Source organism: Nelusetta ayraudi, unplaced genomic scaffold (assembly GCF_046127955.1).
Source record: "Nelusetta ayraudi isolate G7.1 ecotype Tasmania unplaced genomic scaffold, CSIRO-AGI_Nayr_v1 ptg000068l, whole genome shotgun sequence".
Classification (NCBI taxonomy): Eukaryota; Metazoa; Chordata; class Actinopteri; order Tetraodontiformes; family Monacanthidae; genus Nelusetta; species Nelusetta ayraudi.
In genome coordinates, this window is record NW_027466118.1 from 20,001 (window position 1) to 141,594 (window position 121,594).

At 48.2% G+C, this 121,594-nt stretch overlaps 1 protein-coding gene across 1 annotated transcript; it reads left to right on the forward strand.

The window, feature by feature from the left end:
• The first annotated feature begins 31,034 nt into the window (after positions 1-31,034).
• On the forward strand, positions 31,035-117,949 carry unc5a (unc-5 netrin receptor A). Its single transcript, XM_076041494.1, has 16 exons — positions 31,035-31,128; positions 37,383-37,601; positions 64,183-64,326; positions 67,853-67,956; positions 69,316-69,496; positions 72,464-72,631; positions 81,446-81,610; positions 89,181-89,369; positions 90,385-90,684; positions 94,723-94,810; positions 95,732-95,900; positions 98,081-98,314; positions 109,522-109,671; positions 112,262-112,426; positions 113,109-113,287; positions 117,479-117,949. The coding sequence occupies exons 1-16, from the start codon at positions 31,035-31,037 to the stop codon at positions 117,642-117,644; spliced, it is 2,715 nt and encodes a 904-aa protein (XP_075897609.1). The 3' UTR covers positions 117,645-117,949.
• The last annotated feature ends 3,645 nt before the right edge of the window (positions 117,950-121,594 follow it).

Below are 121,594 nucleotides of genomic sequence, written 5' to 3' on the forward strand. Positions count from 1 at the left end.
GGGGTAAAAAATAAAAAAAAAAAAGCTCTAAAAAATTGGAATATATGTACATAATTATCTACAACTAATACTTCTCGACTGCTCCCTTCAGTTCTGCCTTGTGTAGTGACTGAACAAATGGAAGAAGTCACCAGGTTACTGTAGTTTAAGCTTCACCTGAAATAGGAACCGTCTTCTGGAACCCTTTAGGTCCAAAAAAAAAAAATCAAGGATGAGTGTTCAAGGTCCTTCACGTCTCAGTGAAGGTTGCTGCTACTTGACCTGCTCTGTCAGTCGACTGGAGTTTTTCCTTTTTTTTCCCCCCCCTCTGGAGTCGCCTCCCTTGGCTAACCTTCAGCCTCCAGTACGAGCTGGAAACAGGCCAGCTTGCCTTTTGTCAAACTGAGCAGAACAGAGCCCGGCAGGTCAGCCCCAGCCGCACTTAACCACCGTCGGCGACGCCCATGCTAACGTCCATTAGTTGAAATGAAGCTGAGCGGCGCAGCAGTCGGGACCTGCTTGTCAGTCATGTGTCATTCGACATCCATCAAAAGGCCGACGGGGGGGGGACCGACCGACCGACCGACCGACCGACCGACTGGTGACTGGTGACTGGTGACAAACTGACAAACGGCCGCTGGACATGTTCAATCTTTAAGCTGTAAATTGTGCTTTTAAAAACCCAACTCATTAAAGTGCCTGATAGCCCATTTAGCACGAGCCTGCTCAGCCGGCTGACCTTCCTTCCTTCCTTCCTTCACTTCGCTCGCGTACTTCTTGATTCTCGCGTCGAGCCTCGTTTTTTTTTTTTTTCTTAACTCAGCCGCTCGGTCTTTACATAAGCGGGCTAATTTTAGAAAAGTTAATTGCATGTGCACGGCGGCCTACGTTAAACGAACGCCGAAGACTCGGGAAAAGATAATGAGGTCCAATAAAAGCGGGCGGCATGTAGCGGTGCGTGCACAAAAAAAAAAGAAAAAAAAGAAAGAAGCTCGGAGAGATAAAAGCGCGTCTGGCACGTCGTTCCCTCCGCTGCACTTTCATTAGCCGTCGCACTTGATGCCGCGTGTTTGTGGCGAGCGTTCAGGAAAAGCGCGATCTGACTGGGAAATTGTGCTGAGGCCGTTGATTTCGCAGCCGTTTCCACGAGCACGCCGCCTCTTTTGATCTCCGCCCTGCTAATAGCGGCCGTGCGGACGGACGGACTGACCGACGGATGGATGGACGGACGGACGGACGGACAGACGGGTTTTTCCTCTGCTGACTGCTGAGCTGTCATGACTGAAGACTTTTGAGGGATGTATGTCACGAGCTGTTTAGCAGCAACCGCAGACCCGCTGTCTGCAAGTGGCCTTGACGCTGCTGCTGCTGCTGCTGCTGCTGCTGCTGCTGCATTATTTTTGATTCGCCATCCAGCAGGGGATAAAGCGTTTTGCGACATGTTTTGTAATTACCGACATCGTGGCATGTGCAAGTGTGTGCTGGCTGAAACGTTTGTGGATTTTTTCGTAACGTGACGGTTACAATACAAAACCATAATATTGGCAGAACAGCATATGCATATTTCAATAGGGGGCATATGTCCACTCAGTGACGCAACTGTGTCGGTTGAATTGATAAGCCTTGATATCTGATGTTTAAACAGCTGCTCAAAGAGTTAAGGAGGCTAATAGGCTAATGCTAGCCCTTGACTAGCCGGCCATCACTGAATCCAAGAAGGCACTGGCATTGTGCTCTATGCTTATATTAGCAAGCATAAGTGAACTTGTTAGGGTGAGGGTCAGTTAGGGTTGTAGTGGTAAGGAGGGGAAATAATATTAATAATAATAGTAATAATAATAATAGTAATAGTCATCGTCATCATCATAATGTGTGAATGGCTCTCAAAAGTTTGGTCTTTAGTGATTCACTGGGCTCTTTGCCGCCTCCTCCATCCATCTACTTACACGCTGCAGAATAATATGTTTATCTCTCACATTAATGCGACTCCCCGGACGCCTCACTTTTCTCGTAAACTCGCGTCGGCACAGATCACAAGGCTGCCCACGCCCCCCCCCCCTCCCGAGACGGACGCCTCCCACTGATGTGCGCCTCCTCAGCGAACCTCTGCGCCTGGCGGTGACGATCCCCTGCTGTTTCTTCCCGCGGCAGCAGCGGCCATATGCTTCGCAAATGTAGCGCCACCTGCCTCTGATGCTAACCGGGGAGGGGGCGGAGGGGGCGGAGGGGGCGCAGCGGCGGTCCCGCTGGGGGACAGACTGGAGCTGGCGGGTTCGGCCGGGAGAAGTCTCAAAGTCTCCGAGCTGACTTAATGGACTTCCCTCCCGTCGGCTGTGAAAGGACCCTCGCGCTGCGGCGCTAAGAACTCGGGGCCGGCGGTAACATTAGCGAGTTTGCGCGCTGCCCTCCGTGCCATCTTTGTGTTCCTCGCTCGCTGCCACGCGGCTGTTATTCAGCGGCGCCGTCGACTCTGGTGTATTTGCGCCTTTTGTCCCGCGGCCCCGTGAACAGCAAACAATTATACAACTCCAGCAGCAACGTGTAAACACACGCGGCACTTAAAAATGAATCAGACTTACTTGTCCTTGAGCTTCACAACGTTACAGTTATTTTCTGACTAAGTGCCATCTGTTACAAAAGTCATTTGCTGTCTTGGCCTATTGAGTGTTCATTTACTAAAGCAGTGTGTGTGTGTGTTTGGAGTTTGTAAAGCAAAATGCGAAGTGATATATTGAATAAAAGGGATTTAAAAAAAAAAATCATATTCAGGTCTTCGTCAGACGAAGGTCCACTTAGCCGCAGGCCACCGTGCATCCACAGTAGCCCAGACTGCGGATCCATCCACTCAAGGTTCTTTTGATTCTGATCTCCTCTCCGTGACAAACAGGGATGCACATTGATGCTGTCTGCCGTGCGTTTTCTTTTGCATCAGCTGCTGCTAAATCTGGGCCCCTGAACCAGGACTCGTGAATCAGATCAGCGGCCTTTTCAGAACCCGCTCTCTCCCCCCACCCCCCACCTGCCACCCTCTGCTTCATGATCGGCCTGTTTACCTCTTCAATCTCAGTCCATGTCCTGGTTTGCCGACTGTTGGAGAGCTTCGTTCCGACCCTTCTTCCTCTTACAATCTCAAGTGTGAGCCGAATCGATACTGGGAGCCGCGGGCCGTCGGTCAAAGGCAATATCGCTCTCTTTCTCTCTCTCTCTCCTTTTCTTTTGTCAACTTCTCTCCCTCCCTCCCTCCCTGCCTCCCTCCTCGGCTATCAACGCAACGTCGACAAATCAAATGTGAACGGACGGCGCTGAATGTCAAATCCAAGAAGCTTCGGCGAGCGGCGCCCGGTTCCGGCTGTGGCTCAAGACAGCCGTCCCCTCCTCTTCCTCCCCTCTTCTCTCCCTTTGTTCCAGAGATATTACATGTACATGGCAGATATTTGTCAGACAGGACAGTGCTCAATAGCGTGCGGCGGTAACGAGCGGGGACTCCTGGCCTCCTAATTGCTTGCCGGGCTTGTGCATGGCTCATCAGAGAGCGGCTTAATTGGCCATCACTACCCAGGCGAGCATGAGGCTAAGGCTAGCTGCCTCCCTGCCTGCTGCTGCTGCTGCTGCTGCTCCTGCTGAGACGCTGGCAGAATAACTTAGCGGCTCCATTCACTGCGCGTCGCTGCTGCTAATGAACGCGGCTCAGCCTGAAAGGTCCTGATCGTTGTCGCCCGCTCCGTCTCGGCCTTCCTGTGTGTTTGTGAGTCCCACTTCTGCAGTGTTTGCCCACCACCACCACCACCACCACCACCCAACAGTCTCGTCCCCTCACTGTTAAGCATTGGCGTAATGAAGTGCTTCCCTCTTCTGTTTTTTTTATATTATTTATTTTTGGTATTGGGGTCTCCGGAGCAAAGCCGGCTCGCCTCGAGATAAGTGTCTTCAGCTGCCGGCAATCAATTTGTTTGCCCTCTAATGTTGAACGGCCGTGCGGAATGAAAGCTGAAAGACGTGGGGGAGAAAGATGGAGGTGGGGGGATGGAGGGATGGAGGGGCGGAGGCGACGACGGGAGTTGAAATTGCCGTCCCTGTGCGTTCCTCTTCTCCCAGACAAATGATCCTTTCAGGAGGGGGACTACACAACTCTTCATGGGCCATTACACTATCGTGAAAAATACAATCACACAAGAGTGGGAGGAAGGTTTTTTTTCCCCAGTTGTTGTCTTTTATTCCGGAGCCCATTTCAATAAACATGAAGTTAATGTTAAAACATCAACAAAGAAATTACTTTTTTTATTCATTTCCACACATGAGTAATCTTGCATTATTATAATTTTTTTTTTTTATTATTATTATATTTTTTTTTACTGGGCCCTGATAAACCAGATATTCCATCCAGTAAAAGGCGGCGGGAGGGGATGTGGGGCTGTGAAGTTTAATTACGGCCTGCGTGTTTCTGCACCGCACGGAAACATTTTTGTGGCCTTTTCCGCTCGTAAAGGTGCTTCCTGAACGCATCCTTGGAGAAGTTGCCTCAACCCTGGCAGGGGGGATGAAAGACAGAAAGGAAGAAAGAAAGGGGAGAAAGAAAAGACATCCACACATAATGCACTATTGATTGGCGCTTAAATCGGTTTGATAACAGCTTTGTCAAATCAGCTTTTTTTTTTTAAACAATCAGATTAGAGCTTTTAGTGCGATCGATCGGGGAGGGATTTCAAATCTCCGGGATGACAGCGGCGGCGGCAGCAGCCCGGCCACCCGTGGAAAGGATCTGAAGCCTTCATCCCCCGACAGCCACTTTTAGCCGGACGACCCCTCGCGCACGGTGTAGTTATACAATGCGGTCATTGGAACACGGAATGGATACGGGCCCCCCGGACCTGATCCGGGCCGGGCCAAGGCTCCAGACGTTCCCTCGGCAGCGCCGTCGCACAAATCAGGCGGCTAACGGGAAGATTATTTCACTCGGCTTTCTCCCGCCGCGCGATAAAGGACCGGCAACAGAGATCAACCTGTCAAACTGCCGACGCCTCTCCCATTACGCGGCCGCCGACCATCGATCGGCGCCGCGCAAATCTGAATGAATGTCACGGCCGTGTCACGTCCGCCTGAAACAAATGCCACCTGAAAAGGGGCCGGATACAGTAAATAAGGAGGAGTCCCACGGCGGGGAGGGAAAAGCGGGGCGTTTTTTTTCCCCCCCTGTTGGCTCTTCAAGGCATTCTTCTGGGGTGAATTAAAAAGCGACTCGGTGAGTCGCCGCCACGTCAGTTCGGTGGAACTCCGGGAATGGAGGAGAGAATAAAAGGTATTGTGCCGTAATTGCCGGCGCTCCCTTTATTCCGCCTTGAAAGGTAGGGTAGGTCTCCCGAGCTGTAATTCCGGTTGCCAAGTCGGTGAGGAGGCGACCGCGAGGCTGCGTCCCGGCTCCTCTCCTGGGCTTCTTAATTGCCTTTCGTTATTGCAGACCTGCGCCGCGCCGCACCGGCCGGAAGACAGCGGCAGCGGTGGAGGATCCAGGAGGTTCTGGGGGGTGGGAGGGGGGGGTTCTGTGAGGGGGCGGCGACCATCCTCCCGGGGGCCGAGCGCTCACAGCTGCTCTCTCTGGAGAAGGTGACCTGGCTCTGGATACCCCCCCCACACCCCTTCTTTTCCCAGCGGACCAATCCTCACCCTCCCCCAGCCTCACAGCTCCTCTCAGAGGTCATTTTCTCCACAATGATGTCGGTCTCCCCCCACTCCTCCCCCGACTCACCCTCCCCCTTTTCTCCCTCCCGCACCTCCCCGTCCGCTCGACCCCAGCAGGGAGCTTTTAATTCTCTTCGCTCTGCAAATTTCCACACTTTTTTCCGGGCCCGGCATGCCGACACCTCTTCAGAGGCTCCTTCTGGCTCCGCCAACTCGGCTCTTCTACGACCGGCGCTATTCTTCACGCCGGCTCAACCTCGCCGGCTCGCCGGGGCTTTTCGGGAAGCCCGGGAAAGCCGGTCGGCGTGCGCGATAGGCAAAACAGAATAGACGTGTTTATCAGGTGCAAGCAGCGGAGGCGTTTGTAAAACGCGTTTGTAAGACGCGTTTTCAAGCGCCGATGAGCGAATCCTCCGCCCGACTGAGTTGCGGTTAAAAAGTTTTTGGAGCGCACGAGTGTCTGGCGCTGAGCTCTTGGAGGCGCGTGAAGAGTGTTGGAGTGCAAAAGTTGTGGCAGGTCGCTCGCTGTGGAAGGATGAACGCTCCAACACATGTAATTATATCATTTGTTCTTGACCCATTTTCTGTTACATCTTAGCATCATTAGAGGCCATGAAGCTTTCATTTGGCTCGGCGCGCTGCTGGGACACATACTTACCATACACACACATCGGCTCGAAGAAAAAAACCAAAACAAACCACAGCAGATACATTTTTAATCAAACTTTGCAAGGCATGGACCTCTGAAGTCGACATTAGCGGCACATGCGACTTGATTATGCAGCATTAGGCTATTTAGTACTGAGGGGGGGGAACTGCTCCAGAGCTGTCACTGCTCCTTGTAAACACGGCTTCAGAGTCCATTTGTGGAATTAAAGTTGCAAATGAGAATTGGTAGAAGAGGCCGAGAGAGCGGGACAAGACTAGAGCGTCGCTTCGGCGTGCATTCAATTTGCCATCGTGACTGATCGTTTCACCGCTGGATGCTGCAGTTTTGCACTGCGTGAACGCCATAACAAACCTTCCCTGCACACTTTCAATTTTTGCAGGCCCGAGCTGTTGTTTGCATGGAGCCATTCTCTACCATTTTCATTGAGGAAGGACAGATTTGCGTCTGTAGCAACGGGTAGCAACTTTTTACAGTCAAAATTACAATGGCCCTATTCTATGTATTTAAATTGAATAAAATGAACTATTTCCCAGTTCAAAATCTGCATTCACACTAAAGTATTCACTGCAACAGTAGCTGGCAGAGGTTATGAAGTAAACATGGTTTTCAGTGTGAGCACAGCTTGATGGAAGAAATTTGGTTGGACATATTTTTTGGAATATTTCCCCAAAGTGTGACTCGCTTGTGAAATCCGAATCCCCCCAAAAAATTATTTGAAGATCAAATGGGAAAAAAAGTGATTTGAAAAGCCAAAAAATTAAAAAAAAATTTAAAAAAAAGAGCTGATGAAGCTGAGCCATCACTGTTCTGGCTTTCTCCTAACATTAATGAAACCGTTAAACTTAATATGATATTCATCAAATTTCACCTGCAAGAACAAATTTTACAAATGCAAATCAGATCACATGAAACACTTGCACAGATACTGAAGCGTCGTCTCCAGTCACCACTTTGTTTTTGAAGCTGTAATTACTGTACGTGCCTGTGACGACCTCAGAGTGACGGGCACAGAGACTCAGCCGGCAAATAGACGTCAACATTAATATCAGGGGCTCCATGAATATCGCTGATGTGTGACTCCAGTGCATCGGAATCCGTTTTTCTGGCTCTCGCTTGTTGAGCCTGTTGAGGTTTTGGCGCAAGGGAAGTTTTTGGCGAGCAAACGTGAGATGATGAATGGCCACGGCAGTGTTGCCTAGTCAGCAGTTCAGTGTGTGTGTCTGTGTGTATGTATTGTGGTCTTGTGATCTTGCGGCAATCACGTGATCAATCTGCACAGAGGCCGACATTTTACGCCACTGTGTTGAATATGCAAATGCAGCCGGTTGATTTTTTTTTTTCTTTCTTTACGTCCTCCTTCGAGCGACAGTATAAAAAATCCGTTGGTAATTAGGTTCTGTGCAGCAGTCGGCTCTGCCTTCTCTTTCTTCCTGCCGACCACAGTGGGGGGTGAGGAATGGAGGGGGGGGGGGGCGGCAATCATGTGAGAAGCACTCAGCGAGCCCCGAAACTTGATCACGTTTCAGCCCCAACACGTTCATTACGAATGCGACATAAGTCTCCATTAACGAGTTGGAAAATGGCAGGCAATCAAATGTGCGCAACGTATGGAATAAATGCGACGGAAATGAGCCCATTAACCAAGAACAAGAGTCTGTCGGTATGAGGGAAGGTCTTTATTTCATTTCATTTCATTTCACATTATTATTTTTCATGGCCCAAACAGACCTCAGATTCGAAGCCTTGAAACTTTTTACTCTATTGTTAATAGCGATTCTACAATGGGCGGCACAGAGTTCACTTTCAAAATGTATCCGGAAGTAGAGGCGCTCCTCCACTGGATGGCCGCCGCGCTGAAAGGCGACCATTAGCTCCGTCGAGTAGTTCTCCAAATCAAGAAGAGAATTCCTTTAATTTTCTCAAGGATGGCTCCGAGCAGTTATTGAATGCAACACTCTCATCCAGAGAATAGCCACAGTGTCTGGCACATTGTGTGAGGTCGATATTTGAGCAGGCCGGCCCCCCCAAAAAAATCAATATCCTCAGTCACCAGAAGAATGACAGGTCGTCAGTGAATATGCCAAATAGAGCAAGGCCAGATAACAACCTGAGCCCAATTTTCCCATTAAGGGGGCCTCATTGACGTGATTGGTGCGGCGTCTTTTGTGCGTGTGACCTTTTTAGAATGAATGCGGGAGTAATGTGGTTGAATTATTGCGTTTTCTTTGGCCGACTCGTTCACTGCTGTTTATGTTTGCAAGAAAATCTGAACGAGGAGACGCAACAACAACAACAACAACAACAACAGCAACAGCAACAGCAACAACATGGGGCTGTTGGCTTTTAAGTGTCTCTGTTCTCAACAAAATCGTCACTTCTTCACAATTGTCATCACCGGCCTGTGACGCACGCAGTCCAGTTATGAATGAAAGAAATCAAAATAGGAGAATGCCATTCGCACACAAAAGAAGTCATAAAGTGTGAATACAAAGGAGTGGGAGGAAGTAAACACTTTTTGAATTCCTACCTGCTTATTGCTGTTTCTTATGGATCGCATGAAAATGTATTCTGCTTTAACTTCTATGCTAATATATTATACATATTTACACAAAAAAAAAATACCATGGAAAGTCTGCTTATGTAAATATACACCTTGGAAAAATGTACTATATGTTATTTATTATTGTGAAAAAGATGGTTTGCCTGGGTCTGCCTTGATATCCAGGCCTGCGTGGTTGAGCGGGGATGGTCCGGAATAGCAAAGGAACCACAGTGACCAAACATGGAGATGCACACAGCAGGAATGCTGTGGGTTTGAATCCCATTCCGGACCTTTTCCCACAGTCCAAAGACTTGCACATGAGCCTAATCAGCAACTCTGAATTCTCCTGTGTGTGTGTGCGTGTGTGTGTGTGTGTGTGCGAGGAGGGTGGTTGTTGGTCAATACGTGGCCCTGCGATCAACCATTCGTCCAGGCTCCATCACCTCCACGACCCTGAGTGCAGGAGAAGCGGTGATGGAAAGAACATGGATTGATTGATGGATGGATTCAACCAAGCACACATTTAAAACTAATTTTGGCCACTTGTCGTAGTTGAAGTCATACAGTCGCTCACTGTGCAGAGCGGCTCTGGGCTGCAGCAAACAAGTGGCACAACTCGCTTCTTCTGCCACTTCTTCTTCTTCTTCTACTTCTTCATCTCGTATTGGCTGTGCGCAAGCCAACGGTGTATCTCCTCAAAGCTTATTGGACTGTGTGCTGCTGCTGCTGCTGCTGCTGCTGCTGCTGCTGCTGCTGCTGCTGCTGCATATGCAAGCGTGCCCAAGAACAGATTGACGTTGCTAATGTGAAAGCTGACCAGTAGGGGGGTTGGAGAGTGGAGGAGGGAGCAAATCATGCCCGGTGCGAAAACAACATAGCAGGCTGTCATTATCACAATGTGTTGCGTTGTTTTTCTCTTTGATTCAAGCAGAAAAACAACTAGATTTTTTTTTTTTTTTCTTCTACTGAGTAAGAGGGAAAAAAGCTGGAAAAGTATTTTTAATTGTGTTTTGGATCATTTTTGTTTCCGCCCTGGTGCTTTAAAGGACATCAAGACGGTGCACTGTGCCCCTACAACTAGCGTCTAACATGTGGCCAAAATTTCTTTTCATATCTACCTCTTGTCATAGTGCATAAGACGCTCTTCTATCTTCTACTGCTGGAGCCTCAGGTACATCCACAAACTGCAATGAACGAGACATAAGGTGATTGTGCCGGATCCACAACATTTCCTATCTTACGTTGTAAACAAAAATAATGCATGTATGTTTTTAATCTACTGGAAGGTTGAATTAAATGTTCAGGGGTTTTTTTTTTGTTGTTGTTGGTTTGTTTTTGTTTTTTGTTTTTTTCCCCGTCTCCCACGCGTCTATTTGTTGTGCAGAAAGTAAATTGGTGTGCATATCGGCCTCCCGCTGCGCTGTTGCCAGTGCCGGTTGAGAGAATTCCCAGCAGGAGATCCCATCAACATCACGGTACTAATTTGATTTATAGCAGGAGTGTATGCTAATGCTCCATTAGAGAGGAGGGGTGTCTTAAAAAAACAAAAATACACAAAAACGTATTAAAAAAAAAATGCTACATTTGTTTTTATCTTTTTTTTTCCCCCCTCATTTTCAATTTAGCATAGTGAAGAGTTTTTAGCCACACCTGAGCGCTGCAGACGGTTTAACATAGACAGGCAGCATCAAAAACACGGTCTTATCCGCCCGCCGTCCGCCACCGCCGCCGGCAGGTACGGCTGGTGTGTCGGCTCGGCGCCGCTGACGCACGCAGGCAGGGAAGGTGAGGACGCTCGCAAAGGCTGATTGCTTTTCCAGCCACCCTTTGCAAACTATTTATATCCCAGTTTTCATTGTTAATTCATGTCGGGATCGTTCTTCTTCTTCTTTTGTACTGAGAACGTTTACTGTCAATAGGGTGTAATTCCGTACCACTGCCGATGCTGCAGACGCCATCTGTGGTGCGCACACCCGCATCAGTGTTATTATTCTTTTTCTGCTGTTGTTTATTAGCCATATTAAGGCTCAAAACGTTTAATTGGACGGGGCAGGCAAGCCCACAGAAGTTCTAATGCAACTGAGAAATATTCCAGCAGCCAAATAATCAATAAGTTGTCAAGTGGGCTGGATTCCTGTACTTTATTGATACAGTTTTCTTTCTTTCTTTTTTGCTCTGGATTGCTGTTTTTTCTTTGTTTTTCAATTGTGCACTTCTTAGAACTCGAGATCAAAAGTTGCGGTTCTTCCTTTGTGTGTGTGTGTGTGTGTGTGTGTGTGTGTGTGTGTGTGTGTGTGTGTGTGTGTGTGTGTGTGTTCTTAATGTATAGAAAATGAAGCAGAAGAGCTCCTTCTCTTTAAGATACGCCAGGGGCCGTCCTTCTTCCCTTTGACGATGTAGTCATTATTCTTTATAAGCTCCTCTACAGAGGAACGTCGGCGCTCCAGCGTTGCACTCGCAGCCCACCTTATTTGGAGCCGAGGTTTAGATCTTTAATGAGTGGGAAATGTTTTGTGACGAAAAAGAACAAACATTTGTCGAGATAAATTAGTCAGAGCTTCAGACCACGTGTGAACCAAAAGGACAGGATTTACTCGCGTCCTCAGTTTTTCCCGGCACTGATTTCCTTTTTCATCTGAACGTGTTCAAGCAGAGGTGGTGACAAAGTGGTTGGCGCTGCCGCTGGGTCTCGTGTACGTGGAGGTTCGCACCTGGTACCCGGGCTACAGGCATGTTGGGTTAACTGGCTGACTTGTTGCAGGTGAAAGCGCTTGTTTGGATGTCTTACAAAGTTCTGCGTGGAGAGACCACTGAACCATTGACACGTCTGTGTGTTGTTTCGAGAGGTTAAAATGCAAGGCTCTGTCTGTCTTTCTGGCCGCAGTGGAACAGATGTTTATAGAGTTAAAGCTGAATGGTAGTGAACCACAAACAAATTTTGATCCGCATGCGAAAAGGGAATTGTGTTGCGAACACCTGAACAGCATCGGGACCTTTAAACGAGAGCATGAAAACATTGTTAACTGCATATATAGAGTTAAACAGTCAAAGAGCTTTAGCAAGAATCTTTGAACCGAGTAAAGCTGGTGAAACGGCACCCGGAGCCTCTTGTCCTCAGTGTGGTGGGAGACTCGCGTTCATGGAGAAGTTCCACCTTCAAACTGGCTCGTCGGCTAGCTTGCTTCATGAGATTAGGTTGATTCAAGACGTACAGAGGATGAACAAACAAACAACAAATTGACCAGCCAAGGAATCTCACACATGGGTGCACACTACTGCCACCTAAAGGCAGCACGAGTGACCTGAAATACTTGTAAAAGGCCAAACCGTGCCGATGACATCTTTCGGCATAACTGCGGAGTCGTGCTGAGCAGCCAGCTGGCGTCCTCGCAGTCAAAGAAGAGGTGGATAAAGTTTCCCCTTCAACATCTCTGTTGACCGACTCTTTATTACTGACGCTGCACTTTGCACTTGTCGTTGCTTTGGCAGGTTTGTGGTTAGCAGCGACTAAAACCCCAGTTATGAGTGAGATCTCAAAGCGGAATGAGTGACATTTAATTTACACTCCAGCCATCGATCACATGACCAGAGGGGTTGACTTGCTCTCGACTGAAGTGAAAGTGCCTCCCTTTCTTTTTTTTTCTTTTCTTTTTTTTGGCGGGCTGGACTTTGCTAAAAGGGGGAAAAGATTTCCCTCATGAAAAAAAAAAGGCTCAGCCGCTGTGAACGAGATGAGCTGGTGGTGCAGCGGATCTGCAGCCGTCGATACCGTCGCATCTCAAGCTAGAAGATAATGGAGCCTGCTGGGTTTTCTTTTTTTTCCCCCCCTCTTGCTCGGCTCCGGGACCGGCCGAGCCGCTGAGCAGCGCCGCCCGCCGGCTCCCGCTGCAGCCGATTACTTATCTATTGATTGAAGGCGGCGTCGTGCAGATGGACGCCTCCGGAGTGTGACGAGCGCTCTTAACGGCGAGCCGGAAAACCTAATGCTCCTTAACATCACCCTGGGTCCGTGTTAAGTAATGTCCCGTCGCTAAGTCACAGGATTCACTCAGCGGTCAGGCCATGCGTCGGGGGGGGGGGGGAGAGAGAGAGAGGGAGGAATCCATCTTGATTGGTTGTCTTCGGGGCCGAGAGATCTATGGCCGCAATTACATGTAGCCACTCCTCGCTGCAGTTGGCGAGATGTAATAAATAGCATTAAGGACTGTGAAAATCCTTTAAATACACCCCCCCTGTCCCCCCCTCCGCTGGATGACGGCGTGGAAGAGCCATGGATTCCCATGCAGCCGTCGTTAAGGCGGCGTGAGAATCCAAACGCCGTTTTTTTTTTTTTTTCCCCGCCGCTTATCACTTTCACTTAAGCTGCTCAGGAGATTCTGTCACACATGCCCCTTTAGATGTGTGCACGCGCGCGCACACACACACACACACACACACACACACACACACACACACACACACCAGAAGGCAGTGCCAGTCATTTCTATTGTTCACAGCCAGGCAGGATCTGAACCACAGTGTAATGCAGCAGCAGCAGCAGCAGATCTTTGTCCCGTCGACGGCTTTTTTAAATTTATTTATTATCCATTTATTTATTTAACCACAACCCTGCCGAGCACTTTGCTTCACTGATGGACTCCCCTCCAAATCCTCCATTTGGTTGGGAATCCGAAGCGAGCAGTCTCTGCCTCGCTCCCCCCCCCCCCCCAACCTGTCTCCGGCACTGGCACGGCTCCATCACGGGTCCCTTAACAAGACGCCTCGGGCCAGTCACGTCCAATCACTGCTGTAATGTGGACGCCGGCAGAGTCGGATGCAGGATGCACGTTTTCAGATGAGTCACGACCGAGGCGGCACGTCGGCCTTGATATTTCATACATCAGGTTTGTAAAGCAGCTTAAAAGGCACTGTCAAGTCCCGGCGCTGCGTCTGCTGTCTGGAACTGCTATCGACAGCCGCAACCATCACACAGGCTTTTACCCAGTTTGTTTTTTCACACGCAGGTTTTCACACATTGTGGCCTCAAACGCATCATTTAAGTTTCATTTTTATTTAGAAATGTTTTTTATACGTACCAGTGTGGGCCAGATGGTTCAGAGGCCTGGTTCAGCCAAAATTTTTAATCCACAGCAGAACCCTTCTGTCGAGGGAATCCAGAGAGAGAGAGAGAGAGAGAGAGAGAGAGAGAAAAAAAAAGAGGCTGAAATCTCTGTAAAATGAGTTGGATGAGTCGCGTCACCCAACGGAGGACTCAACTGTCTGTTTTTAGCCTAAATATCCACCGCATCTCCCTGGAGAGGAGGAGTTTGGCAGCGTAGCTCACATGCGACTGGAAACTTTTTTTTTTTTTTTTTTTGAAAAAAAGGGGGGGGGAACTCAGGAGGAGGCCAAAGAAGATCACATGACCGAATCTCTGGTGATTCCAGTCAGAATGGATGGCAGCATGCAGTGTCCATTTCTCTCCATAGAATTATTCAGCTGCCAGCGGCTTCCACTGTCCTGTCTCTGGCTGCAGCTCTATAGAACGGTTGTTATTTTGTTGTTAAACTACCCATTTAACACTTTAGGTGAGGAGGTGACCTAACGGTCCTCAGCGTCTCTCGCCCGCTTTCTTTCGCCTTGATAAAACATTTCCACATCAAGGACGTCTCCAGCCGGAGCCATTACAGGCATCCCCACCCCCCCTAATATTTATCTCTCACTGTCAGCAGCGCCGGCACATTATTCTCAAATCTCCGGCCGCTGTCATCGCCTAATGTGTTTTTCCCTCTCTTATGTTTATAATTTGACATCTGACAACAACAACAAAAATAATAATAATAATAATAATAATGTTTTGATTAATTGCGCTCTCCCGCAACAAATGATTGTGTTATCTTTGAAGGCACACACACACACACACACACACACACACATATGTATACATACTGCAGGCCAGCCATACTTCCCTCCCCCACAAACATCTTGTTTGGCTTCTTTTTTTCCCCCTCCCGTCGCCAAATTGCACTTGACAAACCGTTTTTTGCCTTTGATTTATTGTTTACCTCCGCGCTAGGTATTCATTTCACGTCAAGCCCTCGCTGCAGGAACGTCTCCGCCGAGCTGTCGAGGCGCCTTCAGCTCCCGCAGCCCCCTCCCTCGCCTCGCTCCCCCTTTTTCTTTTTCTTTTTTCCGTTCAATCTTGCAATTCAAGCTTTATTAAGTTTCCAACAATTCATACCGGGGAGTGAAAGTAGTCGCGTGTGTTTTTTATTTTATTTTTTTATTTTAATCAAACATCAAAGCCGCTCATTTTCATAGAACCGCCCTTCGGCGTCAGATCCTCAATAACGTGTGCTGGTTCGGGATGTTATTGCTTTGTCTGTTCTTGTTTTGTTTTTTTTGTTATTTTTGGCAAGATTACATCTTTCAAAATCGGTCTCTCACACACACACACACACACACACACACACACACACACACACACACAGGCACTCGCAGATGGGCACACACACACACACACACACAATTTCAAGTCTCTGGAGGGTGCTTTCCATTTGCACTGTGCCGAGGTGCGGAAACAAGCCTTCCTGGAAGAGCGGCTGCTCCTCACTTAACCACAAGCTCTAAAATAGCTGGACGCCGCGGCCCGTCTGTGAAAGATTGCAGTGATAACTGAATATCCTGCTGAACCAGACCGCTTTGCCATCTTCCCCCTCCGCTCATTTAGCACACATTGGTCCTGATGATTTCCTGCAAAAAAAAAAAAAAAATCAATGATTCACTTTATTTTATTTTTTTCCACCAGCCCCCCCACCATCCCTCTCCTCCTCCTCGCGAGCAGGGTGCTGGCGAGTGTCTCCCGCTGGCAGTGATTTCAATCAGGGGCCGTGTGAATTCTCAGAGCCCCCTCACAACAGCACGCCGGCGCTCCATAATGAATTGGACAAATAAGTCATTTCTGCCTCGGATATTGATTTAAATTGGTTATGTCACGACGTCTCGGCGCTCCCCGGGGGGGGGGGGGGATTGCGGCCACATGCTGCGAGCACGCCAATGTGAAAACACACAGCGCACGCCTGTATTGCATTATATATATTCTTTATTTATTTATTCGCCTCTCTGGCTCCCACAGGTCCGCTACCTCTCACATGATTCTTTTTTTTCTCTCTCCTGTTTGGTATTCCGAGGGGCGAAGGAAAAAGGCGGCGCAAGTTCAAAAAAGTTTCTCCACAAACTGCGCAGGCGTTTAACAAAGCTGACCTTTGTCGGCCTCAGGGCCCCGTTTTGGAGCACCTGCACCTTATGGAGTTGGCGGGAGGGCAGCGGTTGGATGGTGGGGTTATGTGTGGTTGGGGTGGTGAAGGAAAACAGGCGGCGGCCTGGAGGGAGAGGTGTTGCTGCTGTCCGAGGTGTCAAACAGGGTGGGATAGTTTCTCTGCAGCGGTGCCGCGTGTCGCCTCAGCGGCCGAGAGAAAACGGCCTTTAATTTGATGCCTGCCGTTTCTTCGTGCAACCAATGAAAGTTTGAATGCAATTCCCCTCTGACACGTGCATCTGCTTTAAAGATCTTTAAATCCCCTCCTCTGCATGGTCCCCCCCCCCCCCCAAAACCCCCTACTTTGGAGCTCCATTATGGCCATTGTTCACCTGACAGTCTGACGCGGCAAAAAAAAAAACAAACAAAGACAAATTCATACAACTAATTTGACAGCGAAGCCGTGACATGGAAATGGTGCCGTAATCCCGGGAAAACCACTGCAGACCAACGCGGCCGCCGCCGCTTTAATCCCATTGGAATACGTTTTTTTTTTTTTTTTTTTTTTCATCCCGCCGTGCTAATCTCCGGCCGTTAACCGCCATTTCCTTTTTCGCCTTGCGAGCGCTCTACGCCAAAGCCGGGGTTTGTTTCTTGATTAGGCTGCCACTCGCGCGCTTGCTGAGATGACACAATTCTCACAATGCCGCCGTCGTGGTAATTGCAGGACGGGGATTAAAGCAAAAACTCGCCCCAAAAAATTAGCCGTCGGAAGTGTTGGAGCGGAAGATGCTGGAGAAAAAAAAAAAGGGGCGGGGGGGTGCGGGGGGGAATTCCATCTTGGCGTTGGATGCAAAGTGGAACCTGACTGAGTTTTGGTGTCGATGTCTGAAGAGTGGATCTGCTGCCTGCGGTGCCGAGCCGTCGTCACGGCCCCGGCTCTCTTATTAATGGGGGACTTGCTGCTCCTGGCCAGGTGGAAGTGAAGCGGTAATAAATGTGGCCCAATACATCATCCGCAGCACATTACAAGGTAGCGGGGTGGGGTGGGGCGGAGGAGCGGGTGGGGGGGGGTGATTATTCATGCCAGCGGGGGCACGAACAGACCTTTCAGGGGTTCATGGGCTCAAACTTTGAAAAGGGCGTCTCCCTCATCTTTCTCAACAGGGTAGGTGGCAGTTTCCCCCCCTCCCACCACTGCCGCCTCTGATGCCGAGCCTGTAATGAATGTGGGGAGTTTCAGCAGCTCAGCCCGGGGTAATGGGGAAAACGTGCACTCGTTTTCTTTTCTTTCCCCTCGCTCTTTCTCTCTCTCTTTCTCTCTCTCTCTCTCTCTCTCTCTCTCTCTCTCTCTCTCTCTCTCTCTCTTCAATCGGATTCCTTGATGACTCCGGATTTGTTTTTCCTCTCTCTTTTTTTTGCTATTTTTTTTTTTCAGCCCATGTTTACCGAAGGGTCCATTTGTTTGTTTTCACCACACTCACTGTAATCAATCATCAAATTGTTTGACCTTAATCACGAGCGCGCCAAATGTTGCAGCGGCTTTTTCTTTTTTTTACATTTGCATGGTGAACCCCTTCCGACTGTGATCCTGCAGCCCCGGCCTATTAAGCCTGCGCTGAATTTTAAATCCTCAAATTAGCTCCTCGAAGGAGTGCAATCAAGACAGCAATTACCATACTTGCAGTAAATCAACTTTTTTTTTGCACCCCCGTCTCCCCCTCTCCCTTCCCCATCAGCCACATTCTTGGACTCAATTAACGGCGGCCCTCCAACGGTTATTTAGCCAGAGACCCGGGAAATTACAGCAGGGTGAGGTGTTGAGGGAGGGAAGGGAAGGAAGGAGATTGATCCGAAAGGGGAGACGGGTTCGTAACTGCGCCGTAAGAGCTCCGGAACAACAGCTGGACTCCTGATGCATGTTGGGTAACGATCGGCGCGGCCCCCAGTCACGGTGCATCAGCGGACCCATACGTTAGCTGACGGGAAGCGGAGTGCAGCGGCCTCCTCCTCTTCCTCCTCCTACCAGCAGATGTCAGCGGCCCCAGCAACCGACAACCCCAACGCCGGCAATCTGTCTCTCTACTGGCTGTACGTTGGGTGGCGGGGACCCTGGGGAGGGGGGCGAGGGGCGGGCTGGTGGAGTTGCCAATGGGCATCAGATCCCTGATCCTTCACGGGGAAACAAAATGTCTGATTTACACGCGACAGGCGGCGCCGACCTGCGGGAAGGAACCAGGTGGTTGTCACTTTTCATTCCTGTGACTGCTGCTCGTGCCGCCGCCGCCGCTCTGATTCCCTGTATAATAATGTATATTGTGCATAAACAGCGTCTCGGGCCGGCGCGGAAGTGTCGCCTTGGTGCAAAATGACTGCGCATTAGTGCACACAGGAAATTAGGATAATGAGATCAGCGGAATGTGGAGTGAATTTGTTATTTTTTGAAGGGTTTGCATGAACACTGTTTATTTTGACAGATGATTACATCCGGCGAGTTCACTATCAGTAGTGCAATTTTACCGTTTTCAACGGGAACACTCGATCTAATTCTGTCGCCGCCGCCCTTCCCCCGGAAATGAAAGTTCCCGAAGAGGATAAATAGATAAATAAATAACCGTCGTAGCGCTTTAATTGCAAATGCAGATTTAGTTACAGGAGCGGCAGCGGCAAAATATAGAGTAGTTATCATTAACAGCCTCTCCTACGGCAATCTGACAACGGTGGATGAAAAAGGCTTTCATCAAGTGAGGCGCGGTGACAACTGCCTTAAACGCTCCCTCATTCGTCCGGGAGATCTTAGCGAGCGGTGAGAGAACGTGACAGTGTTGTTTGTGAAACATAATTCTGCCTGAGATGTCTTTATTTTGCAATTTGTTGTTTGCCGCTTCTTCGTCCCCTTGTCTTATATCGCCATTTCCAGGAAAAATAGGCCATTTATTTTAGATTAGACTAATGAAGACGACCAGACCAAAAGAACTGATCCGATTCATCACCGAGTCGCGCATCCAGCCGGGGTGTTTGCTGCTCATTTCTCATTTGGATGGTTTGCGTTGACCTCGACGCGCACATCAAGTTCATAAATCCTCCTGCTCTGATAGGAATCGTTATGCGGCAGCACCTCATCAAAGGTTAAGTGGGTGAACTGCATGCAGAGATTTCAGCGAGTCTGATTAGAGAAATTCCAGACTTTTGATATACAGCGGTACAAACCAAAGTGGAATCTTAAAATTCTGCAGAGAGCAAATAGTGTCCAACATATTAAGTTGACTTGAAGAGGACGACGAACCACAGTCTAGACTTGTGTTGTTTTTGTAAAGGTCAATATTCCACCTACCTGTCTAAAAACAACAGGCCTGTGGTGCTTTAATACCAACTCAACTGTATTTATGCTACACTTCTTTCTACAACCTTTTTTTTTTTTTTTTTACTTTTTCTCGCTCTAATAAAAGGTGTTGATTCAATCATACGTTACATAAGTGAAGTAGGGAAATTTATTCAAGGTAGTTTTGGACTTACTATGTACATGGGGGTCAATAATAGACCCAAATTTTCTTAATGAAGACGTTCAGTGACTTTGGTCTTGTGTGATAGATCTCAGCCGCCGCCGTCCTATGAATAATGGCAAAGGGGGAATTTAAAAATAGGCCGCTTGACACATTAATTGAGAGATTACCTTTTTAAAGTGCAGGCTCAATGTCAGATCCATTTTTGTCATTAAAACTAAGTGGGCAGGCCCACTCAGCGAGCCGCAGCTTCTGCCTCGACAGTTACAAGGAGGAAACGCGCAGAGTTTATGATTTAAACTCTCAGGGTTTCTGTTAATGTTCCCCTGCATTCATAAATTCTGCTGACAGTGCCGTGCTTCTCTGTCTGTCTGTCTGGTGGTCATCTTTTTTCTCTAAGTGTCTGCCTGGCGTTATTTTCACCCAAGTGCCTGCTAACAGCAGCAGCGTCACACTACAGGCCGAGTTGTTCTTGCAGCTTTCACTTTTTTCCTGGAGCTAGAAAATGAATAGTGGAGATGCTTTTTTTTTGTTTTTTGTTTTTTGTTTTTACTTCTTGATGGCCCACAGCAGGCTTTATTACAGCACGGTTGCCGAAAGTCAAGTAGTTGTGTTTCTGTCCTCTCTTTGCGGTCATGATGTGCGTCCCACGTTGCACTTTCCTGCAGTAAAGTACTGAATACTTAATGATATGATGAGTGCATGACTGTGCAAAGCACGTTCACACCGAGGGACGTGTAAAGAGGCAGCGTCTTGTTCTCTCAATTGTCTGGAAATTGAGTGTGAAACAAACAATTCACACCCTCGACGAGCGCTGTGTTAGCGGTGACGTTAGCATGATAGCAAATGTTAGCATCTACTAGCTAGCTGGCGTACTCCGAGCCATGGCGGCACATTTTATTCAGGCCTGAGCGTTTACAGCGCAGTTTGCGCGGGATACATTGCTCTGTGATTTTGCTGTTGAAAGCAGTGACAGGAAGTAGCGGTTACTAGCAGTCGCGGCTACTGGCTATTGTCAAATGTGTCACAATGTGTGAATGACACAATAGGTGTGCTGCTAAGGTTTAGTATGATAGTCGTTCAGTGCACTTGCACTTATTCTTTCTCACAATGTATTTAAGTAAACTCAAGACGGACTCACTTTTTTTTTTTTTTTTTTTTGTTATATAGCTTTTTCTTATCAACGTGTGGTCATTTATTACTACAAGGTGAGGAAGCGACAAAGGCCGAAGACGGCAAGCATACGACTGGCTCAAAGAAAGGGAAAATTATCATACATATTGGAGTCTGCTTGCTTTAATTTACCAAACAGCCGTATGCTGTGTTTTAACCGCCAACTGGTTGAAAGGTTCAGCTGATTCACAACTTTTCTTCGCAGAAGCTCAGAATACGGCTGTGCGTACCAAGTGGAAGAGATACGGCCGAGGAGCAGTGAGAGATGTCTCTGCACCTGGAGGCTAAGCCGTGCGCTTGTCTTCCATAAAGGAGGGGGTCGTTATTTAAACGGGTACCAATTAAAAATTAAAGTACGCCGCGTCATTCCTTTCAGTGCTGCATCCTTCGCAGTCTCAACCAAAAGGTTCCTCTGGTCCTTTTCTTCGGTATAACCTGCATTCGCAGATGAACATTGTTTTCCAACCACCTCCACATCGTTTGCCGACATCCATTTTCCACTTAGATGTTGCTAATATTCAGCTCCACTTCCTGTGGTCTTCGGGGTCAGACCAGAAGAACCCTAATTGTGAGTGGACGCTTTGCCTTTCTTTCTTCTGAAGTCACGTCCAAGAATGAGCAAATGGCTGGCACAGCTGATGAAGAATAGTTCCTTTAGTCCAGATAATTATCCCTCTTGTGGTTTAAGTACTTTCAGCCATTTCCTCCGACTTGGCTCAACGGCCCCAGATGAAACGTCCCCGCTGGCATAAATTCTCCTGCTATATTTTCCGGGGAGGAAAGTGGCTCTTTTCACGTACTCATTGCCAGTCACCTAATGCTCGGCCATTGTTCATGCACATTATGGGGTTGAATGTGGAGAACGTTTCTGCCTCTGTTACGGTGAGCGCGGCCATCAAGACTCACTGCAGGCATCGGCGAGGGGAGGCGGAGGCTGGGAGGGAGGAACGAGGGGGCCCGCAGAAACTGCCGTCGCCATTGTTCAGAAAGTCGGGCGGGAAAGGTCTGCCGCACTCGACATGTGCACTGTAATGGGAGCGAGAGCATGATGAATTTGAGTGTTGTTGCTTTTTTTTGGTTGTCCCCGCCCCCCCACCCCCCAATCTCCACTCAATACACAAAAGACAGAGTGAAATGGCACAAGCCTCAATGGAAGGATTTGAAAGAGAGCTCGAGGAGTTTGTGCGCTGTGCATAAAGCAGATGTGGCCGACAGCGGGAGGGGGGGGGGTGATCATCATGTGGGCAAATTAAATTTATGTCTACTTAGCCTTCAGCTTGGAGTTGTACAAGGTTTTTTCTTCTGGAGAAACAAAATAAGCATGTTGCTGTTTTGTAGCACTCAGGCACTCTCTGCAAAAAAATATTGCCATCACATTCTGTTTCCAAGGTATCCATTAGTCCATTATGTCTCTGGATCTGAAAATGGGCTGAGGTCAAAGGTCACTGCCACCTTCTAAAACTAGCTATTAGCCATAGTTGGATAATTAATCGCTAACTACGACACATTTCAAGCATTTCTAACCGAATGTTGACATCGTTCTAATACTCTACATCATTCAAGTCCTGATGTGATAAAACCCCCTGGGATTGTGGTGATGTAGTCAGTGAATGTGATCCAAGACTGAACACACTCGGATAGAAATTGCATCACTGCCGGTTTGCAGAGGCTTACAAACTGTGAAAAAAAACACATAATTATGTCATTTCATATTCTTCTGCATGGTAAATTCACAAAAGTCATTCGAGTTTATCAGCAATAAAAGGAAAAAAGACCAAAATTTCTCTGTAGTTAAATGAGATGCGCATCTTCAGTCGACCTCACTTTACCCACAATTTACATTCAGGCTCATTTACAACTAATATACATGCACAATAGAATGGAAATAAGAGAGAAGATTGAATATGTAGTGAAAGCCGCTCGCTCGTTATCAGACGGAGCGAGTCTTCGGCTCTTATTTGCGGCGAGGTGCTGTTAGCGGCGTAGCGACGCCGTCCCGCCTCATCACATCGTCCGTCAAAAGATCATCAGCTGGCGCGACGCCGACGCAGGAGAATTCCTCTGCGCCGTTTGCAAGCCTCAACACCCACAGACGGAGGGAAGTGAGGCTGTTCCCCCGACTTACAGACAGCAGCTGCGGCAATCGGTGCACCCATTCCCTGAACTTCATAGCAGAAATGTTAGCCTTTAAAAAGTACTGGTAACGCGCAAGTGGTTATGAAACACTTGAATGTTCTAACAATAATCTTTATTCTGAAAATTGAAGCCAGTGAAAAATGATGATCATTACTTATTTTTTGCTCCAAAATGTTAGCGTCGAAGCCAAAAAAAGTTGAACTCTGGCTGTTCATTCAACACATTAGCTGCCAAAATGCATTCACACCAAAAAGTTTTTGTGCTATATGAACATGCATGAACGCGTGCTGTGTCTCCAGTCATCTGGCGTGCACTCCCCCCCCCCCCCCCCCCACTCATAAATTGTGCATCAATCCATAGCAGGAATAGTCCCCAGCTGATGCACTATTTAGTTGTGTTTGGCTAATGCTAGCTACAAGCGAGCACGGCCAGCTGTTTAAGCAAATTATTTACTGTGCGGGGGGGACAAACCCAAAAGTTATTCTGCAACATGAATTTAAAGATTAAAACGACAAACGGCACTGCCACTTGGACAGAAAAAAATAACTTTTATGTAATTAATACAATTGTGTGTTTCAATTAAACATTCTTAATTGTGATATATTTCATTTAAATATTTTCACATATCATGAGCGGACAATATGTCAAAAGTAAATAACACTTTTAGCATTAATTTCAGACTGCGGTAGAGCAACGTCAACAACCCTTGGTACATCGTGTTTAGCCGTCTGTTTACTGCCTCCTGTTGAAAGCTGCAGTTGTAGCTTCCTACTGCCAGCGATAGTGGGTCAACCTTCCTCAATTAAAGCTGATCTCACAGGGTGAAACAAGCACCTGGCTGGCAGTGTTGTTGCTACCCCCTGATATATAAACGTTTTCTCGTTTCTATTTGTCTGCGAGTTACACACTCAAAAGTTTTCACGGACACAAAACATTCCTTCCATACTTCTTGAGCCGTCCAGATCCTGATCACCGAGTGCGCCGGCTGCTGCCACTCATCTTGAGGACAGTGCAGAAATAGTGCGTCCCTGCTTGCTCTGAGTGTACACTGTGTAAGAACGAGTGTGCAGAGGCTAAAGTGGCTTTGTGGCCTCGTGCTCAGCTCCGCCTCCTCCTGCTTCAACTCAGCAGCCTTGTCCTTGGAGCCAGAGAAGAAGGCAGGTGGCGTTGTTTAGAAAAGCATTACGGTGAATTGATCTCGGCTCTTATTTAATAAAAAAAAAAAAGATTTAAAAAAAATCCTCTGTCATGTTTAATGTAAAAAACACAATCTTCTGCAAAGAGTTCATTTTAGTTTCGGGCTTGTTTTCCCCGCACAAGTTTTTTTTAATGTTTTATTTAATTGCTCACAGAGTGCACGTCGGGGCCAGGAGCTTTTTGCACATCACAGGGGGGGTTATTCCTTTTAAAATAAAGGCCATGTGGCATGAGTCATCCCCAAAGTGAAGCAGTAGCTGCCAGCGCTGGGATTCTGAGGACGCCTCATCCGCTCTGACTGCTACATGTGGTCGGTGTCACACGATGAGTTCTGCTGCGCCTCCGACGCGTCCCACCGTAGCAGCTCCCGTTTAAACTGCTGAGGAACCTCGGCGCTGTTCTAACGAGGGTGTTGGGCCAATCACATGGGGCGGCTGTGGGTGGGGTTCACCGCCCATTTTATAGATTGAGGGTGTCAACATACAAATACAGTTGGCCAAAATGTAAAACTTTGAGCCAACATTGCTATTTATTGATAAAAAATCTTCCTCCAGATATAACAGTGAACCTTTGGAACCCAAACAAGTTCAAATTGAAGTTCAAATTCAAAAAACACATTGAAATAAATAAAAATGGAAATGGAAATCGAATGCCTCTTTTTTTTAATTTGCAACCTTCTGATTTAAATTTCAACAGTGACCTTTGTCCACGGGCGAATGATTCATTTAAAAATAAAATAATAATAAACCAATTAACTAATAATAATATCCTTCAATAAACATGCAACCATTCAGGCACATGCTTTGGAGTAGCAAGAAAAAGTGCATTAAGAAAACGTTTATTACAGTCTGTTAAAGTAAATAGTGAGCCAAAAATACCAGCACAGCATTGTGGGATCTGTAGTATGAGCAGTACTGGAAATACGGGCCAGCTTTAGTAGACATTTAATATTGCCTCGCAGGCCAAAAATAATTACACTGTGGTCCAAATTTGGCCCGCAGGCCAGAGTTTGACACCTGTGATACAGATGCTTACTGCTAAACCAGGTGGTGCTCTGATATCACGTAGACATGCAGGCATGGAAAAAAAACGAATAATCAGAAGGACGTTCAGGTTGGAATGATTTTGCGCCTCCTGCCTCCGTCTGATACCCTGAACACACAGCGAGTTCAGCCAGGCTTTGGTTTGCTTTGGAGGTCTGGCGGAGAGGGAAAAGAATCAATGAGAAAACCAGCTCCGTCTCTTTTATTATTATTTTTTTTATTTGTGACAGGTTCACACTTATCAGCATAATTCTTCCGCTATATTTCTCTTTCAGGTTGGGAGCCTTTTGCATCCGAGCCGTCGTCCACCATGTGGACACATGGCTTTTTAGTAAATGTGTGGGTTTTTTCCCCCCGAGCGATAACGGCCTGGCAGAATGTCTGTACTTCACCCGCTCAGGAAACCTCTCGCTCGTGTGTGTTTTTTGCTGCAGTTTACCGCCCGCCGGCGTCTGAAAATTTGCAAAGAAATGAATGAAAGTTGTGTGCGTAGGATTTTGTTAGTCACCTTATATATAAGCAAGACAAATTGTTACTTATTGTAGTGTTTGTTCAAGGCCCAATGAACTCAATTTCACCCCCTCCCCCCATTTTCTGTTTTTTTTTTCTTTTTAAAGTTATTGGCTTTGTGTGTGTGTGTGTGTGTGTGTGTGTGTGTGTGTGTGTGTGTGTGTGTGTGTGTGTGTGTGTGTGTGTGTGTGTGTGTGTGTGTGTGTGTGTGTGTGTGTGTGTGTGTGTGTGTGGGGCATTTCTTTTCTTGCTTTTCACAACAGGCATTAAATTGGAGTAATTGTCATCACAGGGGTGTCACCTGAAATCACAGTTGTTGCTGCTGTTATCCCAGAAGTCTTTGGAAACAGCCCGGCTCTGTGTTTTCAGAGGGGGAAGGGTCAGTTTCCAGTGAGCCGACTTTTCTTGAAGTGTTTGGAAAGAGAGGGTTTGTGAACTGATGCGCAAGGGTCCCAATTATTCGCGACAACTGCAACATTCAAGCAAACAAAAGATTCCCTGTGTCTTTTGTTTTAGATAGTCATCCCTTTGTCGCCGAGCCTTTTGAGAAGCCTACTAGAATCAATTTGAACTTGACTCTCTCCCTCCCTTGACACAACAGTTCTGAAATCAAACAGTTTCTTTTTGTTTTGTTTTGTTTTTTTGCTGTTTGTATCAAAAGAGACAAAAACTGATGTGAGTCTCATCACAATTTGACTGCGAACACTTCTAAGACAAGCTTCTGGTCGTTTTCCTGCCACTGAGTTTGTGCCCCCAGTTAACTGTTGAGGCCCCTGGACTCCAATATGGCGGCCCATTTATTAGAATGAAGTTCTTCACCTCAGCGCGTACGTTGAAAAGGTTTTTGACTTCCGCATTAGAGGGCACATAGAGCGTGCGCACTTAACACCATTCACACCTGTAACTCCCTCGATACATGAGGGAGAATAATACCAATAAGAACGAGATGAGACACAGCAGCAACTAACGACGCCATGACATCGCGCTGAGAATCAACTCCTATCTGGTGATTTTCTGGCCTGTCTATTTTTTCTGAAAGACTAAAAGACCATGACTTAAAAATCTGGTTAGGAAGATTTACTATTAACCATGTTTCAGGTTATAGTTATTATTTTGGGCCCACTGAAGTGTTTTTTATTTATTTATTTACTTTATTAATTTGCTGCACTAACTCGACTGGTCACTGGAAAAACGTCAGCACGCTGCCATATTGCCAGTCCGGTATCCAGTTCTTATAATACATCCATGGGTTGGTGGCATTTGTATATCGGTCACATGTGCTGTGTCTCAATTCAGGGTCTGCATCCTTGAAGTACGCATTTTGAAAGGAAGTTGCGTCATAGCACTGCGCGAAGGCTTGTCCCAATTCCCAAGGGTCCTTAGGACGCTCCAAATGCGTACTCGGAATGCGCCCTCGTTTTAGCCGATTTCCAAGGCTGCACCGCTACTATATCCTCCGCTTACTTATGTATCCCATGATGCTTTGCGTGCTGGGATCCTGGGAAGTCAGCTGAAATTAGCGGCATCTACTGGCAAAGACACTTCGTATAAATGTAAGTATTGAAGTTTCACATAAAATATCCAGTTTTTAACGTAGGATTTTACTTATTTGATCATCCAACGGCATCGTTAGATGGCGAACCAATGATTAGCTTGATACTATAAAAACGTCACTTGCGGGGTTGGCCAGCAGGAGGGAACGGCGGTGACGCAACGAGGAAATACGCCAAAGGCTAGACCAGGGGTGTCAAACATACGGCCCGCGGGGCCGGAAGAAAACAGTTTGCGGGCCTGATCCGGCCCACGGGATGATTTTGCAAATTATAAAAACTGCAATTTATCAGTGAAAGAAAGTGCCGTTCTAAATGTGTCCACTTGGTGTCGCAATATCGTTTCTGCTTCGCAAACAAACTCAATAATGGGGCTGAGCAAATCGGTACAAGTACAGCCACTCACGTCTCCTATTGGCTACCCTCGTTGCCCCAGAATGTCTCCTATTGGCTACCCTCATTACGACAAAATGTCTCTGTCGAAACAGACAAAGCTGATGCAGAGCAGTGTTGCCATCTTGGCGACTTTCTCCAACAAAAAAGTCGCTATTCTCCCCATGGCGACTTTTTCTTTTGGTCAAAAGCGACTAGCGACAAATCTAGCGACTTTTCCTGATGTCATTTCGTTGTGATCAAGTGCAAATTGTCAATGATGCAAATTAGACGTTGATGACGTCATTTGGTGACTTCTAGCGACTTTCAGGACAGCCAATAGCAACTTTCCTTACTGAGGAGTTTGCAACACTGGTGCACAGTGCAGAGTGCTCAAAGAACACGAATAAAGTAAAACAAAAAAAAACAACTGGAAGTTGTTGTTATTTTCACGTTATTATCACCATACCATGATTTTACTGGTCCGGCCCGCTTGGGAATAGATTTTCCTCTATGTGGCCCGTGACCCAAAATGAGTTTGACACCCCTGGGCTAGACCGTCCCGTGTGGTTACCGGGGAGGCGGGGTTTGGTCCGTCCTTCTAGGCTGGGTCCTCGAAGAACGCTTCCTTCAGACGGAGGACACTCCGTTCGAAGGGTGCAGACCCTGAATTGAGACACAGCACATGGGTTCATTCAGTACCTCCACCCGTCCGCGATGTCAGCACTCGGCGCCGCTCTTCAGGACTTCCGCCCTGTGTCCCTAATTAATCTCGCCGGCGCGGCCGTGCCGGTCCTTGTTGCCGCACCGCTGCCTCCTTTCAATTCACACCGTCGCCGTGTTGTCCTCCGATCAGATGGTGATTGCAGATTAAAATCTGGTCTCCGCCGCCTCGTTACGACAAAGTGGCTTCGCATCCGGAGCCGGAACTCGTGTCTCCGCTCCTCCTTATCTTCCTTCCGCCGCGCTGTCAGCGGCGAGGCCGGCGGCGGAGTGTGTGTCACGGCGACGGCAAAGTGGGGGGTGGAGTTGGAGGTGGAGAGAAGGGAGGGGTGGGGGGGGGACGCCGGCAGGCTTGTTAAATTGGAAAGTTGGCGCCGTTGCGTTTTGTAACGGTAATTAAAGTTGAACAGGTGACGCTTTATCTCCGTCTTGTTATGGATCATATCGCGGCGTTGTTTTCCAATTCTCCGCCCGGCGCCGAGGAGCCGCGGCGCTCAGTCACGCTAATTAGACCGTGCGAGTCGTCTCCAATTTGGCTCTCGCCGGATCTTTAACGGGGGGGGGGGATTGGCAGCCCTACGTGGATGACGGGTTGTCTCAGATTGGGGGAGTGGGGGGTGGGAGGCTTCATCGGCGCTCAGGTTTGCAAGATTTTTTTATTTATTTATTTATTTTACTTGCGTCGCCTTCAGAGACGGCGGAACTTTGAAGGAGATATCAGTAGCCCCCCACCCACACCCCCAAGTCGCCGGTTTTGAAGTGGTGCCAAATTGAACCTGTTCAATCCCGACGCTCCCTGAACTGCTGCCGTATCATCTGCCGTTTACGCCGCTCGGGGGGGGATCGTCTCCTGCCGCGCCGCCGGAGGAAAACATAGTCCCCTGTAATTGTGAAACCCTTGAAGTGGCACCGCGTTTGTTGCAGCGGATCTGCCCGTCACCGTTGTTGTCCCCACATCTCCCTTCCTCTCTCCCTCTCTCTGTCTCTCTCCCTCTCAACCGTTTCATTTACAATCCAGAATAAACTGAGCCACGGTCGCTGCTTGGTTCTTTACGTGTTTTCTTTATTAAGGTCCGTAGCCTTTGGTCACATTGGCGGCCGGACGGACTCTCACTCAGCAGCTCCAATCGTCCTGCAGTTGGAGAATTCAGCAACAAAAAAAAAAGAAAATAAAAACTTCAATTTTAGCTGCGGGGATCTCCGCTAATTAAAGGATTAACGTGGTAATCTTAATTGTCTCCAGTCTGGTTCTTCCTCCTTCCTCCCATTATTTCCTAACATCCATTTTAAAGATTCAAGAAGGTCTCCTTCCCATCTCCCTCTCTCTCTCTCTCTCTCACTCTCTCACTCTCTCTCCCCCACCTCTGGGTTCCGTAATCAACTTGCGTCTGGATAACCTCATTTCCGGCTCAGCGTCTCTCTCGCGGTCGTCCTCAACAAATCTTTAATACGTGCGTGACTCGGAAGTCAAAAGGCGGCGCGGCGGCCCTGTCGGTCCCTCCTCGACGTCTCGAGCGCCCTTTGAGGATTGCGCGTAGCCATTAAGTCAAACTGTGTTTGAGTCTCGGTGACTCATTTGGGTGGGGGGGGGGACGTGGCTCTCTGAAAGGCTAAGCAGGTGACGCTCTGGAGAAGAGGCGCTGGCGTTTAAATCCCGGAGTTTTGCCGGAGCAGGGCGGCGGGATTGCGCTGAACCTCTTGGAGTGTTTCTGTCTCGCTGCCTCCGCTTTGAAATCATCTCAGCCTCCTGCTGCTGCTGCTGCTGCTGCTGCTGCAGCACCAGCTTGTCGGTTATTCAGCTGAATATTTTTTTCCTCTGGCTGGAGTGACCTCACACAATGAGGGCGCCAGGAGATTAGAGAGCTAAAGTTAACTTGACAAAGCCGCGCCAAAGTAAATGCAACATTGGATGATTTTTCGCTCGCCGCTGCCTAATTTGCTGTTTGAAAGGGCGGAAAATATTTTCAGGCACCCCCCTCGCACCCACCCCACCAAGAAAAAAAAGAGAGAAAGAGGAGCGCATTTCAAAACTAATAGCGCGACCCGATCTCCGTCGCGCTCTGAACAGGAATGTGTTTGAATTATGTATTTCCTGTTTAAATTAAGCTTTTCATCTCTTGAACAGCCGCTGCTTGATACAAGGCCGCGATCAGACGGCCATTTTTTATTTCCTTAAGGCCTATGCTAAATGCTAATTGCGCCTGCCTTCTTTATTTGTAAGCCGTGCTATTCTCATTATAAGGGTCCGTCAGATATATATAAATATAAAAAGAAGGGAACTCGGAGTTAAATAGCTGCGCAGGGTCAGGGGAAAAAAATCTCATCTTTATTTTGAAGAAGCTGAAACTAGACAAGAAAGTAGGATCTTGATGATAAACATCCAATCCCACTTAAAAAAAAAAAAAGAAGTGAATTTTGTCCATTTATCTTCAGTTTCCTAATGACTTGTGTGCTAACGATAGCCCGCTCGTGGACATGTGACTCACAGCTTCAAACAGGCAACAAAGAAATGTGCCTCTTTCACAGTGCACTGTGCTGCTTATCACCAGCTTTTGCCGCAAACACACAAAACCTCTGACGGTGGAGGGGAGGAGGGTGGAAGAGCATTTTCACACATGCGCAGCCAATTAACACACAGATCCCTAAAATATAACGCTGTTTCACACCCCCGGCTCCCCAAAGTGATCCTCACAGGCCTCGCTTGCCATGAAAAGTGATACACAATGTTTGCAATGGTGGCAAAGGTGGGCGGACTCAGAGGCGCCCCCTCGCCCCTACCCCGCCCCAGCACCCCGCTGCGGCCGCTGCTTCAAGCAGGTGACGGCGCGAGAGTAAATAAAAGTCAACAAACCGGAATAAGCGGACGTGTAAAGCGGCAGTCGCTCAAAAAAAAAAGGTGTCGGGCTCATTAACGACGTTGTCGCCGTGCGTCATATTTGCACAACAACTCCCGTCTTTCTCAGACGCAAATTCAAAACGGGTGACGCGGTGGCGCAGTGGTTGGCGCTGCAGCCTCACACAAAGAAGGTCGCGGGTCCGATTCCGGTGTGGATTTCTGTGTGGGCTTTGCATGTTCTCCCTGTGTCTGCGTGGGTTCTGTCCGGGTTCTCCGGCTCCCTCCAAAGCTGAACTGGGAACTCCAAATTGACCGTAGGTGTGAAAATTGACCCGCAAACCCTAAGCTCGGGAGGAAGCGGGTATTGAAAATGGATGGATGGATTGGAAAAGAGGCCGAGATGGAAGGAGGAAAAGTGAAGGGAGGGAATAAAGAGAAAGAAAGATGTTGCGGTTTAATCATTCGAAGTGGCTCCCCGGTTTGAGAAGAGACGATTGATGTCGGCGGCTCGTGACAATGTGAGCCGAGCTCCCGGAGAGATGCGCACACTATCATGGAAATTTCTCTCATGAGGGTGGCGGCGGTGGTGGGCTGCAAGGCATTAGTCCGCTGATTTGATCTGCGGCGCCGCCAGATGTACGGCCCTGCATCAGCGTTACATGCTTAGCGGGCCAATTTCCTATTCATGTCCAATAGGTGGGAGGATTAAAACGCCGACATGGGCGGCAGCCGTTCCATGCATGCCAATCGCTTCCCGTGCAATCTTCGCTGCTTCCCGTCTGGCTAATTTCTGTACTCTTTTTTTTTTTTTTTTAGCTTTGTGTGTGCGCGCATGCCGTACAGGTGTGAACCCCCTGTGGGTGCGACAGTGAAGGAGTGCGCCTCGCGGTGGTGCGGCGGAGGCAGCGAGCTTGTCTCGTTGAAGGATGTGCGCCGAGATCCAGACGTATGGAGGAGTAAATATTTGCCGTCTGGGGACAAACTTGCATCAGTCAGTCGGTCGGCGCGGCAGATTATATACGACGGCGGATTGGCTTGCAATCTTTCTTCTCCCCCCCCCCCCCCCCCCCCCCCGTCGCCAATCCTGTTTCCCGCTTCCTTTAGCTGTGTTTATCCGTCCCCCAAAGGTAATGTTGTCAGAGAGGTGTTTTCTGGAGAAACACGAACGGGGACCGTGCGAAAGACGAGCGACAATCTTGCCACGCTAACGAGGCCTCTCATCCGTGATGCGGGGAAGGGAAAAAAAAAAAAAAAAAAACCCAGAATGCATTAAATTGCATTACCGCGTGAGGAAACGAGCAGAGCAAAGCACTTTTCTCAGGGTTCAGTAAAGTTTAGGTCGATAGCATTATTTCCTCGCGATTCGTTGCCTTTCTCCCCCCTCATGGCCTTTATGTTTAATATTCCAGATCATTGCTTCCAGCTTTTTTTTAAATCCATTGCAGCTGCTTAAAATGTGTCGCACACCATAAGAAAACATTTTCAGAACGCAGTTCTTATTTTTTTGGAGGGGAAAAAAAGACAAAGGATGGCAAAACATTCTGCATGTTCCCCAATCTTGTCCTTTCCACTTACTGCGCTGGCCACTGGAACGGGTGCACCTGACAGATTCCATGTTTTAATTTGCCCCGTTTCAGATTACATACACTGTAGCGCCTAATCCCGAGGCCTGTAGCTGTTTCTGCATGCAGGACAGCAGCCTGCTGCAACAAGGCCCAAGGCCGGTGTGTGTGCGTGCGTGCGCGTGTGTGTGTGCATGTGTGTGTGTGTGTGTGTGTGTGTGTGTGTGTGTGTGTGTGTGTGTGTGTGTGTGTGTGTGTGTGTGCGCGTCATATTTAAAGTAATTACCAGATAAACATGCTCAGCTCAGGAAAGCCACTTAGGCCAAGCCGAGCAACTGTGGAGGGGGAAGGAAGGAATAAAAAACACCAGCAACAGCAACAACAGCTACTGCAGCCTCCCCCACCCCCCACCCTTGACAAACTGATTGTGACACATTTGATCTAGGTTTTGTTGTTTAACGGCGTCTAAACATGAAACGGTTTCATATTCCGGATAGTAATTTTAATTGAATTAATTTCTCAGGACATTGTCAGGCGCTGACGGCGCCATAAAACACTTGTTATGGCTGCTCGCTCGTCGCCGTGATGTAAATTATGTGCGCTGATTACTCAATGATGCTTTCCTTTGGGGACATGCCGTTGTAAAAAAATTAATAAATAAAAAGAGAAAAAAATGTAATTGGCTCCAAAGGGCACGAGATGTGTTGCTGCCATAAGGGAGGAACACAAAGGAGGGTTATTTTCTCCCTGGCTATGGCTTTTATTCCCTGCTGACATCCCAATGCTGTGGTGCATTCAGCAATTCTGTTTTCCAAGAAGATAATAAAGAGTGAGTTTTAAAATTGCTTATTTTTCAAATGGCGATAATGCAAGTCGACAGTTTGCGGTTCTCCGATATGAGCAGGGGGAGTCGGGACGAGGGTCAGCACTGCCAGAGAGACTGTGTGTGTGTGTGTGTGCGCACGTGTGTGTATGTGCGCGTGCGTGTGTGTGTGTGTGCACGTCCGCATTAAAAATACACACCTGCTTTAAGGGAAGGAGAACTACAGGAAGTGACATTAAAGCAAAAAATCATTGTGAAATATCGAAGGCAGACAGTAACGGAAGACACGTCTGAGGCTTTGATGCTCAGAAAAAAAAAAAAAAATCTCATCCGTCTCTTTTCGGCCGTTGTGTTTTTTGTGGTGGATTTTGTATCTTGTTACACATCTTACAGGAACGTCAGGTTTTTGTTGTTTCTGTTTTATTTTTGTGTAAGATTTCATTTCCAAACCGATACTTTGGAGACTGTCCGACTGCGACCCCTCCTTCCCCCTCCTTCCTCCTCCTCACGGGAGTTGACATGGTCAGCTGGGCAGATGAGACGTGGGGTCAACGCTGCTGCTGCAGCGGCGGCGGCGGCAGGAGGGACTCTCTGCTGGGAATGTCACGGCTCAGTGCACGGACACCTGGTGCACCCCCCCACCCCCACACACACACACCCCAGGGTGTGTTTGTTGCGCATGTGTTAAATATTTTGGGGTCACTCAAAGGCTCCTCACACGCTTCCTTCCCTTTAATGACACTTCCTCGTCTATGACGCTGGTCTTGCTGGGCTGGGGTGGGTGGCTGGAGGGGCGGTGGGGGGGTCTGCGCACGGCGAGGCTCCATGTGAGGTGACGTCCACTGTGTCCCGGCAAACACATTCAGCATGTTGCATCAATTAAATCATCTTCACTGGCCCAACGATCAACAAGGGAGCCGTTTAAAGTCCTGTGTTTGCAATTTGTCTGCGTGTGTCTGCAAGTGTGTGTGTGTGTGTGTGTGTGTGTGTGTGTGTGTGTGTGTGTGTGTGTGTGTGTGTGTGTGTGTGTGTGTGTGTGTGTGTGTGTGTGTGCCAAATGAAGTGGCTGCGCCGCGGACGCATTCGGGGAATTAATGACGGCCTCAGCCAATTAAATTCAGTGCAATGTAATGCACTGCTTCCAGTGCTGCTGCCCGTCTATTTGATTTGTGCACTGACCTGCAAGTCGTCTGTTAAGTGGCTGATACTGGGCGTGCGCGCGCCCGTGTGTGTGTGTGTGTGTGTGTGCGTGTGTGTGTGTGTTTGCGCACGTGCACGCCGGTGACTTTGAACCACATTGTGTCGTGACAATAATCAAAGCCAATTTACCAGGCATCAGCCCTCCATTATGATCTGATATAAAGCGCTGCGTGACTGGAATGCCCTCCCATAAAACCACAATTTACTCCTCCGACAAAATGACGTGTTTAACCTCATTAACCTAAAGCGCACGCTCTTAAATCGGAGGCCTCCCCTCCCCCCAGGTTTTTTTTTTTTTGTTTTTTTTACTTTGAAATAAAGAAGTCAGAAGGAGTCAAAAGTTGAATGTGACCAAATCTGAGGTGACGTCATCGGAGGTTCGCCGCTCGGGGTTTTTTTTTTCTCACTCTCGCACTCCATCAGGTGGTCAACCTTGCAGGTGTGAAGTGAGGTGAATCCCGCCCACTTTTTTTTTTTTTTTTCTTCGCCACACCCCCCACCCCCATCTTCACGGGGGTCAGCAGGGTCGGCTAATGGGACTCTGCAGCCACAAAGCCCATTAGAAGGAGGAGGCGGAGGAGGAAGGGGAGGAGGAGGAGGAGGAGGTGCCATCATTAGGTGCAACACGTCTTTCAAACAAGTCGACCCACTGGGTCCCCCTGCTGTTTATTAGCAGTAGTTTGGGACCCCCCAAATCCCCCAGTTAGAGCAATTATACTCACCGCTCGTGATGAACTGTGGCCTTTTCCCCGAGAGGGGAGGAGAGGAGAGGGGCGGCGGATGGCGCACGCTTGCTCGCATACATAGTAAATAATGTCAGCCGTTGTTTTGAACGGGGGAGCTGCCATTTTAATGACATTCTCTCCTCGGCAAATGCGTCCCAGTGGAAAAACGCATTTGCGGGGAAAGGGGGAAGATGGAAAGGGGACGGGGAAGGGTGTCGGAGAGTGATCTATGTCATTCATTGGACACAGAACATTTACTTTTCATTAAGAGTTAAACATGTACAAGAAACATTAATGGGGTTCGACGGCGTTGGCGGTGGCGGTGGCGTGCTCGGCTGTGTCGCGGCCTGATGAATTTGTCAGTCAGCTCGACGCTCCGAATTGGAAAAAAAAAAAACAGCAGACAAAAGGAGCAACATTGCTGCAATGTGTCGGATAACACGTCTTCATCCCCGATTCCGATTGGTGCCTGGGATGCGGTGTAACGTCGACCCCCTGCCCTGAAGACCGGGCCAGAGGAGGAGAGGAAGGTCAGCGGGAGTGCCGCGGCCTCTCCCGGCGCTCTGGTAGTGACGGAGCAGGTTGTTAATGCTCCGTCTGTCAGCCGTATTGGATTCGGGAGCCAGTAAATTAATATTGCACTGCCTTTTTTTTAAAACGGGGGAGTTTGGGGGGAGTTATTTTGGGATTTACGCGTCTCCCCCCAGTGGTTTGCACTGTAAAGAGGTTATTTCCCTCTTTCTGCTCCGCTCTGCGTCAGCCCGCTATCGCTCACACAAGGCTAATATCTTCAGAGAGGGCGAGTGGAGCGGCAGTTTCAGGACGTCCAGTGCGGAATTGAGTGGCATTTATTCATTGATGTTTCATTTTTAATTTTTAATTCAAGTGAATAGATCAGTGTGAAAATAACGTTCTCGCACGGTGCGTACTTTCTTATGAATAAGGAGATTAGCTTGAAAAAAGAAAATGATTTGGAACAAGAGCTCTGGTCATGTGGCTAGCTAGATACAACCTGCCCGTCCTTCCCAGTGTGTGGGTGTGTGTGTGCGTGTGTGTCCGAGTCCGAGTGGCCTGCTGTCCCACACCGTGTGAAGTGGCCTCAGTCATTGAGAAGCGATTTATGGGCGCCGATCCGTCAGCGGTGACGCTAAAGGGGCCGTGATTAAGACTCGGAGTGAAGAGAGACGAACTCCACCGCCGGAGTCCTGCAGCTGGCCAAGGACCCGTCTCTCTCTCTCTCTCTCTCTCTCTCTCCCTCTCTCTCTCTCTCTCTCTTTAGACTTTACTTTAGACTTTACTCTAATCTGTTGGATTTATCTTTTGTATTTTCTGGGAAAAAAGACTGTAGAGAAAAAAAATAGTGATGTGAGAACAGTACATTTCAAGGGTGACAAGACCAAGCTGTCTGTCTGTCATATTCTAAGCTGATGTATCAGTATTTGTTTTATGTTTTTATGTGTGTCTTTTTGCAGTGTTTTTTTTTTTAGTTCTTTTACATTTTTACTGGTGGAACAGCTCAGGGGCTTTCTCTTGGTGCTACTACATGTACATCAACACCATCTTCATCTGCTTTCTCTCTCTACATATATATATATGAATCTCAGTTTACCAGGAATGCTCTGGATGCTTAACTCTCAAATGAAGCAAAGCAAACCCTGAATCAAATTTAGTTGAAGAAGCAACGTGGAGCGCAGTAGGTGGTCATTGGATGACGTCACATGGCTACTGCAATAGAATCAGAGGCAAACAAACCCAGGAGAGAAGAATCCAGGGAATACTGTCAAGAATGACCGTTACTCTTTTGTTATGTGAATTTGTCCATTAAATGCAAATTAAAATGTCTTATGTAAACACATATATCTCAACGTTGCTCTAAAATCCCATCTCTCTCTCTATTTCTCCCTCTCTCGTCCCCTGAAAACAAGGCTCGGAGCACGCCCCGGCCACCGCCACCCTCCCCGCCGCCTTCTCCGACCTGCTGCCTCACTTCCTGGTGGAGCCGGAGGACGAGTTCATCGTCAAGAACAAGCCGGTGATGCTGATGTGCCGCTCCACGCCGGCCACGCAGATCTACTTCAAGTGCAACGGCGAGTGGGTCCACCAGGACGACCACCTGATCGAGCGCACCGTCGACCCCGCAACAGGTTCGTCCAGGAAAATCCAAATAGATTCACTTTAAAGTGACGCTGATTTTAAATTTTTTGATTTCAATTTTTAAAATCCGAGCCGGTCGGTGTTGTTTCTCCATCTCGCTGCTGATGTGTGACTCATATGACTCCGCACATCAGCGTCTGCACGCGCGGGGGGGAGCAAGCTTAGCAATTGGTCCTTGATTACTGAGCTCCATCAGGCTCTTTGCTCATCATTGCCTCTATTTAGCCTGCCACTCTCGAAATAAGTACATTGGTTTCAAGCTCGGAAATCTGCTCCATCACCTTGGAGACCTGTTTGTTTTTCTCTTGTGTTTGCGCCGCAAACACCCCCTCAACGCCACCCCCGCCCATCGCCCACCCCCGCCGACTCCGCCATCAGTGTCATAAACGCGCTGCGGCTGATGACTTGCGGCGCCGCGCCGATTGGCAGGTGCGACCCGCTCGTCGCCAGCTCGACAAATGATTGGGAACCAGACCCGAGAAGAAGAGAAAAATATGCAGCAGAACAAACACATTTGGATTTTTAACCTCAATTAGAAAGAAAATGTCTAAGATAATGATATGTATTAGTGTTCGTTGTCCATCTCATCTGACAAAAGCAACAAATTCTGCTTTCAAATTTTTTCCATCCAGATTTAACCTCCCACACCACGTGGCTTTTTTACGAAATCCGAATATGTTTTTTTTTCACGTGTTTTCCTCCCCTCCGGTTTGGGCAAAGCTTTGCGATGCCGATGCTGAACTCGGGTGAACTCTCTGTTACACCGAGAGCAAACCAATCGGATCTTTTGCCGCCAGCCGAGCCACGACGCGGCGGCTCGAGGCCACCTGTCGGGGTGAGTGGCAGCATTAGACATGCCTCAGCAGCCCGCGGCGAGCTGCTGCGTCTTTTAACTAAACTCTCAGCGAAAGCCAGTCAGGAATGAAGAGAAAAAAAACACAGGTTTTCCACTGAGAAAAGCTTTTGTGGTCTTTTTAGTCTCATTAGAAGTATGAGAAGATATATATATATATAGACCATATATATAGAAGAATTCCTTATATTTGTCCCTTTAAATGCAACTTGCAACAGTCAGTTCCTGCTGTAGAGCCACAACTGGCTGGAAGGAAGTCAAAGTGTTTTGTTTTCAGGATGGCAAGATGGATGTGTGAGAGTTCCGCCTGTCCAACTGTCATGCAGAGTTAGCAGTTGAAAATTAGTTTCCAGCTGCTCGTCGAGCACAAGGACATTAATGGAAGTTAACAGTACTTCAGTGAAAGGCAATTCGGACCACATACAAACAAGAGTCTCCTTGTTTCAGTGTTTTGTAACTGGGACATTTTCCAATTGTTTTTTGCTGGGCGCTCATAAATAAGGAAAAGACAACATTTTGGCAAAATTTGAAAATATTTTACGTCTCTGGATTTCTATCCATCATTGTTTTCAGCTATCTTCTTATATCTGCCCTCTAGATTGTAGAATTGTTGGCCATATTCTCCTTAGGTTTGGATTGATAGTACCGTTGTTTCTGCCATTGTCCGCTTTCGTGTTATGACCACGACCGTGCACAGCCCCCTGTGTTGCTGCCATTCACGGCGGGGTCCGTCCTTGAATGCGGGAGTTAATTTCAGGTTCATGGCCTTGTTGAAAAACGACAATAAACGGGTGAGAATTGTTAATTAGAGTTCCTGTTTGGAGAAAAGACAAAAAGTGAAGGCACAGGGGAGCGCTTGTGTATCCAGAATATTAAAAGGAGGGATTGTCAGGGAGTCGACGGCGATAAAATTTGATCAATTCCCAACGCTGCCGTGGCAATAACGGTTGTGCCGCGCTCCTCCCAGTTGTTGAAGCTGCTGGTGCAGATTGAAAGCGCTGCCAATACCAACAATCCTTTGAGGGTTTCCTTGAGTGAAATTGCTGAATAATTGATTCAAATCTACTTGTTACGAGTGCTGATCCCCCCCCCCCATCCCCCCGCTCCCTGACACAGACATGTGTTGACACGCATTTGTTTTGAGGTTGCAGTCTGCTTTCCTCAGATAAACTCTGATTTCAAAAAAGATATGGAAATGAGGAAACAGCTCGCAGTCCTTGAGGCAGCAGGTTAACAGCAGGTTTTCTTTCTTCTGACCTTCTGCCATGTATACACTGAGGAACGCACACACACACACACACACACACACACAAACACAAAGATGCGGATTGATTAATTGGTCTGCCGAATAATTAGCCAGACCAACAATTTTGATATCATCCACTACGGAAAATGCCAGCAATTGTAAAGCTGGGAAAAAATAAATTAGAGCTGACTCGATTAAATCACTCAAATAGATTATTTTAATTATTTGATGACAATTTTCCTGGATCAAAGCTGCCTGTAAACATTGGTTCTGCCGTTGTGCTTCTCATGGACCTTATGTACATGATGGCAGGTAAGATACAGGACAGACAGTCTTTTATTTATCCTTTTACTTTTTATACGTTTTTCGAATTGAACCCAAGAAAGTAATCGTATGTAAAACGTATCAATGTGTTAGTTCAAGGAGAAGCCAAATGCATTTAAAATGAAAGAGCTTCTATTTTTGCATTATGCAAAGAAATTCACCCTTTTAATATTAAGTGTGCACGATAAATATCGGGCCGATATCAGGAATTATGTAGTCATACCGATAAAATCCGATAATATTAAAAAAATAGCTCAGATATGAAAGCTTCAGTCAATATTGCAAAGATCGGCAGTGCTGTGTTGTAGTTGGGTTCGGGTGAGAAAATCAAGCGCTCCCTTTCTCCATGGATGTCCTACCTGTGCCGTAAACGAACAGCCTTTTACCACCGTTGAAGATAAGGGCTTTTGTCAGCTAGTAAACCACTCGGAGGCGAGGTTTATACTTCTGAGCTGCTGCTATTTTTTCGGATGTGTTTGCCAGCAAAATGTGCTGCGATTGCCTCATTCTTGCATACACTGATCGATGGAAATAAGGACATAAGCTTCACGACTGATATGTGGACATGTAATGTTAGCCCTGTAAGCTTGCTAGGTCTGACAGCGCAGTGGCTTGAAAAAACACACACTGTGCGTCCCTTGTTAATGTTATAGACAATAAATGGGATGTTGTCTGTAAACAGCATTCTGGCAGGTCGTGACATTGAGCCTAGTTGCAGTAAACTCTCAGCCACGACGTTCAATCCAACCCAGTCCTTCTGTCCTTCCCCGGTGGTCAAAACCAGTAATGCATGCAACCCTCCCACTGCGACAAATCAGATGATTCTTCTGCATGTGAGACACGTGTCGTCGTCGCCGTTTTGATCGTCTCTGGATTCCACGCTGCTGCGCGGCGAAACATGGAGCACATCCATCAACTCCTGGTTTCGTCACAGAGCTCGTCGCGGCCCATAAACTCGCGGCTGGGTTTATTTGGAGCGCCGCGTCGCCAAAACGCTGCTCCGTCGACTTTTAACGATGATGGACCGTTTTACTGGTCCGTCTCGTCTCAGTCAGCATTTGTTTGTCACTGCAGCCAAACCCTGCCCTGCCTTTGGACGCCCTGCAAAGTTCTAAAGCCCTTCGCCCTCCTCCCCTGCCTCCCCTCCCTCTGCTCCCTCATCCCTTTGATGAGAAATGTGTCATATATGGTGGCGCGCGGCTCTGAAGGACGCCGGCTCGTCCAGAGGTATAGCCGCTCCAAGGTAGCCTCATCGATCCCTCAAACCCCCGTGCTGTTTAATGTCAGCGCTACCCGGAGGAGTTTACTGATGGCTCCCTCTAATCCTCTCCCCCTCTCCAAAGAAACATGTGAGGAAATGATCCGACTGCTGCCAGCGTGTGTGTGTGTGTGTGCGTGTGTGTGTGTTGGCACGGTGCAGGATTTGTCAGGCCGTTCTCTCACCCCGGTCGTCACAGTCACACCGGGCTCGCAAACACGTACCTGTTGCCAAGCAACTGCGTCACACCGCAAGCTGGCCGATATCGACTTAAAGCCCAGAGGGGGGAGAAGGTGGGGGGGCGGGGGGGGCTCGGAGATTTACCCGACTTTGACGAAAATTGATTGACAATTCATACCCAGTCTCGACGGTGATAAATCACCCTCCCCAAATATAGCCTCTCCAACAAACTTCCCACCAGCGAAAAATCTCCCACCTGACTCCTGCGTCTGTGACCCCCAGGGGGCGCCTCGCACCGACTCAAATCCACGCTACCAATAGGCCGATTTGTTAATATTCGGCGCCCCGCACGGATCAGCCACAAGGATTCCGTGTTTCATTGCCTCCCTTTTATTTTTGTTCATCCTTGTCGGTGGCGAATTGGAGAAAACAAAACTTCACAAAGTTTCTTTTTTTTGTTCGTTTGGTTTGTGCAACTACAGAAATGACACAGTTGATCACGTTCCAAAATGGTGGCTACTTATATGTAAAACAAAATTAGTGGATTAATGCCGCCGGCTTGTTTTTAAATGTCTTGCAGTTACTTCGTAAATTTCCAAGAAACACAGATTTTTTTCCCCCCGCAAATTCAATTTGTCTAATTGCTTTGGAAAAGGTCTGTCAAACCCCGAAGGCGCTCGCTTTTTGTCCTCCACTGATGTTGCCTTTTTTGTCATCACTTCAACGTGGTTAGAGTGGAAGGGTGGAAAAAAGGAAAACGCTCATTCAACCTTTATAGATCCATCAAGAACGGGAAAGCCACAATTTTACAGTAAAAACAACATAGTTTTTATGTAATTTAAACATAATCTGAGCCAAATTGGACGTGCACTTATAGCTAACGAGCGGCTAAAGTGAAAGCGGCACAGTTTTGGCCTCTTGTGCAGCCCAAATTTAGTGTCATTGTGTCTAAAAGAGCTACTACAGAGACGATCGCAGCATCAAAGATTGAGATGAATCGCAGACCAGCGACACAGTCGGATTCATCTCCGAGAGCCGAGCCGCACTTCTCATGTCTTCAAACGGGGGCTGAGCGCCGCTCTTAGCCAGCCTGTGGCTCGAGACAATGTGTGGCCGCCGCTGCTCGTGCATAAAGAAACAAATCATCTCTGGGCGCCGACTGAATACATCAGCTCCTAATTCATCAATCAAGACGTTCGGACGCGTCGGCTTCACCTCCTGCTTTGAATGCGAAGCCGCACTCGGTCACTCGTGCATTTTTCCGATTGACTTGTGCCGCCTAATGAAGCCGAGCACGTTCGTTTCCGCCAGCCGCTGTCATGAAAGACAAACAACTGATCCGTGTTTCCGCTGCCTGAGCCCGAGCTGAAATGCAAACCCGCTTGATTTCCAAACGCCGCCACCGCCAGCGACGCTCTGGATGCAACCTTTCGTCTGCTGCCAACGTCGCCTGGGCTGCAAATGTCGAGGGGGTGGCGGGGGGGTGGGGTTGAGGTGGGAGGGGATTCCCACCAGCCTAATGACTCCTGTCCACGATTCCATTAATAAATGATATGAGAGCAGCAGCGTGGAAGCGGGATCAATATCCTGCCTTCAGCAGCAGAAACGTTTGAAATCTCAATTTCCAAACATGTAAACGGTGGAATCAAAAGAAAGCCCAAAAAATATATATATCAGCGATGATGATTAAAAGGTTGATAAGTAAACAAAAAAAAAATATCATGGAGTAGAAAGAAGTCAAAACTCATGCACTCAAACCCCCCTCAAACGTGCCGCGGCTGTTTAAATTATTGATCACGGAGTCTCGGAGTTCAGCAGTCAGTCTCCTCCCCCGGTGGGGGGACTAGCCAGGGCATTTCTTAAAATTAGTAAGCGAGTGGAGTCTGAAGCGCAGACGCGTCGCGGCGAAACATGACATGTGAATAACAGGCCCGGACGTGAACTCTGCCCTCGCAGGACGGCTCTGTTTGTCGGAGCTGATTCAGCGCCGGGACGACCGGAAGGCTGCAGAGTTACGGCTGCAAAGTGACGGTTCTTTCACACACACTCGCACACGCACACACACACGCACACACACACACACACAAACGTGCACGCAAAGCAAAGGCCCACTCGCCTCGGAGCGAAGCTCCTTTTCGAACGCGGCAGAGGAACAGAGACGGTTCGTCCTTCCTCCTTCTGATGTCAATGGCTGCTATCGATCCGTCCTTCAGTCCACTGGCTCTCGTTACTCGTCCTCACTAACTTATCTCAGGTGTTACGGCTGCGACCGTGAGGCTCCCCCGCCGCCGCCGCCGCCGCCACCACCACCCACCCCCCGCCTCGGATCTCAGCTACTTTTTTTTTTTTCCTCCCGCGGAGAAGCGGGAGACGTCTGTCGGGTGCTAACACAGACGTCTCCCAGCCTCCGGACAAATCAGTGCTGACAGTGTGTTTGGCCAGAATTAGGAGATTCTCCTGCACTATGATTTCTCATCAGGCACATAATGAGGGGAAGGGAGATTGGCGTTTGAGCCCGGGGATTGTTGTAGTGGGGCCAGACTGATTTGATTTGTGTTTGCATTTCATCTGCACCGGCGTTGATGGAAATGATTTGGATGGCGGCGGCGCTGTCACCTCTTCCTCCTCCTCCTCCTCCTCCTCCTCCTCCGCCGAGCCGAGACGAGACGAGCGAGTCAAGTCCGTCAGGTGGAAAATATGTGCGTTTCACATCCCGGTTTTCAATGAACCTCGACAGCGGCCTTTATAAAGATTGGGGGAGATTATATTTTCTTTGTTGATTGAACCGGATGCTGACAAGGTTTTCGACAATGAAAGCGAGAGATGATGATGGGGAAGCGGGGACACACACACACACACACACTCAGACACATTTCCCTTCTACTTGATGAAAGCAAATTTTTTGCGAGTTTGAGGTAGAATCAAATACAGCGAAATAAACTTTTTTTTTTCATAATATTGCTTCCAGTTAAAAACCCTTCTTATCCCTCCTCCCTGGGGGTGTATCGGCATCAGCTCCTGTCCTCTGTCAATCTTTCCCAGCCTTAATACCAGCTGTGACGTCCTCTGTAAATCTTTTAAAGCCATCTATCGCTGTCCGCGAATAACTAATAATGTGTTGGGCACGGCGGGGGCCGAGCCACCCGCCCACGTCCCACCCGCCTTCCCCCCAACCTCTTCCTGTCTGCAAAGCCCCACACGGATTCATTTGTATAAAATATGTCTTTGCTGATTGACCAGATCGTGGAATTGCCATGTGATGACATATTTCATTCCTGATATGTGAGGGTGGGATGAGCCGGGGCTTAGCTGGAATGATCTGCAACCTTTATTTTAATACCTGCCGACTTATCCGTGGTATTAAAGCAACCAATCACCTCCCTTGCGCCGGTGTCCCCACCCCTCCCCCCAACCTCCCTCCCCCTCCACTGCTGCTGCGTCGCGCATTTTCTCCCCCTTATGTTTTCACAGTGCTGGATTGGTGAACACCATTGATGCTGCTGTGATTATAAGTACATGTTTGCAGTCACAGGGTTGTTATTACTTTTGTTTTTAGGTTCCAAAATGAGCAGAAATTTACTCTGCTAATGTTTTCTGATTATGAGTGTTTTTGTCCTGTAGCTAAAATGAGGAAAGTCCACTGTTTAGTTATTTTGTTTTCTCTGCCCTTTGAGACCAGTGCGCGCTTTAAGGCAGCCCTTTGTGATGTCACAAAGGTACTACAAAGCATCAGTTTCTGCAGGAGCTTGTATAAAAATATGGTGTTTTTTTGCACTTCTGCAGTTATTTATTTTTTTACATAAATATACAGCACAAATATGATTAAGTGTGCAAGTCTGCTCCACTCGATGAAAGATAAAAGTCTGAAAATGCTGCGTCATGGGACCTTTAACCCCAATTAAATTTTGGTTAAAGTCGTCCAGCGCCGAATGTCTCGCTATGTCGTTCCGTCCAAATCCAAGCGAGTTCAGGACGGACTCTAAGTGGTGCCGTCGCCAGACAACAGTGATTAAACATGACCTTTAATGGAATATTGATGAACAGTCTTCCTGCAATTTAAGCAAAATCTGATAGGCCTCCGAGCGGCGACATAATGAACGGCGGGGAAAGAGGAGAACAGGGAGGCAGGAGACGGGCTGGGGGGGGCAGGCGAGGTCCTAAATGGGTAAAATGGCCTCAACCACCTGCTAAGCATCGATCAGCAGCCGAGGGGACTAATTGATAATACATTATCAGCCGAGTCCTCATCATAGTCCTTTTATATCACTCTGTCCTTGGTTCCCGGGGCGGATCGGGGGGGGTGGGGTGGGGGGGTAGTTTGTGGCAGCGAAGCACTGAAAAACAGATGGCAAGGTGAATTGTTCCCGCGACACATCTGCCATCTTGTTCTATTAGGCTTCTCAGGCGGGTCAGCCCAGTGTGTGTGTGTGTGTGTGTGTGTGTGTGTGTGTGTGTGTGTGTGTGTGTGTGTGTGTGTGTGTGTGTGTGTGTGTGTGTGTGTGTGTGTGTGCGTGCGTGCGTGCGTGCGCGCGCGCGTGTGTGTGTGTGTGTGCGTTGGAGGCGGGCCAGTTCAGAAATCAAAGCTGCACACCTCAAACTGAGACGGCAGCCAGGATTTAAATGAGGCCGGTGTGTGTCTGTGTGTTTGCAGTCTGCAGACAGTGGTTGAGCTCTTCACAGCAGCGGGAGGGTTGAAGTTGCACATTTAAGAAGAAAAAAACAAGCAGCTGTGCAGACTGAGGCCACGTGCCTTCCTTGTGTCGCCTTCCTTCTTTTCCAGGAGCACGCAGCCCTGTCGCGTTCTGTCGAGGCCGATCTCAGCATGCCAGAATTCACAATTTCAAATACTCGCCGCAATTAGACAGGCAAAAAGTGAAGGATAATTGCCGTTTGTCAAACCACGGCGGCGCCAGACCCACCCAACCCCTCTCCCCCGCCGCCACGCAGCCTTTTGTCGTCCCACCGCAACACAACACAACACAACTCAACTCAACATGCCCCACGTCGGCCTTTCACCACAATCATTTCCACGTTGACTATTCAACTTGCTTCTCTCCCTAACAGTCATTTCGAGGCTGCACTTGGGATTTTTTTTTTCTTTCTCTTCTTTCCACGGTCCGTGGTTGTGGAACGTGCACTTTGAAAAAAAGCTCCGAACAATTACTTTGAAAGAGGCTTCACGCGGGATGGCGCATATTTGCCAATTCGTAGCCTCACGGTCGGACGGAACGTTGCGCGACAATAGCAGCTTTACATCTGCGGCCATGCATCCTTGACAGAATGGCGTATTTCAAGCCTTTGATACGAACGCTGCTACGCGGGGCAGATTGTGCACCGGCCTTGTGTGACGCAAAACAAACGATGCGCCTGGCGGTGCCTCCATGTTGCTGACGTGGAATTTAATTTCTGGTGCAGAGCCGTCACACATCAACGCCTCCATAATGTCCAGTCAGTGTTCCCCATCAAATGCACTGCTGAAGATCTGGATCTGGTCCCCCGGCGGGCGCTGCGCGGCGGCTGTCTGCTGCTCCTCCGCGGTGGGCGGGGCCGAACCCTCCCAGCTAATTTCACTGTACACACGCCACCGCCGCTGAGGCTGGCTGTCCTGAGCTATTCTGGTCTCCAGTCATTATTTGACTTTTTCCTCCAACTGCCTTCCAAGTGAAAGACTGCGAGCGGTGAAGTGGGAGTTTTCCGTGTCAATCATCACCTGGATGGAGTTTGTACAAAAATAGTGGAGCTGCTGCTGCTGTTGTTAGCCAGAAGGGAGACGACTGCTAAATAGTCCACGGAGATGTTTCATAGGCAACCAGCCTCAGTGAATGACAGTTGATGCTTTATGTGTGCATTTGTGTGTGTGTGTGTGTGTGTGTGTGTGTGTGTGTGTGTGTGTGTGTGTGTGTGTGTGTGTGTGTGTGTGTGTGTGTGTGTGTGTGTGTGTGTGTGAGAATTTGGCCCCAAGGATACTCTCAGTGTAGGTGTTTTACACACAACTCGAACAAACATCAGCTGCTGCTCTATTTCTTTGGGAGCTGGAGTCTGTGAGTCGTTCTGGGAGTGGGGCAGCGACACAGTGAAGAGGCCGTCGTGCTTTTGCAAGGAAAAAAATAACTCTCTTCTCCTCATATAACGCTGTTACGAAAAAAAAAAGGAACACAAGTTATAGTCTATGGAGGCCACGTGCCTTCCTTGTGTCGCCTTCCTTCTTTTCCGGGAGCACGCAGCCGAGGTCGAGGCCGATCTCAGCGTGCCAGAATTCACAATTCACAATTTCAAATACTCGCCGCAATTAGAAAAAAAAAGGCACACAAGTTATAGTCTATGGAAGGCACAACAAATAACAGGTGTGTTGCTGGTGAAGCAGCACATGGCAACACACAAGGCAAGGCTCCTTGAAACATTTTTTTCATTTTGACCTCACAATGTTTAGGGGTCATTACAAAAAAATCAGCATCGACTGCTGTTGTATTACCTCCCACTTGGTGTCACATCTTTCAAATACAAGTTGTGGTGTCAAGGTGAGATTCACAAAAACCCAGAGCAGCTCCGCGTTCAGGGCCGCCGTGGACGGTTGCTGATTTACAAGTTGACGTGCTCTTTAAGGAAATAGAAATGCTTGTTTTTGGTTATTTATTTCTTAGTAATTGCATCCAACTAAAATCCAAGCATATGAAGACGAGATGAACAGAATTCATTTGAAAGTATGTTTCTTCTGTTCCATTTCATGCCAGTAGATTAATAATTATATGATTAATTATTATTAAATATTTCACATTATGTCTTTACCTGGAACCTTCATTCATTTTTTTTTTTTTTTAATTTGTTGAAATTTTCATTTTTTCCCATTATTTCTATGGTCCATAGTCTCCACTGTTAATAAGGTTACTCTGTCACATGTAATTTTAATGTGATTTAGGATAATGGGGAAATGTTCTTGTCACTGTTTTAGGTTTTAGACAGCCGGATGTTCACTGTGGAAGTGGAACAAAAAAGAAAATGAAACGTAATGAAGCAAATTGGGAAATTGGCTAATTCCATCAGCAAATATATCAAAAAACATCAAAACATGAATGTTGATTCATTTCTGCATGTCAAGTGACACTGATGAAAACCAACTCCCGGAGCTGGTGACATTCAGCACCACATGATGCTGCTGTGACAGCGGGGCCCTTGAAATGTTTTTCGGGGAAACATTTTAGATTAAACACAGTTTGTCTCAGCCTCTGCAAATACAAGTTTACACTCTAAAGCCGCGTATAAACAACTTTCACAAGTCCTGCCTCTCTTAGCCACGGGTCAAATGAGAGACACGGATGCAAAGAAAAGGTGCCCTCAGTTTGATGAGGAAAGTATTTCTGTGTAACCATGATCAACATTTTTTTTTTGTGCAGTCGGAAAGGTCGCTTCCAGATTGTTAGCAGCACCGCATTCAAAAGGCAGTTCTTTTCATAACCTGAGGTCTTAATGTTAACAAGCACAACAACAACAAAAAAGTTTTCCCAACAACATTTGTTGCCCGAGAGACATTTGAGATGCTGTGTGACATTTTTCACACGTTTCATCAGAGCGTTAGCTTTCAGCTGACCCGCCTGCAGCCTGAGCCTGGTCGCCCAGTAGAAATGTCTTCTTCTGAAAAATGTGAAAGTGTCGAGAGGATAAAAGTACATTTTTGCAGTGTTGTACGTGTTTTTAACAGTCCTTGAGTTTTAAAGCCCGAGTTCCAAAGAGGAGGGAGACACAAAGCAACAGCAAAAAGGGAATGGAATTTTATTACAAGTCAAATTAAAATCTATTGTTGCTTTAAAGATGTAGAATCTATCAGCAATGAAAGTGAGGATCATCCTCGTATAACACTCTATTTTGAAATAGGCTTCAAAATGAAATGAATGTTTACCATGGGGGTGTACCATCCGAGGTGACTCATGATTCCATTAAATTACAATTCATTGCGTTAAGATTTGATTATCCACCAATCATCACTGTAATTGCAGTCATTGTTGTCATCAAGATTGTTGTGCTTATTTCCTTTTATCCCCAGACAGAATTTCTTTTCTCACTCTGTGAGCTACCTAATACTTTTAAAGATGGTATATAAAGTAAACATACAAACGTACCTGTATTACCTTTTATTTACCAGAGCGCCAAATATTGTCTGCACATTTTCCACATCAAAAGCTGGCCTCATTTTTTTTTTTTTTTTTTTTTCTTTTAACCAAAGCCCTGAGCTGTTTTCATCGGTTGCTGCAGATCTTGTACCAAAAATAACAATTAGCTTGTTCAGCTTATTCAGTAATCATAGATAACAACTTCAAAATTTCCTAAGGAAAAAAAAACTTCTTTTAAAGAAAACCTGCAGCTGTTTTTCACCGATTCCTGTGAGTCTAATGCATCCCTCCATTTCTATTACGACTCCACCTGCACTCAGGGTCGGAGGAGAAGATCGCAGCTGTGTTTGGGCGAGAGCGGTGCGGACGAGACTCTGGTTTATCTTATCTGTGTGTTACGCACAATGAAAAACGATACATTTTGAACCTCTGCGAATCGGCATTGAATCGTCACCTTTCGGACGGCGATGAATCACAATGAATCACCGCCTCTTTTTTTCTTTTTTGATGGACTTCTCAGCTCGGTGCTCTGTTAAACGCTCGCCTCATTTCGCTGCGGGTTCCTCCCTCGCGATTAACACCTCTGGATTCGGTGTCGTGCGGTCGGACGTGTCGACCGCGTGCATCCGAGAGAAAGAAAGAGAGGATGAGGAGAGAGAGGGAGGGGGGAGGAGGAGGAGGGCTGCGGCGGCGCTGCACGTGTCAGAGGAGAAAAAAAACAACATTTTCTTTCTCCCCTCCCTTTCACCAGTGCGAGTGCTCAATGAGGCGTGCTGACAACGAGGCCCGCAGTCCTGCTCTGGGAGCCATCAGGATGCAATCTGGAGGATTTCATGTGATTCGGATTAATAATTAATTTGTTCAGGTTAAATTTGTTTCCCAGCGATGCGCGTTCACGCTGTTGTTTCCTTTTTTTTTTTTTTCCTCCGCCGTCTTCTGTCTTTGCAAAGAGCCGATGAAGGCAGCATGTTTTTAAAGAGCAGAGCAGCACACGCCCCGCATCATTTATTCACTTGATAAATAACAAGAGTGAAAGCGGATTCTTTGCTTTCTTTAAAAAGGCTGTTTGGGTGTTTTGGGTGTTGTTGCTGTATTTTGCCACTCTTAAGGCGAACGTCCCCACCAGTTCCTTTGAATTAAAAAATAAATCAGTTTCTCGTACTGGCCACAATCCATGATCAAATTGAAACGCAGATTATTTTTCTAATAGTCTGATCTGCCAAAGGCACACACTGGACTTTTTATCCAGATCACAAGACCAGACAGCAGTGTTGTTTGTCGAGAGAGAGAGAGAGAGAGAGAGAGAGAGAGAGAGAGAGAGAGAGAGAGAGAGAGAGAGAGAGAGAGAGAGAGAGAGAGAGAGAGAGAGAGAGAGAGAGAGAGAGAGAGAGAGAGAGAGAGAGAGAGAGAGAGAGAGAGAGAGAGAGAGAAAAATCTCCCAGACCCGTGATAAGATATCATCTCAATGTAAACACATAAACACAGCAGGCTGATTTCAACTGAGAAATCTTGCTCATCCATCTTGCTTAAAGTCCACTAGAAATCATCTTCAGACTCGCACCGTCATGGTTTCCACGTCCTTCATGCAAAAGGCAGCGAGAGCTATGAGCTGGTGTGGCTGCGTGTAGAAGTCATTTTCTCAGAATTGGATCGCACTTTAATATTTAAAGAGTAAAAAATTTATATAATTTATTGTTCTTAGTGGATGGCATCTGATCACACCCGGCTGAAGAAAGAATCGCATTGAAGAAATGTGTTGCACAAGCTGGAGACAGAGACTAATGTCACACAGTTACAAATCTAATTGGTTCTCCTGAATATGAAAGATAGAAGGCTGAAGAGAAATAAATCCAAAGGACTTGAGAAAATGTTCCAAGGTTAGCACTTTTCTGGAATCTAAATTATGAATATGCACAATATTTGGGTTCCATCTTGTCTTTGGGGAGAGCAGCGTCCTGTTGCCAACAGTAGCGTTCACACTGGCTACTCCTCGTGGAGGTCGCCCAGCGTGACATCGAACCACTGTTTGATATTTACAGGTCAAGATCAGGAAGGTTTGAAAACTCAGTTGGGAGTGAAAACAATCGTATTGATAGCAGACGGTTGAGGAGTATTTGGACAAATGATCATTTGTGACCTGTGGGTCAGACTATATACACACACACACAACCCACACAGACATTTTAGAAACAACACAAATCCTTACTTAAACCCAAGAATGATTTTTTTTTTCTAATCTCAACCTAGTCAATCATTTTGGGAAGCAATCCAAAATGATGGTTTTCCAATAAAGACTTCTTCCATTCTACTGTATTCTACAATCAAACATGACGACTTCTGATGTGATGTTTCCTCACTCTTCTCTCACTGGAATCGCTTCTATTGCAGTTGCTGCCTTTTTTTAACAGCAGCTAATCCCCCTGATATCTCTCCCAGCTCGGAGGGCCCGACCCGCACATGCTTGGACTTTCACTCCTGGTCGGGTTATTTATAAAGTCCGCAACGCGCTGTCTTGCATCCATCGTATAAATAATGAACACAGCCACATCTGAACAAAGAAATTAATATTTTAAAGGCTCAATCTGTGAGCAGCACTTCCTCCCCTTGTGTGTCACATTGTTTGTCGAAGGCCGACTCGGCGGCTCGGCTCCGCTCGAGACCGGAGGCCGAGGAGGTTATGAAAACGCCGGCAAGAGGGTTATTCAAACAGATTACACATTAAGGCTTTAAACATTATCCAGGTTTTGTTCGGCAAAGGCTGTATTCCATTTCGCTGCATTAGCTTCTATCACAGTACATCTCTTGCTCTATTTCAGCTGCGAGTGAAACGCCGCTGTAGAAAATCCTCGGCCAAAGTCCCTTTCAAGCCAGTTGATCTGGCAGCTCCAAATGTACAGAATATGCACAGGAGGCACATGTTAGATTTTTTTTTCCTTTTTTGTTGTTTTTTGGGGGCTTTTTATGGTATGGATACTATTTTGGAAATCTTCCATCAGGGTCATGTTTGTCACGGAAAACCAGTGTTAAAAGCGGGTGAATGTTTGATCTGCTTTTAGTGTTGATTATTGAGGTTTTTCACCTTGTACATCAGACTCGTCTTTCCCTGTTTTGTCCAGCAACAGTGTGGTATGTGCAGCTTTTTGTTACCTTGTTGAATTTGAGGTCGACAAATTGCAGGTTGCCGTCAAAGTTTGAAAAACACACATATTTTTGCTTGGCGGGGAAAATGTTATCGGAAGGCTGTTTCTATGAGTTGACCTTTAAGATAAAGGTGCTTTTCTCTGGATATGAGCGCCGACGGTCGTATCCCCTGTCCTGCTTTGCTGCCTCGACGGCTAGCGGTGGACAATGCATACCTTATATTTACAATAAGCTCAACCTTGAGACAACACAACAGTAAAAATGCAACATCCACACACAAAAAAATGCAGTTCTGATACACAACTAAGCAAACAAGAAAGGACAAGCAAACACAAATCATTTCACAGTCCAATAGCTGCTCTGGCTTCTCGTACCTAAAGTGCAGGGATACATTCCAAAAAGGGTTTCAGAGTGCCCATTTGAATGTTTGAATGTTTTTTAATAATATGGTATTGATAGTTTCAACACGGAGTCTGAAGCGTTGTGTCTCTGCGATGCATATGTGATAAAGTCGGTGCACAAAGAGAAGAAGCGCAGCTTGGACTCTCACCAGCGGCCTTGGCCACGGGCCTTTTTCTTTTTTTTTTTTTCCCCTCCCCCCACCGTGAACGAAGGGCAGCTGTGCAGCTGTGGCCTCGTGTGATTTATTAAAGCAAAATCAGAAACTTAAGGTTGAAGTGGTGCTGAAAGGAGGTACTCACTAAAATATTCTCCCAAACTGCAAGGTTCTCCGCGCTGCGCTGTTGGTGCAAAGTTCTAAATAACACATGAGAAGCAGCAGCTGCGTCTCTCCTTTCGCTCGACTCGGGCCTAATGAAATAAAGACGACTGGTTGGGAAAATCATGTTTGGAAAAGGGGGGGTGGGAGAGACAAATGCGACGTGGCTGTAAACTGTCAGTCTGTTTTGAGGAATAGCAGCCGGCTACCTAGCGTAGCGCCGGTTGCAGCGGCGATACTGACGCGGCATCGTGTATACATACAGAGTGTGCACCACCGATATTTACTTCAAGAAAATACACTGCAAATCTTAACGGGTCAGACGCTTTGGAAAACTGTGGAATAGAAGTGAGTTTTTGGGGGGGTTGAGAGACTTGTTTTGTTGCCTGTGTGTTCCCCTCCGGCTGTTTGCTGTTTGGCTGCATATTTACATTCGCCCACACACACTGTCGCCGGATTACTAAAAAACCCAGCGCCTTCAGCCCGGACTGCACTGCTGGCCAAAGACCAAAGAGGCCCCAACTGATCATTAGCAGAGAGGGGAGAAACCCCTCCAACAGTTTTGTTTGCTACAGAACGGCACAGCGGCGGCGGCAGATGTGGAGCCGCGTGAGGTCTGACTTACCTGAGGGAGTGGGTTTTTCTTTTTTTTTTGGTCTTGTTGTTTTTTTTCCCACCCTCCCCTTTCTTATTTACTCCGACGCTTTAGGCCATGTCAGACCAGGGGGAGAAAAATAGGTTGGCCGGAGCAAATGATCAGGGCGTCCGCGTTGGGGAGGCTTCCGTCGGATCCTCCCAGTCTGAGGATGAATGTAATGGAGGCGGAGGGTGGGGGGGGGGTCCTTCCTTCACCTCTGACGTGTTCCCATCCGAGCGACCTGGGATGAGGTGTGCGCGTCTGAGATAAAGGAAGCAGTTCGGCGTCACCGGCGGCCCTGAAGGCTGCGGCAGGCAGGACGTTGTGCTCTTGCCAATCATCAGGGTCACGATATTGGATGGAGAGTAATTACAACCGGGGCGCTTTGGTGAGGGAATGATTGTGTGCCTGTGTGTGTGTGTGTGTGTGTGTGTGTGTGTGTGTGTGTGTGTGTGTGTGTGTGTGTGTGTGTGTGTGTGTGTGTGTGTGTGTGTGTGTGTGTGTGTGCGCTCCCCTTAGGTAAAGGTTAGGCTAACTAATTAGAAAAGGACACTGTAAATAAGGTCCAGAACCATCTTTGATACGATCATCTGTGTCGTGTGTCGTGTGCGACCGTGATGACCGTGTCTTTTTTTTTTTTTTTTTTTTTATCTTAATAGAATGAAGCAAAAATAGAATCCATTTTTTTTTCATCCTCTTTAATCCAACATGCAGTGCGCTCGGCTCCACAGGAAGGACACAACTATTTCCAGCCTTTTGTGTACCGATTCATTATCACGTCCCCTCAACCCGTGAACACACGTGCGCAGCCTGAGCAGCAGCAGCAGTTGTTGTGTGCTCTGCGCGACGCATTGTTGTGAGATCCGGCAGCGCGGCGGGGTGTCGCTGTCAGCGGCGCGTGTGGCGGCGCGACGCGCGGCGCCGAGCGAAGATCTCAGGCGTGCCGAGCGCGCACGCCTCGTTATCTGGTTTTACCAACAGACGGTAAAAAAAAAAAAAAAAATGTTTCATCTCGAAACCGTTTCCCACCCGACGCCGAGTCGCTTTGGAGCGTCAAGTGAGCGTCAACCGGCGTGTGGGGGAAAGTGCGAGTCAAGATGCGATCTGTTTGTCAGAGAAGGTGGCTGCGCCGCCGTCCTTGAGGTCATCGGGCTGTTTTTGATGCTCGAGTAACGTGTGAAAAGCTCTTAGGCCTGACCACGGTGGACACTTTTAGACTAGTCGAGAGGGTTTTCCCCCGGGGGAAATGGAGGATGGTCACTCTCGACTCACTCAGAACCCTGACGTACTCAATGGATGTGTGTGTCTTTGTGTCTTCAACTAGTGTTTGACTAGTGCGACCTTGATAAAGTCTGAACCATGAAATAATTGCCTATCTAAGAAATGACGCTGTTTATTGTATCAAATAAGTATTTTTATTTTTATTTTTACAGCCGGATGCAAAGTCAACAACAACCTTGAATACAATAGGTTTTTGTTTTTTTTAATAAAAGAAACAGATAAATGTTGCTAATTATGGTCTTTGGTCTGGTTTACCTCAAAATCGAAAGAGTGTGTTTTGCTTTACAGTTTCTGCAATGAATGTAACGCAATAGAGCTGATATATTACACACCTGCTGCATTGTACTGTAATTATTACTGTATTTCTCATATTGTAATTATGAGAAAACAAGTTAAGAATTGTACATTGCACCAATCCAGTACATATTCCTATCAAACTGGCAAAAAGGAAAACTATCCCGGCAGACCCTAGTGGGTCACAGGGTGCTTGCATCTATTTTTGTACTATTTCTGGACTGCAGCTGCCAGATCGTATATGTCAAATTTTTCTGGACATAAATTATCACACTGATGAGGTAGAGGTCTCAAAAAGTGTATCTGTTAACTATTATTCCTTAGGGGTTACCAGCCTGTCAAGGCAGGGAGTCGTGCTTTGAGGTCTTGTATGTAGCAAAATTCACACTTTTAATAATAATAATAATAATAATAATAATAAATAATAAATAATAAATCTTTAGCCTGCCAACTTCCTAGAAATGGGCCAAAGTCCAGCCTTTATTTTTTTTAATTTTACTCCCTCAACTCCTGAGAAACTGTGAGGTAAATTGCACAAATTGACCTTTTGTGATGTCACAAAGGGCAGTGATGTCCCACTGATACCCCTCCCAGGTCAGTGCTAACACTCCCAGCCAGGTGTTGGCTCCTCTCTATGACAGACCTCATGGCCGGCTGGTTTTTTGTCCCCTTCCAAACATGCGGAAGGTCAAACAAAGCATCAGTGTGAGCCGAGAACTGAACTTTTTAACAGCGGGGAGAAAATGTTTGAATGACTTTTGAACTGCAGTAGTTTTTCATACATATAAATATTAAGTGATATATCCTAAAACAAAAAACTTTAAACATATTTTCAACCCACCAGTCGGTCATATGTTCTTTCACACTGCAAATAATTCAACCCCGGTTATATTTTTGTACACTGTTCCGAGCAAGTTCCAAAGTCGCAACTTTGCTCAAGTGGATGGAAGTAGTTCTAGATGCAAGTAATTTTTTCCTGTGTTTAAATCACCGGAGGTCAGACGTGATTTTTAAGAAAAGAAAAACAGTACATAAAGTTGCTTTGCATGTTATGACCTTTCCATTTTAAAAAGTCACTACAACTATTTTTGTATAATTCAGTTCAACTTCATGAATTTCAATTTGTTAAATTTCAAATTTTAAGAACATTTTGTTCTAATGATAGTAATGTGATAAAGTTTGTTTATCGAGACAGAAAAATGTCAAACCTTTTCTCCTGGGTGGGTTGACTGGCGCTAGAGACACTTAGCATCAACAGCACAACTGTGGCATCATGTCATTTCTCATCTTTAATCAGCGTTCCTTCTGTTTCCGACACCCCCTCCCCACACACACACACACACGCACACACACACACACACACACACAGACACTGGCCGTCCAGCCCCCACCTGAGTCTCCTTGGCGTGGCATTGGACTGAACCTGGCTGGATTGATTGGTCGGCTACCTGCCCGCCTGTTTGTCAGCCATGAATAATCTGTAATGACATTCCGAGCGGCGGCGGCGGTGGGCCTTGCGGCGTGCATTCATTGTGGAAAATGGACAGCTCAATCAAAAGAAGCTCCTGAAAAGCCGACCGTCACCGCAGGCGGAGCCTTGACCCGGAACGCTGTCCCACTGACTCCAGCCGCCGCCTCGCCGTGAACGTGAGGCCTGGCTGTGGGGCTCCCTGTGAACCCTGGGCCCCCACCCACTCCTTACCCCCCACCCCCACCCCACCCCCCCCACCCCTGCCTGTTTAATAGAGCCATGCCTCACTCAGAAGGCCACGTTATCCTTGTTTGGAGACAGACCCTCGTGGCACCTCCTGCCATTTTCGCCTCGGCACGTCGCGTAGCGCCGGGCCACCCATCACCGGACCTGCTTTACATGGTAATGAAAGTCTGGGAGACGCCGCAATACAGCGGGGATGTCCTTGGCTTCCTTACCTGGGGTTAACTATGGATTATTCATATTTGGAAATATTGCGCAGGTCACTGTATCCCTAATGCCAGGCGGATTTGTAGAGGTCCCGCACTACACATGTTTACTTGAATAACGTGTTGAATAATAACAATGGTAACAGTCAGAATACTTGATTAATTCCCCTGGGAATATGTGGCTAATTGGCGCATACGTGAAATGAGAATGTGAGACGAGCTCATCTTTTATTCCTTCCACCTCGTTTCAATCCCAAATCCCAAGTTTTAATGGGAAGCTGAAACCTTTGGCTGCAAACAAAGGGCTAAAACGCGGGGTTTAAAATGATTAATCATACCGGGCTGCTTCACTGGGGTCCGAGATTGCAAGGAAAAAAAAAAGGAAAGAAAGAAAGAAAGAAAGAAAGAGCTCCATAGGGGTATAATGTGAGACCTGCAAGGCTCCAAAACCCAGTTCTGACAGCACAGTGAAAGTAATTGGTCTGAGAAAAAAGGTGCATTGTTGACGGTTTGAATGAAGGCCCCGGACCCTCGCCGCGCCGGTGATTACACCGATGCTTTCCACCTTCAAAGACGAACCGCGGGAGGAAATGAAACAGTTAGAGGGCGCTTTTGACCGGGGTGGACGCGCACAACGGCGCCGCCTTGAAAGCCTTCCCCTGTGAGGTCTACATTGTGAGCGGCGCGTTGAAATGGCGCAATCCCCAGCTGCCGCCGCCGCCGCCACGCCCCTCCACACCACCCCCACCCCTCCCCCGCCCGGTGTCGAGGCACCCAACCCTAATCCCTCCCGTATCCACGGATGAATCCCGGCCTCAGACACAGTGGGGTTGCCGCCTAATTGAATTTCCTTGGTTTCAATGAGCACACACTCAGGACCTGGCGAGTTCCAGCCTTTGCCTTTGATAAGCAAATGACCCCTATGGAATTGAGGTCACAGCCTGCGAAAACAAGAGTGAGGCAGAGAAAAATAAAGTCCTGCACTCAGACAAGCCCAATATCGACTCGCCGGGGATTGAGTCCAATGATGTTTACCCTGTGTGTGTTGAGCCCCCGTTGGCTCAGGGGGGAATTCATCCTCAGCGAGCGCGCACACACACACACACATCACATATAGACACAATGTCTTTGCTTTTGTCTCTGACTTCTTCTTCTTCTTCTTCCCTTTTTTTTATCTGGCTGGATGTGCCCTCAAGTGCGAGTAATCTTTCCCTTAGCGCAGATAAGAGCTGAGCTCAAGAGCCAAGCAAAAGTAAAAGCATTGCCCCCCGAGATCTTGTGCCAAACTCCACCACCACCACCACACCGCGCTGAGGTCAGAGAGCACGCCAACTCTGCTCACAAACGCTGTTGCTGTTGCGCATCCTTTGTCACGTCTCACTTTTTTGGGGGGTTTCTCCCCATTTCCTCTGGCGGCACCAGTTGTCTTTTCCTTTTGTCTTCTTTGGTGTTTGTGCAGAACTGTGACGGCCACAAACTTTATTTAAGGGGTGGAGGGGGAGTCGGGGGTGGGTTGCATTGTGGGTAGGAGAGAGGCCACGCTGTCAAGGATAGGGAACAATACAGGCAGCGTTTTGCGACCTTGCTTCACGGGAAGCAAAGAGGATTAAGCGAGTCCAATAATAAAACTGCATGTCATGTAAAATAAGTTGGTTTGCTGTGTCGAAAAAAGCAGCAGTTTGCACAACTTTAAATTCCCAGGCTTCAGAGTTTCCTTTTGAGACAAGGTCTACACCCAAGGTCTGTGCCAGATGTGTGGTTCCCAGCACTAAGCCGCTCCGCTTTTTTGCATTTCAGTACATGTTTCTGACGCGCACAGAAGAGGCGAGGGTATTTTCTGCACAACAAACACGGCACGCTTTATTGTTTCCAGGGATAAAACAGGGTGACCTTTCCCGGAGGAAACGCTTCCTAACGCCGACAGATAGCGGGACAAAATATGCTGACAAAGACATCAACGCGGGGGGAAAAAACACATCATCTATGATGAATAGCACCAAAGACTTGTGAAAGAGCAGGAAGCGTCTTATTGGAACAGTGCTGAGGGAATGATAAGTATATTATAATGTCTTCAGTGAAGAAAAACAAACACTTTGCGTCCAGCATGAGAATTTCGGTAATGTATTTACAATTAGCATTCTTTTGTTTGCTTGGCATTCATTCAAGGGCTTAAGTGTCTTTTGGAGCCTTTGTTCACAATTGTGCCTGAAATACAGGGTGGATACACAACCAGTGCTGGGCGGTAGCAACATGTCAAATATTTTGGAAGTTTTCTGCAAAAATTCTAGTGTAATGACGAAGCAAAATCGTATTGTCTGACCTTTATATTGCTCGAGGTGGTTGATTTACATGTATCCACCATTAACTGAGTGACATTAGGTCAGTGTTTGAGCCTGAAAGTTTCCATTTTGAGCGGGAAAAAAAATACTGAATGACTCTTTGATACCATCCAGGCTCTGCTGCCACTCTTGTGAGCAGATTTCAAATAAAAAAAAATGAGTAGTATTGAAAAGTTGCAGCTGCGAAGCCACTATACATAAGTTGCAAATGCTCTCTGGGATCAGCGTGTCAGAAGACAAGCGCTGCATATTGATTGGCCTTCATTAAAATTGCGTTTTTTTTCCGTCAACCGGCGTTGAAGCAGTTCATCGAGTGTTTTGAACCTCCCGTGTTTGTTTTATCCCACATGGTTTTTCGCCACGTTTCCCCTCCTGCCTCTTTTGCCGTTTCCCCCCGTAGCTCGGCGCAGTTTAAAATGTTAAGTGCCACGTTTTTTTCAAATGTTATGGGTAAGTACGGCGGAGAGCAGTCGCCCAATTGCGCCGCCAATGAAAATAAACTCAGCGGGGTTCCCGCAGTCAGCTCCGCCGTTGGTAGCGTGTCAATCACATAATCTCCCCTCCAAAATTCGCCGCGGTTTGGAAGTGCAGCTCAGGATATGAGCTTGTGCGTTCAATAAGGGCCGCACATCAAAAACCCAAGGCTGCGGGGAGCCGTGCCGCGTTTTAATTATCGTTTAACAGGAGCGCCGAGTGCTCGGTGTCGCGCCAGACGGGAAGTGCGGATTTCCTCGCACGTCGCCTCCTCTTTTGAATTTGCTCTACCTCGGAGGTAGCCGTGCGTGTGCTTCCGAATCGATATTGATAGAGTCGATTCATGAGTGTGTCAGCGGCCCGTTTTCCACAAGTGCGCCCCATCCTCCCCCCACTCCCAGAATCAATAGCTGCCGTCGTCGAATCCGCCGCTTCTGAGTGATTCTCATAAAGTTTGTTTTACTTACCGGGGTCTCGGCAGAATAGGCTATCATGGGCTAATAGCTTGTCCAATCATTATGAACGGGTCTAAAATTACAGCCCTATTTTGTTCCCGACGTGAGACGCTTTGCCCCTCCCGTCGCCCTCCCCACCTCCAAACTTATTAATTGGGCTGATATTGGACGGAGCGACTCACAGCGGTGTTACTGGAAGGTGTCAGACACAGAAAGCAGGTAATTATGGAGACAGGAAGAGATAAGGAAGCAGAACGCAATTATCCTGGCAAGCAGAGCTTCAAATTGCTCCTCTTTGGGTTTCTCACCTCGGGTTCCCATTGTTCACGATTTGCATTTTCATACTGATCCTTATTCCCCTTCACCCCGTAGCTCACAATAATGGGCAGACATGCATCCTCGCTATTATCCACGACATTACGGCTGAATTTCAGATGTGTGGTGATGTATGTAAACCACTCTGTCTAGATCAGGGTCACCCAGCGTCTCCTCTTCATCTTCTTCCTCTCCATCCCTCCAAGGTTGTGCATTTTTTGTTGTTTTTTTCATCCGACTTTCAGGTTCAGCGACACAGATTCTAATTGGTTTTCGCTGCCGGTCTTTGTCCTCCACAGGATTTAATGCGATAAATAGAACTTTGAGTATGCATATTTAGAATGTTTCAAGGAATGCCTGAAAGGGCTCCTTGTATGGATGCATACAAATGATCAAAATAAACGCTGCGTACGGGGCGTAGTGGACTATTGATGCCACCACTATTCCAATCATCCAAAACATTGCTGCAATCATGTCCCTTGTCCTTGGATCATTTGCACAGAAAGTCTAAATGCTGCTGCAGATGCTTCTTTGACGGTAAGCCAGATATTGCAGTCGTGCTGTTTTGAATGGGAAGACGAAGGAGGGGGTCTTCTGCCCTATTTCCTCTCCCTTTTTTTTTTTTTTTTTTAGCATTTCGGTGCACTCTGTGCCACTGAGCAGGAATGGGGAGAGCTGGGTGACGATAAAGGAGTGGAAGTAAATTCCTCTGCCCTGCTAATTTTTTTTGCCAATTGCATCCCGACTTTTTACGATGCCACGCCCGAGCGTGCCCTTGACACCCAGCGCACAGCAAAGGTTTTGTTGACTGTGACAGCAAGCGCCTCAGGGATGCATTTCTGGCACGTGGGCTCACATTTCCCTGCGATCGCATCCGGGTGGAATCCACTGCATTTAGACGCTAATGCATGGGGGGGGTAAAGGAAGTGACCCTTATAGCTACTCGCCGCCCCGTGTCTGCCCGCAAATAGAGCAACTGTGCAGCTTCACCGTCAGACAGCCCGGTGTCACAGGGCCACTAAAGCCTGGAACACAGCACAACCGGAACGCAGCGCGAGAATCTTGGGAATCTCTACGAATTTCGCTGCTCTCTTTTTTCCCGCCGTTTGCCAGACGTGATCAGTTGGATTCAGTCAGTTTGAATTCAGTGCACTGACAGCCGCTGGAGTCTCTCTACTCTTTGAAATTTCCAATTTGCCTCGAGTTTCGCCGTTGCCATGCCGCTGTCTTTGTTGTTGTTCATCTTAAGGTCGCTCGCTTCCTACTTGAATTTTGCTCCGTGAGAAAATGTAAAGGGTGCTCCAATTTTTTTTCAGTGTCCCCTTAAGATAAGATTCCAGATCAGACATTTGGAGGATCTTCAGTATTTCTAAGATATCACACAGCAAAAAAAAAAAAAAAAAATGCAGGCACTCTTGAAGATGATGATGATGACGAGGATGATGAGGTGGATGATGATGATGAGGAGGAGGAGGAGGATGATGATGATGATGATGATGATAATGATGGATGTTGATGATGATGGATTTTGATGATGATGATGATGGATCATGGATGATGGATGATGATGATGATGATGATGATGATGATGATGAAATAGTCTATTTCTGGTCACACATCACACCAACAAAAAGCAACAATCTGCGTGCAAATTCAAATGACAGAAATAGGAACAATAAACTTACACTTACTACTTAAATTCTTAAATTCTCACACAAATATAGACTATGAAACAGAGGAATTGACTGAAGCCAATCCTGTACCCTTGAGCAGCATTAGATAACCGGGAGGATGAAATCCAACTAAGAGTTGTCTTTCACAAGACCAGACCTTTTTAATGTTGGCACGACTCAGTTCAGCCAAGCTGCTGATGAGAAATTCCCTTTTTCAAATTGCGATTTGTAAGAGCACAAGTGGTTTATGTAACTGTTGAGGTTGTTGAGGACCTGATAGGTGCCACTTCTGGAAATAATCACTGCAAACTGATCAAAACTGTGAACACAACAGCATCAAAGTGCTCCAGTGGAAATTCAGGTTGGAGAGCAGTTCACCGCTGAGACTTGAGAAATGCATCAGTTCCTGGGGTAGACAGATGCGTCTCCCGCCTTTGCGTGAAAGGTTCTCCGCTCCTCACCTGAAGACCCCCAGCCGGGGGGGGGAGAGGGGGAGACGAGTCGGGGCTGGGAGCTCCGAGCTGGAGTCGGAGGGGGGAACACGGCAGTTTGCTCATCAGAGGGAAGAGAGAAACTAGGACACACGCTTGGGATCAAGGTTGGAGCTCAATATATAGGATCCACCTCGCGGTTTACAAGTCCCCGGGTAGACTCGTGGAATCATGAAAGGGCTCGCTCAAACGCCGGGTTTGTTTGGGATGGATTCCCTTCTGATTAATGCTTTGTGTCAAGAAGAGCCCCGTTTTTATTTCCCTCTTTGTGAAGAAACGTGGCTAATTCCTGCCTGCCTGCCTGCCTGCCTGCCTGCCTGCAACATTGGTGTAAATACTTTTGTCAGAACGTTCTTGTACGTTTGCGACTCCCCCACCACGGCCTCCGCTGGCTGACATTATGGATTCAGTCAGAGCAGAAGCAGGTCAGGCTGTATTTTTAGTGCGTATTTGTCGTGTCCTTGTTTGCTCCCAAATGTTGCTCTTTCAACGCTCTTTAAAGGGTGTTTGGGATTCTGCATGTCAGTGAAGCCCTCTCCTCATTCTCCTCACACACAGAGCATGCGGTGCCTGTATGATTATGCACCCCTCCACCACCACCCACCCAAACCCGTGCTTCCTTCTTCCGCTCAGCTTTTCCAAATTACTTTGTCGGCTTATGTTCAAGGCACAAAATGCAGCTGAGGATTCATTTCCATTTATTTTGTCTTGCTTCTTTTTCGGGGGGCGGGGGGGCGAGAGAGAGAAAAGTACTCGGTGTTCATTTCATTACTGGCCCGCCACCAAACCAGTTGATGAAGGCAAACGTGCACTTTGCTGGGCTTACCGTGTAACCGCCGTCGTCTCTCTCTGCTGTTTGTGTTGCAGCGCTCCCCGTCATGCAGGTGACAATCGAAATCACCCGACAGCAGGTGGAGAAGATCTTCGGCCTGGACGATTACTGGTGTCAGTGCGTCGCCTGGAGCACCACCGGAACCCAGAAGAGCCAAAAAGCGTACATCAAGATTGCCTGTGAGTGCACTTCAAGCGGCATTATGGGTTTTTTTCTGCCTTTTTTTCTTCTTTCTTAACAATTCATTGACGTGTAACAGTGCGATATCCACCCTTGTCACCCACACAGCATTGCCTGGCTGGCCTGGCAATGGCCTGCCTAAAAACAGCCAGTTAACTCACTCAACTCTGTATGTTCAGAATGATGCAGGAACCAAAGTTTTAGGTATATAAATTGTTATCCACAATTCAAATTCATTCAAACCATAATTTTAAGATAGAAACCCTACAAAGAGTTTCAGTGTTCTTGTTGCTTTAAGAAGAATTTACTCCGTCAACATCAAGTTGCTAACACGCTGAATGTCACATTCTTGGGTTTCCGACATGATTTCCACTCCAGCCAGTCGCAGAACAATTGGCTTAGAGACTATCCCGAATTATCATGTCTTCACTTTATTAAACCTCCCTTACGGTCACATTAGCAGGTGGGAGAGTTATTCATCGACTTTGAGAGGCGACTAAAGGAAAAGTGGAGGATTAAACTTGAGTGTTTCCTAGAATATTTATTTGGTAAGATACTTGATATAACGGCAACAATCCCCAATGAAAGTGACATGAATAAAAACAGGTTTAAAATTTATTGCTGCGCTGAGCTGGAAGGGGGAGAAAAGAAAAAAAAAACCTTCGCGGGGAGCACTGACGTCCCTCGCCGCCGCCCTCAAAAGGTTTATTAAAGGAGCCGTTTTCACATTTGAGCGTTTTAAAGGATTCCGCCTATTCATTCCCACATAAATATGTATTATTCTAGTCGGAGCCCAACGCTGAGCTGTCTCTAAACCACCAGACAATTTGAAAACACATTCATTATCTAGCCTTGTTTGAGAGCTCAACAAAGTCAGTTAGATGGAAGATAAGGACACACACACAGACACACACTTACACACTCACTCTCTTATTGAAGAGTGTGCACGCGTGTGTTCACTTTAACAGCAGTCAAAATATTTCACTGCTTGAACTGAAATACCCATCCACCCACGCACGCACACACACACACACACACACACACTCACACGCTGGAGCCTTTCAGGATCCTTCTATCTCCAGTCACCTCCAGTCTCTTTGTATCGCTTCTAATTAAAATGACTGTCGTGAAACTTTCCGCTCGTCTTAGCGTTGCCGCCGCTGTGATCGGCGCCGACAGGCCCAACATCTGTTTAAAGCAATCCACCGGCGGCTCCCGGTCGCACCACCGACCCCCCCACCCCCCCCCAACCCCTCAACTAACAACACAACAACACGCGGCTCCGCCCCGGGGGAGTTGGGTGGGGGGGGGTGAGGTTTGCCGACGTCAAACTTGAGCCAGGTCACTGCACACAAGAAAGCCCCCCGCCCTGTGGAATTCATGCAAAACAAAAGCCGGACTTGCGGACAGTTTTATGTAACACCCGGTTGCAGAATTTTCTTTTTTTCTTCCTAACAAAACAAAGTGTTATTTGTCCGGAAGTTTAATTCGGCATGTTTAAACGGACCCACAGCGCAGACTGTGTAAAGCCTCTGAGGCGATGAGCCCAGCCAGCACCATACAGGGAGACTTGTGGGTTGTTTTTTTTTTTTTTACCATTTTTCATTCACAATGATAAACAAGAAGCTGCAAGTGTGAGTAATCCTATCGGTTCCTGTCCTTCAGCAAGACACAGGCACTTTGAGGGCACCGAGGCTCATCACCGCCGAGTTTGGGAGTTTTTGTGGAGTTCTTCCCTCCTCTCTGCGACGGCAGTGCATAAAAGCGGTAACGGCGTACATAAAGATATGAGGATTTCTATGACAAGTATTGCATGAGACATAATGCCAAGCCCCCGTGCAGCCAGCCAGCCTAGCCGCAGCTTTCGTCCAGATGCCTGAGGGCCGTGTTTTCATGTGGCCGCTCCAACATACAGATGGAGGCTGGAGGCTGGCGGAGGCTGCAGAGAGAGAGCAGGGCGGGGCAGAGTGGGGGTGGAGGGGCTGGAGGTGGTGGTGGGGGTAATGCAATTGCTTTTGCTCGATGCTGGGCCCCTCTGGCAACAGATCAGGCCTCTCCAAACCAGCCAGGCAGCCTGTAATAAGCAAGATGCTTGGTGCCACCAATCCACATGTAGCCCAGGGGGGCCAAGCTGGAGTGCAGAGCGCCCAGAGGCCACAGGTGGATGTTGGCGGAAGGCTGAGGGAATTCAGGAAAAAAACATCATCAGGCCGAGATTTGCTGCAAGTTCAAAACGGGGGCCGCTCGCTCAGATGTGGAAATGGACTTCCTGTGCCCGCTGTTGGTGGAGGTGCTAGTGCAATTTCCAAATTCGCACCAGCGGCGTTCTGTGTCATTCATTTGTTCAGATACTCACTTCTCCTGCACTGGAACGACACCAGCAAAGGCAGCCAGGTTCCACCGTGGACAAGTCGCCAGTTCACTGCAGTGCAACACAGACAAATACTCCTCCATCTACGGCCAATATAAAACTCCTAATCCATCCTACATGCATGTATACGGGCTGTGGGAAGAAGATGGAATACCCAGAGAGAACCCACGCAGACACGGAGGACATGCAAACTCCACAGACTAAGGTCCCTGGCCAGGGTATTGAACCTGCAACCTTCTTGTTGTGAGGACACAAAGTGGTGGGAGAGAATGACAGAGGACCATCCTAACATGTCTCCATACTGCTTGTTTGATGCCATTCAAGATTAGGCTGTCTTTCCAATGGGTGCTTAGCATCATGATTTTATTTTTTATTTTTGCCTTAATATCCTGAGTGGAGCGACAGGAGCTCAGGAGGCAGAGCGGGTTGTCCAATGGCCGAAAGGTTAGCGGTTCAAATCCCACCCAAGGACACAACAACAAGTCTGTTGTTGTGTCCTTGGGCAAGACACTGAACCCTAAATTGCTCCCAATGGGGCTGGCAGCAGTCACCCATTGGCAAGTGTGTGTGTGTGTGTGTGTGTGTGTGTGTGTGTGTGTGTGTGTGTGTGTGTGTGTGTGTGTGTGTGTGTGAGTGTGTGTGTGAGTGGGTGAATGAGAGGCCCTTGTAGAGAGATTTGGGGTACCGTGAAGGTGCTGGAAAGTATATAAGTGCAGCCCATTTAATATCCAGTGTAGTCTCCAAGCCACATATGTAGTTCCAGTCACAACTTAGCTAGCAAGCTATAGTTGCCACAGCGAGCATGAATGTAGCTATCAGGCCATGGATATTTTGAGCAAAATGACTGCTGCTGCATCTTCCAGACCTTTGGATGACACCACACAGGCAGTTTTGAGACTTCCAAACTGTGGTTTTGCTATTTTCCTCAACAGTGGAATTCCGTCAATTGGGTGGAATTATTCACTTCCGCAACACTGCAAGAGCGGTTACACAGACTTTAAAACGAACACAATCTCTGTTGACACCGGGTTGGCGGGGGGAGTGGGGACTGGGTGAATTTTCAGTTTTGAGCGACTCGCTCCTTTGCAGAGACCTCTTCTCCCCCTAAAAATATCCTCATTTGTTTGTTTTCCTCTCACTTTTCCCCCTGTCAGACCTGAGGAAGAACTTTGAAGAGGAGCCCCAGGGCAGAGAGGTAGCATTGGACCAGGAGGTGATGCTACGCTGCCACCCACCCGAGGGAGTGCCACAAGCTGAGGTGAGACACAGATACAGGGTGATATTTATAGGGCGCGCAAAAAAAAAAAAATTGCCACCCGTTTACCCTTTCCCCTCTCTGGCGGAGGACAAAGTGCAAAAAAGTGACTGGAGATGAGCTCCACGGGGGGCGGTGGGTGGGAGGAGACGAGCTGTACCGATAAATTACAGCTCTAATTATTCCCCATTATTGATTTATTATCTCCCTTACATCTCTGAGAAGCCGTACATCACGTTGTCTCGTCACATCGCTCAGCTCGGAGGCTCGGAGGCCTCACTCCCCGCTTGGCATCTCTAAAGGCCCATCCATAATTAATGGCTCTATTTGCCTCACTTGCTCCGTATCTCATTCTTTATCTCACTGCCATCTCGCTGCCGTGTCCTGTGTGTGTCTCCCTGTCTCTCGCACACACATGCACACACACCCTTGTTCGGCGCAGCGCTCCCGCCGGTGTCACTCGGCGGTGTGTGTCTGTGTATAGAGGACCAGACAGGCCCAGCTGTTTCACCTCATCTGCCGCGTCCTACCCGGTCCTGCATTGGTGCTAACCGCTCTAATAACAAGAGCGGGGAGGGCTCGGCTGGCCCAACAGAAGGCCCGGCACTGGGGGGCAGAAGAGAGGCAGGTGCCCACAGGGTTTTCATAAAGAAGACGAGAGCCAGAAAGGCCAGATTGTCACTGGATTTTGCACTTTATATCCCTGTTCCATTCATAATTATGATAACTGTATGGTGTATGACTTGTTTTCTATTGTTTTTCCCTCCTGCATCCTACTTTGTGGTTTCTTTTTGTTTTGTTTTGGGTTTTTCTCTACTGTAAACATCAACCTGCCAAGGGACTACAGATGGAAACTAGCCTACGGCTATAATCTGACATATTTACATTTATTTTCATCAATATGTGCTGTCCTTTTTAACTGCACATATATAATGGCTGCGTTAACAAGAACGCAGCCGCGGGTGCGGAGGGACCAAGCTAGCCAGTTCCTGCTGCTGCTACAATAGAGGAGGAGCGCAGGAAAAAAAAAAAAAATACAAAAGTGATTATCCATTCTCACTCAAAGGTCAGCGACGGCTTTGTTCAGTGTTCAGCGGCCGCTCTTCTTTCAGCGCCTCTTTGTCTGTGCGGTTCAATCAAAGCGTAGGCGAACGACCGCCGCCGCCGCCGCTGCTCCTCCTGCCTGTGAAAACCCCACCGCTTCAAAGCACATCCGGCGGGCGGGCGGAGGGGCGGGTGGGAGTGCTGCAGGGATGCAGGAAAATGGATGGAATCTAACGAGCCGACTTGAATTCCCGCCCGATGAAACTCTTTTTTTTGTGCTCCCCCCCCTCCCCCCAAATCTCTCCCCCGCCCCGCCAGGTGGAGTGGCAGAGGAACGAGGACCTGGTCAACCCGGCCGGCGACCCCAATTTCTTCGTCACCGCCGACCATAATCTCATCATCAAGAAGGCCCGGCTGGCCGACACGGGCAACTACACCTGCGTGGCCAAGAACATCGTGGCTCGCCGCCGGAGCAACTCGGCCACCGTGCTCGTTTACGGTGGGTGACGCCTCCTTTCAGCAGGTGTCAGTCAGGTGGCGACTCGCCCCCGCAGGCAGGTTAATAAGCATTGCGTGAGCCGTCCTGGCGCTCAAGGCAAACAGCCGCCTCGCGCCACCGCCGCTTGCCCCCGATGTTGACCTCCCGTGCATTGACATGCATTGAAAAGGTGCGGCTCAGGTGCACCATCAGGTGGAGCTGCCGTGCAGGTTTGACAGGCGAGAAGGAAAAAGTGTGACATACGGCGACGACTCGGCCGCTGATCGGCTGCACTATTCACAGAGCAATAATAATAAATAGCTGTGTGAAGAAACACTCTCCTTTTTCACGCATTAATTATCACATCCTAAATTGTTACTGGCAAACAGTGGGGCCAGTGCTGGCTGTGGCCGGCGCTCACTGCTGCCATCCTCCTCCTCCTCCCTCTCCTTCTCCACCTCCTTCCTCTTCATCCTCAGTCTGGAATCCAACACACACAAAAAAACAGGTGGGGGGAGGGAATGTAATTAACTACGAATCGTAAATAACGACTTGGCCCCGATGGGCAAACTGATCTCCGCGACGGTGTTTCCTGTCACGCAGGAAGTGCCGGTGTTTTGTTTTGCGTCCAAAGAGAGCCACCTGGGCGCGCGCGCGAGCAAACAGGAAATAGAAATCACGTTGGCACGCGCGTCGTAAAAAAAACAATTTTACGGACGAAGGAAATGTAAGATCCGGCACAGCGGGTCAGTCTTTATTGTTGCTGGCTAATAAAACAGTGACAGCAGTCAGTCTGGGAGCTGATTACAGAGGAGAGCGGTCACCGTGTGTCACCGCTAGAACTGTTCACTGTTCACGTGTCAAGGAGCTTTTTTTTTTCTTCTTCTTCTTCTTCTTCTTTTTTCATAGAATTATGCAAAGAATCTTCTCCATCTTGTGAATGTGTGAGACTCAGACAGCGTTCCTGATTAAACACATCTCGAAACGGTGATTATTTTTGCAATTGTTGTAAAGTAGTTTGTCACTTTGAGCCCGTCGCTGCCGCTTGAACGCCGTTAATTATCTATAAGGAACGATTACAGTCGACGGGTCTGGCTGCGTTCAGCATCTTTGACTTTGCGGGTTGATATCAAGCAGTGAGTCCGGGAGCAAGGTTTTTACACACACGCAGCTCAGTTCATTTCCTTCGCAATCCGAAGGAACTTCAAATCGGCGCCCCAATTGTAAATGTGATAATTGAAGTGCGCAGTGCCTGGCCAGCGAGGGCTTTTTAAAATGAACGGCGCTCATTTCAAGGCACATCGTCTTCCGCTGCGGCGAGCAGTGAAGGAAATATCCGCCGTTATCCGCCGATTAAATTTGATTGGCTGTGGGGTGGTGTTGGGGGAGGGGGAGGGTGGAAGCAAAACACACTTCCTCCGACTGCTTGATCGTGATTTCATTGTCACGCAACACATTTTTTCCCCGCTTTGAGAGACAGCAATTGAGAACAAATAACCGTCTGTACGCTCGTGCTGCACTTCCCATTGCTCCCCATCACTCTGACAGGTTGACAGGTATACTACATTACTGCCACATTAGCGTAGGTTAGCTCAGGATTTCAGTGCACAAATCAAATTTCTTTTTTTGAATTTTATATATACAGATTTTTTATTTATTTTTTTTTTTTCCCTGCAGCAGCAGTCAGCTGGTGCCGGCCAAGCGACCGCAGCGTCGTGCACAGGCGATAATAAGCCCTTCTTTTCAGAGCAGGTCCGACAGGGGGGCCGGAGATTCCTTTCAACAAGGCCGGAGCGGTGCAGCCGCACTCTGTGCTAAGAGGTAATCAGGGCCGAGGCTCCTGGCAATTTACCTCACAGTGGCGGCCAATCAATGGCATAGAGAAGGCGAGGAAATGATTCAGCCACGACAAGCGCAGGAGAGAGTTGGGAATGGGGGAGACAGGGGGAGACAGGGGGAGGGGGTGAGAGGAGGGGGGGGAGTTTGTACAGAGAAGGACGGACAGTTCTGCTGGAGTCGATAAATCAGACATCTCACCGCCTTGTAAACTGGGACAAACGCAGCCGGACGCAGGAAGGAGCTGATCGGAATTAATCCGACGTGATTTGATCTAATCAGCCTCCGCGATCCTGAGATACCAGAAACAATTAGCTGCCAAAAGGCGGCCGCCTCGGCTTGGCTCCCAAACGCAGGAGCCTGTTCAGCAAGTTCTTTTTTTTTCTGGAGGCACTTTCTAATTTTATTTTCAATCATACAAAGAAGAGTGTTTTCTTTCTGTCACAGTTTAGCAGGCAGCCGAGTTTTGAAAAGTGTGACGTGGCGGCGCAAAAATCACTGCCGGGGCGTCGTCTTGATGACAGACTCGTAGGAAGCAGCCATGATATGTGTTGCAGTGGCATTTCCAAGGATAAAAATTACCACGAGCACCTGGTGATAAATGACATTTCTTCACAATGATTCTATTCTGTCTCTTGTCGTCATCATTATCATTATTATTATTATTATTGTTTGCTACCTCAGGGAAATTCTGAGGCACAATGTCCAAGGATGATTTTTATTTTTTTTTTGTCCTCCTGCAGTTGTTTCTCCTCCAGATAAGATCAAAGACGGCCAGCTGTCATGTTATTTTCTGCTCCATGTTGAGGCCATTTCGTTTTTATATGTAATCACAGTTGGCTGTAATTTCAGTTTGGACACAGGAAGCAGCCCCCCCCACCCCCCAAACCTCCTTTTTTTTTTCTTTCTCTTTTTTTTTGCTCCTCCCGCTCCTCCATTATTCACCTCGCAGCGGCGCCGAACCAAAAGGGTGTAACAGCAGTCGAGATTATTCTAGCGCAGCACGCCTCTGTTCCAAAGTGCACGTCGGGTAATCCTGGCTGCTCTGTGCCTTCACCCTCCCACCCCCACCTCCTCTTCCTCCCCTCCCCCCCTCCATCCCTCTCTGACCTGCTGCCACCCCCCCAACCCCCGCCTCCCCTCCTCAAACAGTCAACGGCGGCTGGTCCACGTGGACCACCTGGTCGTCGTGCAGCGCCGTGTGCGGCCGTGGCTGGCAGAAGAGGAGTCGGAGCTGCACCAATCCCACGCCACTGAACGGAGGCACGTCCTGCGAGGGGCAGAACGTCCAGAAAAGTGCCTGCGTGGCCACCTGTCCAGGTAACTGCCAGGCAACCCTGCTCGTCCTGTGGCGCTCGGCTTCCCGTGGCTTCCTCTTTGCATTATTATTTAGCCTTTTTTTTTTTTGCCTTTTTGCCTTTTTGCATCTAGAAGTCATCCATCCATTTTCAATACCTGCTTCCTCCTGAGCTCAGGGTTTGGGGGGGTTTGCTGGAGCCTCTCCCAACTGGACAAGCCGCCAGTTCATCGCAGGGCCACATAGACACAAACAACCGTTCGTAGTCACTCACAAACCTACAGACAATTTCTAGTTCCCAATTCCCCTCACATGCATGTTTTTGGACTGTGAGAGGAAGCCGGAGAACCCGGAGAGAACCCACGCAGACACAGGGCCATCTAGAAGCCATCACTTCATTTATTTTATTTCATACTTTTTCATTTTGGCTGCCTCTTCAGTACCAGCTCCTCCTCTCCTCGGCTGTCAGTGGCTTCTGTCGTGCTTCGCCCGCAATTAGCTTTTTTCCGCAGCCGTAGGCGCCCGGCCGAGGAGAGGCCTCCTTCCTGACGGTGATTCATCGTTATCGCTTTTTGCTCACATATCTCTTTATCTTCCGCACGGCCGGCCGCGCTAGGCACCGCCGCTTTTATTCCCCGAGACCTGTCAGCTTTAAGAGACATGGTCCCGGGCATGGCATTGTGTCGGCCGGCGCCCAGTACATTTGTTATTGTTTGCCGCTCAAGCTGTGTAGTAAATATGGGCCATAAAAGGGCTGAAATATGGCGGCCTGCTCGCCGTTGGCTCAAGTCGGCGGAGTTGTGGGCATTTGATTTGGCTGCCCCGGTGTAACGAGAGAGAGAGAGAGAGGGAGAGAGAGGGAGAGGGCAGGAGGAGAGGAGGAGAGGCCGTCCTAATACTGAGCAACACATATCGATCCCTCTTCGCCCCGAGATGGAAGTCAAGCTGCTTCATTTGCAGCGCTGCATTAGACCGGGGGGGGACGGGGGACAGGGGGCGGGGCTTGCTTGATAGATGCAGTGCAGCCGCGCCGACCGCAGAGGAAACCTGCCCCCCTCGGCGAACAACAGAGAGAAACCCAACCCCTAAATCTGAGGTTATCAGCGAATCCCGTGTTTCAGGTCTCGCCATGTCAGCGACAAGAGGAGACGTCGGGTCACATGCTCCGCTGGAAAGTACAGCCGAAAGTGAGTGAGGAGCAGTGTTGGCGAGTAATCCATTACTAAGTAATCCACTACTGTAATTAAACTACTTTTTTTTTAGTAACGGAGTAATGTAACGGGATTACTCTGGCAAAACTGGTAATTATATTATAGTTACTTTATCAAGTAACTTTTCCATTACTTTTCAGAATTTTTGTGCAAGCTAAAAATGTATTATTATCCACAAAATGTCTGAAATTTATATAAAAAAAAAAAAAAACAACCAGAAACAATGCTGTCGCAGATTGATATTGCAGCTGTGCATGCAATGTCATTTATATGCGACAGCGCACCAAAACGAGCATGGCGGCGGCAAAAGAAAAAACGGCAAAAGCGCTTGAGAGCTGGAAATACAAACAGTATTTTGAGTTCATCTCGTCCAAATCAAAAAATGTTGTGATTTGTTGTATTAGTAATTGGTAATTAGTAATTGATTGCTTATGAAACAAAGTAGTTACAGAAGTAACTAGATTACATTTTAAAGGAGTAATCAGGAATCAGTAGTTAGATTACTTTTATGGAGTAATCCCGACAACACTGGTAAAAGGGAGGGGGGGTGTTGGGAATGCCGTCAGGATGCACGCAGGACGGGATTGGGAATTCTCAGCGTGGGAGCTGGTGGTAATGGAATGAGAAGGAGAAGGAAGAGAAGGAGGAGGAGGAGGAGGCATCCAGGGATCCTTGACATTCCCCCCCCGTAGCAAAAGCATGATACTGACCTCCACCAGCTTAGAGAGATTAATGTCAGCCCAGGCTGCTATTGTTAGACGGGAGCCCTCCTTCTTCTACCTCCGCCCCTCCTCCCTCCCTCCCTCCATCCCTGCCTCCCTCCCTCGCTCCCTGTCCTGCAAGGAGAAAGTTTGTAATTTATACTCGTGGGGGGGCGCTGCTGCGGCAGAAATTGCATCGTGCCCCGCCGATCATTTCTCACACTTTTGGGGATAAAAAAAACGGATAAAAAAAGACTGTCCTGATGAGAGCCATGCGACCCCAGCTCACTCCACCCCTTGGCCCCCTGTCATCACTGGCTACTGTTGCTGCTCGTTACCTGCTTCAGTGGGACGTCATGCAGCACAATTGTGAAGAAAAAAAACATGACTAGAAAAGAAAAAAAACGTGGCAAATATGTGCTGATGCTTTGAGTTAACACGTGTTAGAGTTCTGTTCAGCAAGAGACAGAGAGCAGCCGTCCGTTCCGGATAGCGACTCTAATTAATAAGATGCTCGCAGGCCGTTTTTTTTTCATTATTATTATTTTATGTTTAATCCAGAGCGGTCACAGTAGATACTGATTGCACTGCGTTTCAGAATGAAAGTGGCTTTATTTGGGGTGTAACACTGCAGACAGACGTGTTATTTATTCAGACGCAGCTGACATTTGGGTTCAGACACAGTCGCCTTGAGACAAATTCCTGCTCCACATTGCCTTTTGTTTAGTTTTTTTTGGTTTTCTCCTTTTTTCTTTCTTGAGCTTCACTTTTTAAAGATTGCATGATTTTAATGCTGGTCTTGTTTCAAGAGTTCATTAATTATCCAGACAAGGATTCTTTGTTGTTATTAGCTCTCTTGTGCATTTAACTCGCAGTGTTAGATCTTTGAAATGGGTTACAGGGAGGAGGGGGTTTGCTTTGTGTGTGTTGTTTTTTTTCTCCAGCAAGTTATTCTTTGTAATTTGCAGTCTTTTTCTGTTTATGTCTGGGAAATTTCAGCGGCCTTGCCGACATGCTATACACCATCTTGGTGAAGGGAGGCGGGGGGTAGGGGGAGAAGATGCTGGAAACAGTACAAATAAAGAGTAATCAATTTCAGTTTGAAGGCAACAACACGCAGAGGCTGTAATTTGTCCCGGCACTGCCCGGTTTCGTCTCCCTCCCTTACTCATGTAAATTTCTGCTTAGCAGCGCCGACGGCTGCGTGTTGTTCCACATTTGAAAAAAAGGTGGAGAATAGTTCCATCAGCGCAGCGTTTAGCTCCAGCGACGGAGGCACGTTTTCATCGCATATTATTTAAAGGAGGGGGGTACACGGCAACACGGTACGGCAAATGGTTGTTGGTCTTTGTTTGTCTCTATGTGGTCCTGCAACAAACTGGCCACTTGTCCAAGGTGTCTCCCTGCCTTCGTCCTATGACAGCAGGGAGAGGCTCCAGCAACCCTGAGCTCAGGAAGAAGCAGGTTTAGAAAATCAATGGATAATTTAAAGGGGGGCTGCGGCGACACACGCAACGCATCCCCACCGCCTTAAAAACGGCCTTGCGCGGTACAAAAAAATAGAATACAAAGAGGCTGCGCGTGTCCGCCACCCTCGCGCGTCCGCTCTCTCTCTCTCTTTCCCGCCTCTCATCTGGAAAAGTGGCGAGGCTTGAGGGGCTCATCTGTATTTTTGTCCGAGTCTCCAAAGTGTTTAATGAGGACTTGGCACGGAGGCTTGTGCGGCAGATCAGATGGAGCCCCCACGCTGAGAGAGACGCGGCTATAGTGGCTGAGGAAGAGGAGGTGGTGGAGGAGGGGGTGGAGGAGGAGGAGGAGGAGGAAGATGCCGGAGCTCAAGCCGGAGGCTCAGCGCCGCTCAGATCAACACTGTAGACAGCCAGGAGCCAAACCATGCAAGAGCTTATCTCCATTTCTCTTTCCCTCCCTCCGCCTCCTCTTTGTCTCCGGCTCATCATATCCCACTAAAGCGCCGAGGTAAATCCACTGGCCCCGGACCCTCGTCCCACTCTGAGAGTCGGTCGGCCGTTCGGCCCGCTCCTTTTCTCTTTTTCTCTCTCTCCCTTCTCGCTGACTTGCGCTCAGATCCGAAACTTGCAGCTGAATATCGGCACAAGTCACCAAAGAGGCGCGAGGCGACAACAACAGAGATCGGCTCTGTTCAATATCACCCACTCGTTCCCCATACAGGGAGTTCTTTGTAGTCAACTATATAGTGAACTAATTAGCTGGATTAAAGACGCCACTCTTGGCGCAGTTAAAAAGGTGATTGCGGTCGCATTATTAAAACGTTACGTCGGCTGGCAGAAACTTATGACCTGAAAGAAAAAATAGCAATAAATAAATGTTATATTTAATAATGTACTGTGTATATATGCATTTTTATGCTAATTGCATACTATACTAAGCATTTTCCAACATTTAAAAAATAGCGCTCGGCTCCTCTCGACCATTCTTGGACTGGGTCAGTGTGAGCGCAATGCATGATGGGATATATTGCCGGGTTCGTGATCATCGGTTGTACACAGGCCCTCAGACTCCAAGATGGCGGCCCATTCATTTCAATGAAGTTGCTCATCCAGCGCATACGCCGAAAAAAAAAAAATTTGACCTCCGCATTAATGGGCCCACAGAGCATGCGCAGTAGTGTCACTTCCCATCATGCCTCTGTAACTCACATGATCTATTTGGCCAATCAGAACGATTCTGGAGAACGTCACTTACAGACACATCAGAATGCAGCCAATCACAACGAGCTGAGACACAGCAGCACGTACGACGTTGTGTATTGCGATCTATGTGAAAAAAGCTTTTTGGGCCCGTGGGATTTTTCTTTTGCTGCAGTACCTTGAGTGGCCACTGGGAAAAATCGGCACACCGCCATATTGCCAGTCCGGTATCCAGTTCTTGTAATACATGCATGGTTCGTGGCCATTACCGATATTCACTCAGGATTCCGACACTGCTACAAAATGTCCTTTTTATAGTGAATCAGGGGCGATTTCGCACACAGTCGTTGTCGTCCCCTCCCTCTCCCTCCGCCTCCCCTGTTCAGGAAGCGACGCCTGCCCCGCGCGGCTAAATGGCACTGTTGCTGTTTGGCTATTAAAGAAAAGCAAACAACCCCACCACCCCGCCCACCGTCTGCCCCTCCACTCTTCCTCCCCACCTCCACCCCCCTGAAAAAAAAAGATGTGTAACGCGCATGAATTATTTAAAAATTGTACTGATCCCTCCGGCAGCCGGGAGGAGTCAGGAGAATTCCTACTCGATGGAAAATAAACAGACTGGAGGCGGGTATATTTGCGCACGCATACTCATGAGTCTGCGCACGAGAAAGCCGGCGCCTCGCGTGTGTGTGTGTGTGTGTGTGTGTGTGTGTGTGTGTGTGTGTGTGTGTGTGTGTGTGCGCGCCTGTAAAAGGTGGAGGACCGAGCGTCGACTCCTGCCTGGGAGAGAAGGAAAGAAGCAGCGACGTGTGTTCCTCTGGACGTTTCTTCTGGCAGGCGTCACATTTTAGCCGGTGATGAATGAATGGATGGATGAATGAAAGAGGCCCGTTGGAAAATAAGTGGGAGTGAAAAGCACATTAGCTGAGGGAGAAAAGATGGTGGTCCATCTGGTGACAGCATTGCATCATCACAGCGCTCCGTGTGTGTGTGTGTGTGTGTGTGTGTGTGTGTGTGTGTGTGTGTGTGTGTGTGTGTGTGAGCGGCCTCCTCGTAGATCATTCTGTCCTTTAATTGGTTTGTTCTGGCTATTTAGTCGACAGAAGGGGAGGCGGTGGGTGGGTGGGGGACAGGGGGGCCGGGGGGCGGGGGTGCTGCTGCTCTGTTCACTTTCTCATTAAGACACGACGAGTGCATCACGACCGCTCGCTCTGTTCATCAACTTAAAAACAAAATCGCCCCCTTTCTCACTTCACAGGGGCTGCGCACTTTTGTAGTAGTGTCCGAAATCCTGAGTGAACATTGGTATTCACTATTAGGCCTACTCACTTATATCCCATAATGCATCGCTGAAAGCCCAACCGACGGTCACCAACTCAGCAATATATCCCATCATGCATTGTGTCCACGCTGACCCAAATGCTGAAAAGGCGAGAGGAGCAAAACGCTTTTCGTTGTTTTGTTTTATGTGGGAAGACACTCATTATATAGTATCTACTTGTCACAAAAATGCATATACGTGTGAGTGTAAAATAATTCATAGGTTTATTTCATTACCACTCTACCTTCTGTACATAGAACTCCGTCTAGAGGAAGTTAGAGGGAACGAGTGCGTGATTTCGGATACAGCCAGGCTATGGCGTATTTGTGGATGGGAACTTTCCACACGTCAGCTGATCGGCCAATAGGAGCAGCGTGAGCCAGCCGGCCTGCTGCCGGTCACCGCGGTCACATGTCTGCAGCCTCACGTCCATCACAGGTGTTCAGTGATCTCGGACCGTGTTGGTTTGTCATCGGAGGGAGCAAACAGCCTCACGCCCCCCTGCACCGCCCACCCTCCCATCCCCCCGCCGAGTGCTTGAGAATGGCCTCCTTTCTGCCTCTCCCCTTGACAACATGGCCAAATGGGGAGTTGCCACTGAGTCATTGTGTTTCTGTCCCTCCACAGCGACCTGGCTGACCTGGAACCTGCGGTGCCGCATGATTGAAAATTGTCTGGGGTGCCGCCTTTTTTTTCCTTTTTCCCTTTTTTTTTTCCACACAGCAGCAGCAGCAGCCATCCCTAAACCCTTAACACAGGGTGGGTGGAAAGCAGGACAGTCAAAGAAAAGTCTTACTTTTCTTATTTTCTTACGTTTCCTGAAGCTGTTGACTCTCGTCTCACATCCTCTTGGGCCACCGCAGTCTGCCTTTGGTGTCATTTCTTTTTTTTTCGCTGCCGCTGAAATATTAGCAGCATGAGTCCGAGTCAGACAGGCTTTATCGAGAAGTGTTTGTTCATCTCCATCTGACTTTGATTTTTTTTTATTTTTTTTATTTCAGCACCAGGGTTGCCGCTTTCGCTCACATCTCCGGCATCTCACTTCAGCCTGGACGTGTTTGAAGATGTCTTTTGCACGGCCATTAGTCTTGCTTTGTGCCGGACGAGAGAAGTCGAATTTCATCACCTCGTTCACGGCAGATGTGGACGCCGCCGTCTCTTTCTTTATTTCGCGGTGGCACACGCGGGGTAAACTTAATAATATATTCATTAGGATGTAATTTGCTATTCAATCATTTTCACTTCGTGCCTGGGTAATCGGCCCACTGGCCCACGGATGGCTCTACTCAATGCCAAACAAGGACAATTATCTGATTGGTTCTGCTCTCCCTGCCAAATGGATCCGACTGGAAAGGGGCCGAGCTGTGTCAGCATCCCACCACACACACACACACACACACACACACACACACACACAGCACTAATGTGGGAACATAAAGGAGCAAACGGGCAGATTTTTCTCCGAGCTGAGAATAATTCGCACACCTGTGCCTCTTCCCTAATACCCCCAATGCGCCTTTTAGCTCCTCTTCCAATTTGCGGCTCACTCTTAAACCAAACAGCATCATAATTTGCTCCAGACATGCAATCATAGGTATCCACCGCCCCCTTTATCCCCCACCCCACACACACACACACACCACACTCTCCTTCGTCCCCACCCCCCTCCTCCACCAACGGAGTACCGTAAGTTTTATTAACCAAAGCCTCTGACCTGCAGCCGGTCTCTGGGGGTCACGCCCCCTTTGCTCTGTGCCTTGCTGGGATTAATGAGCGCTAAGGTTTCCTGGCCCTGGGGTCAGCCGGGAGGAGGGTTACAGCACTCATCAGGGCGAGCCGCTGCCGTGTTTGTGTCTGTGCGCGCCGTGATTCTCGTCTGGTCTCCTTCACCCTCACATTTGGCAGAGAGAGAGGTGCCTTTTTTTTTCTTCTTCTTCTTCCTCCGCCTCCCCACCTCCCCAAGAGAGCTCATTACTGCTCCTTTTCCCATTAGCCCTATGGTAACCTTCCCCAGGAGCGGCCCCCGTGTCACCGTCGATATCGCTCCCGGCCCCCTCAGCCCCCCACCACCACCACCCCTGCGGTCCCCTCCCACACTGGGCAAAATTACCCTCGCTACGGCCAAATGGCCTTCCTGTTCCTCTCCACATGTGGTAACAGTGCCGGTATTACTTGCAGCCGGGACCATCTCAGGACTATTACCGGCCCATTTCCATTTGTTTCTCTGCACTCGGTGGTGGTGGTGGTGGTGGTGGTGGCGTTTGAAGTGGTGGCACACAGAAAATAGGCTGCGGGTGTGATGTACAGGAGAGTGCAGGCCGGACTGTGTGTAATGCACCGAAGGCAAAACTAATAAATCAAATGTTCCCCTCGCAGATCTTGTTTTGTTTTTTTTTCTTTCCTTTTTGAGGGATTTGCATGAGCTACAAACAGTGGACCTGTGTTGGTCGCTGACAGCCGGGTCCAGCAGGCCGCAGCCGCCTCACACCACTGGGGTTTTGCTCGCTTGCATCTGATTTCCATGTTGCAAATAAACAAAAAGTGCAGAATAGAGACAATGTGGCTTCCCTGAGCAGTTCCACACGCTTTGGTTGTTTTCTGTGCATCTGTTCAAATCCCAGATTTGCATGTCTTCGCATTGCTTTCCCTACCAGGTTTCACGCCGTGGAATTTGCACACAGTGGCGACCGAGCACCACCCCGCCAGTTGTTCACATCCCGCACGCAAATGTGTACACACCGCGCACCGCCTGCACACCGAGGCGGCTGCTCCATGTTGAGCTCGCCAAAGCTAAACACGACGGTTGCAGCTTCTTGCCGTCGACCGTGTTTCCTGATCAACGCAAAGCTGGAAAGTTTGAGGGTTTGTTTCTTTTCTGCAGCTAATCGTGCTGACCCGCATTTGTCCTATTTTTGCCCCTCGTGTCTCTCCGCAGTGGACGGCGGCTGGAGCGAGTGGAGCAAGTGGTCGGCGTGCGGGGCCGACTGCTCCATGTGGCGGAGCAGGGAGTGCACTCAGCCTTCGCCAGGCACCGGGGGCAAAGAATGTCAGGGGCTCGATGTCCAGTCTCTCAACTGCACCAGCGAGCAGTGCCCCCAGAGTGAGTGCACCTCCGCCCACGTGCGCTGAAAACACACACACACACACTCTCTCTCTCACACACACACACACACACACACACACACACACACACACACACACACACACAGAGTCTCTGAGGTTTCGAAGCCCAAGGCGAGCAAATGTAAAGATTGTAGTGACACGAACAACAAGTTTTCTTCCATAGGATCAGTGGAGAGCAGCAGAGTTCTATACAGTGTCTTGGCAGAGCGAAGCTATATATAGAAAATAGTAAAATCACTTCATGCACTCCCTGAAGTAAAACAGAACACTTCTCTCCATTTGTGCGAAAACTCAAGCGATTTTTGCAGTGTGACTGAAACACGAGTGCGAAATAACTGCGTTTCCTCTCAGTGATGTCATGTCATGTAACCACAGAGGTGTTTATCTCATGTTGCGTCAAGAGGCCAAGACGCAGGGCGGCAATTTTTGGCATTTTGCGCTCGCCGTCATGGAGCCGTCACCTCGCCTCTGCATGGGTTCCATTCTCCATCAGATACGGCGGCCTGCCGAGAGTTTTCCATCAGTGCGCTTGCACAGAAGCTGGGAGCTCCTCTCCGGTTTCTCCCCATCTCATTTCTGCTGCGAGGTCTTGATAAACAACTCGGTTGCCAGGTCCAACATACATTTTACAGTACTTCAAATATTTGAATCACTCAACTCATGTGCACGCTGTCTGTGCGCGGCACGTGACCTGTAAATGGAAAATATGTGTTTTTCACAGCATCCAACATACCATCTATGCATCCAGTCACTCTCTAATTCACACCTATGGACCATTCAGAGTTCCTAATTAGCTTAATGTGTCTAATGTGTCTTGGGCCTGCTGGAATAAGCTGGAGTACCTGGTGTGAACAAGCAAAGTCCACACAGAAGGACTTGAGCGTCTCAAGATACCAAGTCAAGCAAATGAAAAAAAAAAAAGAAAAGGTGAGAATGGATTGTTGTTGTTTTTTCAAATTCACACATTTTGGAGGTGAATTTTCTTCTTGCAGCTTTAACTTGCTCAACTTTTGAGTCTACCAGAAGAGGAACTCTGTCACAAGCAACAGGCAGGTGTGAAACAGCACGCGGGGAACAGGTGTCTGGAATTTGAATCAATTATAAGCCAGGTTGAGAGCGTGGGGAGGGGGGCGGGGCTGCCCTTTTATCCGGAGAAATAAACCTTTTATGTCCCCTCGTCGCTCAGACGAAAGATGTCAAACATACCTCGGAACGGCTTCATAAAGGAGAGGTAGCGTTAGCGACTTGTGCCTGAGCCACGTGACCTTTTCCCCCTCCACACACGTTACGCTTGCGACTAAAAATGAAACGGCGCTCTGCTCTCCTCGTGAAGCACAGGCGGAGCAGGAACGAAGCCGCTGATGTCGGGGTGGCGACGGTGCCCTGATTGCTCCACGCTCTGTGATTTCAGAAGAAAGACGACGACGGCGGCGGCGGTGGTGGCTGCGGCTGCGCTTCATTAATAGGGCATGCATGCGCGTGCTGTCAGGATTAGAGAGCCGCTCGGCTCGCGTGAGGCCCCGCAGCCGGCTGCTGGGTGGAAATCGACACCGCGGGCTCCGCCACTGACCAGATGGACATGAAGGGAGCGGCTCCGTCGCTCCCCGCAGACATCAAAAGACTCCAAGATGCTGCCGCTCGGCCATCCAGAAATGACGGATCCCAGGGGTGACGTCTCGGAGGGAGAAGTGATTATAAATAACGCTCTTTTTTTTTGGCTCCTCTGCGCGGTAAACACGGGGTCTTGAATGGGCTTTGGCAAGCGGGAGACGGTGAATTAATTAACTGAATTATGTATCTTGCACTTGTAGACGGTGATCAAATAGACTGATAATTAGGGCAGGGCAGGGGGGCTAAACAGTGATTTTTCCAATTGTGCACGTGCGTACACGCGTCGGGCATTAGCTTTGCTCTGAGTCTGCCTCAGAACGAGGGAGCTCAGCCGGCTCATCATCAGAGGTCAGCGGCTCCTCCCCGGAGAGCCGGGACGCATCCACCGAGCTGCCACTCATCGTTTTCCTGCACAAACACTCGCACGCGCGCACACGCGGCGTCGTCCACTATTTACTCCGCCGACACCGCTGAGCCGCGCCGGGGAAGAAAGCCTCTCCCAATCTGTTCCCCCGCAGATGTGTTTCCTCAGACAAAAAGGCCGTGTGAAGTATTGCAATAAGCAAAGCAGGGAGGTGTTGTGTGTTTTTTTTCCTCCTTGGGGTGGTGCTGGCGAGCCCGACGGCAGCCTCCATTCTTCGCAAACCTTGTCTGGAGACTATTAGCCCAGTTGGCGGTAACGTCCACTTGCGACAAACAAAAGGAGCCGCTCCGATCCTCTCCTCTTTCGACGGCCATCATCACCTCACCGTCATTAAGCCTCGAACCAGCCGCACACATTAGTCGAGGCTATTGTTCGTGCTCTCGCGCAAGCCCAATTCTGCGCTTTGCATAATGAACGAATCAGGAACCGCTTTCAGAGAGCAAACAAGTGGAGACCAAGATGGCGCTGCGCACAAAAAAAACATCATGCACTGGCAGCAGGCCAGAGCCAAAATGGCAGCAGGTGTTAGAGGGCACAAAAATTGGAAAATATCACACTGATCGTATTCCCTGGCAGAGGAAAATTAGGGCGACATAAAAAAACAATTATTGGGCGTAATGACAGTGATGGAGTTAATTTGCCGGCGCATCCTGTTTAGACGGCGTGGCAGATGATCCGGTGGAAAGCCATCAAAACAGCCCTTAATCAGTCTTCGGCCTAATTTCAATTTAACGGGCTCATTTTGCGGCGAAGGCGGCTAATATTTTTAGTCGGGAGTTTGTCCCTTGGAGGAAGGTTCAGTGGCCTCCATGAAAAATGGCCCGACGTTTATTTTGGGACATATTTCACAGGGAGCCACCGTGGGAAGGAACGACTGTGTTGTGGAGATAGTAATGGTCACATTCACTTTGAGAGTTTTAGTAGCCATATTTCCCTGACCTTAAGAACTGCGGTGTTATTCATCTTGGGACGGCTGCCCGGGATTGGCCATGGGATGAAATATATTCCCAACTCTGCTTGATAAATGCCCAGGGAGAAGGTGCAGAAGGCTGCAAAGCTTGTATTTATCAGCGCATGAAAGAGGAAGGGGAGGGAGCGGCGTGTTGCAGACCGCGAGGTGCGGACATTGTGCTGACTGCAAATGCAACTAAACTTCAGCACAAACCCAGGACGCAGCCCCTCAGAGGCACGATGAATTATAAGTCCACGCTGGCTCATCTCAAGTTCAGGATCTGATCCCAGAGCGGGCCGGCCCTGGAGCGAGTCCGAGGAGCTGAACTGAATGCTCAGAGAGAAAGAAAGGAGAGGGGGGGGGGACAGAGATTGGCCCAGGGTCAGCGGTGAAAACAGCTCATCTCATCCACAGATTATCTGCGGGCAGGTGTCAATCACGGGGAGAGGTCATGCAACAAAGAGAATCAAAAGTTCTGCGCCAGCAATTACGTCAAGTGAAATGGAACAATGGGGCGACAGGTCGCGTGGGGGAAAGGAGAGGTGAATTGGTGGTGGATCGAGGGGAGAAAAAGAAGAAGGTCGGCCCAGAAGAAAAGGACTAAAGTAAATCCCATCCAATTATAAAAGCTGATTAGCTGTGTCAATTAAAGCATGATGGATGTCCTTTCAATCACTGGCCCCCGCCGTCATGAGAATCGATGGCGCAGGGCGGTGGGTGGAGGGGCCAGAGAGCGGTCGGCGGTCGGGGTTGCAGCGAGCGACGGCGGGATCGTTTTCCTGTGACACCTGGCCAGTCCGATAAAACTTCACCGGCCCGATGCTCCGATAAGCCTCCGGAGATTCCCAGCAGAATAGAGGGAGGGTGGAAAAAAAAAAAGGCGAGAAGAGAGTGTTCTCTGATTGACTGGCTCCTTTGTGCGGGTGCAGGACAGGGTGGAAGCCGGAGAGCACCGACAGACAGACAGACAGGCAGACAGACAGACAGACGGGGTCTTTTGCCCTCGCAAGGTAAACGACGAGCGGCCAATCAGCAGCTGTGTTTATCCAATCGGCCCTCTCCCCCTTTTTGTCTGAAAGAGTGTTTCCACATGTAGTCCTCTTTAAAAAGAATCAAACTCAGTCCTCTTAAAATGGACCAAGAGAAAAGACACTCAAACCTTTTTGCATTCACATTTCAATTTTGAAAGTGGACTCAATTGTGTTTCTGATCCAGTTCAGCTACAGCACAGTCTCACTTCTCTTTTCTATTCACACTACTGTAGTTTTTCCCGGAACGCTGACTTTTACAGCTATGCATTGTGGGTAATCTTCACTTTTACATCATCTATATCTACGGCAGGCATGGGCAAACTACGGCACATATGCGGCCCATTTGGCTTTTTAATCTGGCACGCCAAACTTGAAGAAATTATATTAATAGTAAGTGAGTAATAACATAGTTACACAAATTACACAAATCTGTGTTTTAAGAGTCATTTCAATAAAGAGCTAAACATCATGGGGCTTCAAAGATGCTGGTTTTGTTGTAACGCTTCTGTTCATTTTTGATAGCACATGTTTTCTACATATTCCATGATATATCATTTTCTCCTATGAGGTGGGTCACAAAAACACTCCATCCATCTGCGGCTGCTCTGGCCACTCTGTCACAATTTAGAACCCACCGTGGTCCAAAGGTTTGCCCACCCCTGATCTACGGCAAACACAAATTACACAAAACCTCAACACTGAATAAGGGGGTCTACTGAGCGGTGTGAGTGATGTTGAAGTGTTCACGTAACACACAAAACACACACAAAAGCTGAGTCACAGGCCTGCGGTCCGACCAAGTGCAAAAACACATTTATTCTCTGGCTGATCCGTCCGGGGGAATCCAGGAGTCCAAATAGCGCTCGCTGCCTCCTCTGGCCTCCGGCCGGCCAACACTGTTGGATTTTTGGGTAGTTTTAACGAGAGGTTCAGCTGCAGCGGCCCCACTCTTTTCAGGAGCTCGTTGCACAGGGTGAAAGGTGAAGCCGGGCCGCTCGCGAGATAAGCACCTCCGTGAGGGGAGGGGCAGACAGGAATGGTGGGAGAGAAGGATGAGATGAGAAGAGGAGAGGCGGAGGAAGGATAGCTTTCCCTTTTCCTGCCATGAATATGCTCTCAGCACAAAAATTGTGCGAAAAAACAAAAAACAAAAAAACGATGGCGGGAGCCAAACTTAGAGATGTTTATCTTCGGTCAGTCACTCGCCATTGATTACACGTCAACGAGGTCTTTGGCTGCACAATGGGCCAACATGGCGCTCGGCCGCCTATAATCCCTTCACTTAAGCTATCAGATTGTACTGAGATAATCAGCCGTGAAATAGATTCTGGCATTTCCCTTCAAAAAAAAAAAAAAAAATCCTGGCGACGTCAGGTGTTTTTTTTTCGAAAGAGGCGAAATGGATTTTTCCCGAGCCGGAGGGAGGGAAAGAGAGAGAGAGAGAGAGAGGGTGGTGGGGGGGTGACAAGAGAGGAGGGTGAGGCAAAATTGAGAGGGGGAGGCAAAGATTCTTTCTTTGAACCGCTGTTTTTTTTTTTGTCTTGTGGTTTTTTGTTGAAATTCACTGCAAACTCAGCCATTAGCACCTCGCTAATTCCTCTCTTGCATTGTCGCGTGTTCGCTCACACCAATTAAAATTTGTCGGATAAGCAGCCTTCCTGTCGAGTCGCGGGATCGCAAAAAAAGGAAGAAGTAGAAGAAGAAGGCGAAAAAGAGGAAAGAGTGCAGCCGGAGAAAATGCTCATCTACATTTGCCACATTTAACCTTAATCAGCTGGATTGCGACACAAACTTTGATTTTTCTCACACACACACACACACACACACACACACACATTCTCGTATCTTCATCCTTGTGCGTCTGCCTCCCTTCACCGACCCCACTCTTCCTCCCTTCTTTCCGTCCGTCCGTCCTCCTCCTTTTGTTGTCAGCTCAACCGCCTGCCTGCCTTCCTGCCTTGCAGCACTTTAACCTCTGCTGCTGCTCTCCATCCCTCAAAGCTGAGCGCGCTCCCTGCGTTTCCCCTCCTCGACTGTGTTCCGTTGACAGCGCTACGCCCCCGAGGCTCCCCGGGACAATGGCCCTCCACAAAGGCCCTGGGAGCCTTCACCACCTCCGCCACTAAATTCCCCCGGCCCGGAGAGACAGCCGTGGCAAATCCCATTCTCCTCCAAAACACACACACACACACACACACACACACACACACACACACATTGATGTTTGCCTGGGCCACGCTGTCATCTTCATACTGTACTTTTAGGAGAAAGGCACTTCAATGCTTTGGAGAGGGAGAGAGGGAGAGAAGGAGGGGAGTGATGGAGAGAGATACATTCAGCGAGAGGTGCTAGAATTTCATAAGCAAATCCTCCTTCTTCCTCTTCTCTTCTCCACTGCCTCTCTTGGGGCTGTTGTGTACTTGGAGATGCAGGAGGGAGATGGGGAGGGAAAGAACACGCCAGCAGAAGATATATTTATCCAGCACAGCACTGAAGAACCTCCTCCTGGAGGACTTGCGTGCTTCTCTATCCTGATTGGCTGCAGTCTTTTTTTTTTCTTTTTTTTTTTCACGCGCCGAACCTTCAGGGTTTGTTAAAAAATTAAAGGTTCCACATCATGCAAGATTCACCGGATCGTTGTTTTTGAATGATCTCGTGAGTCTCTCGCCTGTCAAGAAAATGGAAATGAAAACATGAAAAGTACGTCCTTTGCTTTCACTTTCACTGGCTCCGCTTTTCAGAAGCTGTTTGCTTTAGACCGCTGTGCTGGAAGTCTGTCCTTTTTGATGTCACAGGGGGGGCGGCAGTATTTTTTTTTGTTCCCCCAACCATTTTTTGTTCCCTCTCGGGAGACCACCTTGTGCTTTATATCCCTTTCCAAATATAAACTTAAAACCAATTAAAACCAAGGTTTTTTTTGGTGAGGAGGCTGTAAACAGACGGCTAGATTGGATGTTTTCTAGAGTTCCTCCCACAAGTTGTCTGCTTAGGCCTGTCTATTGCCATCTATAGGGTTGATTAAAAAAAAAATAACTGTATAAAATTTGATATGACATTGTTCTTCCCAACATGCCTTGCATGCATCAAGTAACACACATGATGCATGAGAACGTATAAGCCAATCACAACAAGCCAAGACACATGTGGAAGTCCATGACTTGAAAATATGAAAAAATAGAAAGATTTATTCTGAGCCATAACTCGGGTCAGAGACGTCCTGTTAGCCCTTTTGAGCCCTAAGTGATATTTGTTCATGCAATACCACGGGTGGCCACTAGAAATAAAATCCCTATCCGGTTCCTATAGCACATCGATGGTTTCACTTGATGAAGCAATTAAGCAAATCCTCAACAGAGACATGGAACATAATACAGGGAGTCTCCACTTGTTGCTGCTGCCTCTCCACACCTGATGATGATGCCCCCCCCTGGCACCCACCGCCTCCTTTTCTTTGCGCTCCTCCCTACCTCACCCCCACTAATCTGGTCCCCATTGTTGTGTCTCGTCTCCTCTCTTGTCGCCTCCACAGCGGTGAGCGGCGCCGAGGACGTGGCGCTCTACGTGGGCATGGTGGCGGTGGCGCTGTGCCTGACTCTGCTCCTCATCGTGGTGGTGCTGGTCTACCGCCGCAAGAAGGAGGGCCTGGACGCCGACGTGGCCGACTCGTCCATCCTCACCACTGGCTTCCAGCCCATGGGCATCAAGCCCAGCAAGCCAGGTGTGTGGGCGCCGCGGCCACGCAGGCCTCCCCTCCGCAGCAGTAGGACACTGTTCTTTGTTTCTAACCTTCTGTTTTTCGAGCCTGTGCGTCCGTCAGCTGTCCGTCCGTCTGTCTGCACGCCGTCGCAGTGTGCCGCCCCGTTCCGTGTTTGTTTTTGTGGTCGTGGCGGCGGTGTGAACGTGTTTGCGGGCGGTTAGCAATCCAAACAAGATGTATTATACCCTGTGACTGTGTGTGTGTGTGTGTGTGTGTGTGTGTGTGTGTGTGTGTGTGTGTGTGTGTGTGTGTGTGTGTGTGTGTGTGTGTGTGTGGTGCAGGAGCTGTTTGTTGTTTGTCGAACTGACACATTATGTTTTTGTGGGAATTTTTTTTTTGTCAATTTTTTTTGCCACCACCTCATTGTCAGGAAATGCACTCAGTCTGTTTAGCGGCTGTGTGGAGCCCCCAAGCTTCAGCAGCAGCAGCCAGTAACAGAAATACAACTGTCTGAGTCGTCAGACGGAGACGGGGAAGTGGATTGCACTATTTCTTTTTTGTTTTGTTTTTGTTGTTTCAGTTTTTTTTTTGTAGCAAACTATATGCACTCTGGGTGCTAAGCCACGTCTGAGTTGTGTTTGGAATTGATTGTGTGGCTGCTAAAGAGACAGACGGACAAAACAGAGAGGCGGCCGGGTGGTGGTGGTGGTGGTGGTGGTGGTGGTGGTGTGGAGAAGGGGAGGGAGGTGTTCAAGGCTGCCTCTCACTGGCAGAATGTGTCTTTGTGTATTGTCAAGAGTGTGAGTTGACTTTTTTTTCCTGCAACATGTGCTTTTCTTCCTGTTTGCCTCAGTGTGTGCATGTGTGTGTGTGTGTGTGTGTGTGCGCGTGCTGATAGTGTGAGGTCTATCTCTGATGTACGAACTGTGCCGCCTGCCACTCACAGAGATTCACACAATTGCTTGTCTGTGTTTTTTTTTGTCTCTTTTTTTTGTCTGTTTGTTTGTTTCCTTCCCCTCTCGCGTCGTTGACGCAGAGAATTCCCATTTGCTCACCATCCAGCCCGATCTCACCACCACCACCACCAGCTACCAGGGCACCCTGCGCTCTCGCCACGACACCACTGGCAAGTTCTCCATGACCAACGGGCCCCTGCTGGACCCGCTGCCCAACGGCTCGCACACCCTGCACAACGGCAAGCTCAACCCGGACCCGTCCGAGTTTGTGAGCAGGCTGTCCACTCAGAGCTACTTCAAGACGCTGCCGCGCGACGTGGCCAACACCTCCTACGGGACCTTCAACTTCCTGGGAGGGAGGCTGACCATCCCCAACACAGGTTTGGACCAGGCTGTTACTCCCTTTTTGTGTTGTTACTGTTGAATTGAGAGGAATTCAGGAAAGTCTCCAGCAGTCTTTTATCCTTTGGACATTTCATCCACATAGAACACATACACACATTTGTGAATACAGGTCAGGTGAGATCTATTGACTCCACCCTTGCAGTTCTTGTAACCTGTACTACAGTTGGTAGGAGTCGGTCGTCCAATGGATCAAAGGGTTGGTTCGAATCCCGGCTTCATGGACACACGTCCAAGTGTCCTTGGGCAAGACACTGAGCCCTAAATTGCTCCCAATGGGGAGCACCTAGCATGGCAGCAGCCACCCATTGGTGAATGAATGTGTGAGTGTATGAGTGAATGAGAGGCCATTGTAAAGCGCTTTGGGTTTATGTGAAGGTGCTGGAAAGCACTATACAAGTGCAGACCATTTACCATTTACTATGCATTCTGTCTCAAATAATGATGCCTCACATTCACATTAATTTAAACTTCTGCCATTGTTGTTCTTTCTCACTCGCACATTTATATTCGCTGCCATCGTCTTCTTTATTTCCTCCTTCTCCTTCTTCGATTTCTCATTCTCATCGTAAGAGTTTGTGTCCGTGCTCCACGTCTTCTTGTATGACACCGTCACAGCGCCACCCGCAGGCCTGGCATATTTCCTGAAAGGGTTTTCAGCAGTCTCGTGTGGACAAGCTATTGTTATGATGCCAGTTTAATGGGGAAAAAATGCAAACCAAAAATAATAATAAATGCTTTTCATCTCCATGTAGACAAGAGCCAAGAAGGGTCGTCTTTTGTTTAGGCAGTCTGAATCTTAATGAGGCTCAGTGAGGGGAAAGCAGACGACAGGGAACTGAATTCATTGTGACATAACATAAAACTTTTAAAGAACTCGCCGTGAAATATTTAGCTAAAGCAACAGTTAACATGTATAAATGTATATCTCATATGGAGACAGTATGTGGTCAAAGCAGGGCGAAAGGTTCATCGCTAATACTTTGATCAGCACCGTTTTATAACCAGCCGGGCCTGTCGTTCACAGTCTGGCAGCAGTTCCAAATAATTATGTGCACAGCATTCAAATGAAGTTGAGTCAATCCATGTCGACTCTGCAAAGTTAGATTTCTGTCCCCCGGGGATCGTCGAACCTCTAATTTACCTGCCGCCTCACAAAGTAAATTAAATCGTCTGTGAGAACAGCGTGTACGTGTTGTTTTGGCACGAGGTGCATTTGTTAACGTACAAGATGAACACGTGTTTGTAAAGCCTTCCGATCGCAAACCTGGACGACAAAAGCAGAAAAGATTTCGCTTTCAGGTGTTGCTTCAGGGCTGAGACACTTACCCACTGTAGGAGCTCCCGTTTACTGCCGCACAGTGAACAAGAAAAGTTCTGTCCAAACAACGTAAATCAAACCAACAACAACATTATTACTCTTCCGTCGTGGACACGATGCCATAACTGGGTGTTAACGACAAGGGAGGGGGACAGAGAAAAAAACAAAAAAAAAACAATCAGTAACAGCAGAGTCCCATAAATGTCCCATGAAACACACCTCAGCTGTCGGCTCCTTAAATCCAGGCCATGTTGGTTTTTATTGCAGGTTTGTTCACAAATAAAAGAGTCTTGATGCTTTCCGCAAGTGCCCCCAGCTGCATTTATAACTTTTTTTTTGAGGAGGCTGGTTGAATTTTAGTTAACGGAGCCACACAGAGAATTCAGATTACTAGATTTTTTTTTTTTTTTTTTTTTGGGTTGGGGGGGGGGCGGGGGGGGAACCTAGTGGTGAAACAGCATGCAGTCTCCTCTGCCTCCTTGCCCTCTGAACTCTGGGCCCTTCTCCAGCGCCTCGTCTTTTAATTGTATTGTCGATAAACTGCAGACGAAAGGCAGAACCCTGCTAACATGGTCGCCAGAAAAAAAAAGTACTAAGACAAGACATCCTGTCGCCGTCATATTCACTTACTTACTAATCTGACATTGTCCACAAAATGTTGATGGCTTTCCTAAGAGTAGATATGGAAGCCTGGCGCAGTGGAGGCTGCCGAGGACGTGCAGGTTCTTTTTTCTATGGAGTGAGAGCAGTGCACAACTAGAACAACTAGAGGAGGAAATGATTTATATAGAGTTCCTTTAATGGTCCCAAACTATTAAATAAATATGTCACTCATGCTTTCACAATAACGTGTCTCTCCAGAACTTGGTAAAGTCCAACCTTTCATTATTTTTGCTCCACTTTTCAGAAAGCATGCGCTGTGCTAAAGCAGAGTCCTAGAGAGAAGCCTTCTGTGATGTCACAAAGGGCGCCTAACAACACCTCTCCCTGGCCCCCATCCTCTGAGAGCACTTCACGACAGCATCACGTGTTGCAGGAAGCTAAAACAAAGATTCATTAGCTTGCTTTTGGCAAAAGCTGTGAACACGGGGTTAAATTAGCTGTTTTTCACGAGATCTACAAGGTGTAAAGAGAGCTATAGATGGCTGAAATACTGTATGAGAACTCTTTTTGCAGAGGTCATTTTTTTTCAGCTCTAAATGATACACAAGTCACCTGTTAGCCGAAGCAAAAAGAAAGAAAAGGGCTGAACAAAAGCGCACGACCGCATCAGTGTTCATCGCGTAACATCTAAATAATGCACGGACAAAGTGGCGCCCATGGACGCTGATCGCGATCTGTGCAATGAAAACCCCAGAACAAATTGTGCCAATTAGGCGCCCTTCGCTCGCGACAGCCAACTCTGTAGTGCGCGTCTGCGAGTTTGCTCGCTGCTTCCCGGCAGGAATAGACAGAGTCCATTAAAGATTAGTTGGATAAAAAATATGTAAAGAGCCCAACATCATTAGTCGTCTATTTAGCTTCCTCCACTCACATTAGCCCAACACACGGCTGACGTAACCGCGCTCTCCCCAGCCCGTCCAGATTAAACGACGGACGAGCCAGTATACCAGAAGGTCTCTCTCTCTCTCTCTCTCTCTCCCTCTGTTTCCTCGCCACCATTCTAGTGCGTGTTCCTGTTTCTTTTATTCTGCGTCTCCGCCGTTCACTTCCAGATATTTTATGCATGGATTTAGTCAAAGCCATGTTGAATGTACCACACATCGGAGCGCATTTATTGTGGGGCGCAGAGGGAGAGGGGGAGTGGGGGATGAGGGGGGGAGTCGGCACTCAGATGCAGCCACTCAGGAGCGGCTGTCATTTAGCCGAGTTTCACAAAAAAGAAGCTTTGTGAATTCGAAAAAGAACGACGCGGTGAGATTTCAGGGACCTTCGCCTGATTCAGACAGATGTTTTTGTTGTCGTTTTTTTTTTTTTTTTCTTTATCATTTTCACATATATAGCATGAGCGGAGCCAGCTCACAACACTGTGACTGCCGGGATTATGTCACATTGTCAATGTTGAGCGGTGCGTTTTTTAAATAGGACTCCGAATGAATGGCGTTGACACACACACACACACACACACACACACACACACACACACACACGATACACCTTTGTGCTTCCCTCTCTCTCTCTCTTTCTCTCTCTCTCCCTCTCTCTCTCCCTCTCTCTGGAGGTGCGCTGAGGGGAAAAATGCCACGCATCCCCAGGGGAAGCGCAATTTTACCCGAGTCGCCTGTTCCATAGTCTCAATTATCTCCTGGGCGGCAGACGGAGGACGTTCAGACTGGGGCGCTTTTGTCTCAGCTAATTGTCGGCCGCGGGGACGCGTCCCACCTCGGCTGCCGGCGGAGAGATTTGCATCTACTGTACCTGGCGGAGGCTGCCTCTGACCTTCACCGCCGATTTGTTTTTGTTTTTATGTCGTCGCTCTCTTCTTTTTTTCTTTTTCTTTTTTTCCTCCCTCCCTCCCACCGCCGCCCCCGCCGGTTTTTCTGTCGAGTGGGCTGGCCTGCTTTCTGTGAAATGACAAAAGCGCTGTTCAGTCACAACAAATGAGCCTGTCGCACCCCCCCCCCCTCCATCCCACTTCCTCCCCACCCACCTTCCCCTCTCCCTCCCACCCCCTTTCTGTTGTTATTTGCATTAGGAATCAGCCTGCTCATCCCTCCCGAGGCCATCCCCAGGGGGAAGATCTATGAGATTTATCTCACCGTTCAGAGGAAGGAGGATTTAAGGTGGGTCTCCTCGACGCCGTGTAGCCGGCGGTCGTCCCTCGCCGCCGCCGCCGCTGCCGCATCGCCGGGGCTGTTTGTTTTGATGCTTCACTCGTCCATTAAGGGGCGGGCCGGCCGGCGCCGTTGTGCGCGCGGAGGTGGGATTGTAAATAAATAGGTGTGCGAGCCTTTTTACCGCGATGAGCACCGTTTAACTTCAGTGGATTGTTTTTGAAAGACGCTGTTTTATCTTGCTCACTTTTTTCCGCGCTCGGCCTCGGAGGAGCTCAGTCGCTCGTGGAAGCGGCGGCGGAGTCCGGCGTGCAGCGCGTCACGTGACTTGTCTGACAGAATCTAGTGGGAGGGATCGTTAGAAACAAGAGTGAGCAGTGTTGAGGAGTAACGAGTTACACCTAACGTCGTTACGGAGTTTTATTGCAGGATAAAGATAATTGTAATCAGTTACATTACTGGGAAAAAAAAAGTGTAATAACATTACAGTGACTTGTGGGACTATTCATCATTACAATATTATTAACATCTAACCAATTTTTACCAAAAAGGCTGGGCTTTATGTTCAAGCATTTTATTTTTGTTGCTTTTCAGTGGTTTTCTCATGCACTGGCCTGGCATGAAATAAAAGTTTGATACTAATCCGATACTAAAATATACTAATTGGTTCACCTGTCAAGTTCAGAACTACAGCGCACCCTACCTCTCGCCTACCAGTTGAATTGTCTGTCTCTGTTTTGAGTGCCGCTGAAAGTCACTATTTCAACAGTTGAGAACTTTTATTCAAAATTCAGAAAGTGATCAAAATGTAATCAAAGGTAATTAGTTACATTACTTTGATAAAGTAATGGAAATACTTGCACTATTACCCCACTATTACCCTACCCTGCGAGTGAGTAAGAGCTCTCGGTCTCGTCCCACCCGGTGCAGGTTACCGCTGGCCGGCTGCCAGACGCTGCTCAGCCCCGTGGTGAGCTGCGGCCCTCCGGGGGTGATCCTGAGCCGGCCGGTCATCCTCAGCATGGACCACTGCTCCGACGCCTGCCTGGATAACTGGGCCATCCGCCTGAAGAAGCAGAGCTACGAGGGTGCTTGGGAGGTGAGACGCCGCAACACAACACACGACGTGCAACTCCCCAAAGGGAAGAGGAAGATGCAACACCCAACCCAACCCCCCGTCCCCACCCCCCTTGTGAATGTACAGCGGTCTCACTCAGGGGTCACCTTGAGAAAGTTTCTCACCGGAGACTCGGAGAGAAGCACTCTGAGGAGGCTCTGGCCCGGCGCTCGTCTCCTCCTCCACAGGGTTTAATTCATATTGACCATGAGGTGTTTTCACTTTAGGCTGGAACAAAAGACCTGGATGCAGGGCTCTCTCTCTCTTCCTCTCTCTCTCTCTATCTCTCTCTCCCTTCAGCTCGGGCGTTGCTAGGCGACCGGCGTCTCCAAACAGAAAATTCTCTAAGCAAATTACGGCTCCTCAAAGTGCTTGTCGGAGTGCTCCTTGACCATTTCTGACCGCTGTTTCCAATTACACAACTGCCTCCCCCTATTTCTCTGACCGTGAAATTTTAAAGTAACCAGAACCGCCGCACAGTGCCGGGATGGAGTTTGGAAGAAAGTTTGGCGTCTGCGGCACCAACATGGACACACACACACACACACACACACACACACACACACATGTGCAAACAGTCGCGGTTTCAGGCAGTATGCCCATCTCAACAATCCGGAGAGAGATTGGAAAAGGGTGCTGGTGGGCTCGGGAGTGTTAGTAGGTCTTCTTTCATGTTCGATATTGTGCATAAATTATTCAGCCTCCCCGTGTGTGGCGGCAGTGGGGTGTCTGTGGGATGGATTGGCCTGTCTGAGGCAGAGGTTAGACCAGCGCTTTTAATCATCAGCCGGACCAAATATAGCCCAACGGCCTGACTGCAGGGCCACTAAGGCAAAAAAAAAAAAAAAAAGTCAGCACGTGGATGATCGTGCTAGTCGAGTGCCGCACGTTGTGAAGCGAAGGAAATGAAAGGCGGGAGCGATGGAGGGAGAACAGCCGAGTGGGCCGGGCAGGTAATGCAGATATAGGGGATTGATTAAAAAGAGATGGGAAATACCACGCAGGAAAGAAGATGGTGAAAATGAGCACGGCGGGGTGGGTAGGGGGCAGTGGGGTGGTGTAAAAGATATGAATTGTGTGAAGATTGAGCACTCGGAGGTGTAATTGAGCCACCTCACGCGCTGCTTTCTGTCGGAGAAATATTAAGACGGGAGGAAAAAATGGGAGTCCATTGTGCGTGCGTGCCCAATGGATCATGCCAATACTAATTCTATTGATTTAGACGTCAGCCGCTCCAATCGATCAGAGAGGGGTTGATTTCTGGCCATTTGGCAGGCAGAACGCTCCGTTCAGCGCGACCGGCTAATGAGGAGAGTCGTCGCACGAACATGGTGGAATTTTTGCAGGGGAAAAAACCTTCTCACCTTGGGTCCAATTTGTCCCCATCAAATTAGCTCAGAAAGCAATAGAATTATCTCGGAAGGAGACATTTGTGCAAGTGCGTCAATTTGTTTATTCTTAATCTTCGTTTAGCAACAAAAGACCAGTGTTTCAAAACGTTGTTGCTCTTCTACTAATTACAATGCCGATTCATTCTTGTACTGCCTGTTCTTTAGCATCACGTCATCCAGCTGTAGTGTCATTTGCAGATGATGTCCTTTTTCTTCTTACCTTACTGTCCAGAGATCTTGGTGGCTGAGGAACAATGTGCAAATCCCAATAATCCAATATTTACTGCACCTCCGCCGTCTTGTCTTTCCCCTGGACTGTCTTTTTTCCCCCTCAAAGAATCTATTCATGTCAGTACCTCGTTCATGCATTATTAACTAAATTGCCGGTCTTCTATAGGACGTGGAATCTTTGTTCGAGGCATTGCAGGCCTTTGTGTCAGGGGAAAAAAAGACCAAGTGCACCACCGGTCAAAAGGGAATATTTTTTGACGCAGCAACAAACCGGTCCCTTTTCCTCTGTTATAAAACCTCAAATGCTTTGCTAGCCTGACCTCACAAATCTCGGAACTTTACTGTTGCTTTGCCTCGCCGAAGATGGAAAGTGACTTGGGACTTTACTTACCCTTTCACAAACACACCCACACATGCAGACATCAGGCAAACCCATTACCCTTCCCTCCCACACAAATTGGGTGCTTGACCTTCCATTCACACCTTGTTTTTTTCTTTTCTTTTTTTATAATCCCTCCCCCGTCTCTCCCCTCTGCCCAGGATGTCCTGCTGATGGGGGAAGAGCTGGTGTCGGAGCCCTATTACTGCCAGCTGGAGACCGAGACATGCCGTATTTTCTCCGAGCAGCTGGGCACCCTGGCGCTGGTGGGGGAGTCGCTGCACATGGGCGCGGCCAAACGCCTGAGGCTGGTGCTCTTCTCCGACTCATACTGCTCCACGCTGGAGTACAACATCAGGGTCTACTGCATGGACGACACGCAGGACGTCTTCAAGGTAAACCTGGGATGGAAGTAGGCGGGTGGGGAGGAGGGAGGGTTCTCAGATTGAGGTGGATGGATGGATGGATGGATGGATGGATGGATGGATGGGTGGATGACTTCGAGCCCTCAGACTCATTGGATTGATGACGCAAGGATGGATGTTTCTAAACTTCAGATTTATTGGATGATTAGATAGGATGAAATAATGGAATCTAGGCCAGATTGGATGGACGGATGGACGGATGGATGGATGGATGGATGGATGGACGGACAGCTTCCTGGCCTCAGATTGGAGAATATGTTGATGGTGGAAGGATGGATGACTGTCTAGGCTCTGGTTCACAGGATGGATGGATGGATGGATGGATGGATGGATGGATGGTTGCCTCCTCAGCCTCAGCTTGACTGGATGGATAATCTTATGGACTGATGGACAGAGCAGTTTTCATTTCGGTGTTTCCTCATTGGCTTCCTACAGACAGTTATCCACGGGTGTCACGGGGAATTATGTGTGAACCGGCGTCTGTGCAAGTATTTACATTTCATGTTCACATCTTCCACCGGATTACACGAACCAAGAGCGAGTCTCACGCGGTGCAGAGCCTCAAGTCCAATGAAACAACATACACATGTGTAGGCAACTCATGCAACGCGGCTCATCCCGTTTTTTTGCGGCTGCCTCACAGTCCTTCCTTCCTTCCTTCCTTCCTTCCTTCTGTGTTGTCACTGGTTCCGCTGGGCTGCCGTGGGCCAAAGAAGTTTCCCATCACTTTGTTCTACAGCATATTTCGCTACTCCTTCGCACGCTCCACATGGACAGAGTATAATCAAGTGCTAATGTCTTCCTCCCTCCCTGGAGGAATGCCTCTGAGTAGCCTGTTAAGATTTCATTTGCATGGTTAATTAGTAAATTAAAAGGAGAGTCTGGCCCCATCTTTTCCCACCAGCACCACCCAACCCCCATCCTCTGTCTCTCTCTGCCTCTCTGTCTCTCCTCCTCCCCCTTCTCCACTTCCTCACCCACCACCTCCCAAAGACATGAACGTCTCTCCAGCCCGCTTTTTGTCAGCCGTAATGGCTGACCTTCCTCGCCCAGTGGCTCGCCGTCGGCGCAATCTATGAGCCGCCGCGGGACATAAACAACGGAGAGGCCAGCGGGGCGGCTTTGGCGGAAATTAGTGCTCTCCCGTTCAAGGAGCCCGAGACGGGAACACATGATCCAGCAGCTCACGTCAGTCTTCTCCTGGGGGTCAGTGCCGCCACCGCCACCACTGCCGCCGCTACTGCTGCTGCCGTCTGTCTCGGCTGCTGACAGCGACTGTGCGGTAGAAATGGACTCCGGCACAGAGACAGTGGCTGGCGCTGATGGTGGCAATAGGCATTGACCCCATTGACCCCATTTACACCTGGTTTTAACACCCTTTCTGAGTCATCCAGTGGCAAATGCACAGCTACTAGCTCCCCGTTAATGTTTTTAGCCTGGAATTAAGGTCTATTTCCGGTGGTCAGTGCTGATCAGCCATCACAACACATTGTGCTCTCGGTTGGAACACTGAATACCCTCTTGTTTTTGTTTGACAGGTAAGGGAAACGCTCTAGAAGTCTGCCAGCAGGAGGATGCTCATTTTCTTTTTGTCAATCAATTGTTTTAAACTGCGGGAATTGGATTGTTCCTGTTTACTCGAACGCTGATCGAGTTTGTTGTGTTTCCATTTTGCTTTTCTTGCAAACTGCGTGACCAAAGAACAATCCTTCTGGTTAAAATCTGAGCAGGAGGAAAGAGAGGAGCAGGCAGGAAACCATTATTTAGCCGCAATGTGGCGGAATCATTACCTTTCGTGGCGGACTAATGGCACAAAGACCCAACTGTGGGAACCAATGCAACATGCCATTCACATTGACTCCGATCAACTCAGAAAGAGAGTTGCACCTCCTTGCACCTTGCCGATTGACATTTCTGTGGGTCATTTTGACTGGAACAGTGATTTTAATCCGGTCACCGTTGAATCAGATTACTTACGGTCCATGTTACCGCACCTAATGAAAGGATTGTTATGGTCGTTGGGCTCCCATTATATGATGCTGTTTCACGCTCAGTGGTACGTACTTCCACTCGCGCAGAAAGGAGGCGGCCCTCTAGTATTTACCCAGGACAAAATACTGCAGCTGCACCAGGCTCAGACCACCTTCCAATGTGGTCCGACTCATCGGACCTCAAGTTTGTCCACAGCAAACCTTGGATGTCTTTCCACCTCGACTCCAGGTTGTCCGCCAAGGATTTTTGACACCAGGTGTAAATGGGCCCTTTGCTTTCCCTTTACAGTCTCCGCAGATTATAGGCCATTCCTTTGGGTATGTCCTCTTCAGGGGTCACCACAGCAAATTGATTCTCATGTTTCAGTTGGTATAGATTTTGCCCTTCCTTGCATTTTCCATGTGATTCGTCTGGGGATCAAACCCGGGGTCCTCAGTTCTCAAAGCAAAGACACTCTTTCGCACCATTAATAGATTGTAGGCATCCTTCCTATATCAGGATATAGGGTATATCGGGAGGGTAACCCCGAGGTGTTTTGCCGCATTGTGCCTGCTGAAGTGACCTTGTGTGTCCTGTGTTGGACTCAGGAAGGCAGGCAGTGCACAGTGGGGGAAAAAACCCTCTCTCTCCATTTCTCCCCCCTGGCTGGCTCTTGTTCCGTTACTCTCCCGCTGCCTCACTCAGGAAAAAGGACATCTGAGCTCGTTTGACTCCGGTGCTCGCGCTGCCATACTACAGAAGCTCCCCCGACGCCCCAGAGTGCATTAGGAGCCCTTCTCCCGCGCAAACCTGGGTCTGCGGTAAGCCGCGGGATCTCCAGGGTTTTGTCGTTTTTAGGGGAGTGATTTAGAAACGTGGCCCGCGCTGTTTAGTAATCTCGTCTCGGCGCCGCTCGCGGTGCCATTACGGAGGGGGAGCAGTTCATTTAGCAAGGACATTAACCACTCTGAGTGGAGATTAAACTTCCCCGGAGAGGCCTGGGCCTAATCACTAATCGCTATCTTTAAAATGCACCATTTATGATTAGACTCTCACTATGGCCGCTGTTAGATTAAATTTTAGTGTCTTAACAATGGTGGAGTGGCTGTAGGTGGTGCAAATGAGTGGCACCACCGCTTCTTTGTTTGACTCCCCCTCTCTCGTCTCGGCTTTGCATCAGCATCACCCCCCGCGCCCCTATTACCCCACCCCTTCAGAACATGCGATTGTTTTGACAGTGTTTGCAGCCGACTAAGTCCCTGCACCTTGTCTTGAGACGGAAAGTCAGCTATTTTTTCATGCATAAAACAGGATGCTTTCTTTTGAGAGAGAGAGAGAGAGAGAGGAAAGAAGTCTCTTCTCTGCTTCCTCTCACTGCCGGGTGAGAGAAGTTTCGGAAGCTGAGGGGGACGCAGAGGTTCCTCTCGGCGGTCCCCTCGCTGCCTGTCAATCTCACTCCAACAAGCCTCCATCAGAGGGAGTGACGCACGCACACCCACAAACATGTGCAGGCGAGCTTGCGCTACTTTTTTTTTTTGATTTTCTTTTTCTTTTTTTTTTGCACACTGTACCCGCCAATCTCTTATCTCCCAATTACAGCAGATTAGAACCAGCGTTATTGTCTTTGATCCTAAGTGTGCGGGGGGCTCAGGGGGGAAACAGTGACATATCCGTCTGATGCCTGGCGTATGTTAGCGGCGGCTCTGCCGGGACCAATTAAGTTGATATTTAATGTGCGTCCCACTCTTGACGGGCAGAGCCAAGGCTGGCACAGCAGCAGAGGCGACACGGCCGGCGTTTGGCGGCGCCCTCGCCATACACCCGGTTGTTCCCCCGCGAGACCGCCGGGATGGCGCAACATCAGTGACGCGAGCGGCTGAAACACCTGCAGTGAGCCAGTCCTGCAGCACAGATTAGAGAGGGAACAAACACACACAGACACACACACACAACACAACATCCGACTGAGGCGAATGTTGACAAGGTGTCATTTTAGGATTAGAACCATTTAAATCCTCATATTCAGTCGGCGTCAGATATAGAAGACAAGACAAAATGCGCGGTTTGTGTTGTGTTGTTATTTTTTTGTTTTTTTTTCCTTCCCGTGCAACAGCCTACATTGAAAACAATAGAGAAAAAAAAATGCCCTGTTTTTTTTTATTGATAACTAAATGTTCCGTCTCCACGCCCACGCCGCAGTGTTTGTGCGCAGCTGGTGTCGTACAGTTTTAGAAAACATGTAGAATGATTTATGAACCACCCACTTTCTGTCACATTTATTTTTCACTTAAAGCACAGAGTGAAGCGGGGAGCCGGGGGGGGGTTTTCTGCATTGTGTTGAGACCAGCTCATTACAGAAGATACTGTTTCTCCCTTTTTTTTTTTGTCGCCCCACATTGTGACGTTCGAAGGTACACAAGCGAGCTAAAGTTTTGGGACGAAGTGAAGAAAGGCTATAGAGTAAGAAATCTCTTCACAACAGAGGTGTTCATAGTTTCTATCTGTGAGAAATCGGTGAAGAGAAATCTAAATGCATTCCATATTTGATGTTGCCTTCAAAAAGAGAATCAGCGCTCCACTGTGCACTCAGCCGGAAGCTTGTAAACATAAATCTGCAGCCAATCAGGCGACGTCTCTGTCTACAGGCGAGCTCTCTGACTTCACACCATTTCTTCACACCTGCCTAAAACTTCAGTACTGTAAACAACAATAGTATATATCCATACATATTTGATATTGTACCGACATAATACATCACATTGTCTCAGGTGATTTTTTTTTTTTTTTTTTTTTTTAAGCTTGATAACAACTTGAGTATATGGCTTTTATTAAAAACAAAATTAAAGACAAGCATTGCAGTATGCTGGGCATCAGTATTGGATGTACTACAGCACCGCCGGGCCCGGTTTTTGTTGTTTGCAGGTTTTTTGTCCGTCAAACCCCTTTTATTTCCTGTCACGATGAAATGAAAATGCATCGAAACATCAGGTTTAAAACGCACTGGAGCGCCTGCAGTTTGATAAGCTGTCACTCAGGTCTCCCTCGCCACTTGTGTCGTCAACTACTGTCGCTCTACTACCAGGTTTCTGTTTTCCCTGAGAGCTAACTCTTGATTTTATAACTTAACTAGCTGAGATTGTTTTCATGTTGATGCGTCTGTAATTAAATGTAGACTGCAGAACTACTCATGGCTTTTTCTAAACCTTTATTACAAAGTGCCAACCTCCTCCACTAAACTGCTCATGCGCATTAGACGTTGCTATTGCTAAGGACGTAGCTTCCACAGCACTTGCACCCAACTTAACCTCCTTAATATCAAGCCTTATGAATATGAATAAATGAATTTGACATTCTAAACATTATGACCACTTTACATCAGCATAATGTTGATACCATGAGTGCGTTTGTTTTTTGGTGCCTAACATTGTTCTCAGAGCACTGCTGCTACATGTAGCCGCGCAGAGCTAGCTTCACTCAATTCACCATTACAGTGACTTAAAATTATATCCAACCGCAATAAAACGTCTTTAATCTCACACGAGGGCTTTGAAAGGATGAAAGCGTTGAGCGTTGGACTTAAACGCCGCTGCACTCCCAGTCTAGTATTTCAGGCAAAGTGCTTTATGCTTTCATCAATACACTGTGTAATGAGGCCAATTCATTCAGCATTTTGTCTGCTGATTGTAAAAATGTATGCTCTGGTGTTAGAGGGCTGTTTAATTGATGTCTTGCTGGTTAAAGCAGTGGCTCCTGGATTCTTCTGCACAGTGCTTGACCCCAAGCTATTATTCTTATTTGCGTTTAAAAGGGCTCATAAACTGTTTATGTGCTGCCTTAAATGTGAATATTTCTCCTAAGCAGCAGGCTTCATTTGGCACAGAAACTTTTTTTATTCTTTTTTTTTTTTTTTTTTTTTTTGCTTTAATGTATTAGAAGCCCGAGAGGAAAGCAGTGAATGCAACGTGCAATATGGCCCCTTCCTTCCCCAAAACCCCATCAGGAAAGTTACTAGCAAGGAATTCTGGGGGAGAATCCGAGGAGCACACCCACCAGTAATTGCCGGCATTAAGTTAAAGAGGACAGCAGGCTTTATCACTGCGGCTGGCTGAGAGATTGTTTATTATTTTTCTGCGTTGCAACGTGCGTTTTATCCTGTCCCGCCGCCGTGATTTATCGGGCAGAATGTGCACACCACCCCCCACGCCCCACCCCAGCCAACAAACACACACTCCCGATATATAACGGAGCAGACAAGTCCCTTCTATTTGTGGTTATTAATCAGCGTTGACTGTAGCGGGCACGGCCACTGGAGCTCAGACTGATAGACTCTCAGTCTGAGAGGAAAAGCCTGTCACATCCTGCTGACAAATACACAGATTTATGGAGCCCACATAGCCGGGCTACTCTCTGTAAACAAATGCATTTGCCTGAAAAGAGCGAGCCTGCAAATGGATCGCTGCGATGAATTCACTTTTTTCACTCTCTCTCTCGCTCTCTTCCCCCACCCCAAACAACACGAGGAGACAACACATTATGACGGGGTGGGCCATTACAGGTTTATGAGGACATTAAAGCATTGCACATTTTTTTTTTTTTTTTCCTTTCAAGCCTTAGATGAAATGTAGCTCGACTAATTAAGCGATCAAACGTTAGTTATAATCCCCATCTGGGCTGGTTAAGCTAATCAGTTTATGACACGGCGTGGCGCAGTTGTCTGACCCCGCTGTTCGTTCAGAATGCACCGCCGCCGTTCTCCAAAGACAGGCAGGCAGGCCAGCAGTTTTTTTTTTGTTGTTTTTTTTTTTAGTTTGCCGCATACGCTAACCTCTTTCTGTCAGCGTCAGCCCGCGGGGATTAGCTCGGCGAGAGGCTCTTGTTTCCCCTGGCGGAGCTTCCCGGGGCCCGTCACATTCCCCGGCTCCGGTGCGAGCCCGGAGGATGAGGGACCGGCTGAGGGAGGGAAGGATGGAAGGACGGAGAGGGGCCGGGAAAAGACGAGCGAGTGTGGGAAGGGTGTTGAAGTCTTTGGAAAACTGCGGCCGTGATTGCGGTAATCCTGTTATCTGCGGCGCTAAAGCCGGCCACTCCAGTGACCTGGGCGCACAAATGTTAAGCCGCCTCTGTCTCTTCTGCTCCTGCTCCTTTCACTCGCCCCTCCCCTCTCTCCCCACCGCTCCCTATCTCACTCTCTTTAGCCAGCTTCATTGAATGTCAGGGGGGGTGGTCTTGGCTCGGCCTAACTCTCAATTCACAGTCCTCGCACACTCCGGCGGCTATCTCCAATTCCGTCAGAACAAAAGGCTTCTTTTTTTTTTCTTTTTTTCCTTTTTTTTTACCCCCCTCCTCCCTCCTGCAACCACTTGAACTTCTCGCCCATCTCATGCATCTTAATGTTTCCACAGTTGTTCGGGGTCAATGGGGGGGAGCTGAGAGAAACGGCGTGCCTTATCTGGACGGAATGAAAACAGGATTTTAGCCCCGGCGTCGATGATTAATACCCGATTGTATAAACTCAATTCCGAAACGTTGCATTGTTTCCCCTCGGAAAAAAGGGGTAAATAATACGGTCAAATTTGGATTCTCATCCATTAGCTGCCTCGTACTGTCATTTGTTAACGGGATAATGGGGCGTAAAGAGGGCCATTATTCTGCCAGTCCAGCAACATATGCCAGAGCTCGGAAAAGAGAGCGCGCTAAACTGGCACCGGGGAGCACAGAGAGGCAGGTCCGTTTCAAAGTGGGGGCTCGCAAACTGTATATTTAAAGGTCGGCACATTATACCAGGTGCTAGGTCAACCCTCCCCGCCTTTTTTCTCATTAGCGGCATAAATGACTCCAGCCTCCATCAATTGGCAGCGACTGAGCACTAATGATTATTATCATGACCAGAGGATGTTTTTTCTATTTTCCACGAAACCATTGGGATTTCTACAAGAAATCTTGTTTTTGTCCTTATGACGATGAATGTCCAATAGTTTTCAGATATTTGCTCTTTACATTTCTTTACTCCAGGAGACTCTTATGTTTGTTTATCAAAAAAAAACTCCACTGACCTCCAAAGAACAGCCTATAACCCAGACTAAGTGCAGTTATTTACTTCACAACTCACTAATTTTCATCTTATTTTCTGTTAAGCGCTTTAACCAAAGTGTATAAATGAGTTTATTTCCTGCCTTCAAGCTTGTACAATAAATGATCAAAGAAAATCTCCTTCCATCCTCCAGAAAACTGCATATTTAGGCTCCTGAAGTCACATTTGGTTTTAGCTTCCCGATAAAACTCATGTTTTCTTTATACTTACGATGTGGTTGAACCAAGACGAGGTGGTTGAATCCACACCTGGATTTGGCTGTTGCCCGTAATCAGAAAAAGATATCAATGCCCTTTGTGACATCATTATCTAAGAAAAAATGGGGAAAAAGGAGCCAGCAAAAGAAGTAGAGGTTGGCCTTTTTCTTCTTTTTTTTTTGGTACAGCAGTGAATTTGGCCCACCAGGAGGCCTTTAAGTCCACCACCACATGTTCTCGATATTTCTTCCCTCAACAAACTCCGTCATTGTGTCCCTGGCTTTGTGTGACGGCGACCCCGGCACGTCAGCTGCGACGCTGACAGATACTCGCCCAGGCCAGTTAGTATTCACTCTTGTAGCCTCGTGTTTGATAATAAGATCATTGGCATTCCGCACTCTTTGTCTCGCTATCGGCCCTATAGATTTGCTGCTACGGGGTCAAATACCCAATCAAAGTCCAACAGGCCCAATTTGCAATGCTAATGCCTGGCAGCACAAATAATTGTGCTTAAGAAGTGGGCTAAATAAAAACCCAGCGCGAGCCCTCGTGAAGTGACTTTTTTTTTGTCTGCGTTAAAAAAAACGAGGAGGGCTTTTCCCTTTCTGCCGAGACTGTGCTGCCCCCTGTTATTAACTCATTAGACCTCCGCGCTTTGATTCACAGCCATTGTCTGACCTCCACCACTCTGTGTAAAGAGGCGCTGTTTGCTGGCAAAGAGAAGAGTCGCTCCAACCAGCCGTATACAGTCGAGATCGTGGCGCATTCTCAACGCTCAGCAAGGAAATAAACTAATGCTCATTGCCAGAATTTAAAATAGAATCGCAGGAGGAGACGGGGTAAGGAAGGGGGGCGGGGGGGTATGGTGGTTGTGTTAACAAGAAGCAAAGCACAAAGCAAACATGTAAATTAGCAATGCGATGAGCAAACACAGAAATTCATTTTTTTTCTCTGGGCCAGGATGAGTGCAAAAAAAAAAAAAAAAAAAGGTGCTCCTTCAGTAGCGGGAAGAGAGCACATCAAATACAGGAAGCAGGTAGAGATTCCAAACAGATAATTAACAGCTTCCTCTCCTGTTATAATTGGAATCAGTCCGAGCCATTCTTGTGAAAGGGGGCAGAAAATTGAATCAGCGCTGTGCAGATAGAAATGACTGCCATTCTCCGCCTAATTGGATGTCTTTTCTCAAGTTGCACCGCAAGCGAGCGTGCAAAGCTGGAAAGCAACGATCAACATATGGCCGCTATCAATACGCACATCTCCCTGCTGGAGTCCTTGGGACGCCTCGTGGACTCAGAGGCGTTTTCCTCCTGCTGCTGGTTTTTTTGTTGTTTGGTTGTTTGGTTGTTTTCCTGGAGCAGCCATCACACATCTCCCTTCTGACAGATTAAACCAAATCTCTGTGCTCCGCTTTTGTTTTGGTTGTTATAATATACTCTGCTCTGACTGGAGTGTGAGACAGTGCTCAGGAAAAGCCTCCTTCAGAGAGCCTTGGGTGGGTTTTCACGCCGGCTCGTCCGAGGTAGGTCTCGGTTGGGATGGGCGGAGAAGTGCCAATGCGTCGCTCTCTGCTTTCAAAAGTGCAACGCGAAACCAAACCGCCGGGACGGAGTCTCGCAGCTTCAACAGTTTGCTCAGTTTGGGACAGCTATGACCACTCAGTCGCTCAGTTAGTCAGTCTATCATCAGTCAGTGTGACTCAGTTAGTTCACAACAAAAAACAACCAATCACAGTCAGCTGTGATATTATCCTCCAATCATGCTGTTTGCTTCTTTTTGCACTATTGCTTGTTGTACATCATTCCTTTTTTGATCTATTACACCATTATTACACCATCTCTGATTATTATACTTGACAGCAAGTACATCATTTTGAACTCTTGCACATCCTCTCCATCTGCCCCCAGGACATTTTTTCAACTTTTGCTTTGATTTAGAAGACATACGTCTTCTCAATCAGCGTGCTATTTGTTTTATGTTTTTCCTTCTTATTATTTTGCACAACGTCACTTTCCCTTTGGTTCATTTTCCCTGTTTGGTCCGTTTGATTGCATTCCATTCACACTGACGTAAACCTCACCGGGCTCCACTCGCAAGCAAACTGAGACCAGAGTTCGCTCGTTCGGTCCGCACCAGAGTCGCCTACAGCGTACAAACCGATTGAAAGATCAAAGGGGGGTAGAAGCGCTGCAGATATTATCATAGCCTCCCAGATGGTCATCGGGGCGGCAACAAATGGTCCGCCAAGCTCGTCCCGCAGAGATTAAAACATTAAGCGTGCGTTTACAAATCTCTCCTGGCACCAAAACAAAAATGAAATTAAGGAGATTCCCCCATGCGAGGAACAATGAGCAGTTGACTAATGACTCGTCGGCTTTACTTCATCACAGCACAGGTAGCTAGTAAGCCGCCGCTGCTGCCGTATTTGCATGCTAATGCAATTGCTGGAGAAGTGGGCGCACAAACACGCACGTACGCGCGCGCTCTCGCGGGCGGGGAGTCGACCTTGCAGTGACATTAGAAGCACTGCCGAGACGAGCGGATGCGGCGCTGCGGCTGCAAGCAGAGACGATGTCATCCCTCCCGCCCTGAGGTGTGTGTGTGCGTGCGTGTGTACGTGTGTGTTATTGCTTGAGTGCAAACTGAAAATTTTTAAATTTCAATTTTATTTAGGACAGCCCCTTGAGATGCAGCATCTCGTTTTCAAGGAGGTCCCACATACAAAAAAAAAAACACAAAGACATTCAACATTACAAATATACACAAAACACTCTGCTCTACAACTTCCACAGCCCCACCCCACACACACACCTCACCCCATCACGTCACAGGCTCTCAAACCACCCAGTCACCACCACCCTCGGAGACCACCGCAGTAACGGTAACAGTCCCTGTTCTCTACCCCCCCCCCCCCGCAGGAGGTGATGCAGATGGAGCGGCAGCTCGGCGGCCGCCTGATCGACGAGCCCCACGCGCTGCTCTTCAAAGACAGCTACCACAACCTGCGCCTGTCCATCCACGACATGCCCCAGGCGCACTGGAGGAGCAAGCTGCTGGCCGGCTACCAGGTGCGTTCTGCAGGGGGGGGAAAGCCGGGGTGGGGGGGTTGGGAGGTGAGGGGGTCTCGAGGACGGCAGGGGAGTCACTCCGCATCAGATAGCTGACACGCGGATTGTAATACAGCTGCCCAGCTGAATGCGTCGGGTTCCGCTGTCTCGACAAGGCGTCCAGGATGTGTTTGTTTGTGCGTTGGCTTCGGCCTCTGGTCGCTCTAAATTAGCCATCCGGAGAAAATAATAAATAGCCGACGTGTCAGCGAAAGCAACGCTGCGCACAAGCAAAGCAAACCTTTTCTCTTTTTTTTTATTATTCCTAATGAGGGCTCATCGTCGAGTTGTTATCTGGGAAAGTTGCTTTGGTTTGAGTTTTGCTCCGAGTTTTAATTGGGTGCGTTTCTAGTTAATCACTTTAAAGAATCACACAAAGAGATGTTTTTTTTTTTTGCCCGTTACCTTTCAGTTCCTGGGACTTTTTTCCGACAAAGTTTTGTTCATTTGTGCAACTCAGTGGTGGAACCTTCATTTTTTCTTTTGTTTTAAAAAAAAATAAAAACAAAATTTCTCAAGGGTGAGCGTGCCACAGCACGTGGAGCGTGCGTGTGTTTTGTGCACACGTGCACTGCCAGTTGATTGATTACCCATGCTGCCGCTCTCTCAAAGAGAAACCCGGACGAAAGGCAGGGCGGTATGTAAAATATCTGCAACTTCTCGGAAGCCCTCCAACCGCCAGGGCGCCGCTCCTCTCGCACCTGCACGGTCCACTGCGCCCCCATCTCTCCGGAACACTGACATTAGGGCCTCTTCAAAGGGGGGGGGGGGGGCTAGAAAATGTTCCGGCTGCATCTATCTAAGGCACTGAGCACCGACTGGGGGTCCCTGAAGAGAAGCCACACAGGATGTGCCAAGCAAGCAGCAGCAGCGGCAGCAGAAGCAGCAGCGGGAAGAAGAGTTGCACCCAGAACAGAGGCTTATTCCTCTGGACTGTGTCTGTTCATTTGGAAGTGTTATTCCCCTCTCAGCAACGCGGTCAAAAAAGGCCTTCAGTGTCCCTGGGGGGGCCAGGGGAGGCGGGTGGGGGCTCCGTTCCTTGCAACAGTCTGCCTTGGGTAAACAGTGCCCTCGTTCGGTCAGCGGCATGTACTGCAACCACCAATGTCAATCCAGTTCGACCCATGGATGATTATAACAGGCATGGGCAAACTACGCACTACTACAGCTGTAGTTTCATCAGTCTTCTCAGAGTAATTTCCACAAAGAGCTAAATACCATGTGGCTTCAAAGACACACATTTTCAACAAAGCACGTTTTCTACTTATCCCATGGTATAGGTTTTTCTCCTATGAGGTGGCTCACCAAAACACTCCACTCATCGGCTCCTGCTCAAGCCCCTCTGTCAAATTTTAGAAACCATTGTGGCCCACCAGTAAAAAAAATAAAAATAAAATAAAAAGTTTGCCCAGCTGTATTATAAGAGCTCGATTCTGTACTGGCAATATGGTGGCCGATTATTTATTTATTTATTTATTTTTTTCTCCAGTGGTCACTCGTGGTACTGCAGCAATAATTTAAACGCTATGGCCCAAAGAGCATTTTCCCCATAGACCGCAATACAAAAATAAACTCCTTGGGACCACTGTGACCTGATCGCCCTTCATAGCAAATATTTCAATTGCAGATTTTTACAGTCGTGGTCGGATCAATAAAGTGTATCTGCATCACTTCTAGATCCATCTAGCTAGCTAGCTAGCCATATCTAAGTCCCAGCGTGACGTCACGGCATCGCACGTGCTGCTATGTCTCGACTCGTTCTGATTGGCTGCGTCCTGATGTATCGCGGGGGTTAGAGCGACACGGTGTGAAGTGCGCATGCTCTGTGCGCCCTCTAATGGTTGAACAACTGAATGCCATAGAATGGGCCGTCTAAGTGGAGTCTAGGGACCTGGGGTGAAGAAGCCGAGGAGTTACACCTCTCTCCGCTTCCTCCCGCCAGGGTATGCTAGGAGGCATGAGTATGGAGCAGCCGAGAGGAAGATGTAAGTGGAGGAGGGAGAAGGGGAAAAGAAAAGAGAGAAAAATTGTCAGCCTTGGATATGTTTCCCCCCAGCCAAACATTCCCAGGTAGCTGTAGAAACTACAGCGCCGCTCGTCGCTCATCCGGTCGCCGTTCAAAGCCGCTCCGCGCGAGGCGTTCGCGAGCTTCGCGCCGTTTTCACCTCGCTTGAAGCGCGCGCGCAGGGAGATGACACGCGTTTTGTCGTGTGTTATGGTTCGAAAAGGTGCCGTTTGTTTGCCGGTTTAATCATCGCCGGCAGCCAGGCGACCTGCCCCCACCACCACACACACACACACACACACACACACACACACACACACACACTAAAACATGCAGTCTGTCACATCAACGCCCCCGGTCCCCCTTCAACTCACCTGCGTGCCACCGCCAGTCAGTCTACCTCCTCGGATATATTTAGCCCCGTTCTGCCTCCGACCGCGTCTATCAGCCTAATTAATGATGATGACCGTGCGGCGGAGGTGGGCGGCCCTGTCGGCTCCATCTGACTAGGTCGCCGCTTGTTTTGTTTTGTTTTTTCCCCTGCAGGAAATCCCGTTCTACCACATCTGGAACGGCTCCCAGCGGTACCTGCACTGCACGTTCACCCTGGAGCGGCTCAGCCTCAGCACCTGCGAGCTCACCTGCCAGCTGTGCGTGTGGCAGGTGGAGGGGGAGGGCCAGAGCTTCAGCCTCGACTTCAACATCGCCAAGGTAGCATCTGGGTTCATCCCGAGACCGCGTTGCTAACTTCCCAGTATAAAAAAAAGTAGCCATGGGCTAGTTCTAAAAGGCGCTCAGTGATGTCATCACCTAGTTTGCACATGTGATTTTGATGGACGCTGTAGGTCTGAACGAGACAGGAATAACGTGGGTGGGCGAGACTAATAAATATGTTTAGTCTTGAGACTTTTCTGTGTGGAGTTTGCACGTTCTCCCTGTGTCTGCGTGGGTTCTCTGCGGGTTCTCCGGCTCCCTCCCACACTCCAAAAACACGCAGGTGTGTGTGTGTGAGTGCGAATGGTTGTTTGTCTCCACGTGGCCCTGCGATAAACTGACCACTTGTCCAGGGAGTCACCCTGCCTTTGCACTATGATAGCAGGGAGAGGCTCCACCACAACTCCACAGCCCTCAGCCGGGTATTGAGAATGCATGGATGGATGTTTAATCTTTCATTTGGTTTGATTTTTACCCTTTATGTCCTGGTCTACGTAGGAGCCCACAACAAGTGACAAGTCTCCAAAGCACCAGAAAAAGCCGCTAGATTTGCTGCTAGTGTCTAGAGGAGTCTGAATACTCACTATGGAGAAGCTGGCCGTTCAGCTCATCAGCATTTTCTATCATTTTGGATTTTTCCAATTGCAATGTTTGTTGAGAAACTGGTCCTCTCCGCCAGGACACCCGGGCCGTGGACGCCGAGTTCCTGCTGATGGACAGCAACGCCACGGCCCTGGCGGGGCCCAGCGCCTTCCAGATCCCCTACCTCATCCGGCAGAAGATCTGCAGCAGCCTGGACGCCCCCTGTCCCAACGGAGCCGACTGGAGAATGTTGGCGCAGAGACTCAAGCTGGAGAGGTGAGAATTGACACGGAAGTTAGCGCGATCAGCGGGAGCAGACGTGCAGCCTTCACACGCGTCCTCCCCCGAGGACCCCGCACACGGCGGCGGCGGCAGCCTGCGTAGCGCCGCGCCGCTTTGAAACAAGCAGAGTCTTACAGCGCTCGTTTGTGAAGCGTCGCTCTAAATGCCGAGGCTGTGACGCAGAGCTCGGTAATTGCTGGCGTCAGTGCTCCTCCGCCGTGAAGTGTTGTTGGGTTTGTTGTTTTTTTTTTTTAGCTAAACAAGGTTGTGCCTTAGCAAGCCTAATCCCTTATTTGACACAGCTAACATTGTGGGATTAACGCGCACTTTGATGGATACAGCTATCACTTCCTGGAGAGAACACAGCCCCCCCCCCTCCCCCCCTCCTTCCACCAACCACTCTAGCTCTCTCTTCCTCACTGCTTTTCCCCCTCTGCACCTCAGGAACAGGTAAGCAGCTTAAAGTCCTCGCTCGCCGCTAAACACCTAGCCGCTACATTCCCGCTTAACAGCCATGATTTGAGCGGCGGCAAAGCTCGCTGCCCATCAGCGGCCCCGATCGCCGGAGTTTGCGCTCCTATGGCCGAGCGATCGTTTCAATCTGGTGGCAGGGGGAAGTGGAAGGGTGAGAAAAAAGAGAAAGGAAACAGCAACTCCTTGTCCTCCAAATTCATTTCTGGCCCGATAATGAAATCAAGCGGCTTTAATTTGTCCAATCAAACTTACTTACCACAATTAATCGCACGGCGAATTGACACACCGCGGATTTAAGCAGCGATGTTTTGCTCGACATAATCAATCCTCATTTAGGGGCCTGGGGGAGGGACGGCCGGCCCGTTTGTTTGATGTGTCCTTAACAAGGTGTTTGTCAGGGGAAGGCGGCGGCGGCGGCATCCTGTCATGCTGTTAGCCGCCGTTTGTTTTAGCAAGAGAGAAAAAAAGGCAAAGCCGAGCGCGACGGCGCCGATCGATAAAACTTAAAATGCCACGAAGCCTTTTTCTTGTTGTTGTTGTTGTTGCTGCTTGATCTTTCTCTCTTAAGGCCTGCTTGGTGTCTGAGCCGAGTGGAGATAAGCTTGTGTTTCACACGGCGGGCCGTGTCAGCGCCGCCGACATGTCGGCGTTAAGCTCTGTCTGTTTTCATCTGAATAATGACGCAGACGTCTGTTACCCCAGAGCCACTTCCTCTGACCGACACTTTGCTTTTCTTGCTCTCTGTGAAATCTCATCGACCCAAACTGTGAAAGTGATGCAGTTTTTTTTTCTTCTTCTTCTTCGTTTGTTTTTGTGTACGTGGACGAGGCAGCCACGTCCTCCCATTGCCTCAAGGTGAAGGCGACCAAAGCATTGACTGTATGAAAAGCCTGATGGAACTTCTGGCTTTATAAAAACGAGGCGCAGTGGAAGAACCAAAGCCCTGCATTCTGTTGTTTGGCCAGCAGGGACCGCCAAAGTTGGTTGCAAAAGAATGACTGACTTCATTCTGAAAGAGGCCCTAAGTTCAAAGCATTATAAACCAGTTGGGTTTTTTTGTTGCTCTAAATTGCTAATAAAACACAATTCAGCTACTAATGTCCATTTTGTCTGATTTGGCCTAATTTTTAGTAAAAGAAATCACTGAAGTTTAGTAAGCAACTGTAGTTTGGTTACCAGCAGGTGGGCGGGGTTTGGGCCACTGGCTGCACTCACTGTCCAATCATTGCTCACCTCCAGTCCCATCCACACTTACTAAGGTGAAATCTTACCTCGTTTGAAAAACTTAGAATGGCACTCACCATGAAACCAACCTGTAGTTCAGTGTCGGGCTGTGCGGTAGTTAGTAGTCAAGACAATGTTAAAATCGGGAAACCTTCTCTCGCATGCTTCCGGGCTGTGTGCCTCTTATTTTACAAAACATAAAAGTTTGCACTTTGTTCATTTATCGTTGTTCAAGATGATAGAAAAACCTTTTATTTTTAAAGTGATGTTTGGTTGTCACTTTATTATTGGTGTTTGGTTCTTAAGTTTTGACTTTATTCCCAAATAAGGGAACCACATCTTTGTTTATGAAGAACCTATACCTATATAACCTATATATATATATATATATATTAAGGGTGTCAAAGTTAACACGTTATTAACGCGTTAACTCAACGCCGCTTTATCGCCGACAATTTTTTTTATCGCGCGATTAACGCACACGGTGCTTTTTGAACCTTTGGCCACTCCGTACATTGTGGAAACAGGAAATGAATTGACTCACAGCACACAGTCACACGCTTGCAGCCGGCTTGTAAACACAACAAAAAAAAAAGAAAAAGACACTGAGCGGAGATGAGCACTAGGAAGGACTAACATGGATAAGGCGTCATAAGGCGTGATATGCATTTACTGTAACGAGCGCTTCCATTCGGCGCCCATGTGAACGAGAAAATCCGGTGAATTTTCAAAATAAAAACCGAATGACAAATTCGATCATATTTGTATGTTATATTTGTCAGTACATTGTATCAGAGTGCGAGAGAGATGAAACAAATACACTCACACACAGAGGAAGACTTGATCAAAATACGTCTGTTTGATCCTAGAGATGCCCGTCAGTGATCATTATGAAAGAGGTCTTGAGATGGACACCTGAGTGCAGGTCATCCTTTTGTGTTAATGGCTGCTGAAAAAGGGGATGAATAGTTCAAGTTCGGGTTGAAAAGTAAAATATACAAATTTTGGTAGTACTAGTAATCATTACTATGTAATGTTACAGTTATGCCCATCTGTTATCTTTGTTGGGCTTGAGTTTATAATTATGTTTTTTACCTTGTGCATCTTTTGTTTTGTTAGTAGTACTTGTCATTGCTCCAACACGAATAAACATGCTGCATTTGCAGAAAGCAAGTATTTGCCTACTCCCATGTTGATATGATTATTAAAAAAATGGAAAAATATCAGTTTACGGTAGATTTAGAGCAGATTAAAAAAATATGCGATTAATCGTGAGTTAACTATGGAAAACCATGCGATTAATCGGATTAATTTTTTTAATCGACTGACAGCTCTAATATACATATATATATATATATATATATATATATATATATATATATATATATATACACATATACATATATACATATAGCTAGCCCACTAATTTATGCAACATCATGATGGAAAGTGGGCTTTTTCATTTCTTTGAACTGGATGTGAGTGCTGTGGACTAAAGTGTGGGTCCTGAGTCCTGAGACTCCACCAGTTGAGAAGCACTGCTCAAGGTTTCCAAACAGCTCTTCGCACCGCAAACCAAATGGGTAACATCACAATGACTCCGTCCATCTCCATCCACAGTCAATGCCACCAAGTAGTGCTTTGAACCTCATGCATCCTCCTCTTCCACAACACAACAGCCCTGTGTGTAGTGTTGTGTTGTGTTGTGGGGGGGGGGGGGTTGAGTGCCTGGAGGGAGGCACTCTCTCCCCTCTCCTCTCCCCTCTCTCCTGTGTTCGTGCCACGTGTGCTCTACATGGCAGATAAAGGCCCCAGACATTCAGCCAACAGAAAAAGGCCATTAAGTCAAACAAGCGTGGTGGGGCTCAGGTGCCACTCCACATCAAACAGACGGCCGGCCGCCCAGGTTACAGCTTTGTTGTCATTGATTGAGTTTTGATCTTAAAGGTTCCCGCTCCCTAAAAATGGAAAAGGTCACATCCGACTTAACGCTGAAAGTCCATATTGGGATTTACTGTATTGGAGGGATTTAGGGGCAATTTCGACATCAAATAAAGAGGAGCGAGGATTACACCGTTAAGCCTCAAATCATTTTTTCACCCTTTTCTTTTTTCTTTTTTTTTTTTAACAGAGATTGTGTGTTTGTGTGTGTGTGACGTGGCAGGGAATGCCAAGCTCTGTCTTGGCACCTTTTATCATTTTTTTTTTTACTTAGCGCCTCCAACACATTTTATCGGGACGTAGCGGTTTCACACAATAAAAGCCGACACTGACAGAGTTACGAGCGGCGGCAGCGGCGTTGCTATAAAGGACGAGCGGGGAAGCTTCCCGTATAAAGGCAGGTGCAGAGCAGAGCGAGCGAGCGAGCGAGCCCGTTTAAAACACCGCTTCCAGATTTATTAGAAACGTCTCACTGCTATTTTTGCAACCCCGCCCCCTCCTCATGCTTCTTCTCTCTCTCTCTCCCTCTCTCTCTCTCTCTCGCAGACACATGAGTTTCTTTGCATCCAAAGCGAGTCCAACCTCTGTGATCCTGGACCTGTGGGAGGCGCAGCATTTCCACAGCGGCAACATCAACCAGCTGGCCGCAGTCATGGCCGACATTGGCAAGCAGGAAGCCATGATTTTCCTGGTCTCTGATGGCGAGTGCTAACCCAGAAAGAACAGAAGAAGAGGAGAAACATCGACGAACAAAAAAAAAAAATCAACAGGGAAGAGACTGGTGGGTGGGTGGAGGAGGCGAGGGAGATGTGGGGCGGTGGGTGGAGGTGGGTGGAGGTGGGGCGGGGGTACAGAAACACTAAGACGCAACACGGAAACACTCAGAAAAAAAAACCCAACAACAGCGACTGCAGCAGGAATCAAAGAGCAGCGCTTGTTCCCCGCGTCCCTCCTTCCTGGGGAGGATTCCCAGCGCGCGGATGTAAAATAATGATTTTCAAAAGAAAACAAACAAAATACATTTTGGAAAATCTTTGAAACAGAAGACCAAATGCAAGAAACGCAAAGGAGGGAGGCGGCGGCGGCGGCGTGTTTCGCAGGAAGTGATTCCTTGAACTGAGCGAAAGAGCAAGATATGCCCTTTATTTCCCATCCAGAAGATTTTCTAAGTGGAACGGAACCCGCAGCAGCAGCAGCAGCAGCAGCAGCAGCAGCAGCAGCAGACAGACAGACAGACAGACAGACAGACAGACAGACAGACGTCACATTGACTCCAGCGCCTTTTTCTACAAACGGGCCCCCGTTCACGGCTAACCAGGAGCAATATGCAACGCAAAACTACTACTGCTACGACTAATGGCCAATACTGCAGAACCATCAAATTGTTCTTTTCTTTGCTTTTCTTCTGATGCCAGAAGAGAATGTCCGTGCTGGGAATCCTTGGCCGTGAGTTTTACACTGAAGCTGGAGGAAGCGCTGCGGATTTGAAGATGTCAGCCGAGCGGGGATGATGAAGAGTAGCATTGGGTGGGGTTGGGGCAAACATTGCGGAGTTGCCAGGTTGGTTCTGCAACCCCCCCCCTTTTTTTTTTCTTTTTGGGGGTGGGGGGGCACTGAGCACGTTTTCTTTTCTTTGGCCAGCTCATCTCCAGATGTCCACGCCTCCTGCACCTCCTGCGCCTCCTGCGTCTCCTGCACCTCCTCACGTTTCCTCACTGCAAACACAGACGGCCTGTAGCACATCCTGCACTGCTGGGGCTCACAATAGATTGTATGTCAGAGGCCAGAGGGAGGGGGGGAGGGGCAAGGGGGGGGGGGGTGCTCTTGCTTTCGTGTGTGTTTTCTTGGTCTTCTTTTGTCTCCGTCTTTGTTGTTTCCGTGCAGCCTGCATCGCCACTGTGAATGTAACATCTTGACATCTTGATTCAGCCAGACTCTCACAACCGCTCCTGCTTCTAAATCAATGTGTGCGTGTGTGCGTGTGTGTGCGCGTGTGTGTGTGCGTGTGTGTGTGTGTGTGTGTGTGTTGGGGAAGGGGTGCTTCGGGGGAATCTTTGAACCTTTTTTTTTGTGAGTAATATCTTCACTCCAGATATTTCTGCGCTTTGTCTTTTTTTTTTTTTTTTTATCCATCTTGCGATTGTTGCCTCTCCTTTCTTTCTTTTCCACCCTCTCATCTCATCATTTCGCTTCAAGTCCAGTCCAGTTGGTGTGACTTTCTCTCTCCCACCCCCCCACCCCCGCCCGCTCTGAAAAAGCAACAGCCGACGGAAGACAAAACATTGTCCGAGATTCTTCGTCTTGTGGCCTTTTCGTACAGATTAACGTTAATTGTGCTGTTTCTTCCTTGTTGCTTTTCTTCTTTTTAGCCTCCAGTTGCGGCCCAGCGGGTTTCTTATCCTGGCATTATGCAGAGCCCCTTTCCTGACAACACACTCTGTCACTCACGTTGAGAGCCTTGCCTTGCCATCTAGCTTTTTCACATATTTTTATACACATATACATATATATATATATATATATATATATACATATATATATGTATATATATATATATATATATATATATATATATATATATATATATATATATACATATATATATGTATATATATATATATATATATATATATATATATATATATATATATATATATATATATATACATATATATATATATATATAATTCACAAAGCAGTGTCTATTTTACCATGGCAAAGCAGCACATCTCCACATCACAAGACAAACTTTATGAGTGGCTTGCACATGAACACGTGGCGCCCCCTCTGGCGGGAGGAGCTACACCACGTTCATCATCGTCGCTCGCTTTGTTATCATGTGTAGCTTTTTCATCCTGATTATAAGATTAGATGAGCGGGACGTGCCGGGCAAAAAATAAATAAATAAATAAATAAAACCTACAAACAAAACAACAACAACATGTTCAAAGTCCAGTCGTGCTCACTGTTCTCTCTGCAAAGGTTCCAAGCTAGCCATAGTTCTCTCTCTCTCTCTCTCCGTCTGCCTCAGGGTTGCATGTGAACTTGTCTGTAGTGAAGAGAGACCCCCACCCCTCCACACACACACACACACACACACTAGCCCACCCAACCCCCTCAAGCAGGCCCCTCCCCCTCTTCAGGAAGCTGGTCCCCCCCCCCCCTCCCAAAAAAAAACAACCCATCACCGCCAGCCTCGACCTTTGACCTTTAACGGAGCCTCTCGTCAATGATTGTCAGATATTTTGGAATGTATGTCGACGTTGAGAGAAGAAGAGCGCCCCCTAGATCTCCCGCCCACCCCCAACGCTCATTTTCTAATCGTTTTCTATTCGTATGGCTATATCTCAGCCCCCCCCCCCCACACACACACACACACACACACACACAGACACTCCTCCATGACTGAACACGCCTCCTCCTCAGCGGGCAACACCGCTGTTCAACGTCGAGGTGCCGTGAGATCAAACAGTTTGAATCCACTCCAGTTGTGTCGATGTGTGTCTCTCTCTCTCTCTCTCTCTCTCTCTCTCTCTCTCTCCCTCTCCCTCTCTCCATCGCGCGTCGCCTGTAAATACCTTTTTCTAAGAACGCAGCCGTGCGCGGCTCACTTTTGCATACTGTGTGTCGGAACAATCGGTAACCAAAGTTTCCCGTCCCAGTCTTGGCTCCTCACTTTTCGCCGCTCGTTCCCCGTCTGTGAGACTCCAGTCTGTCATGTCACATTTCTCTCTCTCTCTCTCTCTCTCTCTCTCCCTCTTTTCCTCGCTCTGATCAGCCTGAGGCAGGTGGGCGGGCGGACGCCGCCTTTATTTTGTCACTTTGTAAACAAATGTAAATTATATTTTGATATGAAGCCGAATCAAAACAAAACAAAAAAAAAAAGACACTTAAGTGGCGCAGCATTTGTCAAGTCGGAACCGTGACGTGTTTTGCCTAATATACTGTCCTTTGGCCATCTAGCAGTGACGACTTGTTGCAGTGTTAAAAGGTTTAGAGACTCGTCGCGGGAGGTTTCTATACATATTCGTTTGGTTTGTTTTGTTTTTTCGTCCTTGCTGCATTCGTTCCTCTGATTATTTCTCTGTGACTGTAAGCATTTAAAAACAAGAAAACCAAGGTGGGGTGGGGTAGGAGGGGTAGGGGAGTAGTCACATGTGACTCTGTCACGGGTCACAACAACAGGGGGACGACGAGGCTCGTGCTGACGCCGCGTGTTTTCAATGAGCCATGGCACTTGTACAGTCAAGACTGTGTGTGTGTGTGTGTGTGTGTGTGTGTGTGTGTGTGTGTGTGTGTGTGTGTGTGTGTGTGTGTGTGTGTGTGTGAGAAACTCCGTCACCCCTCGTCATTGTCTTGGATGTGTCGTCTAAGCACATTTCAGTAATGTAATTCACCAGCCGCCAGGATGTCCAGCATCCATCTTCACATCTTGTCCATAAAAGGAAAAACAGATTGTGTAAATGAATTGCGTGTGTGTGCGTGTGTGTGTGTGTGTGTGTGCGCGTGTGCGATCACTGAGTTCCAGCCCTGATCAAGTCTTGGCCCTCTGTTTCATATGAGACACATTCCAGCCACATTGTTGCAGCTCGGTTCAGGGGTTTATACAGTGTGTCTGCACCCCTGGGCTCTGGATGGGGGGCGGGGGGGGCGTCCTGATGT

What these genes read in the sequence shown, in the direction of transcription:
- unc5a (XM_076041494.1), top strand. Translation starts at nt 31,035, where the DNA reads ATGTTTGCAATGGTGGCAAAGGTGGGCGGACTCAGAGGCGCCCCCTCG. An exon ending in GCGGCCGCTGCTTCAAGCAG is followed by an intron (nt 31,129 to 37,382) that starts GTGACGGCGCGA and finishes CCTGAAAACAAG; the next exon opens with GCTCGGAGCACGCCCCGGCC. An exon ending in GGCCACCGTGCTCGTTTACG is followed by an intron (nt 69,497 to 72,463) that starts GTGGGTGACGCC and finishes CTCCTCAAACAG; the next exon opens with TCAACGGCGGCTGGTCCACG.